Source organism: Neoarius graeffei, chromosome 5, assembly GCF_027579695.1.
Source record: "Neoarius graeffei isolate fNeoGra1 chromosome 5, fNeoGra1.pri, whole genome shotgun sequence".
Lineage (NCBI taxonomy): Eukaryota > Metazoa > Chordata > Actinopteri > Siluriformes > Ariidae > Neoarius > Neoarius graeffei.
Window position 1 is genome coordinate 81,813,309 of NC_083573.1, and position 144,179 is coordinate 81,957,487.

Genomic DNA, 144,179 nt, shown 5'->3' on the forward strand with positions numbered 1-144,179 from the left:
CTGGATAGACTGCGTGGGCAAAAACAAACCAGAGGCCTTTCTGTTGTTGCACGATTTTCTGTGCGAAAATCACATCAGTCTGACAGACGGCATCAAACACGACATAACAGCCCATCTCCATGAGCTGGCTGCTAAGCTGCGCAGGTACTTCCCCGACAGTGACGAGTCGGACAGCTGGATTCGACATCCCTTTTCTACTGTCCCTGCTGCCCTGCTGGTATCTGAACAAGAGAACCTCATTGATATAGCATCAACAGGATCCATGAAAATCGACTTCCACCACAAGCCTCTTCCAGATTTCTGGATAGGATTGCGCACCGAATACCCTCAACTGGCCACACGCACTGTCAAGAAATTAATGCCCTTCACCACAACCTATTTATGTGAGAGGGGGTTCTCAGCTCTGACGAGCCTGAAAACTAAATACCAGCACAGGCTGTATGTAGAGGACGATTTAAGACTGAAACTATCTCCGATTCGACCAGACATAAAGGGACTATGTGCTTCCTCTCAGGCACATCCTTCACATTAACCTGGATTTCGGTCATGTTTCACCCTCGTCTTGTCTTCTTTTTTCTATTACCATCCCCAGTGTTAATGTTTTAAATCAGTTCTCAAGTCTTTTGATGATTTATCACCATTTTTTCTCATATCTTGACTACCCTTTTAGGTTTACTTTTTGATGGAAATATTGGTTTTAATGTTTTTGTCAAAGGCTTAAAGTTCTTGTTTTGTTCGCATACCCATGATTTCAAAAGGGGGAAAAATGAAAAACTAACCCCTGAAGTGTAATATAAATAATTAAAGAGATTTATTGTTATCTGGCGGTTACTGTTGGGTATTAGAACACATCTTGTGTTTTTTATTTTTTATTTTATTAACAATAGTTGATTTTTATTAACAATAGTTACATCTATGGTCTTCGGGTCGTTTTCAAACCGTACATAATTAACATTGAGAAATGTGAGGCAAAATAGCATAAAATGAAACCCAGAACAAGTCATATCAAAGCATCACATTCATTTGTGTGCCTAAGAACATCTCTCTCTCTCTCTCTCTCTCTCTCTCTGTTAACAGGCTAATAAGTTTTTAGTCTTAAGTTAGTTCTTGTTTCTTATTTCTCATGCCCATTCATCTGTAGTTGTATTATATCTGCAAGCTAATTAATAAAAATACTCCCTGACATTTTGACATTTTCATTTTTTATTTCTTGCATATGCTATGTGGGTTTTGTGTAGGGGGGCAGCAGGGGGGGGGGTACACGGATGGAGATGAAATGCTTCAAGGGGTACAGGATCCAAAAAAGTTTGGGAACCACTGCTCTAAGGCATACACCCCTGTTGTACAGCTGGGACTGACATTCTTGCGCCTGCTGCAAATTCTCCTGGGTTAGGTGACTGAGTGTGTGGAGCTTTGCGTGCAGGTCAAGAACATACTGAATTTCACTTTTACTATTCGAAGGCCCTTCCTTCCAATTTTCCTGGATGACATCACTTTTACTATTCGAAGGCCCTTCCTCCCAATTTTCCTGGATGACGTCTATCACAAGGCTTGCACCCATATAGCAGTTCAAGTGCTGAAAACCCTGTGAAAACTTGAGGGGCCTCTTGTATTGCAAATAACAGGGGCTCGAGCCATGTATCCCAGTTACAAGTGTCTTAATGCACAAACTTACAAATTGAGTTCTTAAGGGTTTGGTTAAATCACTTGACCAAGCCATCTGTCTGTGGGTGATAGATGCTGGTGCAGATTGATTTAACAGTGATGAATTTGTAGAGTTTGCAAAATGTGCATGACATAAATATAGTGCCCTGATCAGTCAGGATTTCTTTCAGAATCCTGACTTGGGAGATAATTTTAAACAGTGCCTCTGCAACTCTGTGTGCAGAAATGTTATGCAGCAGCACCACTTCTGGATATTGTGTTGCATAGTCCACCAGGACTAAAATAAAGCGATACCCTCATACAGTTCGATCTAATGGCCTGACAAGATCCATGCCAATTCTTTTGAAAGGGGTCTCTATTAGGGGAAGAGGGCACAGTGGCACTTTTGGGGAAGCTACTGGGTTTACCAGTTGGTACTCGTGACATGCTGCATACCACTTACAGACATCTCCACAAATCCCTGGCCAATAGAAATGGGCCATGAGTCGGGTTAGTGTTTTTGTCTTGCCTGACATGTCCAGCCACTGGGTTATAATGAGCTGCGTGGAATATTATTTCCCCTGCAGCTTTTTAGTCTTAACCACTGCATGATGTGTTCTTTGGTCCAAGTGTTCTGCATCACTTGATACAGCCTATCCTTCATTACAGAAAAGTACATGTGGGTGATTATCACATTCAGCTGGAGATTCTGAACATTGACTACTCTTACTTGCTCAAAAGCATGCCGCAGGGTCTCATCCTGTGCCTGCTCCAGAGGGAAATCTGCCACATCACTATGATGCAGAACCAATGTAAATGAGAGCCATCTACATTGGTTCTGCATCATAGTGATGTGGCAGATTTCCCTCTGGAGCAGGCACAGGATGAGACCAATGTCACACTGGAATCCCCCCACAATGCTCTACTGCAGGACCCACCCACCACTCACTCTATTAAGCTCCTAAATCCCAACCAATCCATCCCCAGAATTAATGGGTGGTTAAGACATAGGCTAACCACTATGTCAACACTATAATTTATCCCCCAAAATTGGATTTTTACTGGTACCTGTGGGTATTCATGAATATCCTTGTACAGACCCTGAACCTTCACCAAACATGTACCCAATGCCTCCCCTTGAATCAAGCTTTGGTGGATCAATGTTTGATTACAGCTTGAATGATGTGTACCCCCTTGGATATTTACTGGTATATGGTACATGTACAGCTCGATTCGGGGTGGCATCTGGCATGTCGGGGATCCAGACTACTGCCCCCACCTCCATTGCATGGCACTGGTCCTGGAAATGCCCAGGCTCCCTGCAACATCAGCACACCAGCCCAGACCTTACATCTGCACTGCTGATGTGTGAATTGCTCACCTGGGGGGAAGACACAGAAACATAAGAGGAGAAGGCAGGAGGGAGTAGGAAAACCATGGGCTTGGGGAGCTGTCGGGGTGGGGGGGTTGTCAGCTCCTGCTTCCATGAAACAAAGAGGGGACAGGAGGGAGGGGCAGGAAGAGAGAAAAAGAAAAGAGTACGCAGGAAGTGCTGCCAGATGGTCCTCAGTTAGCTTGATCACATGATCCAGCGATGCTGGTCAGTAACACTGGACCCACTCCACTTTCCCTCTCAGCAGCCAAGTGATGAACTGTTCCAGTGCGACTGCATCAATGACACCTTAGATGACCAGTGCCAGTGGAGTACACAAACCTCAAGTGTGCTCTTCTGCAGCAAGTTAGCCATACCCCTGAGCAACACCATCAGCACTTCTGCACACTGACCCTGGAGGAAGTTGGCCAGTTGCCAGTCGCAATCATCTGCCCCAGCCACTGCTGACAGGCATCACTTACCTGCTGGCTGTATGCGAATGGCTGACCAACTTCCTCCAGGGTCAGTGTGCAGAAGTGCTGATGGTGTTGCTCAGGGCTATGGCTAACTTGTTGCAGGAGAGCGTGCTTGAGATTTGTATACTCCAGCCTGCTGTCAGCAAGCAATTGCTGGGCTATGAACTGCACTTCCCTGGTGAGTAGCAGCAGTAAGCAAGCCACTAGCTGCTCATCAGGCTACCCCCAAGCCTCCGTGGTTTGCTCAACAAGTGCCACGGAGGCCTTGGGGTCATCATGCAGCCCCATTTTTGTCAGGGTGATGTGGGGGAAGCCTACTGACTGTGTAGCTGGGGCACCTGTATGTGTGTTGAGGCACAGGAGTGGCTGGCAGTCCAACTACTGGGCCTGCAGTATGGCCCTGAAGTGCCACTCCTGCTTGCTGTGCATAGCAACCAGTGCCTAGTACTTGTTCTGTTGTGTGGTGGCGAGGGCATGGATGAGTTCTTTAAATGGCAAAGACTTCATTGACAGTGGTTTGCTTCAGTGTCCCGGGTTTCAGCACCGGTGTTGCAATTCCCTGATTGGGGTGGACACTGAAGCACAGAGACAGGCAGGTAGTGGTAAAAATTCCCCATGTTTATTTGTACATGTAGCTTTTCAGCTTTCAACAGTGACATATGCATCTGCATACACACACACATACACACACACACACACACACACACACACACACACACACACACACACGACACTCTGATCAGGAGACCCTCTCCTCTCAGTTCTCCCTCTCCTTACCAGCCCATGCCAATCACTGCAAAAAACATACACTCACAATATTAATTAGACATAGGTGCATCTGCTTTGGCACTCACCGTCCCTGGCCTCACCCTCTATTCACAAACCAGTGCTCGACCATACCTCCACTGCCACAGCTACTATCTGTTATATACAGAGAAGGCAGACAAGGATGCCTGTCCAGATTCCAAACTTTACTTTGCATGGGTGGCATGGTCAAAATTCCAGAAAACTCAGCCACATAAATAAAAGCAAACTAAGCACTGACTGGAAAAAAACAAGGTCATAAAAGCAAAACAAAGGAAAGTAAACTAAAACTGGCCAAGTGGATATACAGTGTCTTGCAAAAGTATTCATTCCACTTGGTGTTTGTGTGGCATTACAAGCTGTAATTAAAGTGGGATTGGGGGGGGTAACACCATTTGATTTACACAACATGCCTGCAACTTTAAAGGTGCATATTTTTTTGTGATACAAACAAGAGTTAAGATGAAAAAAAAAACAGAAATCTGGAGTGTGCATAGGTATTCATTCATCCCCCAAAGTCAATACATTGTAGAGCCACCTTTTGCTGCAATTACAGCTGTAAGTCTCTTGGGGTATGTCTCTATTAGGTTAGCACATCTAGCCACTGGGATTTTTGCCCATTCCTCAAGGCAAAACTGCTCCAACTCCTTTAAGTTAGATGGGTTGCATTGGTGCACAGCAATCTTCAAGTCATGCCACAGATTCTCAGTTGGATTGAGGTCTGGGCTTTGACTAGGTCATTCCAAGACATTTAAATGTTTTCCTTTAAACCACTCCAATGTAGCATTAGCAGTATATTTATGCCGCTGTTCCACTACCAACGCGGCTGAGTTGGGCTGAGCCGTGCCGTGCTGAGTTGGGCTGAGTCGAGCTGAGTGGGGCTGTTGGGGTTGCATTTCGACTACAACCGCGCTGAACCGTGCTGGCTGGAAGTGGGTGGACACATTAGGTGGAGTTAGCAAAAGTGGGTGGACATCACATGATGTTGTTAGGCGGCGCAAACAGTGACATCAGTGGCCTTTTAAGCGGTAGTCTCACGACCCGGATAGTAAACAATAAACATGGAGGACATGGAGTCGTTAGTGTTGCTGGTCTTGGTGCTGTGGCTTGTTGTCACCGACAACGCCAACAGATACTGGCAAGAGCGTATAGATGAGGCAAGGCGCATAAGGCTTCAGAAATTCTCGTAATTCGTAATTCTTCTTCTTCCGGGTTTACGGTGTTTACAGATCCTAGCGTGCTCACAGGGCATGTGTGGGCGTGTGAGGACACTCCTCCTCACCAATCAGTGCACAGGGGAGTGTCTCCTCATGCCCCTAGCCCCACTCGGCTCGGTTTGGCTCGCTTCAGCCCTACTCCAAAACCGTGTGAGTTTTGGGTGCTAAGCAGGGCTGAAGCGAGCTGAGTCGTGCTGCTCTGAGGTAGTCGAAACGCGAGCCGTGTCGGGCTGAAGTGAGCTGAAGCAAGCTGAAGTGAGCTGAAAAAGGGTAGTGGAAAAGGGCCATTAGAGTCATTGTCCTGCTAGAATGTGAACCTTTGTCCCAGTCTCAAACCTCTGGCTGACTCAAACAGGTTTTCCTCCAGAACTGCTCTATATTTAGTGCAATCCATCTTTCCTTCAATCCTGACCAGTTTTCCTGTAGATGAAAAATATCCCCACATCATGATGCTGCCACCACCTTGCTTCACTGTAGGAATAGTGTTCTCTGGGTGATAGGAAGTGTTGGGTTTGCTTCCCCTGATGGCCAAAAAGTTAACCCTCCATGTTACACATTATGATCACAAAGGATATATATATATATATATATATATATATATATATATATATATATACAACCCCAATTCCAAAAAAGTTGGGACAAAGAACAAATTGTAAATAAAAGTGGAATGCAATAATGTACTGTAGCAGCGGGGGCGTGGTCAAGCGCCGGTCTGTGACAGGAGGGCGAAGCCAGGGAAGGTGAGTGGCAGAATCACTACACCTGACGGTAATTAACCTGTGTTTGTGTGTCTTCCCAGTAACTGCACCCTATTTAAGGAGGCAGAGGGAGAGCAGAGGAGAGCTCTTCCCGGGACAAGAACACAGCGTGTGTGTGTTTACCAGAATAAAGCTGTGCTGTTATACTGAAAAGTCTGGCAATAAAAGCCTATTCGTACCTGAAGCTTTGTCCTGCCATCCTCTGTGCTCCACCCACACCTCAGAGAGCTCTACAGTGGTGCCGAAACCCGGGAAAAAGGTGGAGCACCAACCCCGCAGCCCCATGGAATCCTCCCCATTCGCGGACCTGGTCCACGCCCTCGCCATGGCTCAGCAAAGCCAGCACCAGGCACTCGTCACGCTCTGAAAGGAGCAAGAGCGGCTCTTTGAAGCCCTGGTGCTGGCCCAGCAGGAAGATCGCGAGGCGTTCCGGCATCTCCTCGCGTCGGTGGGGTCCACCAGTGCCCTGGCCGCGGGCCCGTCTCCCCTCACCGTGACCAAGATGGGCCCGCAGGATGACCCCGAGGTGTTCCTCACATTGTTCGAACAGGTCGCCGAAGCCTCGGGGTGGCCGATGGAGCAGCGCGCGGCGCGCCTCCTCCCCCTCCTGATGGGAGAGGCGCAGCTGGCCGCGCTACAGCTCCCTGCCGACTGCCGGCTGGCCTACGCGGACCTTCGCCGGGCCGTCCTCCAGCACGTGGGGCGCACACCAGAACAACAGCACCAGCGCTTCCGCGCGCTGCGGTTGGGGGAAGTCGGCCGGCCGTTCGCGTTCGGCCAGCAGCTCCAGGACGCCTGCTGGCGGTGGCTGAGGGCCGACGATCATGACGCCGAAGGAATCATCGATCAGGTGGTGCTGGAGCAGTTCATCGTGCGCTTACCAGCCGGAACCGCGGAGTGGGTCCAGTGCCACCACCCGGCGTCACTGGATCAGGCAGTAGGACTGGCGGAGGATCATCTGGCGGCTGTTCCGGCGGCAGGACAACTGACAGCGTTTTCTCTTCTCTCCTCTTCTCTCTCTCTTTCTCCCCTCCCTTCTGTGTCCCGTCCTCGCCCCATTCCCCCACCACGGAGGCGGGGGCCGGCTCCACCCCAGCCGACCCGCCGCACCCGTGGTGCCCTCCCATTTCTCCCTTCTGTATCTGTCTCTCCCCCCCTCCCCTCAGGTGAGTGAGCCCCAGAGCACAGGTGCAGAGGGAAAGCCCGGGCCGGTTTGCTGGCGCTGCGGGGAGCCGGGCCACCTGCAACAACAGTGCGCAGCAATGGAGGTGGGCACGGTGGTACGGATCCCTAACGTGCCAGAAGCTGCCCTCGATTGGGCCAGAGCGTATCGCATACCGGTGAGTGTCCAAGGGGCTACATATCAGGCGTTGGTGGATTCTGGTTGCAATCAGACCTCGATCCGCCAAAGCCTGGTGCAAGATGAGGCATTGGGGGGAGCACAGGGGGTGAAGGTGTTGTGTATGCACGGGGATGTTCACAGCTACCCTTTGGTGTCGGTCCACATATATTTCAGAGGGGAAAAATCTATAGTGAAGGCGGCGGTTAATCCTCGCCTTACCCACTCTTTAATTTTGGGGACTGATTGGCCGGGATTTCGGGGTTTAATGACACGCCTAGTAAAGAGTGGGTCCTGCCATTTGACAGGGGGAGGTCCTGGTGTCACTTTGGCTGGAGCTGCTGTCGCTGAGCCGTCTACGTCATCTCCGCGACAGAGTGAGGAGCCGCCAGCTCCTCCTCTTTCTGTTGGGGAATCCCTCGCGGATTTCCCATTAGAACAATCATGAGACGAGACTCTGCGACATGCGTTTGACCAAGTGAGAGTAATCGATGGTCAAACGCTCCAGCCGAACGCCACCTCGTCCTTCCCCTATTTTTCTATTATGAAGGATAGATTATACTGAGTGATGCAGGACACTCAGACGAAAGAGCGAGTCACACAGCTGTTAATTCCAAAGAGCCGCCGGGAATTGGTATTTCAGACGGCTCACTTTAATCCCATGGCTGGACACCTAGGGCAGGATAAGACACTAGCCCGGATAATGGCCTGATTCTATTGGCCGGGGATTCGCGGCGATGTCCGTAAGTGGTGTACGGTGTGCTGTGAATGCCAGTTAGTAAATCCAGCGGCCATTCCAAAAGCGCCTTTGTGCCCCCTACCATTAATCAAGACCCCGTTCGAAAGAATTGGGATGGATCTCGTCGGGCCATTAGATCGGTCAACACGAGGGTACCGCTTTATATTGGTTCTGGTGGACTATGCAATGCGATACCCGGAAGCGGTGCCTCTTCGCAATATCTCAGCACGCAGTATTGTGGAGGCCCTCTTCCACGTCATCTCCCGGGTTGGAATCCCGAAAGAGATTCTGACTGACCAAGGCACCTCGTTTATGTCACGAACACTGAGCGAACTGTATGGGCTATTAGGTATTAAGCCGATCCGCACCAGCATTTATCACCCACAAATGGACGGTTTAGTTGAACGGTTCAATCGCACCCTCAAGAATATAATTAAAAAATTCGTAAGTGAGGACGCACGTAACTGGGATAAATGGCTCGAACCCTTGTTATTTGCAGTGTGAGAGGTCCCCCAAGCCTCCACGGGGTTCTCCCCGTTTGAATTGTTATACGGGCGTAAGCCGTGCGGCATTTTAGATGTGCTGCGAGAAAATTGGGAGGAGGGACCTTCACAGAGTAAAAACGAAATTCAGTACATTATGGACCTGCGCGCAAAACTCCACATGCTCACACGCCTAACTCAGGAGAATTTGCGGCAGACCCAGGAACAGCAAGCCCGCCTGTACAACAAGGGCACGCGCCTTAGAGAGTTCACTCCGGGAGATAAGGTACTCGTACTGTTGCCCACGTCGAGCTCCAAATTAATCGCCAAATGGCAAGGACCCTTTGAGGTCACACGGCGAGTCGGGGACTTCGACTATGAGGTAAGGCGAACGAACAGGGAGGGGGCGCTACAGATCTACCACCTCAATCTGCTTAAACTCTGGAATGAGGAGGTCCCCGTGGCATTGGTGTCGGTAGTTCCGGAGAAGGCGGAGCTGGGGCCGGAGGTTCAAAAAGGGACATTGGCATTACGTACCTCTCCGGTCCCCTGTGGAGACCACCTCTCCCCGACCCAACTCACGGAGGTCGCCCAGTTGCAGGCCGAGTTTTCGGATGTGTTCTTGCCCCTGCCCGGTTGCACTAACCTCATAGAACACCACATAGAGACGCCCCCGGGGCTGGTAGTGCGTAGCCGCCCTTACAGGCTACCCGAACACAAAAAAAAGGTGGTTTGGGAAGAACTTCAGGCCATGCTCAAAATGGGCATCGTCGAGGAGTCCCACAGTGACTGGAGCAGCCCGGTGGTCTTGGTACCCAAGGCCGACGGGTCGGTCCGGTTCTGTGTGGACTATAGAAAAGTCAACGCGGTGTCTAAATTCGACGTGTACCCAATGCCTCGTATTGACGAGCTGCTCGATCGACTAGGCACGGCTCGCTTTTACTCGACACTGGATTTGACCAAGGGATATTGGCAGATCCCTTTGACTCCATTATCCCGGGAAAAAATGGCCTTTTCCACACCGTTTGGCTTACACCAATTTGTCACACTTCCTTTTGGGCTGTTTGGGGTGCCCGCTACGTTTCAGTTGCTGATGGACAGGGTCCTCCGGCCCCACGCCACCTATGTGGCCGCATATCTCGATGACATTATCATTTATAGTAACGACTGGCAGCGGCACCTGCAACACCTGAGGGCCGTCCTTAGGTCGCTGAGGTGGGCGGGTCTCACTGCCAACCTGAAGAAGTGTGCGATTGGGCGGGTGGAAGTACGGTATCTGGGCTTCCACTTGGGCAACGGGCAGGTGCGTCCCCAAATTAATAAGACAGCAGGATTGCGGCCTGCCCGAGGCCCAAGACCAAAAAGGGGGTGAGACAGTTCCTGGGGCTGGCTGGCTACTATCGTAGGTTTATACCTAATTATTCGGACGTCACCAGCCCGCTGACTGACCTCACTAAAAAGGGGGGGCCAGATCCGGTCCAGTGGACGGAGCAGTGCCAGCGGGCTTTCTCTGAGGTAAAGGCTGCACTGTGTGGAGGGCCACTATTACACTCCCCTGACTTTTCTCTCCCTTTTGTGTTGCAGACCGACGCGTCGGACAGAGGGCTGGGGGTGGTGTTGTCCCAGGAGGTGGAGGGGGAGGACCGCCCCATCCTGTACATTAGCAGGAAGCTGTCAGTGCGTGAGGGGTGCTACAGCACTATTGAGAAGGAATGCCTGGCGATCAAGTGGGCGGTCCTCGCCCTCCGTTACTACCTGCTGGGGCGCCCTTTCACTGTCTGTTCGGACCACGCGCCCCTCCAGTGGCTCCACCGCATGAAAGATGCCAACACGCGGATCACCCGTTGGTATCTGGCACTCCAACCCTTCAATTTCAAGGTGGTCCACAGGCCGGGGGCGCAGATGGTCATGGCGGACTTCCTCTCCCGTCAAGGGGGGGGGAGTCGGCTGCGGGCCGGACGGGCGCCCGGCCTGAGTCGGGCGGTGGGGGTATGTGGCAGCGGGGGCGTGGTCAAGCGCCGGTCTGTGACAGGAGGGCGGAGCCAGGGAAGGTGAGTGGCAGAATCACTACACCTGATGGTAATTAACCTGTGTTTGTGTGTCTTCCCGGTAACCGCGCCCTATTTAAGGAGGCAGAGGGAGAGCGGAGGAGAGCTCTTCCTGGGACAAGAACACGGCGTGTGTGTGTTTACCAGAATAAAGCTGTGTTGTTATACTGAAAAGTCTGGCAATAAAAGCCTATTCGTACCTGAAGCTTTGTCCTGCCGTCCTCTGTGCTCCACCCACACCTCAGAGAGCTCTACATGTACAAATCTCAAAAAACTGATATTGTATTCACAATAGAACATAGACAACATATCAAATGTCAAAAGTGAGATATTTTGAAATTTCATGCCAAATACTGGCACATTTGAAATTTCATGACAGCAACACATCTCAAAAAAGTTGGGACGGGGCAATAAGAGGCTGGAAAAGTTAAAGGTACAAAAAAGGAACAGCTGGAGGACCAAATTGCAACTCATTAGGTCAATTGGCAATAGATCATTAACATGACTGGGCATAAAAAGAGCATCTTGGAGTGGCAGCGGCTCTCAGAAGTAAAGATGGGAAGAGGATCACCAATCCCCCTAATTCTGTGCTGACAAATAGTGGAGCAATATCAGAAAGGAGTTTGACAGTGTAAAATTGCAAAGAGTTTGAGCATATCATCATCTACAGTGCGTAATATCATCAAAAAATTCAGAGAAACTGGAAGAATCTCTGTGCGTAAGGGTCAAGGCCGGAAAACCATACTGGGTGCCCGTGATCTTCGGGCACTTAGACGGCACTGCATCACATACAGGCATGTTTCTGTATTGGAAATCACAAAATGGGCTCAGGAATATTTCCAGAGAACATTATCTGGGAACACAATTCACCATGCCATCCGCCGTTGCCAGCTAAAACTCTATAGTTCAAAGAAGAAGCTGTATCTAAACATGATCTAGAAGTGCAGATGTCTTCTCTGGGCCAAGGCTCATTTAAAATGGACTGTGGCAAAGTGGAAAACTGTTCTGTGGTCAGACAAATCAAAATTTGAAGTTCTTTATGGAAATCAGGGACACCATGTCATTTGGACTAAAGAGGAGAAAGACGACCCAAGTTGTTATCAGCGCTCAGTTCAGAAGCCTGCATCTCTGATGGTATGGGGTTGCATTAGTGCATGTGGCATGGGCAGCTTACACATCTGGAAAGACACCATCAATGCTGAAAGGTATATCCAGGTTCTAGAGCAACATATGCTCCCATCCAGATGACGTCTCTTTCAGGGAAGACCTTGCATTTTCCAACATGACAATGCCAAACCACATACTGCATCAATTACAGCATCATGGCTGCGTAGAAGAAGGGTCTGGGTACTGAACTGGCCAGCCTGCAGTCCAGATCTTTCACCCATAGAAAACATTTGGCGCATCACAAAATGGAAGATACGACAAAAAAGACCTAAGACAGTTGAGCAACTAGAATCCTACATTAGACAAGAATGGGTTAACATTCCTATCCCTAAACTTGAGCAACTTGTCTCCTCAGTCCCCAGACATTTACAGACTGTTATAAAGAGAAAAGGGGCTGTCTCACGGTGGTAAACATGGCCTTATCCCAACTTTTTTGAGATGTGCTGTTGTCATGAAATTTAAAATCACCTAATCTTTCTCTTTAAATGATACACTTTCTCAGTTTAAACATTTGATATGTCATCTATGTTCTATTCTGAATAAAATATGGAATTTTGAAACTTCCACATCATTGCATTCCGTTTTTATTTACAATTTGTACTTTGTCCCAACTTTTTTGGAATCGGGGTTGTATATATATATATACCGTATATTCCTCATCCTCACAAAATTTGCCATACATGTGCAAATTTTTAATGCAGGACATGAATCCACAAACTTTGTACGGCAAGCTGAATAGATGTGGCACTGTCAGTTGATGAAAGTGAGGATAAGGAGTAACTTCATCTTCCTCATCACTATATGACAGCTCCTCATCCTCACTTTCATCAACTGGCAGTGCCATGTCTATTCAGTGCCACCGCTATTCAGCTTGCCATACAAAGTTTATGAATTCATATCCTGCATTAAAAATTTGCACATATATATGTGACCCCTCACCGAATCCAGGGAGACATGTCAGCCGAAACGAATCCAAGATAATCGCAAAAGAAGCATTTTTTTTTCGAAATTTGTGATTTTTGTTTTTTCCATCATGTGCAAGTTGAGATCTTGAAGAATGCAATCAGTATTTCAGATAATAGATTGCTTTGTTGGAAAAGCATACATTTTTTGTTGCAAATTGTCTCGTTTTTGTCAGGACTGTAGCCTGCTGGGGGGTGTGGGTAAATTACCATATGGGCCATTCACATGATGATTTAAGTCTTTTGGGTTTTTTTTTCCGCGAATCAGCTGTATGATGTGAGTTGAGCGCATGGCTACTTAACTGCATACAGGCATGTGATTTCACTATGGAATGAGTTACTAAACAGAGCGCAGAGGAGCTGAAACACCGCGAAGCAAACAGACGCATGGTATTTACATCGGAGATAACCATTTATAGCAAAAAAAAAACGCAACCTCGTTTTCCAGATTGAATGGAATACTTGAATGATCGGATGATACACGGACCATTCTAGGATTACATTCCATCGGAGGCATTGGTGTGTGCAAGGCGCCGTTTCTCTTTCTGATGGGGTAAGTTTATTAATCTAAGGCTGTGTGGTTATTTTTGCATGTAACGGAGAGTGTTGTGGTTTGGTTAAGCCTAGGTCACAACCGGACGTACGATTTTTTGGCCGTGTGGTTTTTGGCATTTCCCAAATCGCTGCGTTTTTTTTTTTGTTCACGGAGAAAGACGCGCGTTGGCCGTAAGTTTGTCTTGCAACCTGAAAAAAATGTAAGCGCCCGTAGAGTTTGTTTGACATGACAAAGAACTTCTGCGGCCGGTCTGCGGCCGGTCTGCGGCTCGAAAATCAGCACATCACACGCACGCTCTCGTGCTTTTCACACGCGTGCTCTCGTGCATTTCATGCGTGCTCTCCGTGTGTTTCTCGCGTTTTTTGCGTGTAGACCGGCCGTAGGAGCACGTACTGTACGGCCGGTTGTGACCGAGGCTTTACATGAAACTAGTGTTGTGTTAGTTGTGTCATCATCGTGCTATCTTTCTTTCTTACGGTGTGAGTAATTTTTCAACCACAAAACGTTAAAGTATACTTTAGGACTTATTTTTGTACTTCATAATTGTTTTGGGCATACTTTGCATGGAAGGAAAATTGACGTGGTGATCTTTGTTTACATGAAAGTAGCATCGTGCTAGCTCGTACGGGGTAGAGCTTTCCTTAATATCATGCAAATGAGCACCATTATGTGCCCGCCCTACACCCAGAGTAGCTGAGATGGAAAACTTTGAGGGCGATTTTCTCCCTTTTCTGTTTTAAGAAGTATACACTTTCAAAAGGCCACACATTCTTCAAATATTGTCAGATCTCCACATGGAAGGCATCATTGGAAAGCTTAGAAACTGTACTTTCTGAATCTGTCAATAACTCAAAATGCCCCCGGGCAGACATGTGTCCCTGGATTCTGTGATCTGCCACATATGTGATTTGGACATTCTTATTCATGGCAAATACATGTACATAATTCAAAATCTTCATATCTCTTCATAATTCAAACTGTATCCTAACTCATTTTGCCTGGTATGGCCTTATGCAATTCTATAATGGTACACTGTTGCCTCAGGGCAACATACAGGGTTTCTTTTGTGATTTTCTGAGAGAGCATCTCAAAAAATTAGAATACGATGAAAAAGTTCCTTTTTTTCATAATTTAATTCAAAAAGGTAAACTTTCATATATTCTATATTCATTACATGTAAAGTGAAATATTTAAAGCCTTTTTTATTTTAATTTTGATGATTATGGCTTATAGCTCATGAAAATCAGAAATCCAGTATCTCAAATTATTAGAATATTCCCTAAGATCAATCAAAAAAAGGATTTACAATACAGAAATGTCCAACTTCTGAAAAGTATATTCATTTACACACTCAATACTTGGTTGGGGCTCCTTTACCATGAATTACTGTATCAATGTGGTGTGGCATGGAGGTGATCAGTCTGTGACACTGCTGAGGTGTTATTGAAGCCCAGGTTGCTTTGATAGTGGCCTTCAGCGTATCTGTATTTTTGGGTCGGGTGTTTCTTATCTTCCTCTTGACAATACCCCATAGATTCTCTATGGGGTTCAGGTCAGGCAAGTTGGCTGGCCAATCAAACACAGTAATATCATGGTCAGCAAACCATTTGGTAGTAGTTTTGGCACTGTGGGTAGGTGCTAAGTCCTGCTGGAAAAGGAAATCAGCATCTCCAAAAAGCTCGTCAGCAGATGGAAGCATGAAGTGCTCTAAAATCTCCTGGTAGATGGCTCTGTTGACTTTGGACTTGATAAAATACAGTGGACCAACACCAACAGATGACATGGCACCCCAAATCATCACAGACTGTGGAAACTTCACACTGGGCTTCAAACACCTTGGATTCTGTGCCTCTCCACTCTTCCTCCAGACTCTAGAACTGTGATTTCCAAATTAAATGCAAAATGTACTTTCATCTGAAAAGAGGACTTTGGACCACTGAGCAACAGTCCATTTCTTTCTCTCCTTAGCCCAGATAAGACAATTCTGACATTGTCTCTGGCTCAGGAGTAGCTTGATATTAGGAATGCGAAAGTTGTATCCCCTTTCTTGAAGATGTCTGTTCATGATGGGTCATGATACACTGACACCAGCCTCAGTCCACTCCTTGTGAAGCTCTCCCAAGTTCTTGAATCAACTTTTCTTGACAATCCTCTCAAGACTGCGGCCATCCCTGTTGCTTGTGCACCTTTTCCAGCCACCCTATTCACCCATGACCTTTTGTGGCTTACCCTCCTTGTGGAGGGCATCAGTGATCATCTTCTGGACAACAGTCAAGTCAGCAGGCTTCCCCATGATTGTGGTTGTGTGTACTGAACTAGACTGAGAGATACACTGTGTTCATACTGTTTTACTCAAACTCGAAATGAAATATTCTAATATTTTGAGATGTTTTTTTTTATGTTTTTGTACTTTATGCCATACTGATTAAAATTAAAATAGAAAATGCTTGAAACATTTTAGTTTATGTGTAATGAGTCTATAATATATAACATTTTCACTTTCTTAAATAACTGATGGAAAATATTGAACTTTTTCACAATATTTTAATTTTTTGAGATGCACTAGTATATGATTATATATAATGTAAAATTCTTGAAAATACATCTTTACTTATCAATGAAGGATGGTGATTTTTTTTGTAGAAAAGAACTAGAGGAAAATTAGTGAAAAAGACGCTTTTAGTCAGAGAAAATATGGCACAGTGCAATGCACACACGTGCTGAAAAAGGAAGCAAAATGGCTGCCTGCGGATCATGTGACCACTGTTTTGCATTTTCATTGGTTAGTATTGGGGTGTCCAGCTTTTAAAGTGGTATTGACCAATATAAGGGATGTCTCATTTTCTTTAAACAAGTTAAAATAATCTATGTTACCTGAAGGCAACATGGTACCATAGTCTCATCTGACCAGAGTATCTTCTTCCATGTGTTTGGAGAGTCTGCCATATGTTGTTGGGCAAACTCCAAACATGTTTTCTTATTTTTTTTCTTTAAGCAATGGCTTTTTTCCTGGCCACTTTTCCATAAAGCCCCACTCTGTGGAGTGTACAGCTTAAAGTGGTCCAATGGACATATACTCCCATCTCCAATGTGGATCTTTGCAGCTTCTTCAGTGTTATCTCTGTTTAATCCCCTCCTTTCCCCCTCTGTGAGTTTTGGTGGGTGGCCTTCTCTTGTCAGTTTTGTCGTGGTGCCATATTCTTTCCATTTTGCTATAATGGGTTAAATGGTGCTCCATGGGATATTCAAAGTTTGGGATATTTTCTTATAACCCAATCTGGATCTTTACTTCTCCACAGCTTTGTCTCTGACCTGTTACGAGTGCTCCTTGGTTTTCATGTTGCTTGCTTAGTAGTGTTGCAGAATCAGGGTCCTTCCAGAACAGGTTGATTTATATAGACATCATGTGACAGATCATGTGGCCCTTTAGAAAATTGAGGAGCTGTTGAACCTGGAAGTGTTGTGCCATCACACTATGCTCACAAGATGCACTGCAGCCCACAGTGTGCAGTGCCCAGAGAAAGTGAGAGTTCATGACCAAACCCCTGCCAAAGGCGCTACTCCCAGAATGGTATTCAAGGCATCAGACCTGGGTCCATGGGCATGGACTTGACACTGGATACTACTCTGTTTTTGGTATGGATAAAGGTGTGGGTGTAGGCTCTGGCTTGGGTACAGGCTCAGGTATGGATACAGGCATGGGCTTGGACTCAGACATAGGCTTTGACATGGGTTCAGGCACAGGTGTGGGCACAGGTTTAAGTAAAAGCACAGACTTGGACACAAACATAGACTTGGACTCAGACATAGACTTGGACACAGGTTCAAGCATGGACTCAGGCAGGGCTTTGGACATAAACAGGGATGTGAACTCAGGCATGCGCAAAGATTCAGGCATGAACTCGGACATGGACAGGGTCAAGGATTCAGGGATGTGTATGGATTCAGGCATGGTCAGGGATTCAGGAAACAGAGTGGCTACATCATCTTTAAAGCCTGGAGGCAGTGCAAAGACCTCTTCCCCACTGCCCGAAGGCAGAGTGACAACTTCATCCTTGACACCCAGAAGTGCTGCAAGGACCTCATCCCCAATGAAAGGCATGACAGGAAAGGCATTATGTTACACACAGAGGAGGCAGACAAGGATGCATGTGCAGATTCCAAACATTACTTATCATGGATGGCATGATCAAAACTCCAGAAAACACAAACACATAAATCAAAGCAAGCACTCACTGGAACAAACCAAGGGTATAGATGCAAAACAAAGGAAACAAAACTAAAACTGGCCAACTAGACATAATCAAACAGAAACTAGCAAACATTTAGTTCTGAACACTGGCTTCAGGGAGTAACATCATACAGCAACAAAAATGCCTCACACCAAGTAGTTATGACCCTGGGTCATAATGTGTACTATTACTGATTTCATTTTGTTGTTGCTGTTCTCCCCCCCCCCCCTGCCTAAGGGGGATGCCTTTCATCTGTTTCTGTGACTCTTCTTTCAGAATTTTCAGTTGTAGGTCGCAGCAGCTGATTGGACCATGGTTAATTGTACCTGCTTTAAAATGCTTTCTGGAGAAGATGCATGTGCTTCACTTTCTCCTGATTCACAACAGGACTGTGCCTTGTGTTGTAAACTAATTAAGAAGAAGAAGAAGCAGCCTGGTGGCACGGTGGTGTAGTGGTTAGCGCTGTCGCCTCACAGCAAGAAGGTCCTGGGTTCGAGCCCTGGGGCCGGCGAGGGCCTTTCTGTGCGGAGTTTGCATGTTCTCCCCGTGTCCGCGTGGGTTTCCTCCGGGTGCTCCGGTTTCCCCCACAGTCCAAAGGCATGCAGGTTAGGTTAACTGGTGACTCTAAATTGACCATAGGTGTGAATGTGAGTGTGAATGGTTGTCTGTGTCTATGTGTCAGCCCTGTGATGACCTGGCGACTTGTCCAGGGTGTACCCCGCCTTTCGCCCGTAGTCAGCTGGGATAGGCTCCAGCTTGCCTGCGACCCTGTAGAAGGATAAAGCGGCTACAGATAATGAGATGAGATGAGAAGAAGCAGCCTTTATTTGTCACATGTACACTCAAGCACAGTGAAATTTGTCCTCTACATTTAACCCATCTGAAGCAGTGAACACACGCATGCACACACACAAGTGAGCAATGAGCACACACATACCTGGAGCAGTGGGCAGCTATGCTACAGCACCTGGGGAGCAGTTGGGGGTTAGGTGCCTTGCTCAAGGGCACTTCAGCCCAAAGCCGCCCCATGTTAACCTAAATGCATGTCTTTGAACTGTGGGGGAAGCTGGAGCACTCAGAGGAAACCCATGCAGACACAGGGAGAACATGTAAACTCCACACAGAAAGCCCCCCTTTTGAGTTGTAAACAGTGTAAATACTTCCCTAAAAGCTGTCCAGGTAACTATAAGGGTGAGAAGTCCTTTTTGTTGTACTCTATTTTCTCCTGTTTATGTTAGGGAGTTAGGTAAGATCCCTGTATTTTACTTTGTTTTCTTTTATTTTCCAGGCAAGTTAGTGGAGATTTAAATAGATTGTTTGTTTTGTTTGTTATTTTGGGCAGTGCTCACCCCGTGCCAATCTTACCAGTGTTAAAATAAATCTTGGGAATGGGGAAAGGGGAAGTCACTTTTACGCTACACTCTGGTTTCCCCTAGGCCAGGGCGTAACAAAGTGCTTATCGAGAGTGTGTTCTCTTAGCACAGGTGCAGGCAGTGTTCCTTGTAATCCATTCAGTTGTGTTGTGGGAACTGGTATTGGCCATACTGAACCCCTGAACATGGAAGTGTTGTACTGCCATGCAATGTTCACTAGGCACTCTGGGAAACTGAGGTGCTGGTGAACCAGGAAGTGTTGTGCCATCAATCTGTGCTCGCAAGGCACACTGCAGCCCCAATAATTCATGACAACAACATAGTCAACAACATACAACCATACAAAATGATCTATTTATAAACAGTGAAATATATGAAACACAAAAACTATGATACATGGATAAGAAATAGAAAGGCTAGACAATGAACATGATACAAATCAAAGTGACAGTGACTAAAGACTGACAAAAGCAAAAGACTGATAAACATACAGTGCATAACCTAAATACCAGTGATAATCATACAACAATGTGATTCAGGTGCTTGTAGTCATGTGGCAGTGTGTTCAGTGAACATGCGACATGCAATGGCTAATGGATAATTAAAAATATATATTTTTATTTTATTTTTTTGTAATCTTTATCTATTTTTACAAGTAAGGTGAGAGAGAAATGGCATTTCAATTCTCCTATATGTCCTGGATATATAGTGAATTGACAATAAAAAAATCTTTGAATAATGTAGTGCAACTCTGTATAGGCACTACTATGACTTAACCCCCCTCCAAACACACGGCTCCTGAAGCACAGAAAGCAGTCACCGGGGGTTATGGACAACCAGGTGACCAGTTTCCTTTTCTGGAGGCTCTTAGGGTGACATGGTTCATATGGAGCACTATCCTTAGCTGACCAGGCAGAATATGTGGTATTCTCATTGAGTGGCAAGGTGAATTGACCTTCCATGACAGAGAATGTGATTGGAGTAATGACCACCTTGAAGCCAGTGGGAGTAGTGAAGCCCAAGGTGGAGACAGAGAGGGGAGTGATGTCAACAGTGGAGCCAGAAGGGGGAATGAGGTCTCTGAGATACAGAGGGTGAAGCAGCATCCTGCACAAAGCAAGGGTGGGAGTGATGTCCTCTGTGAAGCAAGGAGTCAGAGTGATGTCCAAAATAGAGTCCAGTGGTACTGAAAAGTCCTTGACTGAGTTGGGAAACACAGTGATGTCAATAGCAACATTGTGAGCCATAAGGCATCCTCTGTGGGGCAGCAGGACGGAGGGACATCCTCAGCAGAGCAACAAGGCAGGAGCAGGTCAGGAGCCATCTGCTGGAAAAAAAAAATCAAGGGGTACATTGCTTCAAGCTATGCCAACATGGTGTTGATTCAATTGTTCTTTTGCTGTTGCTCCTACATCTGATGGCTGTCCATGCTGAAATTCCAAAAATCCTGTAGCATTCACTGTTGGTCTTTCTGTCAGGAAGAGGTTGTAGAGATGCCTGCAGGACAACATTTATTAACAGTGAAATGAAATACAATGGAATGCAAAGCCTGTGATGCATGAATGAAAAATAGCAATGCTAGACAACATGAACTCAATACAAATCAATGTGACAATGACTAAAGACCAAAAAAAAAAAAATCTATAAAGTACATGGCTTAAATACCAGTGATGAGCAGAAAACAGTATAATTCAGGTCCTTGTGGTCATGTGACATGGAACGTGCAATGAATATCTGATGTTCAGTGGCTGATGGGTGATGTAGTCCAGCACCATATAAGTGCTACCATGGCAGGTGCACACAGAAAAGGTGACATCATTAACCAGGGTTACCAAGTTAAAGCAAAAAAAAAAAAAACCTTTCACAAACACATTGAAAAAAAAGGTAGATTCCATCATGGCGCCCCCCGTGGCGAACGTGTTTGCGATGCGCTCCCGACACTGATTGTATTTATTGTTTATTTTAGTAATTTTGATTGTGACAAATGCTCAGTGTTTGTACACTAGGATCACCTATAGCAAAGACACACTTCTGGACATTGGTAAAATTCACCACGGGCCCAGTCTAGTCCTTCTGGACTGTAGCTTTCTTCTCATCACTGACAGCGACTGAAGCTACACCGACACCATCCGGCAGGCCGCATCATCACCAGACTCAAGTAGGCGAAACGGCCGACGATCCACGCACCCAAAACGGAGGCACGGTAAGAGAGGCGGGCTACATGCTAGGCTAAAGGCTAGAGCTACAAGACCACCGCTACCTAGCCTTCTGCTAGCTAATGTTCGCTCGCTTGAGAATAAGATGTATGAGCTGAGAACCAGGATAACATCTCAACGTGAGATCAGAGAGTGTTGTGCCCTGATTTTTACGGAAACCTGGACTACTGCAAGCCTGCCAGACTTGGCCATTGAACTACAGACCCACTCCATGCACCGCGGAGACCGCACATCTGCTTCCGGTAAAAACAAAGGTGGCGGTGTGTGTGTTTATGTTAACAACAGATGGTGTACAGACGTACAGGTGGTTGAAAAACACTGTTGTGCGGACATTGAAGTGCTGATGGTGAAGTGCAGACCCTTTTCTCTACCGAGGGAGTTCAGTGCTGTGTTTATGCTGGCTGTTTACATCCCGCCGCGGGCCGACCAGACTACAGCGCTAGGACTACTACACGACATCATCGGCAAATATGAGACCACACACCCAGATGATGTGTTCATCGTGGCTGGGGATTTTAATCATTGCAGCCTCAGGATTGTGCTACCGAAGTACCATCAACACGTGAGCTTTCCGACAAGGGACAATAACATCCTGGACCATGTCTACAGCAACGTGAGGAATGGCTACAAGGCTGTGCCCCACCCCCACTTTGGACAGTCTGACCACATCTCTGTGTTCCTCTACCCAGCTTACAAGGCCCTTCTCAAACAAGCCCCCCCAGTGAGTAAAACTGTTAAAGTCTGGAATGAAGAGACTGATCTAGTGCTCCAGGACTGCTTCAGTTCTACAAACTGGGATGTGTTTAAGACTGCTGCTTTGAGAGAAGACTGTTCTGTGGATTTAGAGGAATATGCATCTGTGGTCACCAGCTACATCAGTACATGTATTAATGACATTGTCCCCACCAAGCGCTGCAAAATATATCCTAACCAAAAACCTTGGATTAACAGTGAAATATGCTCCATGCTGGAGCGCAGGTGGCCAAGTGGTTAGAGCGCTTGACCGCTAAGCGAACGGTCCCTGGTTCGAGCCTCGGCTCGACGGGGATCTGGGGCTCGCTCCCTGTCCACCCAGCAGTGAATGGGGACCTGGTGGAAACACTGGGGAAGTTAAAGGCGGCGAGGAAAGGAACTGGCCACCCTACCTCACTATGCCGATGGCCCAGGAAAAGTGCGCTCTCTAACAGGCACTCCCCCAATGTACGAATCGTATATGGGACTCCCCTTTTTTTTTGCATGCTCCATGCTACATGCATGCTCCACCGCTTTTGCCTCTGGCGACGCAGATGGATATAAAAAGGCCAGATATGACCTACGCAGATCCATCAGGGAAGCCAAGAGGCAGTACAGACTGAAGCTGGAAGGTTATTACAACACCTCAGACTCCAGATGCATGTGGCAGGGCCTGCAACACATCACCAATTTCCAGCAGAAGAACAGCAGGGTCACAGCCAACCACAACACATCACCAGATGAGCTGAATGAGTTCTATGCTCGCTTCGACACCCTCAACACTAACCAACACAGAGGGATTCTACCAACAGAGGCAGCACAGTGCTCTTCACCTACTGTGACCATAACCGAGGTGAGCAAGGTCTTCAGGAGGACTAACCCCCAAAAGGCAGCCAGCCCTGACAACATCCCCGGCCGTGCTTTGAGGGCCTGCTCCACACAGTTAGCAGAGGTCTTCACAGACATTTTCAACCTGTCCCTCTCCATGTCTTCTGTGCCCACATGCTTCAAGACCACCACCATAGTGCCCCTCCCAAAGAAAAACAATATAACATGCCTGAATGACTATCGACCAATTGCACTCACTTCAGTTGTAATGAAGTGTTTTGAGAGGATAGTCATGTCATACATCAAAAAGGAAATCCCAGACACAATAGACCCCCTTCAATTCGCATATCGTCAGAACCATTCAACTGATGATGTCGTCAATGCAGCCATCCACACAGCCTTGTCACACCTGGAACACAGGGACACCTATGTTCGAATGCTGTTTGTGGACTACAGTTCAGCCTTCAACACCGTCATCCCCAGCAGACTGACTGAGAAGCTCTCCACCCTTGGACTGACATCCTCCCTCTGCTGCTGGGTTCTGGACTTTCTCACAAACAGACCCCAGGCTGTCAGAGTCGGTGCAAGAACATCCAGCACCAAGACAGTGAGCACAGGGACCCCCCAAGGCTGTGTGCTCAGTCCACTCCTGTACACCCTCTTCACCTACGACTGCACCCCCACCCAGAGCAACACTTCCATCATCAAATTCGCTGACGACACCACTGTCATTGGGCTGATCACCGGCGGAGATGAGAGCGCCTACAGGGAGGAGGTGGCTCAGCTGGTCTCCTGGTGCCAGGAAAATAACCTCTCCTTGAATGCTGAGAAGACCAAGGAGATGATTATTGACCCGAGGAAGAGGAGGAGAGACCATCATGCTTCGCTGCACATCAACGGGACACAGGTGGAGAGGGTGAAAACATTTAAATTCCTCGGAACTCACATCAGTGAGGATCTCACCTGGTCACACAACACACAGCAGACCATCAAGAAGGCTCAACAGAGACTCTTCTTCCTGAGGAAGCTGAGGAAATTTGGACTGTCCACCAAACTCCTCAGCAACTTCTACAGGTGCACAGTGGAGAGTGTCCTGACAAATTCCATCACTGTGTGGTATGGGAACTGCACAACTCAGGACAGAAAGGCTCTCCAGCGTGTCATTAAAATGGCACAGTTCATCTGTGGAGCTGTCCTCCCCCCACTACAGGACATTTACAACACCCGGGTCACAAAAAGGGCACAGAGCATCATCAGGGACAAACACACCCACAACACAGACTATTCACGCTCCTACCATCTGGCAGACGCTACAGGAGTGTGAAAGCAAGGACTACTAGACTGACAAACATTTTTTACCCCCAGGCCATCAGGCTTTGGAACCAAGGATTATAATCACCATCTACCTCTATATTTCCATCAGGCTTTTGAATCAGGGATTATAATCACCATCTACCTCTATATTTCCATCAGGCTTTGAGCCACGGATTATATTAGCAATTTTGCACAAGACATTGCACAGTATATCTACCTCTATGTTTGCACATTGTTTGCCTCTCCCTTCCCCCCCCCCTTTTTTTTAAAGACATTGCACAGTATATCTACCTCTATGTTTGCGCATTGTTTGTTTGCCTCTCCTTTTTTTTAATGTTATCTTCATTTTCACTCTACCTTTATATTTTGCATTCCATATGCACTTTATATTTTATATTTCATATTTATATATATATATATATATATATATATATATATATATATATATATATATATATATATATATATATTTCTTTTTATTTTGGTAAGCGTAGTTTGGTCGGGCAGTTCCAAAATAAGAATTTCATTACTCAATAATAAACCACTGTGTCTGTTATTGTGTATATGACAAATAAAAATCTTGAATCTTGAAAAAAAAACTAATTCAGGCATTGTAGATTTGTCTTCTTCTTCTAAGCCTTTATATGGGAAACAAGCTCACTATTGTGCACATGCATTTCATATGTACAACATTAAACATTATCTACTCCATAATCCCTCTTTCCTTCTCCCAGTTTTTAGCAATATACTATCTTACAGTAAAAGTCTTCTTGGGCCTTTATTAGTACTTGCTGCAGTTTCTATTTCTAACCAATAGTTTTAATAATAACTATGTGGAAAAAAATTAGCACACTTTCCCACAATTACACATCTCGAACATTGGTCTATACCAAATCAATGGAACATCCACATATGTCTGTCAAATAGAGACTTTTTTTAATTGTTGGACACTGAAAAGAGATATTTACTATTTCAATTGAATGAAAAAAATATTCAGTTTGGAATTAGGACTTTATGAAGATTAACATTTGTAGAAAGACTAATATGCTATATCCCCAACTGTCCCTGTGGATCAGCCCATGTATGTACATCTCATCTCATCTCATTATCTCTAGCCGCTTTATCCTGTTCCACAGGGTCGCAGGCAAGCTGGAGCCTATCTCAGCTGACTACGGGCGAAAGGCGGGGTACACCCTGGACAAGTCGCCAGGTCATCACAGGGCTGACACATAGACACAGACAACCATTCACACCTACAGTCAATTTAGAGTCACCAGTTAACCTAACCTGCATGTCTTTGGACTGTGGGGGAAACCGGAGGTGTAGTGGTTAGCGCTGTTGCCTCACAGCAAGAAGGTCCTGGTTCGAGCCCCGTGGCCGGCGAGGGCCTTTCTGTGCGGAGTTTGCATGTTCTCCTATGTATGTACAGTTAGTGGAAAATAAATACATGCAGAGGTTTTTTTTTTTTTAATTCAGCTTGGAATTAGGACTTTATGAAGATTAACAATTGTAGAAAGACTAATATGCTATATCCCCAACCACCCGTGTGGATCAGCCCATATATGTACAGTTAGTGGAAAATAAATACATGCAGTGTTTTTTTTTTTTTTAATGCCTGTCTTAACCAGGAATATTTATTCACCACTAAAGTGACCCATGTCAGTCTCCTACTGGGACATATCTGCACTCAGCAACACCCAAATACATCCATGTACCCATTCAGTCTCTGACGCCCAAATACGCCCATGTGCCCATGCAGTCTCTAATTCCCATAAGCGTCCATGTGCCCAGTCAGTATTTCAGTATAAACAGAAACCTAGGATGTGCATTTTCGTGCTCACATTCATCTTGGAGAGTCATTTAGCATGCAGTGAGAGGTCAGCTGTGACGTAACTACCTGATTTTAAAACCCCCAGAAGCAAATGGCACCTCACAGCAACAGGAACTCCACTTCATTGCTTTGAGGGCTTCTTGGCCAAATCCGACGAAAAAAAAAAAAGGTTAGGCTTGAGTGCTGCAGTTTTCAAGTATGACACCCCATCCCTACCTCCAAACTGGCTTGTACTTTAAAACTAATATTTTTACCAAATGCATTTTGTTTTAAACCTGTTTGCGGTCGGACGAGCAGTCAGTAGCTTTGCGCCCTTGGCGGGAGCTACGCGCACTGACGTTTCAGCAGCAGCAGCGGCCACGCGCGCCGAGAAGGAAGGCATCGCGCCTCTTCTCACATCCGTCTGAGCGGCTCGCGCACACAGAGCCCAGCAGCACCAGCACGCAACTTCAACGGGAGTCGCATCTGAGCCTGAAGTTAGAGCGATGCAGTACAGTCGCCATTTAAAGTCCACCCACATTTCATCGACTTCTTTTTAACACCAAGAAAACGACATTTTCTTTCTTTCCATTTTTATTTATTTATCCTACGGAACATTTTTTCCCGGTTGATGCGAGACCTTCTCCGTCATATGGAAACGATGTGGACCTTACACGACTCTGTTGGATTGGTTTTCTTTTCCTGTTTGTCGATCCAGATCGGATTTTCTCTTCAAGGTAAGCGATTATTTAAAAAAAATGTGATAGGCTAGATCATATTTCTGATCACACTTTGATCGAAAATGAATTGTTATCTCAAAATGATGAGAAATAAAAATGAAACTCAAAATGATCTGTTTTCTTTGGTCTTCCTGGATGACGATTTTATATCGATCACAGTATTAATGTCGATTGATGTGAGTCGTAGGTTAACTGACAGAATGATGAATTTTAGGGCATGTAACAACTGTTGATTTCGAAAAACTGAATAATGCGCCTTTTGGCTCCGCTAGTGACCGTGCATGGTGCTCACTCTGTCAGAGCTCGTGATGCTCTTTCTTGCCGTTAAGCGCGAGGGAATAAACTTTGAAGGGGCGTCACGCGCGAGCTGCATTTCAAGTTGTCGGATGTGTAGGAGCTCGACTCGATTTTGGGCTTCAGCTTTTCATATGCACCCCCAAAACGCACGCACGCGCACGCGCACACACACACACACACACACACACAAAATAATAATAATAATAATAATAATAATAATAATAATAAATATATAAATAAAAATCCTGGATGCAAAAGGCAATGTTTATCATATTAGCTATTAATCTGTATAGACCTCTAACTGCTTCGACCGTGTTTTACCACGTTGATTATTAATCCATATAGACTGAACTGCTTTTTTGCTGGTGGAAAATTATCAAAATACTCCATACTCGTCTCCAACTAGAATCAGGACTGATCTTGAACGTTGCCAAGCGGTTTTTATTGTGTGTTGGACACTACAATTCGGGTGCATTTTAACTAATCGTAAAAGGGTAACAGCGCAGCAGAATCTCCTTATTCTGTTGCGCATCTTTGATGGCTCATACACGTATGGGCGCATTTCTTTCGCAGGCAGATTCACCGATCTGCCATCAAACATCACTGCCAGGGAGGGCCAGAACATTGAGATGGCGTGCGCTTTCCAGAGCGGCACCTCCTCCGTTTACTTGGAGATCCAGTGGTGGTTCATCCGCGCTCCTGAGGAGCCGAGAATGAGCGAGGAGGAGGAGGAAGCAGAGGAGGAGGAGGAGGAGGAGACCGAGGTAATCACGCGTTATGGCTACAAGATGGGGGAAAACAATATGTGAATGGTGGACTATAATATTAGTACCAGTCAAACGTTAGACACAATTTAAATTCACTGTTTTTTTCTTTATTTTTATTAATTAAAGACACTTAATAATGATGGATAATATTAATAATGATGGATGTCGTTTCTCTTTACTTAGTTGAGCGGTTCTTGACATAATATGGATGACTACAGTTGTGGAATAGGGTCATTTACTTTATTTTTTTATTATTTACTACTGACTGATGATCTCAAATTCAGTAAGAAGGCAAGAAAATGCACTAATTAACTTTTGACGAGGCACACCTGTTAATTGAAAAACATTCCAGGTGACTACCTCATGAATCTGGTTAAGATAATGCCAATAATGTGCAAAGCTATCATCACGATAAATGATGGCTATTTTGAAGCATCTAAAATATCTCATCTCATTATCTCTAGCCGCTAAATCACACTTTTGTGTTCACCACATACATCCATTTATATTCCATGTGTTATTTCATCATTTTGACATCTTCATTATTGTTCTCCTATGTTGAAAATAGTCAAAATACAGAAAAAAAATGATGAATGAACTTTTGACTGGTACTCTCTCTGTGTGTGTGTGTGTGTGTGTGTGTGTGTGTGTGTGTGTGTGTGTGTGTGTGTGTGTGAGAGAGAGAGATACCCAATTTGTCTCATTTTCAAAGCATGTTGAATGATGTTATATTTGGATATAACATCTTAACAATTTAGCAGACTCATCAACTGTACATTTTTTCTCCTTTCCTATAACTGAAAGACAATAGAAATTATGAACAGTATAAGCTCACTGATAGGGCCAAATAAGAAAAATGGGTAAACATAAATCATATATTTATAACATGCAAACAGATAGATAGATAGATAGATAGATAGATAGATAGATAGATAGATAGATAGATAGATAGATAGATAGATAGATAGATAGAGTGTCCATGTATAAATCAGAATTTTCCTTGTTTTAGTATAGTCATAGAATATATAATTCAGATAACATTCTGTAAAAAGCAACATCTATGAATATTATATAAATAATTAAATACATCATTTGTCTATACTCTTAACAGAAACAACAATTTAAATGGTATGTCAACACTGGTGGCTTTAGTGAGTGTGCATTTATGTCATCCAAACAAACTCTTCATCATACTTTCTGCTTTGAGAATGCATTTCACTTTATAAAGCAATTTGCTCGTATCAACAAGCCAGTACTAAAATTAACTGATCTTTTGTCATTTCCTGAATATTAGCCTGCTGAAAAATATGGATAAATTGATCATCAAGCATTGACTGACTTGAATGACTAGAAAAGCCTCACTTTGGAAAGTTACCACATTTCTATCTATTTTGCAGAGATGCTCTGAAATACAAAAATATCCATTGTTGCTTTACTGCAGAACCAGTTCTTATGTCTTTCGTTTCCTCATGGTTGACGGAGCTCAGAACCCTGCTTCATTCTAGTGTTTTATCTCAAATATATGTAAATATATAAGGATACAGTGGCATGCAAAAGTTTGGGCACCCTTACTGAAAATGTCTGTTGCTGTGAATAGTTAAGTGAGCAGAAGATGAACTGATGACCAAAAAGCATAAAGGTAAAGATGACACATTTCTTTTCAGCATTTTCTGGAAGATTTGTGTATTATTTTTGTTTTGTACAATTGGAGAGTGAAAAAAGAAAAGGAACACAATGCGAAAGTTTGGGCACCCCAATACATTTGAGTTCTCAGGTAACTTTTACCAAGGTTCCAGACCTTAATTAGCTTATTGAGCTGTGGCTTGTTCAAATTCTTCATTAGGAAAGGTCAGATGATGCAGATTTCAAAGCTGTATAAATTCTCTGACTCCTCAAACTTGTCCCTAAAATCAACAGCCATGGGCTCCTCTAAGCAACTCCCTCGCATTCTGAATAATAAAATACCGGTAATTGATGCTCACAAAGCAGGAGAAGGCTACAAGAATGTAGCAAAGTGTTTTCAGGTAGCTGTTTCCTCAGACTGTAATGTTATTAAGAAATGGCAGTTAACAGAAACAGTGGAGATCAAGGTGAGGTCTTGAAGATGAAGAAAACTTTCTGAAAGAACTGCACATTGGATTGCTAGAAAGGCAAATAAAAATCCCTGTTTGACTGCAAAAGACCTTCAGAAAGATTTAGCAGACCCTGGAGTGGTGGTGCACTGTTCTACTATGCAGCGACACCTGAACAAATATGACTTTCATGGAAGAGTCATCAGAAGAAAACCTTTCCTGCGTCCTAGCCACAAAATTCAGCATCTGAAGTTTGCAAATGAACATCTAAGTAAGCCTGATGCATTTTGGAAACAAGTCCTGTGGACTGATGAAATCAAAATAGAACTTTTTGGCCACAATGTGCAAAGGTATGTTTGGAGAAAAAAGGGTGCCATATTCCAGGAAAAGAATACTTCTCCAACTCTGAAGCATGGGTGTGGATTGATCATGCTTTGGGGTTGTGTTGCAGCCAGTGGCACAGGGCACATTTCATTGGTCGAGGGAAGCATGGATTTGAATAAATACCAGCAAATTCTGGAAGCAAACATCACACCATCTGTAAAAAAGTTGAAGTTAAAAAGAGGATGGGCCCTACAATAAGACGATGGTCCAAAACACACTTCAAAATCTACAATTTCAATTACAAAATCAAGAGGCACAAGCTGAAGGTTTTGCCATGGCCCTCACAGTCCCCTGACCTAAACATAATTGAAAATCTGTGGATAGATCTCAAAAGAGCAGTGCATGCAAGACAGCCCAAGAAACTTGTAGAACTGGAAGCCTTTTGCAAGGACGAATGTGTGAAAATCCCCAGGTAAGAACTGAAAGATTATTAGCTGGCTACAAAAAGTGTTTACAAGCTGTGATACCTGCCAAAGGGGGTGTTACTAGGTACTAACCATGCAGGGTGCCCAAACTTTTGCTTTGGGCCCGTTTCCTTTTTTGTCATTTTGAAAATGTAAAAGATGAAAATAAAAAAAAAATGTTTTTGCTTAAAATATAAAGGGAATGAGTCATCTTTAACTTTATGCCTTTTGGAGATCATTTCATCTTCAACTTGCTTAACTGTTCACAGTAACAGCAATTTTGACCGGGGTGCCCAAACTTTTGCATACCACCGTATATAAGTATCTCATCTCATCTCATCTCATTATCTCTAGCCGCTTTATCCTTCTACAGGGTCGCAGGCAAGCTGGAGCCTATCCCAGCTGACTACGGGCGAAAGGCGGGGTACACCCTGGACAAGTCGCCAGGTCATCACAGGGCTGACACATAGACACAGACAACCATTCACACTCACATTCACACCTACGGTCAATTTAGAGTCACCAGTTAACCTAACCTGCATGTCTTTGGACTGTGGGGGAAACCGGAGCACCCGGAGGAAACCCACGCGGACACGGGGAGAACATGCAAACTCCGCACAGAAAGGCCCTCGCCGGCCCCGGGGCTCGAACCCAGGACCTTCTTGCTGTGAGGCGACAGCGCTAACCACTACACCACCGTGCCGCCCCGTATATAAGTATATATAAGTTAATGCTGGCTAAAACAGAAAGGTGTCAGCATTAACATTTTCAGCAGTTTGTGCTACAGTGGTTCTTCTGTGGGACTGGACTATATGGGCTAGCCTTCATGCCCTGTCTGAATCAGTGAGGCTTCGACATTCATGACCCTGTCACCGGGTGTCCTTCTTTGGACCACTTTTCTAAAGTCTAAAGTCCTTCCCGCACCATATGGCACATTAGGTGGCGCCAATCTCCATTTCTGTAGCCCTCGGCCTCTCACCTATTACATAGCTAGGGTTACAGTGGGGGGCTGGTTCTCTGGTAACCACGAGAGTTTGACTCCCAACTCACATCTGTATTGCAGCATGCCTTGCCAGTCGGCAGTAGGTACCATTTTTATGATGTTTTTTGGTATGATCCGACCGCAGGTAGAACTCACGATCTCCTGTTAGAGAGGCGGACACGCTAACCACTAGCCCAACTCGTGGTTTGGACCACTTTTGGTAGCTACTAATGACTGCATACTGGGAACACAAGATGTGCCATTTTGATGACACGCATTATCTAGCCATCACAATTTGGCCCTTGTCAAAGTTGCTCAGATCCTTATGCTTGCCCATTTTTCCTGCTTCCAACACATCAACTTCAAGAACAGACAGTTCTCTTGCTGCCAAATATATCCCACCCCTTGACAGGTGCCATTGTAATGAGATAATCAATGTTATTCACTTCACCTGTCAGTGGTCATAATGTTATGGCTGATTGGCTGCACCCCTCAGAAAATAGTACTATGACAGTCACTGAAGAGAATCCACAGTTTTAACTGGAGCCTCTCAGTGCATGGTATATTTGATTTATATTCCTCATCAAAAAATTCCAAACTAAAAGAGTTAAGATTGAATCTCAGCATAAATTCACTGGAAGAAGCCATATTGTTTACATCAGAGCGACCTTTGATCTGTGTATGTACAATGTACCATGCTATCACTTACCTCACAAGGCATGATCATGATACATAGATCTACACACACAGAAATGCTCGCAGAGCCACAGCTGTGACTTGAATCAGCTGTATAGCTTGAAATTGTGATGTCAGTTCATGGTATATCCAGGATATACCATGACTCACATCATATCCGTATCAATTTTTTTTTTATATATCACAAGATACATTGCTTAGTCAGTGGTGGAACTATTTTATGGCACATGCACAATCCTTGGCAAATATTTTTTTTATTTTATATACACAACCCCGATTCCAAAAAAGTTGAGACAAAGTACAAATTGTAAATAAAAATGGAATGCAATGATGTGGAAGTTTCAAAATTCCATATTTTATTCAGAATAGAACATAGATGACATATCAAATGTTTAAACTGAGAAAATGTATCATTTAAAGAGAAAAATTAGGTGATTTTAAATTTCATGACAACAACACATCTCAAAAAAGTTGGGACAAGGCCATGTTTACCACTGTGAGACATCCCCTTTTCTCTTTACAACAGTCTGTAAACGTCTGGAGACTGAGGAGACAAGTTGCTCAAGTTTAGGGATAGGAATGTTAACCCATTCTTGTCTAATGTAGGATTCTAGTTGCTCAACTGTCTTAGTTTTTTTTTGTCGTATCTTCTGTTTTATGATGCGCCAAATGTTTTCTATGGGTGAAAGATCTGGACTGCAGGCTGGCCAGTTCAGTACCCGGACCCTTCTTCTACGCAGCCATGATGCTGTAATTGATGCAGTATGTGGTTGGGCTTTGTCATGTTGGAAAATGGAAGGTCTTCCCTGAAAGAGACGTCATCTGGATGGGAGCATATGTTGCTCTAGAACCTGGATATACCTTTCAGCATTGATGGTATCTTTCCAGATGTGTAAGCTGCCCATGCCACACGCAGTAATGCAACCCCATACCATCAGAGATGCAGGCTTCTGAATTGAGCGCTGATAACAACTTGGGTCGTCCTTCTCCTCTTTGGTCTGAATGACACGGCGTCCCTGATTTCCATAAAGTACTTCAAATTTTTTATTCGTCTGACCACAGAACAGTTTTCCACTTTGCCACAGTCCATTTTAAATGAGCCTTGGCCCAGAGAAGACGTCTGCGCTTCTGGATCATGTTTAGATACGGCTTCTTCTTTGTACTACAGAGTTTTAGCTGGCAACGGCGGATGGTACGGTGAATTGTGTTCACAGATAATGTTCTCTGGAAATATTCCTGAGCCCATTTTGTGATTTCCAATACAGAAGCATGCCTGTATGTGATGCAGTGCCGTCTAAGGGCCCAAAGATCACGGGCACCCAGTATGGTTTTCCGGCCTTGACCCTTACGCACAGAGATTCTTCCAGATTCTCTGAATCTTTTGATGATATTATGCACTGTCGATGATGATATGTTCAAACTCTTTGCAATTTTACACTGTCGAACTCCTTTCTGATATTGCTCCACTATTTGTCAGCGCAGAATTAGGGGGATTGGTGATCCTCTTCCCATCTTTACTTCTGAGAGCTGCTGCCACTCCAAGATGCTCTTTTTATACCCAGTCATGTTAATGACCTATTGCCAAGTGACCTAATGAGTTGCAATTTGGTCCTCCAGCTGTTCCTTTTTTGTACCTTTAACTTTTCCAGCCTCTTATTGCCCCTGTCCCAACTTTTTTGAGATGTGTTGCTGTTATGAAATTTCAAATGAGCCAATATTTGGCATGAAATTTCAAAATGTCTCACTTTCGACATTTGATATGTTGTCTATGTTCTATTGTGAATACAATATCAGTTTTTGAGATTTGTAAATTATTGCATTCCATTTTTATTTACAATTTGTACTTTGTCCCAACTTTTTTGGAATCAGGGTTGTGTGTGTCTATATATATATATATATATATATATATATATATATATATATATATATATATATATATATATATATATATATATATATATATATATATATATATATATATATATATATATATATATTGTGTGGGTGGCATGATGGTGTAGTGGTTAGCACTGTCGCCTCACAGCAAGAAGGTCCTGGGTTTGAACCCAGTGGCCAGCGAGGGCCTTTCTGTGTGGAGTTTGCATGTTCTCCCCGTGTCTGCGTGGGTTTCCTCCTGGTGCTCTAGTTTCCCCCACAGTCCAAAGACATGCAGGTTAGGTTAATTGGTGGCTCTAAATTGACTGTAGGTGTGAGTGTGAAAGGTTGTTTGTCTCTGTGTCAGCCCTGCAATACCCCGCCTCTCTCCCATAGTCAGCTGGGATAGGCTCCAGCTTACCTGTGACCCTGCAGAACAGGATAAGCAGCTACAGATAATGGATGAATGGATGGATGGATTGATGGATATATTGTGTGTGTGTGTGTGTGTTTATATAAAATATTCAAAGCTGTCAGTGTGATATCAGAGTCAGTGAGCAGTGAGATTCCATCCCATGAAATTTAAGTCTTACCTTTCTTAAAATCCTCATAGATTTGTGTTACACAATCGCTGTGAAGCAACTGGACTCATTTTGAAGGACAGGATGTAGGACTGGGGCATATCTTGAAATGGCATCTTAGGCTTTCAGCAGGCTTATTAGTAATGGTATTGCTTGAATGACAAGACGTCTGTGTGTGACAGTCTGCGTCTGTGATGTTTCTAAAAGAAGCTGATTCTGAAACATTTACGACAGCATTACAAAAACACTGTGACACCCATCTGTCGTATGTGACCTGTTCTGTGTTTATTTATAAAGCAAATTAATCTGTGTTACACCTTATCATGTCTAAGATTGCCTTGTGGCTCACATTGCAGAGAGGCACAGATATACTTAACCTTGTCACAATGCTTCATAATCACTTTGAGCAAATGCCATAGCTTGTTGTGACATTCCATTAAGTCATCAGAGCTGTTTTTTATTACAGTGGAATTGCAGTCAGTAGCACTGCAGTAATACCACTGCTTGCTCTTGTTAAGCCTTCACTCAGTCACTGTGTATTTGGGGGCATTTTACAATTTGTCATCACTGACACCAAGAGCAGTTTTGCTTCCTTTCATAAATTCCTTTTTCTTCACCTGTTCTGCGTAATGAGGCAAAGGTGGTTCTTTTTTCTCTTCCCAGAAAAATCTGCTTGGGCTTAATACCACTATTACTGCACTATTGTTGTCAATCATTATACACATATTGCTGAGGCTTTGATCCACAATTTCTATCAATTTTAGATCTAGAATGACAATAGCTGCTGTACCATATGTGGCGTTGTTCATAGAAACTCATTCTTTCCAGAACAGCATGTTTCAGATGACAGGTAGCTGGCTCTCTGGTGAGCTGGGGCTTTGACAAAAACAGGGATTGAAGAGGTGTTCTATAAAAAGCTGTTATTGACAAGTCAGAGTAATAAGATGGGTGACTACTGCAAATGGGCTCTGGAGATGTTACACTAAAAGCGCTCACCTATGAAGGATATCCATTAAGAACATGAATATGAATTTGCGTTGTGCATACTGGTGATGTGCACTGTAGCAGTGATGTTGTTGTGTTAAGCATAATATAAATCTGATGCCATGCATGGGTCTGAAAATTACAGGTGGAGAGCCCTTTGAATTTGAATTTATTTATTTATTTCGAACATGTATAAAAAAAATGTAACTATTTGTACATACAAAAGAAAGAACACGAGAAAGTGACAAAAAATTAATAAATAAAATACATAAAAAGCTAAGACATTACAATACACCGAGATTGTTCGAAAAAGGAGTGGGAAGAAGTACAATACTTTTTTTTAATTTCCCACCCCTTTTTAACTACCATGCTTTTAACTACTATGTTGAGATATTACATTCTTAATAATAATGAATGACGAATGACAAATTATTATTATTATTATTATTATTATTATTATTATTATTATTATTTTTACTCTGATCCTTGCTATCAAAATCCTAATTGGTGAATCTGATTTTCTCAAGTAGGATCAGTGACAACTGGTGATGTTATTGGATGCCATAGCATGGGGTGTCATTATAGGCATAAAAAAGAAAAGCTGTACTTTCTCTGAGACAGTTCTTTCATTCAGTACCTGGAACACAAAATATACTGTATTTTTTCTGCCATTTGTTCGTTTGGATGAATTGCACTTTGATTGCACAATGTATGGTCAGTTTATTTACATCTAGTATCTCCTCCCAAGATAATTTAAAAAAACTAATTATTGAGAAAGTAATCAATTTCTTTTATGTTTATGACACCTGCAACTGTATTTCATGTGCTCCTTCTCAGTTACTGTTGATATGTTTTGGATGTTTGAGTGAAGCAGGTTTAAATGAATCTCAGTGGACACCAAATCAAGGGAGTGTTTTGCCTTGATACTCTGCATGAATCCATGGTCAGGGTTAGAAGGAAATCAGCTCAGATCTCTACTTTATACAATACTTTACAATTTTACATAGGATCAGTGGTATTTTTGACTTGGTATCATTATTGTATTTGCTCCACAACAGATAGATAGATAGATAGATAGATAGATAGATAGATAGATAGATAGATAGATAGATAGATAGATAGATAGATAGATAGATAGATAAAAAATATCCACTTCAGCAAATGCGAGAGTCACCAGCAAATATCTGGGTGGGTGTCAAAAATTAAAGCTTATTTATTTATTTATTTATTTATTTATTTATTTAATGAAAAAGAGAAAGGCCCTGCTCATCCTTTTGACCACCCACCCTTGAGAAGAACATTCCTTGCTGTTATTATCCTGCATTTGCTGTCATCAGTGTGTAACTCGTATAGCTCCTTCCTTGAGCCGCTTGAAAATCACTAGTCAGCTTCCAGACAAAAAAAAAAAGAAAATGCATGGCTCTGCATTTTCATTTATTTGTTGAAAATATCGACCATATATTGCTTGAATCAACAATTTAATCACTATTTTGCTAGTGAGTTGAACACTAGCTTATTCAGCATCTCTTTCATTATTCATTTAAATCAAGGCTCTTAGTATTTATAATTGTTAACCATCTTGCCTGCTAATGTTCCTAGAAGGGCAGAAGTAGAATGTGCACACTAATCAAATCAGATGGCAATGATTGGTGGAAAGGAACGTTAGTCTATGGACAAGTCCTACTGCAAGAAATCATGTCCGCTAGTACTGAAAATATCCTGGTACTAATTCTGAGAGCAGTTCATAGCTGGTACTATCACAGCAGGGACACATCATCTGTTCCATTATGCTTACACAATATGATACATCAATGTCAAAAACATTTTAATATTAAGATCATCTCAAGTGTGACATGCATGTTGAAAATAAATCTTTTTCTCCCATCTTCTTATGATCTTTTACAACTATGCTATTGGAAAACCGTATTCACAAGAGGTTGAACTGAAATTTTACCTTTCTTGATAAATGTCACGCATAATACACTGCATATTCATTTTAAATCATTAAACCAGATTAAGTATGCTTTCTTTTCATTTTCCACTCTTTAGAAAGTCCCCCATAGTACTTGCATAAAAATGTTTATTAGTGTAGTCATATCATGCATTAATATACATTAGTATAAATACAGAGGTGATTTGAGGAAATCACGCGTACTGATTGGTCGAGAGATTCAGATTATTTTTTGATAATCACCTTCAGTGACTAGACAAAATGGTGGCCAATCGCTTTATCACTAAGTGAGGAAGAATTAGAAATTATGAAAGAAAATGCTGTTCCTAAAAGCACTAAAGATGCTACAAAGTGTAGTCTAAAACTAGTCAAAGGTAAGGTGGAATTGTGATTTATTTTATCTATTTCAAAACAAAGTATTTTATGTGACTCAGCATAGATAACTGGCACAAACCTGCGCACATGCTGCAAGTCTGTGCACATTACATTTGCATGCTGCTTTTGAAGATTGAAATAAAATTTTTAAATATGATTTTTTAAATAATCACCTGTGTATTTATACGAAAACAATTATCTGCCTCAGGCTCAGTGAATATCGGTGAATAATAACTGAGACGGAGTCGAGGTTATTATTCACCGATATTCACCTCACCTTCAGCAAATAACTGTTAATTAAAACCAAAGATTATACCATGAAACAGAAGTGAGCTCAGTGAACCAGGGTGAATCACCAGCAAATTACTCAAGTTAACTGGCTCATCTGCAATATTGGCATGTTCAGATCTTGATAGCAGAATCATTTGATTACTTTGACCCTTACCAGTACTACTTCAGTGGTTTAATTTGACATGATGGTGCTTTTGACTGGTAATGTGAATGTGCCTAGTAGTCAAGGCCACAAGCCTGACAGTTGGGATTCACAAGGCATCTGTGGTACCAGATCACCAAAAATTCATCTGGAATTCCTGAAAAGTAACAAGGGCAGGGGTCAAGTGACACACCATCAAGTTGTGTGTCTCTAGTATGTGGCTTTGTGGTGGTTATGCAGGATTGCCTACTGAGCAAGTTCAAACACTTGAAAAACTATGGGGGTAAGCATTTAAAATGATGTACTGGCAGGTTTCATAAGCATCAATACCTATATTCTTCAGTGAGAGTTGAAGCCTGCATCACTGGGTTTGTGACTAAAACACATGAAACATACTTTAGCTGTACATTTGTATACATTTGTTACAATGTCATCAGCATCTATGAATCTACAATGTACAAATGATGCTCTGTGTGATGCGGCAAAACATGGATTACAAAGGTACTATTTGTTTTATTGCTAATTGTCAGTAATATGATACATTTTCTGTAACCTTTTGCAAGTACTCAAATTGGAACACTGTGTAGGCCTCAAGTTACCAAGCATGTGTATAATTGTGAAAATTGAATTGAATATTATGCCTTGGTTATTACATTTTAGCTGATGATGAATTTTAATACAAACAATTGGGATTTAGTTGCCTGCTATATTGATATTTTTTCACCAATAATATAGTTATAATGGTAATGGTAGTGTAAGAATACACATAGATCTGAAATAGAGCCATTTATCAATGCTGAAAATGTAAGCAAGGTTGATTTCAATCTAGCATTTAGACTGTCAAAAAATTGCAGAGAACCATAAAACAAATAATAAACTAAAATAATAAGTCAAACCCTGCAGCTACTGAATATATAGTTACATAAACAATGTGCCATAGAAAAAGTTCTGTAAATAAATAAAATAATATTGCAAAACAAGCTCCATACTTTTAGCAAAACTTACAAATACACTAAATATTACTGTTGGGAAACAGAAAACACTTATAAATGGTGCATAGGTCAAATCATTTGAGAATAATGATTAAACTATGAGGGTGCAGTGATTTAAAACTCATGAACTCAACAAGAATACATTTCATATTTGCAGAAATACTCTGTTTGACAGACTACATGTATTTCTATGGAAACATGATTTGATTTAGAGAGCAGACCCTTCACAAAAGATCTGGGTGATAAAACAATAGTGATATGTACAGTTGATATACACTTCATCGATAGCAATAAGAAAATGGTTCGATAGAATCTTCGATAGTTTCACTTAAATGTATTAAATGCATACTGCCAGAAAAGCGCACGCTGAATATGCAATGTTTGGTTGCATGAACAAATCCCAAGCATGCTCCCTCCCTTGCTCATACACAGCCTATCATATCCCTTGATTAATGAAGCGTGCTGTGAGTGACACGCAAACTGCCATGCATTTAACATGTGTATTGTTTGGTTGCATCACTGACATATGACAACCACAGAAAGAGCATGGTGTGAGAAAATGAGCAGTGTTTCTCACAGGTCTTAAATATACTTGAGGTGGTAACTGGTAGACAGGCCAGAATTACCTGCCAGCATAAAAATGCTCCACCTAACATGATTTCAGATCACATTGGAGTCAGCTCTGTTCGTGCGGATTGGAATTTGCTAGATGCGCACTGCTCAGTAAATCAGCCATGCTATCTATCAGAGACAATCGCAGGTTTCTTCTAAATTTTGTCTCTGCGATTTCTGAGAATAATAATAATAATAATAATAATAATGTCTTCATTTTTGTTACTGACATGAAAATAGAATGATCAAATGTTCATGGACTGTTAAAGTCCTTTTAATAATCAGATAAAATTGACTAGAAAAACAAAGCACTATTACAAAGCTGAATGCGCTGACTGAACTCAAGCACACTATGTTGTCATGTTGTCAACACTGAAAATAACATGTAATGTAAGATTGTCTGCAGTGTGAAAGCTCTCCATTCATCTCGCCAGCTATTTGGTCAATCATTCAGGCACAACACATTTCCTTTTAGCGATACAGTACATTGTGTTCATTATTATTTATCTATCACTCATGGAGTATTCTCTTTCATCATACTTGTTTGCTAAAATGTGTCACCAAATATGCATTGTGGTGGCCGTTAAAATTCCTGGGTGGCTGACCCAAGTAAAGTCTATATGTGGGAAACACTGTGCAAACAATGAGGATATTTTTGAGAAAGTAAGGTGTTTAAGGTCAAAATAAAGTGATTAAATTCAACATTTTTTCTCCTGGTAATTATTAAGATAGGTCATTAAAAATTATCAATATTTATCAGTATTACCTGAAATGAAGCATTTTATTGTGATACATTTTTCAGCCATATAGCACAGCCCTACTTCTCGGCCGCAAGTAAATACAAAATTAATCTCTGAGTCTTTCTCCTTCAGCCTTGTCTCAGGTCAATTTTCTAGCAAGTTCCCTAACCCCGATGGTTGATGACAATAAGGATGGCAGCTCAATGAAAACGCTTGGCTCTGATAACTGCTCCCATCGACCAGCTCCTCATTAAGAAGACACATTGAAAATCAGTGTTGTCGCTGTCTTGATCATTCTGTTACCTGCAGATGGGTTTTCTGTCTCAAAAAAAAAAGAAGAAGAAAAAAAAAGACTTTTATGCTGGTCTATGACCAGGTCATCCTTCTAAAGCAAGTCATTTAAAGCATCATTTTAGAAACCACAAAACCAATCTGGGTTTGTAATAAAATTATGCTACTGCTTTACTTGCATTATCAAGAAATGAATCTGTGCAAATTGTGCAGAATTACACTGAAACAGACAAGCAAAGTAAAGACATGCTTCCCTCAAAATTTACACAATGAAAAGTTTAACCTGTGATAATTGTAATTCATCATGGACAGACTATGGTGGCTTTGTGAAAGAACATTTTATATTGAGTCAACAACACAATTAGGAATTACTACTTTACACAGTTAAATGCATTAATATAGCATGTCAAATATATCAAATGCATCATTATTGGGTCATTGTGGTTCAGTAACTGCACTCAGTGAATGAGGCAAAGAATTTGTCAACAAAAAATAAGTTTTGAAAGTCTATTTTTAAAACTAAAATCTACTGGTTTAAAAATCATTTATTTTTCCATGCCCATTGTTTAAACCAAGGCTTGTCATACCGTTTGCAGTCAAGTACTTTAAATGCAAAATAAATTCCACAGACCCCCAAAAAACAGATTTTGTTTATAGACATAATCAATCTGTTCAAATATTAGGTTCATTATTTAAATGTGAGCAAAAATATTCTGGCTCTTTATTAGAGTCATTGAGCTTTCAATCAAGCTTTCATAACAATGGGCCAAGACTGTAAGAAAACACACACACACACACACACACACACACACACACACACACACATATCTCATCTCATTATCTCTAGCCACTTTTTCCTGTTCTACAGGGTCACAGGCAAGCTGGAGCCTATCCCAGCTGACTACGGGCGAAAGGTGGGGTACACCCTGGACAAGTCGCCAGGTCATCACAGGGCTGACACATAGACACAGACAACCATTCACACTCACATTCACACCTATGGTCAATTTAGAGTCACCAGTTAACCTAACCTGCATGTCTTTGGACTGTGGGGGAAACCGGAGCACCCGGAAGAAACCCACGTGGACACGGGGAGAACATGCAAACTCCACACAGAAAGGCCCTCGCCGGCCACGGGGCTCGAACCCGGACCTTCTTGCTGTGAGGCGACAGCGCTAACCACTACACCACCGTGCCGCCCCATATATATATATATATATATATATATATATACACACACACACAAAACCACAATTCTGTAAATTTGGGATACTGTGTAAAATGTAAATTAAAAAAAAATACAATAAAATGATGATTTGCAAATCTTGGAAACCCTATGTTTCATTGAAAATAGTACAAAAATGTCAAATCTTGAAACTGAGAAATTATATTGTTTTTTTTTTAAATATATGCTCATTTTGAATTTGTAGTCAGCAACACATTTCAGAAAACTTGTTACAGGAGCAACAGAAGACTGAAAAAGTTGTGTAATTCGAAAATAAATAAATAAATAAATGAATGAATGAATGAATGAATGATAATTTGGTTAATTGGCAACAGGTCAGTGACGTGATTTGGTATAAACAGACCATCCCAGAGAGCCTGAGTCTCTCAGAAGTAAAGCTGGGGAGGGGTTCACTGCTCTGTGAAAAACTGCGTGGGCAAATATATATTATCCCTAATTATTCTTCATGGGGCGCTACAGGCCCCATTATGAGTGGCATTGCTTTAAAGTATATATAATAAACATTATACGTATAAACATTGCAGCAATACATCACTTAAGCTGATATTCATACATCTACTGACTGACTGGAGAATACATGACTGGAAATGGGAACTGTAAATATTGTGTCTATCTCTGTTCCCACTACTTATAAACATTTCCCAGTGGACATTTATAATGGACTGGATGTCATGGTCTTTGCAAATGTCAGTTAATAGAATCTGAACTACGAACTGATTCAAGAGGGAGCTGTATTTGCACACGTAGACATAGTTTACAATACTGCTGTGCACTACAAAAGAAAGTGTGGGAGCAGCAAAAAAGAAAAAACAGAAGTCATTTTTTGTTTGTTTTTTTGTTAATGAACATCATTTCATTATAACTTCTTTGAAAAGTTTAGGAGAGCATGTCTTTGAGATATATAGCTGGCCTAATTAAAGAACACAGTGCATTTGACCTTTAAGACCTAGGAAGACAAATATTGTGGAGTTTAAAATTCAATATATGACTTAATTAATTAAACAATACATCCTGCTTTTCTTGTTTTGTACTGGGTATATGCACCAAATAAATTAAAATTGGGAGATGTTCATAATGTTCTCAGTAACTCTGTCACAGAGAATGATTCAACATTATTAGTACAGTACATTTTCCTCATTTAGATGACAGAAATAGATTAACATAGTGGTTAAAATCTAAATATTTTTCCTCAAATCTTGTTCTGTGTTGGTGCAATATTTAGCATGGCTGATTATGTTTGATTGCTTCTAAATGCCATAACATTTGACCTTAATAATCTGTGAGTGTGGCAGCATGGCAGAGCAAATGTTTGTCCTCCATACGGAATACATATACTAAACACGGAATATAGTATACTGTTGCAGGTTGAACTTCAACAAGAGAACTGACATTAAAAGCCATTATACATTGAAAAAAATGACAGTGGGAGAAAACTGCTTGTGACGTATTCATATGTCCTGCAGATATAATACAATATCATGACCTTCATTTGGTATTTTGTTGCTTAACTAATCTGTGTGTACTACAAACTGTTGAGTCGTAATATAAAGAAAATAAAATGCAAAATAATATGATATAATAGCCTACACGATGCAGCAATAAATAGGCAATATACTAGACTCTGTTATTAAGTGTTTAATGCTTGTCATCTTGTCATACAGTATACATTTTATTTATTTATTTATTTGTAATGGAAGTCTGCCAGAAGATTGGGATACTACTGCTATACTACTAAGAGAGGCAGCAAGGAAGGTGCTAGGGTCGTCATCGGGAAGGAGGAAGGAAGACAAGGAGACATGGTGATGGAACAAAGAAATGCAGGAAATTATAAAAGAGAAGAGGCTAGCAAAGAAGAATTGGGATGATCAGAGAGATGAGGAAAGCAGGCGGTTATACAGAGAGACGAGACAGAAGGCAAAAAGAGCGGTAGCGAAGGCGAAAGCAGATGCAGATTGAGAAGAGAGGTAGCAATCTGTGAACAGCAGTATGGGTTTATGCCAAGGAAGAGCACATCTGATGCAATTTTTTCTTTAAGAATGTTAATGGAGAAGTACAGAGAAGGCCAGAGAAAGCTACATTGTGTGTTTGTAGACCTGGAGAAGGCATACGATAGAGTGCAGAGAGATGAGTTATGATATTGTATGAGAAAGTGTGGAGTGAATGAGAAGTATATCAGAGTGGCGCAAGACATGTATGAGAACAGTGAAACAGCAGTGAGGTGTGCAGTTGGAATGACTGAATGGTTCAAGGTGAAGGTGGGACTTCATCAAGGATCTGCTTTGAGTCTTTTCTTGTTTGCCATAGTGATGGATAGCTTGACGGACAAAGTGAGGCAAAAGTCACCATGGAACATGATGTTTGCGGATGATATTGTGATATGTGGTGAAAGTAGAAAGGAGGTTGAGTTGGGTTTGGAGAAATGGAGGTATGCATTGGAACAAAGAGGAATGAAGGTGAGCAGTAGCAAAACAGAATACATGTGCATCAATGAGAATGGGGATGAGAGTGTAGTGAAGATGCAAAGAGTAGATGTAAAGAAAGTTGGTGAATTCAAGTACCTGGGGTCAACTGTGCAGGAAAATGGGGGCTGCGATAGTGAGGTGAGAAAGCGAGTGCAGGTAGGGTGGTGCAGTTGGAGAAGGATTTCGGGAGTCATTTGTGAGAGGAAGGTCCCAGCAAAAGTGAAAGGTAAGATGTATAAGACAGTAGTGAGACCAGCTGTGATGTATGGATTGGAGACAGTACCCTTAACGAAGAGACAGGAGGCAAAGTTGGAGGTGGCGGAGTTGAGGATGTTAAGGTTTGCGATGGGAGTGACAAGGTTGGACAGGATGAGGAACGAGCACATCAGAGGGAAAGCAGATGTGGAGAGCTTGGGAATTAAGCTAAGAGAGATGAGACGGAGATGGTATGGGCACATCCTGAGAAGAGATGCAGAGCATGTTAGAAGGAGAATGTTGAGGATGGAGCTGCCAGGCACACGAAAATGAGGAAGGCCAAAGAGGAGATACATGGATGTGGTGAGAGAGGACATGAAAGTGGCAGGTGTGGTAGAGAAGGATACGGAAGACAGGGAGCAATGGAGACAAAAGATCCGCTGTGGCGACCCCTAATCGGGAGCAGCCAGAAGAAGAAGAAGAATAATATTTATTTATTTATTTATTTATTTTTGATGTTCAGTTGTCTCTTGTTTTTATGTTGTATTTTATTACATTTGGCAGCAAAGAACCAGTTACATGTGTGTTAAATGAGTACATCTGCAGTGTATGGGTGGTATATGTGTTTTAAATTTTCATGACTCCACAAAAGTGATTTTCCCAACATAAACATGGACAAAAGATACTACAACAAGCTAGAGAGTGAGTATGTGGTGCAGGGAGGAAGACATGGGGAAAGAAAGACAATGAGTGGACAGAAGGATGGAGGGAAGTAGGATAGGGATTCAGTGAACATGCACTATGCAGTGAAGATACCAGCAGTGTGGTCCAATTCAATTTATTAGATCAAAACAAACGTTGTTCTCTTTGAAGACACTGGGCATGAGGGCATCCAATTAGTGAATGGCTTGCATTTGATCTGTCTCAGCCCCTTGCAAGAACATGGCTAGGAATGTGCATGCTTGCATTATGCTTTTCAGAACTGCTTACAGTGCCAACCTATTGTATTCAACATTGGGATAGTTTGTTTGAAAATAAGTAAAATAAATATGAAAGAATCGTTTTTGTGGTACTCTGGACCCTCTTGTGTTGACTGTATTGTGCTAGCAAATTTGTGTTCAGTCAGCCTGATCTGTCTCCCACTGTTCATGTGTCACTTGTGGAAAGGAAATGGAAGATACTGCTGTTTTATTTTATTTTATTTTTTCAAGTGGGAAATTAGCACCAGGTAGAATCCAAAGCTTAGCTGGAAAATACTCATGGGCTTATATTGATTAGAATCTCAAGATAATCAGTGTTCGATTGTATAGGATTAGAGGAAGTCTGTGTGATAAGCATGCAAATGTCATCAGCACTAAAGTCTCATCTCATCTCATTATCTCTAGCCGCTTTATCCTGTTCTACAGGGTCGCAGGCAAGCTGGAGCCTATCCCAGCTGACTACGGGCGAGAGGCGGGGTACACCCTGGACAAGTTGCCAGGTCATCACAGGGCTGACACATAGACACAGACAACCATTCACACTCACATTCACACCTACGGTCAATTTAGAGAGCACTAAAGTGAAAAAGGATTTTTTTGTCTTTTGTAAAATTCTGAACTGAAAAGGCTATAAAATTATCTTTTATTCACATTCATATTTTAGAAAGTTGATGGGGAATGTTCCAGTAACTACTGCAGAGGTAAAATTGCTCAGGGAAAGCTTTTTGGGTCTGCTTTTCAAAACCTAAAATCAACAAAGAAACAAACAGAAAATCCAACCTTATTTGAACTTTATTTCTATCTAATTTTATTATATAACTTTATAACTTTTGATATAACTTTATTATATCAAATGCATGCCTGAATGAATGAAAGACATGAAAGAAAGAAAGTACAAGAGTGAGCCATGTTCTCTTCTTTCCATGCACACCTGGAACACCACAGACGTGATCTCATATCACATAGCAGTTCATCATTGATGCACAAACATTAAAAAATAAAGCACCCACAAGCTCCTGCTTAGTGAGTGAAATATACTAAACAATTGATGTCATAGCATCATATTATATTTCATGGAAGGAGCTTCATATTTTTCAATGGAGTAGTAAAATTTCAAAGTATAATGAGACCAGGTAAGCTTAGCTTGTGGTTTTTTTTTTGGCTTGGGAAGATTAATGATGATGATGCAGTTTAGATAAAGGGGTAGAGAGAAATATCCATTTAAATCCACAAATTTCATGTTTCTTATGCTTATTTCTTTAAAAAAAAACAAAGAAACAAACTAAACTATTCCATGTCAAAATATTATTCGTAATTTATAAATTGGTTATTACTGTTGTAACAGGGAATAATCATTAGATTAACCCTATAGGAGAAAATCAGTAGAATAAAAAGATGTTGAATGTTAAATTGTCCCTCACTGTCTCTCAATGTTAAATTGTCCTTCATTTTGTTGTTTAGGTTTTTTGCCATAGTTTTTAGGCTTATTATGGACATGTGCCCCATATTCCATACAAATACCGTTGAGCATATGTGTTTCCTCGGCCTCCTATGCTAAACTATAACACAGTCCCTATCTAAATATCCCTCAGCCCTTTGCTATAATGGGATGAATTAAGAGCCAATTGTGACTCTTTGGAACAGAAGCCTGTGGACGTCTGCCTGCAGCCGTAAAGGAGATGAGTGCCCACACATAAAAGTGGCAGATTAGATTAAACACAGACGGCTCAGTTTGATGTGTGGGATGACTTTGACCCCCTTCTGGGTTTAGCCTCTTGCCCTCTGCTCTGCCAATGGGCCTCTTGCCTCTCATTCCTGCCACCAAATAAAATGCATTCACTCAGGAGGGCTTCGGCTCATGCAGCCTGCTCAAATGGAACTGCCACACTGTTTTGATTAAGGATGTCGATTTGAAGCTGTAATTGCCACTGCGCCTCATTGTGTGAAAGTCATTTGCGGAGGGTAGGAAAAGCATATTGTATTGTGTGGCAACTGATGAGCACTGATTAAATGGTATTGTGTGTATTTGTGGGGTTTTTTTTACAGCTGTGCTTTATAAATACCATGTAAATAATAGTTTTAAAGGCTACAAAAAAATCAACACAATGCATGTTTTACTGCATGGACAAAAACCTGCTGTATTATATTGCTCTGAAATCAGGACATTTAGTATTAATAAATTGCATTAATATTCACAATGTGGAGAACACAGTCTGAATCATGGATTCAGATGGACTTGGGGAAAAAAATGACCTGACATTAAGATAGTGTATGTTTACATTGAAATAATTATAGGGCTATGCCAGAATATATTTAAAGTCAAGCCAGAAAGTCTGCACACCCCTTTCATCTTCTCCATGTTTTATTATGTTACAGTCTTATTCTACAATAGATTGAGTTCATTTTTTGTCAAAATTCTACACAAAATAGCCCATAATGACAAAGTGAAAGCAGGTTTTTAGACATTTGTGCTAATTTATTAAAAATCAAAATGTAAAATATCCTATGTACACAAGTGTGCACACCCTTTGATATGACACCCAAAAGTGAGCTAAGGTGCATTTTGTTTCCACTGATACTGCTTGAGATGTTTTTATAACTTTACTGGAGTCCTCCTGTGGTAAATTCAATTGATTGAACATGATTGGGGATTGCCAACACCCGCCTATATAAGGTCCCACAGTTGACAGCACACGTCAGAGCAAACTCCAAGCCATGGGGTCAAAGGAATTATCTGCAGACCTCAGAAACAGGATTGTATCAAGGCATAGATCTGGAGAAGGGTACACAAAATTGCTGCAGCTTTACAGGTCCCAAAGAGCACAGTGACCACCATCATTCATAAATGGAGGAAGTTTGGAACCACCAAAAATCTTCTTAGACCTGGCCGCCTGGCCAAACTGAGCGATCGGGGAAGACTGGCCTTGGCCAGGGAGGTGAGCAGGAACCCAAGGGTCACTCTGACAGAGCTCCAGCGTATCCTTGTGGAGATAGGAAAACCTTTCAGAAGATCAGCCATCCAGGCAACACTCCACAAATCAGGCCTTTATTGTAGAGTGGCCAGACGGAAGCCACTCCTTAGTAAAAAGTACATGACAGCTCACTTGGAGTTTGCCAAAAGGCATCTAGAGGACTCTCAAACCATGAGAAACAAGATTCTCTGGTCTGATGAAACCAAACTTGAACTTTTTGGCCTCAATACCAAGCATCACGTCTGGAGGAAACCCGGCACCGCTCATCACCTGGCTAATGCCATCCCTACAGTGAAGCATGGTGGTGGCAGCATCGTGATGTGGGGATGTTTTTCAGCAGCGGAAACGGGGCAACTAGTCCTGATAGAGGGAAAGATGAATGCAAGTAAGTACACCGAGATCCTTGGAGAAAACCTGCTCCAGAGCACTCTGGACCTCAGACTGGGGCGAAGGTTTATCTTCCAACATGACAATGACCCAAAGCACACAGGCAAGAGAACAAAGGAGTGGCTTCAGAGAAAGTCTGTGAATGTCCTTGAGTGGCCCAGCCAGAGCCCAGACCTGAATCCAATTGAACATGTGTGGAAGGAGCTGAAAATGGTTGTGTACTGATGCTCCCCATCCAACCTGATGGCGCTTGCAAGGATATGCCAAGAGGAATGGGCAAAAATGTCCAGAAACAAGTGTGCCAAGCTCGTAGCTTCTTTCCCAAGATGCTTTGAAGCTGTAATTGCTGCCAAAGGTGCATCAACCAAGTATTAGGCTAAGGGTGTGTACAGATATGTAACCCCTAAATAACCTATTTTTGTCAGTAAAATAAAATTGCCTATTTTCTAAAAACTTGCTTTCACATTGTCATTATGGGCTATTCTGTGTAGAATTTTGTGACAAAAAAATGAACTCAATCTATTGTAGAATAAGTCTGTAACATAATAAAACATGGAGAAGCTGAAAGGGGTGTGCAGACTTTGCGGCTTGACTGTGTGTGTGTGTGTGTGTATATATATATATATATATATATATATATATATATATATATATATATATATATATATTTATTTAACCTTATAAATATATTATTTTTATGCCAAGTCAGTAAGTATAGAATTTTTACTGAAGTATAAGTTTAGAACTTTTTTCCTGAAAAGTATCAAAAATAAAAATTAAATTGAAAGTTTATACAAGTATTTTATAAGACTTTATTGATGGCTATAACTTTATGGCTTAATATATTAATATAAACAAAATTGTAAGAGAGACACTGTTAGGGTTTTGCTGGGATTCGAACCTGGTTCGTTGGTGTGATAATCCAGCAAACCCCCACTAGGCCACCAGGGGGATGACTCAAATGCAGAGGCGTGAGGCGGAAGTAGAAAAAGAATCAAAAGGTTTATTTAAACTATATACACTATATACAGGGCAAAACAAAAGACAAAAAAAAACCAAAGAGTATAATCCAAAAGAAAAGCAAAGTGCAAAATTTCAAAAGCTAAGAAGATCAAAAAACACAGTACAAAGGAAACTGGAGATAAACATAACAGCACAAAGACTCCGTGACAAGAGGACTGAACTCAGGGGTATAAATAGACAAACTAATTAAGGACACAGGTGAAGATAATTAGGCAATTAACACAAACACAAAACACAGGAACAGTGGCGGCCTCTAGAGGCCAAAATAAACACGACATGAAAAGGAAATAACAGCGGCCTCTAGAGGCCAAAACAGTCCTAGTCCTAACAGGACCCCCCCCCTCTAGGAGCGTCTCCTGACGTTCCCAGGGCGATCCGGATGGGCCGAATGGAAGTCCCGACATAGTTCTTTATCAAGGACATCCCGAGCAGGAACCCAGCAGCGCTCCTCAGGACCATAGCCCTCCCAGTCCACCAGATATTGCAACCCGCCGCGGACCCGGCGGGAGTCAAGCAGGCGATTCACAGTGAACACAGTCTGCCCCTGGAAGATGCGGGGGGGTGGGGGGTTCCTAGGGGCAGGGGCATACGTAGACGTCAGTACGGGCCGTAACAGGGAAACATGGAAAGTGGGGTTGATCCTCAGAGTCCGGGGCAACTGGAGCCGGTAGGAGACAGGGTTCACCCTGCGCACCACCTTGAAGGGGCCAATGTAGCGAGGAGCAAGCTTGCGGTTCTCCACCCGCAGTGGAAGGTCCTTAGTGGACAGCCAAACACGCTGCCCAGGGCGGAAAGCGTGTGCAGGTCTTCTATGGCAGTTGGCCTGAGTCTGGTTGGTTCTGGAGGTCTGTATGAGGGTCTTCCTGACCTTGCTCCAGGTCTTGCGACACCGTCTCACATATTGGTTGACCGAGGGCACCCCCGCGTCCTCCTCCTGGTCCGGGAACAGAGGTGGCTGGAACCCGAATTGGCACTGGAATGGCGACAGCTTGGTGGCCGATGACTGCAGGGTGTTGTGGGCGTACTCCGCCCATGGCAGCCAGGTGCTCCACGATGTCGGGTTATCCATAGCCAGGCCTCGCAGGGTGGTTTCCAGGTCCTGGTTGAGCCTCTCCGTCTGACCATTGGACTGTGGGTGAAACCCAGAGGAGAGGCTGGCAGTGGCTCCGATGACCTTGCAGAACCCGTGCCACACTCGGGAGGAGAACTGGGGCCCTCGGTCTGAGACGATGTCCTGTGGAAGACCAAAGACTCGGAAGACATGATTAAACAAAAGTTTCGCAGTTTCAAGAGCAGAGGGGAGTTTGCACAGTGGTATGAAGCGGCAGGCCTTGGAGAATCTGTCAACTAAGACCAAAATGACCGTGTTACCTTGTGACTCAGGGAGACCCGTGATAAAGTCGACTGCCACGTGGGACCAGGGACGCCGGGGAATGGTCAGAGGATGCAGGAGACCCTGGGGACGCTGTCGTGGGTTCTTGGTTCTGGTGCAAACCTCACAGGACAGGACAAATGACCTTACTTCCTTCTCCATGTTAGGCCACCAGAAGCGTCTTTTCAGGAAGTCCAGGGTCCTCCGAGCTCCCGGGTGGGCGGTGAGAGGGGAAGAGTGACCCCACTGGAGAACCTTGGCCCGGGCTTGATGTGGGACGTACAAGAGGCCTGGTGGCCCCGTCCCAGGACCGGGGTCCTGGCGTTGGGCTCGTCGGATAGCCTCCTCAATACCCCAGCGGACAGGGGCCACAATCCGGGACACAGGGATAATAGGCCCGACTTCATTCTCCCTGTTAGTGGCAGAGAACAGTCTGGACAGTGCGTCAGGTTTGGTGTTCTTGGAGCCGGGGCGGTATGAGAGGGTGAAGTCAAACCGACTGAAAAACAGGGCCCACCTAGCCTGTCGAGGGTTCAGTCTCTTGGCTTGCTGGAGGTACTCCAGGTTCTTGTGGTCAGTCCAAACCAGGAATGGATGTTGTGCTCCCTCCAGCCAGTGCCTCCACTCCTCAAGGGCCAGTTTGACCGCTAGCAGTTCTCGATCCCCCACATCGTACCGGGACTCAGCAGGACTCAGGCGGTGGGAGAAGTAAGCGCAGGGGTGCAGCTTTCCTTCCGAACATTGAGAGAGCACCGCGCCGACACCACTGTCCGAGGCGTCCACCTCCACGATGAATGGTTGGGAGGTGTCCGGGAGAACCAGAATGGGTGCCGTGCAGAAGCGGTCCTTGAGGTCTTTGAACGCCTTTTCTGCCTGAGGAGACCAGCCATAAGATCCACCTGTCCCTTTGGTGAGGTCTGACATGGGTGCTGCCACAGAACTGAAGTTCCTGATGAACTTGCGGTAGAAGTTAGCGAATCCTAAGAACCGCTGAACCTCCTTAACGGACTTGGGAGTAGGCCAATCCCGGACGGCCAGGGTCTTGGCAGGGTCCATTTGGAGTTGGCCTGTCCGTACAATAAATCCCAGAAAGGAGACCTCGGGAACATGAAATTCGCATTTCTGGGCCTTGGCGAACAGATTGTTCTGTAGCAGCCTCTAGAGAACCTGGCGGACATGGTGGCGGTGCTCCTGCACGGTCTTGGAAAAGATAAGGATGTCGTCGAGGTAGACAAAAACGTATAGGTTAATCATGTCCCTTAAGACGTCGTTGATTAGGGCCTGAAAAACAGCTGGTGCGTTGGTGAGTCCGAAGGGCATCACCTGGTATTCGTAGTGCCCAGACGGGGTGTTAAAGGCAGTCTTCCACTCGTCTCCCTGTCGGATACGGATGAGGTGGTATGCGTTCCGTAGGTCCAACTTGGTGAAGACGGTGGCGCCTTGGAGCAGGTCGAAAGCAGTGGACATCAGCGGAAGGGGATATCGGTTGCGCACAGTGATCTTGTTCAGGCCCCTGTAGTCAATACATGGTCGAAGCCCCCCATCCTTCTTGCCGACAAAGAAGAAGCCGGCACCAGCAGGTGAGGTGGAGGGTCGAATGAACCCAGAGACCAGGGCGTCTTTGAGGTATTCCTCCATAGCCTTGCGTTCTGGCTGAGAGAGGGAAAACAGTCTGCCACGAGGAGGGGTAGTCCCAGGGAGCAAGTCGATGGCACAGTCGTAGGCCCGGTGCGGAGGAAGAACGGCGGCCCTGCTCTTGCTGAATACCTCCTTGAGATCCCAGTACTCTGTGGGAACTTGAGATAACTCGGTGAGATCAGGGGGCTTGGCAGGAGACACAGGAGAGCTAGAGAGAAGACAAGAGGCATGGCATGCAGGGCCCCATTCCACAACCTGGCTTGTTACCCAGTCTATGCGAGGGTTGTGGCGAGTAAGCCAAGGAAGGCCTAGAATAACTGGGAACTCAGGTGAAGGAATCAGGTGCAGGGATATTTCTTCCTTGTGACCTTGAGACTGGAGGAAGACTGGAGAAGTAACTTGGGTGACTCTTCCATCACCTAACGCTTGGCCATCGAGGGCAGACACAGACAGTGGGACTTCAAGAGGTGCAGTCGGAATATTGATGCTTTGGGCGAAGTGAATATCCATAAAGTTCCCAGCCGCCCCTGAGTCTATCAAAGCTTGACAAGAGTGGACAGACTCACCCCAGGAGATGGAGACCGGGATGTAGATTCCTTGGCCAGGGAGTCCGGGAGAGAGGGTAGGCCCCGTCACAACCCTCCCTCGGCTGGACGGGGCGGTCCTTTTCCCAAGAGTTCGGGACATGATGCTCGGAAGTGACCAGGCTTGCCACAGTAGATGCAGCACTTGTCCCTCCTTCTGCGCTCCCTCTCAGATGCGGAGAGGCGAGTACGACCCACTTGCATGGGTTCTGGACAGTCACTGAAGGAGGTAGACGGTCTCCAGGTAGAGGTAGGGAGGCTGGGGGGGCTCAAGGCTTGGTGGCGTTCTCTCATCCTGTTGTCCAGACGAATAGCATGTGAGATGAGGGTTTCGAGGTCACTTGGGCATCCAATAGAGGCCAGACCGTCCTTGATGGGGTCAGACAGACCATGGTGGAAGGCTGACACCAGGGCAGTCTCGTTCCATCCACTTACTGCTGCGAGTGTTCGGAACGAGATGGTGTAATCTGCGACGCTTCCTCCTTGCCGGATGGACATGAGCTTTCGGGCTGCGTCGGTACTGATGTCTGCCTGATCGAAGACCCGAAGCATCTCTTCAGAAAACAGCTGGAAATCAAAGCACTCAGGTCCCTGTCTTTGCCAGATAGCAGTAGCCCAGGCTCGCGCCTTACCAGCTAATAAGGTGATCACAAAGGCAATCTTGCGGCGATCCGTAGTGTAGGTGGTAGGCTGAAGCTCAAAGGTGAGTTGACACTGGGTAAGGAACTCTCGGCACTCACTGTGCTTGCCGTCATACCTCTGTGGTGCAGGAAGGCTGGGTTCGCGAGGTGAAGAAGGCAGCATTGCAGGAGGCACTGGAGCAGGAGTGGGAGCTGGATCAGGAGCAGGAACTGGATCAGGAGCAGGAGATGCAGGCAGAGATGTCAGCTGTGCCAGGGTTTTCCCAATTTGCTGAAGCAGTTCCTCGTGGCGAGCGAGGGCCTCACGTTGGCTGGTGAGCGTACGTCCATGAGCGTCCATGGTCGCTCCGAAGCGTGTCAAAGCTGCCATAATTCCCTGAAGGTTGGCCGGGTAGACAGTTGAAGCAGCCTCTGCTGAGTCGGTCATGACGGAGTCTTTCTGTTCCTGTTAGGACTAGGACTGTTTTGGCCTCTAGAGGCCGCTGTTATTTCCTTTTCATGTCGTGTTTATTTTGGCCTCTAGAGGCCGCCACTGTTCCTGTGTTTTGTGTTTGTGTTAATTGCCTAATTATCTTCACCTGTGTCCTTAATTAGTTTGTCTATTTATACCCCTGAGTTCAGTCCTCTTGTCACGGAGTCTTTCTGTTAGGGTTTTGCTGGGATTCGAACCTGGTTCGTTGGTGTGATAATCCAGCAAACCCCCACTAGGCCACCAGGGGGATGACTCAAATGCAGAGGCGTGAGGCGGAAGTAGAAAAAGAATCAAAAGGTTTATTTAAACTATATACACTATATACAGGGCAAAACAAAAGACAAAAAAAAACCAAAGAGTATAATCCAAAAGAAAAGCAAAGTGCAAAATTTCAAAAGCTAAGAAGATCAAAAAACACAGTACAAAGGAAACTGGAGATAAACATAACAGCACAAAGACTCCGTGACAAGAGGACTGAACTCAGGGGTATAAATAGACAAACTAATTAAGGACACAGGTGAAGATAATTAGGCAATTAACACAAACACAAAACACAGGAACAGTGGCGGCCTCTAGAGGCCAAAATAAACACGACATGAAAAGGAAATAACAGCGGCCTCTAGAGGCCAAAACAGTCCTAGTCCTAACAGACACTTATAATTACAGACTTCAATTTGTTTTTCTTTTTGTGAGGAAGGAAAGAATGAGAAATGCTGTTTGAAGATATTCAGTGACTAGTTTATCTGATGCAGTCCAGTGCAAAGCATGTCCCAAAGTATTTTATTCCTCATAAACTACAGGAATTTGCCAAAAGATAACATAGTAGAACAAGCACAAAAACCCTTATCCTACCAACATATTTAACATACATAGACTACCCACTGGGGTCTCTGGGGACCCCCAGAATAATTTACTGTAAGAAGCAAGCATAATAGCATAATAATAATAATAATAATAATAATAATAATAGAAAAACATTTCTTCTAAAAGCATTATTAGTCATGTAATTAATCAGGGTTCTAACTAGGCCTTTTCAGCATATTGGGCCGGTATGCCATGTTTCCTTACTGCTACACCCACAATATTGCTGACACACCTATAAAAGTAGCCACTACACAAATAAAAATAGGCATATCAGATGCTCACTGGCCATGCTGTGAAAATTGTGCGTGTAGATGATCATCTAAGTTTCCAAATCTGTCATTGCTTAACTCTTGAATATTTTCTATTGTGAATAATATCATTTAAACAGCTTATAATTTCTGCTATCCAAAGAAATTTATCTCGTTAAGATCTGTTCAGTACTTTGGGAGTAATGGCAGGCTGAAGTTGGTACAACAGAGTACACTCTGTTTGCATGATGTCGGGAAACTGTTGGTGATTTTTGAGTCACGGGAAAGTGGTCAGGTTCTCTTCTGATGGTTTTCCAACTGGATTACTCGTGAATATCAATCAGATAACCCCTATAAGTACCATATGTTCTCTAGCTCTCACTGTTTCTGATGAACTATTCAGCAAATTTTTTTGTGTACTAGTTATGATTCACGGGAGACTTTATGGTGAGTTTTCATAGCTTTACCTACTTATTTTTTTCAAATCAAACTGATTTGTGTAAAAAAATAAATATTTTAGAATATAACTGTAATTGTTTTGATGAAAAATATTGAGATCTTAGTGGTCTGAATGATATTTTAAAAAAATGGAAGTCAAAAACGCGAGTGTCAGTTTCAATTCAATTAAATGGAATTGTGATTGGATGTGGATCACACAGTGCTTTCAAGGTTAGCCTTGAAAGCTCTGAATATTAATTGAAATAATCATTTATTTAATTTAATTTAAACACTCGTAGACCCTACTTTAGAGAAATACAAAGCCCTATAGAGCACAAAGAAGGTATTAAAAATAATCTTTTATTACTTTTTATTGAGTGTACCAATTTAATGTTTGCCTAATTAGCATAATACATGCTAATTAAATTGTAATTTTCATAATTGTATTGTTCAAATTTTGTATTCATTATACAAAACTGAATCGATGTGCCTGCCAATTTCCATGTGTCAGTACAGCATGCTGTGGCACGTGCACCAAAAGGTGCGCCTCGGGCTGCGCGAGCGCCGAGTGAGCTCCAGCATGCGCACCGTGAACAAGGCGCACCTGTTCTCTATTAGTGAACGAAGTGTTGGGCTATTTAAGGACTGCGCTGATGCAAAGACATTGCAAAGTATTACGCCATGTTCAGTGCACATTACCGAGCCTTGTTTCCCGTGTTTGTGATTTTCCTGGTTTCTCGACTCCTGTTCCTGGTTCTAGTTCTCGTTCTCGTTTTGCCTCCGGCATCCTGTTTGCGCCTCGACTGACCCTTTGCCTGTTTTCCCGTTTATGACCTTGCCTGCCAATTTGGACTGTTTGCTTTGTGTGTGTTTCATGCACTCTATATATAGATTGCACTGTATTATAATAAAACATTTCTGCAAATACATCCGCCTCTCTCACACACCTGACACCATGTAAATATATTGAAAAATAATAATAATATAAAAAAGGTAATTAAAAAAAGAACTTTTGATCTCATTCATTAATTAGGCCCATTTTGGACCAATGTTATCCTCTTACATAATAGTACACCAGCTTTCTAAAAATTAAGCCATTTCTTCAATCTTTGATTTGTAATATCTCAAGAACAGATAAACATATTTTAATTCTGTAAAAAAAAGTATGTTGTTTAGCATTCACTTCTGAATTCAATGGGATCAGTCTCAAACAATTTGGATTGAATTTAAATTTTCACCTAATATGCCTCATAAAAAGATTGTTAATCTTGAAAATGTGGTATTTTGTTTAATTTTCTCTTGTTATCCCATGCGCCAGTGATAGTGCGCCACCATACAAATGTTCCACATTCAGACATACTCCGCTCCCCATCCACGTATGTTAGGACTTGGACTGTTTTGGCCTCTAGAGGCCGCTGTTATTTCCTTTTCGTGTCATATTTATTTTGGCCTCTAGAGGCCGCCACTGTTCCTGTGTTTTGTGTTTTTTTTTGTTAATTGCCTGTTAGTCCTAATTATCTTCACCTGTGTCCTTAATTAGTTTGTGTATTTATACCCCTGAGTTCAGTCCTCTTGTCACGGAGTCTTTGTGCTGTTATGTTTATCTCCAGTTTCCTTTGTACTGTGTTTTGTGGATCTTCTGAGCTTTTACATTTTTGCCTTTTTCTTTTTGAATTATACTCTTTGTTTTTTTTTTTTTTTTGCCTTGGATTGTATATAGTGTACATAGTATAAATAAACCTTTTGTTACTTTTTCTACTTCCGCCTCACGCCTCTGCATTTGAGTCATTCCCCTGGTGGCCTAGTGGGGGTTTGCTGGATCATCACACCAACGAACCAGGTTCGAATCCCAGCAAAACCCTAACAGAAAGACTCCGTCATGACCGACTCAGCAGAGGCTGCTTCAACTGTCTACCCGGCCAACCTTCAGGGAATTATGGCAGCTTTGACACGCTTCGGAGCGACCATGGACGCTCATGGACGTACGCTCACCAGCCAACGTGAGGCCCTTGCTCGCCACGAGGAACTGCTTCAGCAAATTGGGAAAACCCTGGCACAGCTGACATCTCTGCCTGCATCTCCTGCTCCTGATCCAGTTCCTGCTCCTGATCCAGCTCCCACTCCTGCTCCAGTGCCTCCTGCCATGCTGCCTTCTTCACCTCGCGAACCCAGCCTTCCTGCACCACAGAGGTATGACGGCAAGCACAGTGAGTGCCGAGAGTTCCTTACCCAGTGTCAACTCACCTTTGAGCTTCAGCCTACCACCTACACTACGGATCGCCGCAAGATTGCCTTTGTGATCACCTTATTAGCTGGTAAGGCGCGAGCCTGGGCTACTGCTATCTGGCAAAGACAGGGACCTGAGTGCTTTGATTTCCAGCTGTTTTCTGAAGAGATGCTTCGGGTCTTCGATCAGGCAGACATCAGTACCGACGCAGCCCGAAAGCTCATGTCCATCCGGCAAGGAGGAAGCGTCGCAGATTACGCCATCTCGTTCCGAACACTCGCAGCAGTAAGTGGATGGAACGAGACTGCCCTGGTGTCAGCCTTCCACCATGGTCTGTCTGACCCCATCAAGGACGGTCTGGCCTCTATTGGATGCCCAAGTGACCTCGAAACCCTCATCTCACATGCTATTCGTCTGGACAACAGGATGAGAGAACGCCACCAAGCCTTGAGCCCCCCCAGCCTCCCTACCTCTACCTGGAGACCGTCTACCTCCTTCAGTGACTGTCCAGAACCCATGCAAGTGGGTCGTACTCGCCTCTCCGCATCTGAGAGGGAGCGCAGAAGGAGGGACAAGTGCTGCATCTACTGTGGCAAGCCTGGTCACTTCCGAGCATCATGTCCCGAACTCTTGGGAAAAGGACCGCCCCGTCCAGCCGAGGGAGGGTTGTGACGGGGCCTACCCTCTCTCCCGGACTCCCTGGCCAAGGAATCTACATCCCGGTCTCCATCTCCTGGGGTGAGTCTGTCCACTCTTGTCAAGCTTTGATAGACTCAGGGGCGGCTGGGAACTTTATGGATATTCACTTCGCCCAAAGCATCAATATACCTACTGCACCTCTTGAAGTCCCTCTGTCTGTGTCTGCCCTCGATGGCCAAGCGTTAGGTGATGGAAGAGTCACTCAAGTTACTTCTCCAGTCTTCCTCCAGTCTCAAGGTCACAAGGAAGAAATATCCCTGCACCTGATTCCTTCACCTGAGTTCCCAGTTATTCTAGGCCTTCCTTGGCTTACTCGCCATAACCCTCGCATAGACTGGGTAACAAGCCAGGTTGTGGAATGGGGCCCTGCATGCCATGCCTCTTGTCTGCTCTCTAGCTCTCCTGTGTCTCCTGCCGAGCCCCCTGATCTCACCGAGTTATCTCAAGTTCCCACAGAGTACTGGGATCTCAAGGAGGTATTCAGCAAGAGCAGGGCCGCCGTTCTTCCTCCGCACCGGGCCTACGACTGTGCCATCGACTTGCTCCCTGGGACTACCCCTCCTCGTGGCAGACTGTTTTCCCTCTCTCAGCCAGAACGCAAGGCCATGGAGGAATACCTCAAAGACGCCCTGGTCTCTGGGTTCATTCGACCCTCCACCTCCCCTGCTGGTGCCGGCTTCTTCTTTGTCGGCAAGAAGGATGGGGGGCTCCGACCATGTATTGACTACAGGGGCCTGAACAAGATCACTGTGCGCAACCGATATCCCCTCCCGCTGATGTCCACTGCTTTCGACCTGCTCCAAGGCGCCACCGTCTTCACCAAGTTGGACCTACGGAACGCATACCACCTCATCCGTATCCGACAGGGAGACGAGTGGAAGACTGCCTTTAACACCCCGTCTGGGCACTACGAATACCAGGTGATGCCCTTCGGACTCACCAACGCACCAGCTGTTTTTCAGGCCCTAATCAACGACGTCTTAAGGGACATGATTAACCTGTACGTTTTTGTCTACCTCGACGACATCCTTATCTTCTCCAAGACCATGCAGGAGCACCGCCACCATGTCTGCCAGGTTCTCCAGAGGCTGCTACAGAACAATCTGTTCGCCAAGGCCCAGAAATGCGAATTTCATGTTCCCGAGGTCTCCTTTCTGGGATTTATTGTACGGACAGGCCAACTCCAAATGGACCCTGCCAAGACCCTGGCCGTCCGGGATTGGCCTACTCCCAAGTCCGTTAAGGAGGTTCAGCGGTTCTTAGGATTCGCTAACTTCTACCGCAAGTTCATCAGGAACTTCAGTTCTGTGGCAGCACCCATGTCAGACCTCACCAAAGGGACAGGTGGATCTTATGTCTGGTCTCCTCAGGCGGAAAAGGCGTTCAGAGACCTCAAGGACCGCTTCTGCACGGCACCCATTCTGGTCCTCCCGGACACCTCCCAACCATTCATCGTGGGGGTGGACGCCTCGGACAGTGGTGTCGGCGCGGTGCTCTCTCAACGTTCGGAAGGAAAGCTGCACCCCTGCGCTTACTTCTCCCACCGCCTGAGTCCTGCGGAGTCCCGGTACGATGTGGGGGATCGAGAACTGCTAGCGGTCAAACTGGCCCTTGAGGAGTGGAGGCACTGGCTGGAGGGAGCGCAACATCCATTCCTGGTTTGGACTGACCACAAGAACCTGGAGTACCTCCAGCAAGCCAAGAGACTGAACCCTCGACAGGCTAGGTGGGCCCTGTTTTTCAGTTGGTTTGACTTCACCCTCTCGTACCGCCCCGGCTCCAAGAACACCAAACCTGACGCACTGTCCAGGCTGTTCTCTGCCACTAACAGGGAGAATGAAGTCGGGCCTATTATCCCTGTGTCCCGGATTGTGGCCCCTGTCCGCTGGGGTATTGAGGAGGCTGTTCGACGAGCCCAACGCCAGGACCCCGGTCCTGGGACGGGGCCACCGGGCCTCTTGTACGTCCCACATCAAGCCCGGGCCAAGGTTCTCCAGTGGGGTCACTCTTCCCCTCTCACCGCCCACCCGGGAGCTCGGAGGACCCTGGACTTCCTGAAAAGACGCTTCTGGTGGCCTAACATGGAGCAGGAAGTAAGGTCATTTGTCCTGTCCTGTGAGGTTTGCACCAGAACCAAGAACCCACGACAGCGTCCCCAGGGTCTCCTGCATCCTCTGACCATTCCCCGGCGTCCCTGGTCCCACGTGGCAGTCGACTTCATCACGGGTCTCCCTGAGTCACAAGGTAACATGGTCATTTTGGTCATTGTTGACAGATTCTCCAAGGCCTGCCGCTTCATACCTCTGTGCAAACTCCCCTCTGCTCCTGAAACAGCGAAACTTATATTTAATCATGTCTTCCGAGTCTTTGGTCTTCCACAGGACATCGTCTCAGACCGAGGGCCCCAGTTCTCCTCCCGAGTGTGGCACGGGTTCTGCAAGGTCATCGGAGCCACTGCCAGCCTCTCCTCTGGGTTTCACCCACAGTCCAATGGTCAGACGGAGAGGCTCAACCAGGACCTGGAAACCACCCTGCGAGGCCTGGCTATGGATAACCCGACATTGTGGAGCACCTGGCTGCCATGGGCAGAGTACGCCCACAACACCCTGCAGTCATCGGCCACCAAGCTGTCGCCATTCCAGTGCCAATTCGGGTTCCAGCCACCTCTGTTCCCGGACCAGGAGGAGGACGCGGGGGTGCCCTCGGTCAACCAATATGTGAGACGGTGTCGCAAGACCTGGAGCAAGGTCAGGAAGACCCTCATACAGACCTCCAGAACCAACCAGACTCAGGCCAACCGCCATAGAAGACCTGCACACACTTTCCGCCCTGGGCAGCGGGTTTGGCTGTCCACTAAGGACCTTCCGCTGCGGGTGGAGAACCGCAAGCTTGCTCCTCGCTACATTGGCCCCTTCAAGGTGGTGCGCAGGGTGAACCCTGTCTCCTACCGGCTCCAGTTGCCCCGGACTCTGAGGATCAACCCCACTTTCCATGTTTCCCTGTTGCGGCCTGTACTGACATCTACGTATGCCCCTGCCCCTAGGAACCCCCCACCCCCCCGCATCTTCCAGGGGCAGACTGTGTTCACTGTGCATCGCCTGCTTGACTCCCGCCGGGTCCGCGGCGGGTTGCAATATCTGGTGGACTGGGAGGGCTATGGTCCTGAGGAGCGCTGCTGGGTTCCTGCTCGGGATGTCCTGGATAAAGAACTGTGTCGGGACTTCCATTCGGCCCATCCGGATCGCCCTGGGAACGTCAGGAGACGCTCCTAGAGGGGGGGGTCCTGTTAGGACTTGGACTGTTTTGGCCTCTAGAGGCCGCTGTTATTTCCTTTTCGTGTCATATTTATTTTGGCCTCTAGAGGCCGCCACTGTTCCTGTGTTTTGTGTTTTTTTTTGTTAATTGCCTGTTAGTCCTAATTATCTTCACCTGTGTCCTTAATTAGTTTGTGTATTTATACCCCTGAGTTCAGTCCTCTTGTCACGGAGTCTTTGTGCTGTTATGTTTATCTCCAGTTTCCTTTGTACTGTGTTTTGTGGATCTTCTGAGCTTTTACATTTTTGCCTTTTTCTTTTTGAATTATACTCTTTGTTTTTGTTTTTTGTTTTTGTTTTGCCTTGGATTGTATATAGTGTACATAGTATAAATAAACCTTTTGTTACTTTTTCTACTTCCGCCTCACGCCTCTGCATTTGAGTCATTCCCCTGGTGGCCTAGTGGGGGTTTGCTGGATCATCACACCAACGAACCAGGTTCGAATCCCAGCAAAACCCTAACAACGTAAGCGCCCAGTGCATAGCTGCCTGAGTAGTTTTGTGTTGAGGTTGTCACTAATCATGCTAGTCCGGTTTACCTCCTTCCTTAGTGTTTGCGGTAAAGTGCCATCTGCGTTAAGAGGCGCTTATGTGCTATACATGTAATATATGCCGGTCCCCAAGTTAGATCTGGATAGTCATGTATTGTAGTTGAATGACTGAAGCTGAAAATAAAGCTGACACTTGGTGAACATCAACTGGTTGTTTTATTCTTATTCCATAAATATGTCACCAATACAGCAGTCAAGCTGTACAATGCCACTGTATTGAGGTATTTCACCCACGTGACCAAGTCACGTGACGCAGCCATTTTGGACGGCACGCTTAAGTCCTTCAGTGCAAGGTGGTATGAGATGGTGGAGACCTTTGCACATTTTAACAAGAAAGTAAGCTGTGATTCGTGTTAAATTGGATATGTCTTTTATCACAAACACTGTACCCAGCCTTGGTATGGAGCCCTGTTTATTTATTTCTGTGTCCCGTTTCTTTCTAGCCTTTGTTATTGCATTTTATGTCTGATGTCTGCTACATGCAACCCTAGACAAATTAACACTGTCTTGTTTCACTGCTCAGATGGGTTAACAAACACTGACCCATTTACTTTTTGCTATATATTTTATCAAAATTGCGTTAACTGATAAACTAACCTGAAATGAAATGATCACTGCAAAGTCTGGAGTACTCTGTTGGCTCCCAATCCTGTCTCTTCACAGCTGCAATCCATTTGGCCGTCTTGTCTGGGTCAGTAGGAAACCGGTAGTGATGTGTCGGTCGCGAACGATCCGGTTCAAAGAGCCGGCTCTTTGAAGTGAACGACGGGAGCCGGCTCTTCGGTGGGAGCCAAGTTGGGGAGCCGAATTAGTTTTTTGTCCTTAGGTGCCTCAGAGAGAGAGACTTTCACAAAAAAAGTTGCTGTCCGATTGCGTCTTTGTGTTGTCTATTACCATTCAAAGGAAAAAAAGTAGCATGGTGTACGCCTACTTTTTTTGGTTGGGGGGTTGATGTCATTCACAGCTGCGAAAATACGAAAATTGGTGTAATGCTTAAAGCTGTGGAGCGCAGGGGAGAGGAGTCTGTGAGGCACCTGAGGAGGGGAAAATCAGCTGTGTATTTTATATTGGTAATATAACAGTTTTGCATTATGTTTGTGAGAAAATTATTTATTAATTGGTAAGTTTTATTTCTATAGCTAGAATATTGTTACACTGCTATACTTTACAAAGCTTTACAATGGCTACAAAAACTAAAAAATAAAATGGAAAACATCCTATTGATAAAATATAAATAATAACGTAATTAATTAACTAGTTAATTGCAGCAATTAAATAAAAAATAAAATCTCAGGAGCCGTTTGGGAGCCGAAAGAGCCAGCTCCTTATAGTAAGAAGAGCCAAAAGAGCCGGCTCCCGAAAAAGAGCCGAAATTCCCATCACTAGAAACCGGTAAAAGGAGCGTCCTGCACGCTGTTCCTGTCTGTTGTGGCAGCCCACAGCACAACAAGCAAACACCATGGTTATTTATAGAGTGCTTACTGACAAATTAATCTATTCTAGGTGTCTGTAACACGTTTTTTTTCAAGCTGGTTCTCCCTCTCTGTCTGCAGCGTTAGTATGTAGCTTGACGTTCAAAATGGCAGACACCGGGGTGTCACGTGACCCTGTGACGTCAGGTGAAATACCTCAATAACTGTGGTACACTGTCTTACCATGTATACTGTATCCTTAACTCAGGTGCAATATATGTATATAGGAATTATTGAATATAAAATCACTTAATTTTGCTTTTACTTAAGTTATTGAACTTATTTAAATTTATTTTATTTCTATTTATTCTTTTTTCAGATGATTTTATCTTCTAATTTTAGACATGTTTACTTCTTCTTTGATTCAGGAGCTTGGTAGCAAATTTGAATTTCCCTCGGGGGATTAATAAAGTAATTCTGATTCTGATATAACTGAATATTAATTATAATAAGTCTTCAATCAAAAACAATCACAGCAACTTTTTGAAAAAAAAAAAAGAGCACTCATTTTACCAAAAAGGAGTGACTTTCAGGGAGGCGTGCAAGTGCCAGGAAATGCACTAGAATGCATCTCCAAGCATCTAGAACCCATGAGCTTTTGGGGGCCTAAGGTGGCCCCTGAACCCCTGGCCATTATGACTGGTGCCACTACACTGATATTTTGTTCTAGTTAGAACCCTGATTGATGTCATCTAAAGAAAACAATTTTATTATTATTATTATTATTATTATTATTATTATTATTATTATTCACAAAGTTACAATTAATTTGCATATTTTGTAAAATGAAAATCTATACTTTTATTTAATACAACTTGCAGCTTAACACACAATAATAAACACACAATCCTTCAAACTTCAACAGTTTTTTTATTTTATTTTGTCTTTCAATACAAAAGCAACTCAACCCCCAGTCATTCAAACTTCAACAATTTTTATTTCATTTTTGTTTCTTTTATCTTTCAACAGAAAACTAAAATCAAAGTCATTCAAACTTATACAATTTGAAATTTGATTTTGCCTTATTTTGTCTTTCAATACAGGAGCAACTAAACCTAAAGTCATTAAAGCTTCAACGCTTTTTTTTATTTTGTCTTTCAAAACAAAACAACTAAAAACACCTAAAACTAAAAACACACCCTATAACTATAGCACATGACTTAGCTCATAATATGCTCAGGGCATGCTGGCATGTGACAGGATGAACAAACAGTTGCTACCTTCCTGTCTGTGTTTTGGGAGCAAAGGTAACACCTTTTTCGAATAGATTTTCCAGCCGAGCGTTGGACAGTCACGTCAGCAAGTGGAGTTTTCCTCACTCCCAAGAGGGTCATTGCTACTCAAATTGGGGCTTGCAATGTAGCAGTACCAGCTCTCCTTTTCATGTGTGGCATAACCAGGGCAGTCTGGGAAGTTCCCCATCCAGATGATGAAGACAACGACGGCTGCAGCATCCACCATGTTGATAAACAGCACCATCAGCCATCTGTTTATTTTTCTTCTGGTTTTGAACATTTTGACTAGATGATCCAGATTATCCACACCACTTTTGGTTGCATTATAGTGTAGTATGATCTCTGGTTTCTGCTTCTCACCTGCAACCTTGGTGTAAACGTGCATGGAGGACAGCACCAGTACTACTTTTCCTTTTGCCGGAACATATGACACTATGGTAGTCTGCCCATGAAAGCTAAAATGTACATTGTTGAGCTCTCTGTCATTGTTAGCCTTCGTCTTCTCTGGGATATGTGGCTTGTTTGACTTGATAGTGGCCACATATGTCAGTCCATCTTTTAGTAAGTCTTCAGCAAAGGGAATAGATGTGAAGAAATTGTCGGCTGTGACATTTCTGCCACTTTTGCAACAAGGCCCCACGAGCTTAAGCACAAGTATTGTATTTCTGACTTTGAGCATCATCTTACCTGAGGAACAGCAGTATTCCAAGTTGTCGACAGAGCACATGTGGAAATCTGTGGTTGCTTCCTCGAAATGGCTTACAGAGTTCCCCCCCGGCCGATACTCTGTGATACTTTAAATTAGGACCCATGGCAAGCATTAACTGAATAAATAGTTCCATTTGTTAAACCTGCATAGACAGAATTGGGTGCTTTTGACTGGAGTCCACCGGGACCTCAAAACATTTGTATTTTTAAAAAGCACAAATCAAAGCAGAAATAGAAAACAATGATGTGACATCATTAGGAACAAATTGATTGACAAAGTCATAAAAAATGGAGTGATTAAAAAAAATCACCTGTGAGGTATGACAAAAAAATATACCTCCGGCATCTGCACAGATCCCAGTTGGTAGGATGAGGGTTAATATTAACCTGTGATTTGAATTACAGCTGAATCTCCTGTCAGAGTTGTGCTGTTATAGAAAGTTAATCAACACCTTCTTACCAATCAGAAACAAGAATTTAGCAGTGATATTGGACAAGCAGACATTTGCTTCCATACAGTATACCTATACCAAAGTCATCTGGTATTCACAAATACTGAAGAGAAATTATGGTTTTCTTCATGTATCCAAGTTATAGTTATCTCCATGCCAGAGCAGCTTCACGTCTTTTTATTGACAGTTGATTCTACATACTACATTATACAGGGAATTACATGTTTGAGCAAGCATTACATTATTGAACAGGAATGTTGGTGTGAGAGTGAAATATTCCTTGGTGTTATTTCCAATCTTATACAACATGCAGCTATAGTGATGATAAGGCATGACACAAGGTTAAAAGTTTGCATATTTGAATCCTTACACAAAATAAATCTGATCAAGGGCTAGAATTCTTCAGCTTAAAATATGACAGTCTAATAGTAAGAGTAGGGTACTGTACTTATGAATAAGTACTCTTGAAATCCATCCATCTGAAAATGTTTAACATGGAAATAATTTACTGCAGTAGAGATTTCAACCTCTAGTGCCACATCACTTCACAGACGTGCCTGCTTTAACACACCTACATCAGTGTTTTGGTGAATTATCAGAGAACACCAGAGTACTAAAGCTCTATAGCAGGGGTCACCAAACTTTTTTCTCTGGGGGCCACATTGTCGTTCCTGACTGTGATGGGGGCCGGGGTCGGGTCAGCTATATCACATAGAATTGTATGACCCAGATAAATATGACCACCAGCAGGCCTCATTGTGTAGTAGAGATTACTAGCCTGGCACGGCCATCCCTACTACTATATCCATACTACTATATCAACACTTGATTCCTGGCACATATTTGTTTATCTTTACTAGTGGTTTGCAAAAGTAGTAATCAAGTCTTCACACTTTGTTTTAATTTGAAATACCACTGATATTCCATTTATTTATTTTCTAATAAAAATAATATCAAAGCTGTCAAGGTAAGAAACATCTGCCTATTTGAGGTGATTGACACTGGCAAAGGTGAGTGGAAAATTATAAATTGTAGGTAGGCCTGTTGATATTATTAATAATATAAATAATAATTGTATGCAGCACTTAATAAAGGTCAAATAAATAGGCCTATAAAATAAATACATTTTAAAAAACAGTGAAATTATAATAATATGAGCAATAGATCAATAGATCACAGCAGTTGTGCTGTGTCCTGCACGTCATTGCTCTCATCCATGGCCAAAGCAAAAAACTCGAATTCTGACGCGCTCTCATTCAGCTGGTCATACACGTTGTCCCCCAAATCTTCGGTTTGCCTGGTCATAGTAGGTGAGGAGAGACTCACCGCGTTGAGCGCATCCTTCTTGTCGGGACACACCTCCTCGGCCACAGCAAGCATGCATACTTTAACAAAGTCCCCATCAGTAAACGGCTTTCCATGGGTAGCTAGTAGGTGAGCTACCTTATAGCTAGCTCGGACAGCAGCCTGGTTGATCTGGGTTTGGTGAAGGAATACATTCTGTTGTGCAGCCAGTCCGCATTTCATCCTCCGAATCCTGTCTTCTCTTGTTTTCCCTCGCAAACTAGCATACTCTTTGTGGCGGGTTTCATAGTGACGACGCAGATTATATTCTTTGAAAACCGGCACACTTTCTTACATACAAGACAAACTGCACGGTCCTTACACTGAACGAAAAAATAATCGGTGGTCCACTGTTCTTTAAAAACTCTGCACTCTCTGTCAGCTTTTCGCTGACCGCTAGCCATTTTGCTGTCCTGAACACTGACAGTTCTCTGCGCATGCGCTGCCTGTCACTGCTTGATCGCGAGCATATGACGAAAATTCGGAAAATATGAATAGTTCATTTTATAACTAAATATCAATTTTAATTGATAAAATCAACAAAATACAAGATGCAGACATGTTATTATTTGCCAAAAAGCAATTTAAAAAAATAGGCCATGACCACTTTTGGGGATTGCCTCATAGGGCCGGTTCAAGTGAAGGGGGGCAGAGGGGCTGGGGGGCCGGTCAAAGGGGGGTGGCGGGCCGGATCTGGCCTGCGGGCCGTAGTTTGGTGACCCCTGCTCTATAGTTTGCAAATGCACTTTGTAGGTACTAGCTACAGACCTGGAAAACACTGGGAGCTTTTTACTTTTATAGAGTTCTTATTTACTTATTGTAAGTCATTTAGGGGAAAAAACAAACAAAAAAGTGCCTTTTTTAATCATACAACACAATCCTATATGCTTACTGTAAATTAACCTTTCAGTAGTTTTCTTTTTTAAATTTCTTAAATAGTACACAATTTTTATTGCATCATGTCAATTATGGTCTGCCTTATGTGCACAAATTCAATGTCAGTAATCATATTAGTGTCTATGACATGAGGTTTTGTAAACATGTTTACAGGGATCTTATAAAAAGAAAAATAATACTTACAGTTTGCACTAGAGTGCAAAAACTCTAATTCATGATGGATTGTTTTGTGTTTGGTGGACCAGACAGTAAGGTCAAAGGACAGCATAGACATAAGACACATATGGAGCCCAGACATAAATAAATAAATGTGCTTTAGGGAAGGATGTGGAGCGAAACCAACTCCAAATCCAAGGGAAATAATTCTGTTAATCATGGGCAGATCGAACATCTAGTTCAAGGCTAAACTCATCATATCGGGTGTCTCTCCCATCATATTGAGTCACATCTGCAGAACCTAAATGACCTCATATGGGGCAATGTTAATTGCACCTGCTGAGGCATCCGCTGTAGCCAACATAAAATGTGTTAGTAAGGTGTTGGGCGACCATAAGCTGTGAGAGCAGCTTTGATGCTCCTTGTCATAGATTCTACAAGTCTCTGAAACTGTACTGGAGAAATGAACACCATTCTCCCAGAAGATATTGACTTCATTTACATTCTGGGCCTTGATGTGCATTCAATATTTTGTCATACCTGTTTGCATATATGTAAGACTTGACCTATATCAAATTTCCATTTAGGCAGTTAACTCATTTTAGACCAAAATACCAGATTGAACCATGTCATGGTACACTATATGGACAATTGTATATGGATATCTGACCATCGCACTCACATGTGAACCTTCCCCAAACTGTTGCCACAAAGTTTAAAGCAAAGATTGTCTAGAATGTCTTTGGATGCTGTATCATTACAATTTCCCTTCATTGGAATTAAGAAGCTCAAACCTGTACCAGCATTACAGTGTCCCATGTACAAAGTGAGCTCCATAAAGACATGGCTTGTCAAGGTTGGTGTGGAACACAAGTAGCCTGCACAGAGCCCTGAACTCAACCCCACTGAACACTTTTAGGATGAATTGAAATGCTAACTGCAGCTCAGGCTTCCTCACCCAACATCAGTGGGTAAAAATTCATTGGATGAAACCTTCCTCTGCAATGTATTGTGGTCTCTCTAAAATTCTGAGATAGGGCAATAACGTCTTTCCTTACTGTATGTAAACTCTTCATAACCGATGGAAAAAAATCAATTATATTTAGACTCAAACCATGAAGTGAAGCCCAGTTTTTGAATAATGCAACACATGCAATTTCTTAGAATATCAAGTTAAAAGAACAAAGAAAAAAGCACTACCATTTGATTTAGCACAATGCTGAGAGACAGTGAAAAAGAAGTGCCGCTGTATTTGATTTATTTCTGTAATCATAAAGCACACTGACATTCTCCTGTTTATGTGTCTTGGAATGAGCTTTCTGTGAACTCCCAGTGGAAAAAAAAAATCATGTTAAACATAAGTGCTAAATTCAGTTAAGAGTGTATAGCTAAGCAGTTAAGAGTTAAAAAAATAAATTAATAATAATAATAATAATAATAATAATAATCCACCCTGGACATCTTGGATATTAATTTTATAATTAACGTGATATTCTGTGGCAGCCAATATTTATTTTGTAATGAAATTCTGTGTTTATTTATTTATTTTTTTGTTGTTGTTGTTAAAATTTATTTTAAACAACATTTAAAATATTCACTGACATGTTTGTCTATTTTTCACTTCAACTAATGGCTTCCTACTTCACCCACAATGCCATTCGACTGCCTGCTGATAGCAGCATCAGTGGGAATTAACCTTTTGCATTCTCTTAACCTAAAAAGAGTGATACAGCAATGTGTTTGTCCTTTACTTTGCCTAGCTCTTTCACCTCCTCATCTGTATACTCTTCTCAAGCAATTCAGCTTCAAAAATTTAAATATTCATGCTAATACCATGTTCAACAAATTCTTGTTATCTAGTAGCTCACTAATTAGCCAAGTGGGTCTCTACTATAGCTCAGAACAACTGTTTTCCATCTGCATTGCATTCTGGAATTTCTCAGTGTTTGCACTTTCTCCACTAATTCTATGTTAGAGTTCACATGAATATGACACTGATCATTGTTGGAAAATGGTGAGTCAGAAAAGAACCTTTTGCTCGTTTGGTTTTAATTACTAACAGCGAAACCTGACCATTATTACTTATGTTTGAGATTGCTGATTTTTTTCCCTTTTCGTCATTGTATCAGTACTAGCAATTTCCCTTTATAACATGAGCACATCAGACAACCTCTCACAGGAACAATGAAAATACAGCATCAACCAACAAATTATCATCAGAACCATTAAAACATATCACAAATATTTAATGATAAGCATATTTACTGTGTGTTAGGGTGGAGTTTTTGGAGTGGAAGATTCCTTAAAGACCCTAACTGTAGCTTTCTTGCTGTGAGTACACAGGCACTACGGATGTATGTGCCACAGAAGACAGCTTTAGAACAGCGAACCAAACCAAATTGAGAGACAGGAATCAAGGTCAGTGAACACGCTAGGATCGGGCGATCAGCAAACAGAACATCGGAGGTAAACAGAGATCGAGGAAACGAGAAACACTAGCAAAGGTCAGAATGGTAGAAAGGCAGTCAGAGAGAAAACAAGGCTTAGCATGATTGGTGAACCGGAACGATACTTCACGTCGAGTGCTTGTGTGATTGGTGTTTATACACAGGGGCAGGTGATAAGGAAATGGATGTCAGCTGTGTGTTAGAAGGTGGGAGACAGAGGGTGCTGTGTGTTCTGGGAGTTGTAGTTTGAGCTGTCCATGTTTGTAGTCAGCTCTTCACCAGCAGGTTTACTGACAGAGCCCCTCTGAGGAGCTACCTCCGGGAGCTAAAGTCTTTCGGGGACGTCCTCGACCTCTAGGTGCTGGTTTGCTGGGATGCTGAGCATGGAAATCCTTCTTGAACAGCAGGTTAAGGATGTCTTTGTACTTTCCCCTACTCTGTTCCTCCTGCCTGTATCCTTCCCAATCTACCAGGTACTCGATCTGTCCGCCTCTTCGCCTGGAGTCAAGGATCTTGTTGACCTGGTAGATGGGTTCTCTGTCGAGGTTCAGAGAGGGATGGTCTAGAGTGGGTGTGTTCTCGGAGAGTGGACCTGGAATGACTGGTTTAAGATTGGATACATGGAAAGTGGGAGAGATTCTGCTGTGTGGTGGAAGTTCTAGTCGGTAAGAGACATTATTGATGTGCCATAGTACCTTGAAGGGTCAGATATAACGTGGCTGGAGCTTCTTACAGGTTTGTGTCTCTCGTAGGTTCTTTGTTGCCACCCATACTCGATCTCCCAGAAGGTACATGGGGGTCTCTCCTCTATGACGATCGGCATAGGCTTTATATTTCATGCAGACAACTTCTAGTCGCTGGTGAACCTCCTCCCAAACAGTTTGGCTGCATTTGAACCATTCATCGACTGCCTGGACTTGACTGGGTGCATCATCCCAGGGGAACAAGGGTGGTTGGTAGCCAAGTATGCACTGGAACGGTGTTAGCTGAGTCACAGAATGCTTCAGTGAGTTCTGCCCGTACTTGGCCCATGGCAGGAAACATGCCCAGTCCCCCTGGTTGCGCATGCAGTAGATGCATAGGAAGCAGCCGATCTCCTGGTTGGCACACTCTACCTGCCCACTGGACTGGGGGTGGTAACCTGATGTGAGGCTAACGTACATTCCAATGTCTCTCCATGAAGCATGACCAGAACTTTGATATGAACTGAGGACCTCAGTCACTTACGATGTCCTCAGGGATGCCATGGTAGAGGAAGACTTGCTGATACAGGAGGTCTGCTGTTTGGGCAGCAGTGGGAATGCCCAGAAGAGGGATGAGCCTCATTGGCCTTTGAGAACTGGTCTATGGTGGCCATGATTGTACTGTTGTTTTGGGACGCAGGAAGGTCTGTGATGAAGTTGATCGCCAAGTGTGACCATGGTCGCTGTGGGACAGGTAGAGGCATAAGTTTGCTGGCCAGAGGAGCTCGGGGAACATTGGCTTGTGTGCAGTCGGAACAGGAAGCGATGAAACAGTTGATCTCCATCAACATGTTGTCCCATGAGTACCTATTCTTCAGCATTTGGTAGGTGCGATAGCTGTTGGGGCAACCAGTGGCAGGAGAGGAGTGCGCCCAGGTGATGAGTTTGCTGCATAGACGTGTGGGCACAAAGAGAAGACCAAGTGGGATGTTGTTGGGAATAGTTTGAGGTTGAGACTTACAAATTTCGCTGTCCAAATCCCATGTGATGGATTGGATGAAATGTTGGGGTCGGATGATAGGTTGGGGTTCTGCGTCTCTGGGTGATGGATCTACAGCCCAGGACAGAGCATCTGCTTTAGTGTTCTTGGACCCTGGTCAGAAGGAGATAGAGAAGTTAAACGGGGGGGATAGTGCCCACCTGGCCTGATGTGGATTCAGCCTCTTGGCCTTCTTGAGATACTGTAGTTTCTTGTGGTCGGTTAAGATGGTGAACGGGTGAGTTGCTCCCTCCAGCCAGTGTTGCCACTCTTCTAGGGCTAGCTTGATGGCCAGCAGCTCATGATTGCCCATGCCATAGTTCCTCTCAGCAGGGGTAAGCTTTTTGGAGAAAAAGGCCACTGGATGTAGTTTTGGCCTTTCTCCAAATCATTGGGAAAGGATGGCTCTAACTCCTGTGTCAGAGGTGTCCACCTCTACGACAAATGGCTTCATGGGGTCTGGATGTTGGAGAATGGGAGCCGATGTGAATGTGGCCTTGAGCTGGCTGAAGGCTTCTTCTGCCTGAGGATTCCACCTAAGGCTCTTGGGACCCTTTTTCAAGGGTGTGGTCAAAGGTGAGGCCAAGGTGCTGAAGTTCCTGATGAATTGGCGGTAGAAGTTGGCGAAACCTAGAAACCTATTGGAGGTCCTTGACTGACTTGGGTTGCGGCCATGAGGTGACGGCCGAGACTTTGACTGAATCCAAACTGACTCCTTCTGAGCTGATGCTGTAGCCCAAGAAGGAGATCTTGTCTAGGTGGAATTCGCACTTCTCGGCCTTGACATAGAGGTGGTTTTCAAGCAGTTGTTTTAGTACGGCTCAGATGTGGCTTTGATCACTGTGGAAATCTGAGGAGTAAATCAAGATGTCATCTATGTATGCGATGATGTACTTTCCCATCATGTCCCGCAGTACGTCATTGATGAAACTTTAGAACACGCTGGGAGCTGAAGATAGCCCATATGGCATGACCCGGTATTCGAAGTGACCAATGGTTGTACTGAACGCTGTCTTCTACTCATCACCTTGTTTAATCCGGATCAAATTGTAGGCACTTCTGAGATCCAGCTTGGAAAAGACCTTGGCCGATCTGAGTTGCTCCAGAGCTGCTGGTACCAGTGGGAGAGGATATGGTTACTTGATGGTGACCTCATTTAGCCCTTGATAGTCAATGCAGGGTCGTAGTCCATCTCCTTGTTTCTCTACAAAGGAGAAGCCAGCCGTGCAGGAGATTTTGATGGCTGGATGTAACCTTGTTTGAGAGCTTCTTGGATGTATTCCTCCATGGCGGCCTGTTCTTTCTGGGAAAGGGGATAGATATGCCCTCGTGGTGGTGCCGTGCCCAGTACCAGTTTGATGCCACAGTTGAAGGGTCTATGCTGTGGTAGTCCGCAGGCCTTCCCCTTACTGAAGGCCTCAGAAAGATCCTGGTAGCATTCAGGAACATTGTTCATGGAGGCTGGAAGTGGGCTCTCTACTGAGGTAGAGGAGACGGTGAGTTGAGGACAAGAGAGGCAGCTCTGGAAACATGTAGGTGACCACTGGAGTATCTCCTTGTTCTGCCAGGAGATGAGGAGGTCATGCAGTTGTAACCAGGGGTAGCTAAGGATGATATCATGGTGATCAGTGATTTTGACATACAAGGATATCAATTCGTGATGGAGGGCTCCTATTTGTATTTGAAGTGGCTGTGTCCGGGAAGTAACCAGGCCGTCACCTATGGGTCTGCCGTCGATGGTCTGGATGCTAAGCGTGCTCTGCAGAGAGGTGACTGGCAGGTGGAGCTCCTGTATGAGAGCTTTGCTGATGAAGTTCCCCTCTGCTTCTGAACCTATGAAGGCTGACAGCACATGAGTGGAGGATGCCAACTTCAGTAATACAGGGATTTTGAAGGACTTAGAGTGGAGCTTTTTCACCGGACTTGGAGAGGAAGTGGATCTCTCAGTGGAGGTTCCCTGGACAGGTCAAACTGGACAGTGCTGGAGGTTGTGATCGGCGCTCCCACAATAGTAACACAAACCCTCTTTTATGCCATCTGGCATGCTCAGTGCGGGACAACCATGAGCGAGAGAGTTCCATGGGTTCGTGGTCCTCTGGAGGTGGGTTTGGTTTCTTATCTGTGAGGACCGAAGGCCAGTGTTTCAACAGCTGGTCCAGACGAATAGCCAGTTCAATCAAGGCATCCAGTGAGAGGTTCTCATCCCTGCATGGCAGCTCACTGAGGATCTCAAGGCACAACCCCTGGTGAAAGACTGCTTTGAGTGCTGGGTCGTTCCATCCACTGGAGGTTGCGAGGGTCCTAAAATCTAGGGCGTATTCAACGCTTCTAGTGCCGTGTGAGCTGGTGAGAAGGCTTTCCCCGACTTCAATTCCCTCAGGTTCATGGCAGAAAACCTTCTTGAAGAGGGAGAGAAAAACAGTTCATATGACCCCATTGGCTTTCCACCTTTGTTGCAGACAGCTGTAGCCCAGCGGAGTGCTTTGCTGGAGAGGAGAGACAGAAACTTAGTGATTTTATGTTCTTCTGGGATATCTGGCATGGTGGCAGAATACAAAGAGCATTGGTGCAAGAAGCCCTTAAATGTAGGGGGGTCGGCAGCAAACTTTTCCAGTGCAGGGAGTTGCAACGCCGGGTTAGGGGGAGATTCGGTGCGTGCTAGGAGGGCCTGTGACATAACCGTCATTAGCTGTGCCATCCTGGTGTTGAGATCAGCAAGCATTTGTTGGTGTTCTCCTAGCAGTCACCCCTGGGCATTGAGAGCCGTCTGCTTTTGATCCTCCACTACATCCATGATGGCGAAGTATTCTGTGAGTACGCAGGCACTATGGATGTATGTGCGGCAGAAGACAGCTTTAGAACAGAGAACCAAGCCAAATCGAGAGACAGGAATCAAGGTCAGTGAACACGCTAGGGTCGGGCGGTCGGCAAACAGAATATCAGAGATAAACAGAGATTGAGGAAATGAGAAACACAAGCAAAGGTCAGAATGGTAGAAAGGCAGTCAGAGAGAAAACAAGGCTTGGTATGATCGGTGAACCGGAACAATACTTCACATCGAATGCTTGTGTGACTGGTGTTTATATAAAGGGGCAGGTGATGAGGAAATGGATGTCAGCTGTGTGTTAGAAGACGGGAGACAGAGGGCGCTATGTGTTCAGGGAGTTGTAGTTTGAGCTGTCCATGCTTGTAGTCAGCTCTTCACCAGCAGGTTTACTGACACTTGCAGTCTTTCTTGCAACCATTTTCAGCAAAAAACCTTAAAGTACAACACACTTAAATGTACACTAAATGTAAACTAAATAATGTGACTGTAGTGTAAGAAAACATGTCAGTGCTGGTATTAATATTGACAAAATTATGATTTTTGTAAAAATTGGCATTTAATGGGTTGCAAATGGCTCAAAATGCCATCTATTAGTTTTAAAATCATACTAAACTTGCAAGGCTGATGCAGACACAGAGTCAACCATTTGGTACTTCTCTTGGTCATGAAATTTTTGTTTAAAAAAAAAGAACTTTAATGCTCTCTAATCAGTGGTGGGCAGCACACCTTCCCCAGCCCCCACCCATCAATGGGATTCTGTAAAACCATGCTCATTTTCAAATTTATGCTGATCTATGGTGTGCAGTTCATGAAAGAATTGTTCTTTTTGAATGACACTTTTTGGTGCGTCATTAGTATTGGTTCAACACAACTGAAACATACTTTTTGCTAATTCAGCTGATCCTACTCAACTACATGGAATCAGACTTAGAAAGCTTCGGTATCAGTACACAGGATGCACTGGGCTAATAATAATCAACAAAGAGCAAGAAAGTGTTGAATAATGCCCCCCCCCCCAAAAAAAGGTTGTGGTCACATTCACCTCTGAAGAAAATAGACTTATTGTATTGTGAAATTGACAAGAGTTTACATTTACCCCAGTAAAGTTATTTTTTTCCCCAAAAGGATCTGAATTTAGTTAATCACTATATTGTCTTAACTATCAGCCTTCTGCAGCTCCATAACCAGGAAGCTTGAATTCAAAAGCTGAATTTCAAGAGCACAAGTCTGAAAGCTCAAGTTTGACAGATCATGCAGGAGACGAGTCTATCTGAGCTCATGGCTCAGCTCATATTCAATGGTTCAAGCAAGATTTTTGTGTGACAAAATAGAAACTTTTGTGTAGCTAATAAATGCAGCATATTGGTTGATGATACCTGATTAAAATTTTGATATTAAAAACCTTTTTCAACAATTAAGTGATAGCACTGTTTGTTCCAAAGAAATAAATAAAAAGAGTTTTAAGGACATGCGCATAATTGTATGATATTAAACTGACATGTTTTGGGCTATGCCTGTTTATTGATACGTTGATTTATTTCACCATTTTGAAGTGTTTGAAATCTCTGCTGGTAGTGTTGAATCTTGCACAACCACCAAATTAAATGAGGACAGATTTGTTGTCATTGTTGTTGTTGTTGTTTTAAAGGCACTTTTATTTTTGTAATGAATAAAATTTAACAGTAAGCAAAATGAAATTGAGAAAACAAAAAACAAACACAATATTTTAATTACATGTTTATAACTTGAATAAATAAGTGTGACTATATAAATTTATAAGAATTTAAATATAAAGGGAACATTATCAAAGAAGAAAGAAATAGCATTATTGAAATTCTGCAAAGTTGGAGTATTTATTTTATTAACATTTGAATTGTATACAGCCTTTTGCATTCAATGTAAAGCTTCAGCAAGTGCCGCAAGCTGAAGAAAGAAGTGAGGAAATGTACTGAAAGTGCAATAGAATCAAAACTCAAAAACCTGAAAAACCCAATTCATTTTCTCAAACTGTTCAAAAGAATTAGTTCACTGAAATGAATCAAACTGCCCATCATTAATACTGATTAGAATTCAGTCGTCGTTTTATTAAAGCTATGATTTCTCCCTTTACTCACAAAGCAAGTTCCCAAAGCCTCAGTAAATTGAACCAAGCATGCAAGATTTGTAAGCCATCTTATACCCTGAAGTCATGAACAAATGTGACAAGTATTCCCTTGTTCTATACCTGAGATAAAATCAATCACCAACATCTGTCTCTTTTTAGACTCACTGGAGTTAACAAGTCATTTCCTTCAAGATGTCTACATGTGTATAACAATTCTCTGCAGCTTAGAGATTTATTACTTGACTCAATAAAACATCAAAACCCTAAAGTACAAGTGAAATATGTAAACACACACACACACACACACACACACACACACACACACACACGTACGCATGTCTGTAAGCTAGCAAAATTCATTAAGTTCATAGTTGTCAGGAGCCTCCAAGGAATAAGTTATACGTATGTCTGAGATTTCTCTGGATGCATTGCCAGTGTTATGAAGGACTGTCAGTGGGAAAAATATCATACATTTGATGGTTTGAAGACACACCAAAAACTGGAAGTAGGCTACTGAGGAGATTTCCAGTGGTTAAAAGAGACAGACATTATTGACAAGGGTAGAAAAGTTCAGGACTGTACCTGTTCTTTGAGCTAAGCTTCTGACTCATGGATCATTTGGGATGACTCTCGACATTTTCTCGTGAATATATTGTGCAGTAATATGCAGTGAAAAAGAACAAAGGAATAACATGGCTATTTTAAAGCATACTGTGGGTTGTAGTTCCTCATTGCAAAGACAATAATGTATTTCACATATAATTGAGTAAACCATTTGCATTGATATTCTCCATTAGGACAACAAAATCTAAAACATAACAAATCTAGATGTATTAAAGTCAGACTAGCAGGCCACTCCTGATGACCAGAGATAATTATATTGGAATCAGCACAGTTAAACATCATTAAATGTACATCCTGATGTGTGATTATTAAGAAAACTGCTTTATTGCATGCAAGAGCATAATTAGCTCTTATCTCCCTGCTCTTAAAAGTGCAAATCCAGAGCTTGTTCGCCTCAAATTAGTCGAGGCCATGATGTGAAATCTGCAGATGCACACACATTTGTTTTATTCTACGGAGCCCTGAGGTCATTATGTGTGAATGAGAGTATGTTTAGCATATGTCTACTCAGCTGTGGTTCATCTGGTCCAGGGGTTGCTAAAGCCCTGGTGCTGCCATTATAATGTAACTGTGCTCCATTCTGCATACACAGGGCAAACCACAGTAATAAAAGCTATGTAACATTTATTTGGTATTCATCATTCCATCTATGCCACTTAAGATTGTGTTATATCTTTGCTAAAAGAGGGGCAAGGATTCATAAATATAGCAGAGAATGAGGAGTCTGGAAGGCCAAATTTCATTGTAATGAAGTACAAATGCTACACAACCACAGCCATTCATAGACACCCCCCTTTCCTTTTTTTTTTCTTTGCCAGAACTGATGCCATTCTCCTTTTCTGACATTAATTTAGCACTCAGATTGCACAGCCTCATGCATTATGCAAAATGATCGTGGGGCACCTTTTAAAAGAAGCCAATCTCACTGAATACAAGGCAAGATCAGGTCTTCTGAACGAAGCAGCCTATTGTAAAGGGACAACAATCAGAAGAAATTTCATCAAGAACATTCTGAAACTGGTGGCTCCATACATAGATGGTGACACATTTACATTTGAATGGTAAAAATATTTTTGTTGTTGTGTACAGGGGTATGGATAAAAGGATAGCCTGCATTTCCCAAAACTACACTACTGTATTGCATTTGAGTGGTTAAGGATTTATTTATTTATTTTTTTAATCAGGTTGAAAATCATTTTGTACATATCTAAAGAAAATTGCATCTGGTAGATTGGAGGTCACCCATTTCAGTCCTACAGGGACAAAATTTAGTGATTCAACTTTGAGGTAAATTAACAGGCTTAAAGCAAGTTATTGTACTCCCAAATGAATGTTAGGAATCAGTGTTGCAATTAGAAATCCATTAGATCACAATTAGCTTGTGTTTGTTGCATTTGTACAAATGGATATCTATTGGAGGTACAATTTATGTTACATGGTAAATTGTTTAAAGTTAATGGTGATAAAATACAATATTTGAGAAGAAGTGGGAGAGATTATGAGTTGGATATCATGTCCTTCCATGTGGCTTAATAAGTTTTACCATATTTTCAATTCTCTTTCATTGCCTAGCCTTCCCAAAATCTAACCATGGCATCAAACCTGATGCTCGTCATTTTACAAGGACCTTTTTTTCCCCATTGATCATTTATTCTTCATCTTCAGTAACCTCTTTATCCTGGTTAGGGTCACAGAATCAGGAGTCTATCCTTGGGAAATACTGGGTAAGGGGTAAAGGCAATATGGGCATCTTGCTACAGAATCTCTCGAGCAGCACAGGGTTATGGGATTTCCTCAAGAGCCTGATAGCAGTAGTCAAAGGAAGAACGCTTAAAACTAAAACCTTCCAGCACAAGCTCTGCGTCCATAGTGTTCATGCAGTGATAAACCCAGGAACCCTTCAGCTCCACTGTCCTTTGTACCTCTTCTGTGTGATAGACTTTTTTTCTCCTTTTGTTGTTTCCTTGATGTCATACTTTTTGAATATTTTAAGCTTCCTAAACACCAGGAAAAAGGTTTTTGAGGTGCCATCTGTTGCTCTGGCTGTTCTAATGAATCAGCATTCCCTTCAGCTGTCAAGAAAGAAATGCCTTGTAGAAACTGCTTGATGTCTTTTCCCGTCCCTTGAACAGTAAAAGCTACAAAAAAAGAGTCTTTGAAACATTTACAGGCTGTATTGTTATATGACCTGCAAACATCAGAACATGATTATTTAGAGATGAAGTGGGCTGAACTTGTGAAGGTGAAAGGTGTTGATGTAATTTGTTTATGAATGATTGTTAAGGTGGATTAAAATGATGAAAAGCTGAAAGCAGCTATTCAAATTGTTGATGCTTCCATTAAATTCTAGATTGAGCTGATACCAGAGCCTGACCCAGATGATGAAGGAACTAAAATAAGTGTAAGTAGATGTTTTTCATGGGTATTGCTTTTAAAAATGCAAATCAAATTATAAATCAATATGAATGATTGACAAATTGGATGCTATTTAAACCTTGCTGCCTGTTCCACAAACAGACAGTCAAGGTCCAAGGCAATGACATTTCCCACAAGCTTCAAATTGCACGGGTTAGCAAGAGTGATGAGGGCCTATATGAGTGCAGAGTCACTGATGCCAACTATGGAGAACTGAAGGAGTACAAGGTCCAGGCTTACCTAAAGGTCAATGCAACAGTCCGTAGAGGACTCATCAAGAAGACTTCACCTCTGCACCTGACGAATAAGAAGCCTCGTAAGAGCAGCTCAGCTTTAGGCCAAGACAGCAACGGTATGAACTCAGATCAACACTCCCAGTCTTCCTCTACCTCGCAGGCATCACAGTCGAAAACAGTCAAACACAGTGCTGGATCAGGTAAAAGTGGCTCCTGGCAGAGCTTTTGCATTCATTATATTATTTTTTTGTTGTTGTTCATATATATATATATATATATATATATATATATATATATATATATATATATATATATATATATATATAATTTATTTTGGCTTCCTAAAACCTCAAGAAATCATTACTTTAGCCTTAAAACAGCAGCTAAAATAAGATGAAACAGTCATTTCACTATTGTCAAACTCTGAATATTCAGGTATCTAAAGTATTTTTTTTTTAGCTGTGATTAAAGTTACATTTTATTATAGTAATTTTATCACATTTGGCAGACATCCTTATCCACACTTACAGAAGTGATTTATTATCTCTCTCAAAAAGCACATCATGCAAGTACAAATAGATCAGACTTCTGACAGCTAAATAATACTGTCAGCTAAAACTGTATTGGAAAGAAGTTAGTACATTCGTTCATCCATTATCCATAACCACTTATCCTGTGCAGGGTCGCAGGCAAGCTGGAGCCTATCCCAGCTGACTATGGGCGAGAGGCAGGGTACACCCTAAACAAGGCACCAGGTCATCACAGGGCTGACACATAGGGACAAATTCACACTCACACCTACGGTCAATTTAGAGCCACCAAATAACCTAACCTGCATGTATTTGGACTGTGGGGGAAGCCAGAGCACCCAGAGGAAACCTACACAGACACATGGAGAACATGCAAACTCCGCACAGAAAGGCCCCTGTTGGTAACTGGGCTTGAACCCAGAACCTTCTTGCTGTGAGGAGACAGTGCTAACCACTACACCACCATGCCGCCGAAGTTAGTACAACGAGTTAATAATTTTAATTTAGTGCTTGTTTAATCGCATACTGAAGAGGTCTTCAGTGTTTGTTTGAAGGTAGACAGTGATTCAGCTATTCAGACTGCAAGAAGAAGTTCATTCCACCACCTGGGTGCCAGGCCAGAGAAAAGTCATGATGCATGTCTTCCGTTTACCTTGAGGGATGATCAAGCAGTGCCGAGACTTTACCTTGTTTCATGATATATGGCAAATCTCTCAACTGCTAATTAAGTTTGATACATATTTTCCTGAATGCATCAGGCATGAAACTCTCATCTGAAGTAACAAGAAAAAATTAAATACTAGATTCATTAATAAATTCACATTCTAAATGTACAGTGGTGCTTGAAAGTTTGTGAACCCTTTATAATTTTCTATATTTCTGCATAAATATGACCTAAAACATCATCAGATTTTCACAGAAGTCCTAAAAGTAGATAAAGAGAACCCAGTTAAACAAATGAGACAAAAATATTATACTTGGTGACTTATTTACTGAGGAAAATGAGCCAATATTACATATCTGTGAGTGGCAAAAGTATGTGAACTTCTAGGATTAGCAGTTAATTTGAAGGTGAAATTAGAGTCAGGTGTTTTCAATCAATGGGATGACAATCAGGTGTGAGTGGGCACCCTGTTTTATTTAAAGAACAGGGATCTATCAAAGTCTAATCTGCACAACACATGTTTGTGGAAGTGTATCATGGCATGAACAAAGGAGATTTCTGAGGACCTCAGAAAAAGCGTTGTTGATGCTCATCAGGCTGGAAAAGGTTACAAAACCATCCCTAAAGAGTTTGGACTCCACCAATCCACAGTCAGACAGATTGTGTACAAATGGAGGAAATTCAAGACCATTGTTACCCTCCCCAGGAGTGGTCGACCAACAAAGATCACTCCAAGAGCAAGGTGTGTAGTAGTCAGCGAGGTCACAAAGGACCCCAGGGTAACTTCTAAGCAACTGAAGGCCTCTCTCACATTGGCTAATGTTAATGTTCATGAGTCCACCATCAGGAGAACACTGAACAACAATGGTGTTCATGGCAGGGTTGCAAGGAGAAAGCCACTGCTCTCCAAAAGAACATTGCTGCTCGTCTGCAGTTTGCTAAAGATCACGTGGACAAGCCAGAAGGCTACGGGAAAAATGTTTTGTGGACGGTTGAGACCAGAATAGAACTTTTTGATTTAAATGAGAAGTGTTATGTTTGGAGAAAGGAAACCACTGCATTCCAGCATAAGAACCTTATCCCATCTGTGAAACATGGTGGTGGTAGTATCATGGTTTGGGCCTGTTTTGCTGCATCTGAGCCAGGACGGCTTGCCATCATTGATGGAACAATGAATTCTGAATTATACCAGCGAATTCTAAAGGAAAATGTCAGGACATCTGTCCATGAACTGAATCTCAAGAGAAGGTGGGTCATGCAGCAAGACAATGACCCTAAGCACACAAGTCGTTCTACCAAAGAATGGTTAAAGAAGAATAAAGTTAATGTTTTGGAATGACCAAGTCAAAGTCCTGACCTTAATCCAATCGAAATGCTGTGGAAGGACCTGAAGTGAACAGTTCATGTGAGGAAACCCACCAACATCCCAGAGTTGAAGCTGTTCTGTATGGAGGAATGGGCTAAAATTCCTCCAAGCCGGTGTGCAGGACTGATCAACAGTTACCGGAAACGTTTAGTTGCAGTTACTGCTGCACAAGGGGGTCACACCAGATACTGAAAGCAAAGGTTCACATACTTTTGCCACTCACAAATATGTAATATTGGATCATTTTCCTCAATAAATAAGTGACCAAGTATAATATTTTTGTCTCATTTGTTTAACTGGGTTCTCTTTATCTACTTTTAGGACTTGTGTGAAAATCTGATGATGTTTTAGGTCATATTTATGCAGAAATATAGAAAATTCTGAAGGGTTCACAAACTTTCAAGCACCACTGTAACTTTTAAAACTTAATAGCTTTTGTAATTTGCTTCATATGAACTGCAGCAACTTATAATGGAATTTACTGGAGTTCTTGTAAAGAACTTTATAGGCCATTTCACCTGCCAGTAAAAGCCATACCTCTCTTCATCAGTTTGATAAAGTAGATATTGCATATGCGGAATAGTGCTTATCCTAATAGAAAATACATTTGAATCCTTTGAAACGCAAGACTATAAAAGTAAAAGTAGTAAAAGTTGTTATAGCCCTGTTTTATGAGACAACTGTTTTCTTTTTATAAATATCAACATTTATGTGCCTTCTATATTGATCCACAATTAGACTGACAATATTTTAGATTAAAACATTACAGCAAGTGTTTCAGCACTATGGTATGAAGGATCCTACAAGCTGACAAGCCAGGGTGAAAGGCCACTTGTGCATGCTGTCAGAGATGGCTGAAAGGTTGGAAGGGTATTTCAACATGGTGAGCAGCTCTACTCTAACAGAATATCTGATATTCACCTCAATCTTGCATGAAGCTGGGAGACAAGCTTCCCACTCTGTCTCACTCTCTCTCTCTCTCTCACACACACACACACACACACACACACGCAGAGTCTTATCTACAGAGTAAAAGAGAAGAAAATGATGATAAACATACCACTGTGCACTGAAAAGAAAAGAAAAAACAAAACAAACAAACAAAAAAAGCAAATGGAAATACCTCAAATGTTGTGTTGTCAAATTTAGCGTATTTGTTTTTATGAGGTAACAATAAACTACATATAAAATTATGAAGCTCATTGCTATACATGCTTACTAATTTCTTGAAATGTTCTTGGAGCATTCTGTAGGAAGATGATTTTCCTCATTTCTAACATCTAGGTTCTAGAAAGAGAACAAAATAATCTGCTAATAGAATAAGAAAAATTTAATCTAGAAATAATTTTTATAATTTTATATTTGGTTTGTTGCAATCTTATAATGTGAAATACTAGGTAACTTTGAGATATTTTTACTTGCTAAAATAAAAAAAAAATTGAGAATTTGAAATACCTTTATACTGGCTGTAGGATAAGCTTGGTGATATTAATCATAATCAATATCAAAAGTATAGACTAAAAGTTTAGCTCATTCAAAATTATCGCAAACTCCAATGCAGAGCTAGAATGCCTCAGGCACATTTATCTAACTACACCTCCACAGTAAGCCATCTATTAGATCAGCAAGCTCTAATTATAGGTCGTGATATTCTGACATGACTCTTGACTCTAGTTATAGCTAATTGATAGAACTGGTTATAAAAGTGCAGATGCAATGGGTGTTTGACAGCCTCAGAGAGCAAAAACAGCCAACAGGAATGATGTAACATTAGGTTACATTATTCTTGTCACAGAGTATCCTAGGGTGGAGATTTAGAGACAAAAGATTAATTATTCTCTATAAAGAGGAGACAGAAACCATGGGATGCTTCAGCCAACTGTGATTGCTTCTCAGCAAAGCTCCTGCTCAGTTGATCACCATGGGCCAAATGAAATCTGGCAAGGAGGAGCATGAGGTCACAAGCTTGTATCTCTTGCTTCTCTTCTTTCTATTCTCTGCTCCTTCCTGAGAGACTCCCTAGACACTCCTCCTCTCAAACAAGTACTTGGTTTAAAGGAAGAATCCAGTAAATGTCACAGTGATTTACCGAAAATTTCATTTTCCATTTCCTCAATGTTGCCTTTTTATTAGGGGTTTTATGACCACATATACATCTCTCTCTCTCTCTCTCTCTCTCTCACACACACACACACACACACACACACACACACACACACGTTCACCTTCTCTTCTGTACTTGGATTTGGTGCACCTCTTTTGATATTTTTACAATAATCTTGAGGATGCAATAAATCAACATATTGATACATCTATAAATCACTGACTCGTTCCTTATTCTCAATTAATGAGGTTCTCTTTTAATAAATGCATGCATTTTAATTGCCTGTACTTCATGTTGTGATTCTTCTGATGGAAATTCATGAATGGATGCTCCAGTTTATGAGTCCCATTACAATATCAATTAATTATCTCCCTCTTATATAAACTGATGGTTCATAAATTATCTCTTTACAAAACACGTTAATACAGTGGTGCTTGAAAGTTTGTGAACCCTTTAGAATTTTTTTATATTTCTGCATAAATATGACCTAAAACATCATCAGATTTTCACACAAGTACTAAAAGTAGATAAAGAAAACCCAGTTAAACAAATGAGACAAAAATATTATACTTGGTAATTTATTTATTGAGGAAAATGATCCAATATTACATATCTGTGAGTGGCAAAAGTATTTGAACGTCTAGAATTAGCAGTTAATTTGAAGGTGAGGTGTTTTCAATCAATGGGATGACAATCAGGTGTGAGTGGGCACCCTGTTTTATTTAAAGAACATGGATCTATCAAAGTCTGATCTTCACAACACATGTTTGTGGAAGTGTATCATGGCACGAACAAAGGAGATTTCTGAGGACCTCAGAAAAAGCATTGTTGATGCTCATCAGGCTGGAAAAGGTTACAAAACCATCTCTAAAGAGTTTGAACCCCACCAATCCACAGTCAGACAGATCATGTACAAATGGAGGAAATTCAAGACCATTGTTACCCTCCCCAGGAGTGGTCGACCAACAAAGATCACTCAAAGAGCAAGGTGTGTAATAGTCAGCAAGGTCACAAAGGACCCCAGAGTAACTTCTAAGCAACTGAAGGCTTCTCTCACATTGGCTAATGTTAAAGTTCATGAGTCCACCATCAGCAGAACACTGAACAACAATGCATGGCAGGGCTGCAAGGAGAAAGCCACTGCTCTCCAAAAAGAACATTGCTGCTTGTCTGTAGTTTGCTAAAGATCATGTGAACAAGCCAGAAGGCTATTGGCAAAATGTTTTGTGGATAGATGAGACCAAAATAGAACTTTTTGGTTTAAATGAGAAGCGTTATGTTTGGAGAAAGGAAAACACTGCATTCCAGCATAAGAACCTTATCCCATCTGTGAAACATGGTGGTGGTAGTATCATGGTTTGGGCCTGTTTTGCTGCATCTGGGCCAGGACGGCTTGCCATCATTTATGGAACAATAAATTCTAAATTATACCAGAGAATTCTAAAGGAAAATGTCAGGACATCTGTCCATGAACTGAATCTCAAGTGAAGGTGGGTCATGCAGCAAGACAACAATCCTAAGCACACAAGTTGTTCTACCAAAGAATGGTTAAAGAAGAATAAAGTTAATGTTTTGGAATGGTCAAGTCAACGTCCTGACCTTAATCCAATAGAAATGTAGTGGAAAGACCTGAAGCAAGCAGTTCATGTGAGGAAACCCACCAACATCCCAGAGTTAAAGCTGTTCTGTATGGAGGAATGGGCTAAAATTCCTCCAAGCTGCTGTGTGGGACTGATCAACAGTTACTGGAAACGTTTAGTTGCAGATATTGCTGCACAAGGGGGTCACACCAGATACTGAAAGCAAAGGTTCACATACTTTTGCCACTCACAGATATGTAATATTGGATCATTTTCCTCAATAAATAAATGACCAAGTATAATATTTTTGTCTCATTTGTTTAACTGGGTTCTCTTTATCTACTTTTAGGACTTGTGTGAAAATCTGATGATGTTTTAGGTCATATTTATGCAGAAATATCGAAAATTTTAAAGGGTTCACACACTTTCAAGCACCACTGTAGAACTGTGCAAACATACTTCAGTAGAACAGTTATATGTATTTGATGAATCCAGAAACAGTAAATTCTCCTAAATGTGTCTTTCACATTCACTTACTGCCCTTGAAAAGTTCAAAGATACCGAGGCTCAAAACTAACAATGAGAAACTGAGTCACTTAGGGTTTGCTGAAGAACTATAATTTTCAGCCTTCAACCTTGCTAACTTGAAGTAAAATATGGATGGGCACATTTCCTAACCTGCTGACACAATTTTCAATTCTCAGAGGGGAAAATAAAATAATATATAGTTTTTTTATATAGTGTATGTATATATACACTGAATATATATATATATATATATATATATATATATATATATATATATATATATATATATATATAATGTTTTAGGTCATATTTATGCAGAAACATAGAAAAGTCTAAACACAAGTCTAATCTGCGTTTAGAATTAACACAGATTTAACACATTTAGAATTAGACACACAAGTCTAATCTGACATGTGTTAGATTAGACTGCCTCTGCACTAGAGCACTACCAGAATTGCAGGATTGCTAGATGTTCAGATAGAGTTCCCAGCTCATAACAACATCTTATTTTGTGTAATTACAGTGGGGCAAAAAAGTATTTAGTCAGTCACCAATTGTGCAAGTTCTCCCACTTAAAAAGATGAGAGAGGCCTGTAATTTTCATCATAGGTATACCTCAACTATGAGAGACAAAATGAAAAAAAAAAAATCCAGAAAATCACATTGTCTGATTTTTAAAGAATTTATTTGCAAATTATGGTGGAAAATAAGTATTTGGTCAATAACAAAAGTTCATCTCAATACTTTGTTATATACCCTTTGTTGGCAATGACAGAGGTCAGACGTTTTCTGTAAGTCTTCACAAGGTTTTCACACACTGTTGCTGGTATTTTGACCCATTCCTCCATGCAGATCTCCTCTAGAGCAGTGATGTTTTGGGGCTGTTGCTGGGCAACACGGACTTTCAACTCCCTCCAAAGATTTTCTATGGGGTTGAGACCTGGAGACTGGCTAGGCCACTCCAGGACCTTGAAATGCTTCTTACGAAGCCACTCCTTCGTTGCCCGGGTGGTATGTTTGGGATCATTGTCATGCTGAAAGACCCAGCCACATTTCATCTTCAATGCCCTTGCTAATGGAAGGAGGTTTTCACTCAAAATCTCACGACACATAGCCCCATTCATTCTTTCCTTTACACGGATCAGTCGTCCTGGTCCCTTTGCAGAAAAACAGCCCCAAAGCATGATGTTTCCACCCCCATGCTTCACAGTAGGTATGGTGTTCTTTGGATGCAACTCAGCATTCTTTCTTCTCCAAACACGACAAGTTGAGTTTTTACCAAAAAGTTCTATTTTGGTTTCATCTGACCATATGACATTCTCCCAATCCTCTTCTGGATCATCCAAATGCTCTCTAGCAAACTTCAGACAGGCCTGGACATGTACTGGCTTAAGCAGGGGGACACGTCTGGCACTGCAGGATTTGAGTCCCTGGTCGCGTAGTGTGTTACTGATGGTAGCCTTTGTTACTTTGGTCCCAGCTCTCTGCAGGTCATTCACTAGGTCCCCCCGTGTGGTTCTGGGATTTTTGCTCACCGTTCTTGTGATCATTTTGACCCCACGGGGTGGAGCCCCAGATCGAGGGAGATTATCAGTGGTCTTGTATGTCTTCCATTTTCTAATAATTGCTCCCACAGTTGATTTCTTCACACCAAGCTGCTTACCTATTGCAGATTCAGTCTTCCCAGCCTGGTGCAGGTCTACAATTTTGTTTCTGGTGTCCTTTGACAGCTTTTTGGTCTTGGCCATAGTGGAGTTTGGAGTGTGACTGTTTGAGGTTGTGGACAGGTGTCTTTTATACTGATAACAAGTTCAAACAGGTGCCATTAATACAGGTAACGAGTGGAGGACAGAGGAGCCTCTTAAAGAAGAAGTTACAGGTCTGTGAGAGCCAGAAATCTTGCTTCTTTGTAGGTGACCAAATACTTATTTTACTGAGGAATTTACCAGTTAATTCATTAAAAATCCTACAATGTGATTTCCTGGATTCTTTCCCCCCATTCTGTCTCTCATAGTTGAAGTGTACCTATGATGAAAATTACAGGCCTCTCTCATCTTTTTAAGTGGAAGAACTTGCACAATTGGTGGCTGACTAAATACTTTTTTGCCCCACTGTAGCTGTAGAAATAGGCATCAGAACTCAGGCCTTTCTGTGATTCCACAATATGTTTATTTAAATTTATTGGTTTCTAGTTATAACAAGATCTATGACTGGCAAAATGCATGTGCTTCATGATAAGTTGTGAATGCTGACTTGGATGATACCCATGATTCACTGTTTACTGTTTGCTCTGTCAGCTTTAGGATAACAAATGTGCCTGTAATTTCTTCTCCAGGTACCAGGATAGATACAAGCTATGGACTCACTCTCCTGCTTTTTGCTAGTGTTTGTGTGAGGGGAGCCTTGCTATAGTCTATGCCTTGTTCCCCCCCTTCACTGTTCTTTTAAAGCCAAGACAAAAATCATCTCCTATTTCCACAGCACGGACACCACCGTTGCCCCATTTTTTGCACCCAATGTTATAATGATCTATACCAGAATCACTTTTGGTCAAAAACACAAGGCCTAGAGCATAAGACTGTATCCTTGGACATGTATTTGGTGACCCTGATATAAAAATTGAATGGACATGAACTAATTATGGACTTATCTCTCATCCAGATATTATTAATAATTTGGTTGTATTTTCTTTCTGTTCATATCCAGTTGTGAATTTCATATAAGATGCTCTAAAGCCTGGAAAGAATTTATATTTGTGTATTATATAAATATAAATACAGATACATATATAATGATATGATTTTGAACCTTCTTGGACTTTGTACAGCTTGCATCCATCCTGGATTATTAGGTGTTCAAGGACACTGAAGTAAATGTGAATATAACAGCATTCTCATTTAAGTAAATATTGTGGCTGGATAGGAGTTCTACTTAACTATGTGATGTTCTGCAATGTTTAATCTGCTTTGAAGTTTCCTGATTTTGTTTTATGCAGATTGTTCGTACTCAAATGTCCATGCTATTCCTTTGTTGTTGTTGTAGGGTTTTCATTTTGATTTACTTTTCATTTTTTCTTTTTTTATTTTGCATAATAAATGTGAGCTTATTTATGTTATCAACCTGTTAGTCTTGGTTTGTCTTCAAGGACAACAAAACTTTTTTTTTTTTTTTTTTTATATACATCATGTGCATGTCTAAAAAAATCATGCCAGGACATGTACTAATTCGCTGATAAATAACTCAGAAAATACCAACCTCTTTTTATATTGCATGAAAGGTTTCTCTTCTTTTAAGGAAGGAGAAAATATGACAGGAAATACTCCAGTCAATGTCTGTAGACCTATGGATATCTTATTGTCTTATTGACTAAAGATGCTTAAGTGCATGTGTGTTTTGGTATTTCATCCTATTTCCACCAACTGGAGTGTGATGTGATGATATTCTTTTTGATATTCTAAGCATACCCTCATTTCCACAAAGTCTTGACCATCTGCCTTTCTGCTTCAAACTCCATTACATTTGACCATTGAACTTCCATCATGGCTAGCCAGTTGATATTTGATTATTCCCCCTCTCCTAGAGGATTTGACTTCATAACATTTACAATGGATCTACCATTATAGCATAACATACCATAAAATGTCTAAATTATACTGCACAATTGGAGGGGACCAGAAAAGTCATAGTGTATCAAGAATGTCTCTTTTAGATATTTAGCTCATCCATTACTCATCCATTAGCTCATCTACTTTTCCCCATCAATGTACCAAAATACATGGGTCCTTTTTTTTCAGCATGCTACTTTACATAACATGCTAATAATTTGTAAGATCATTAAACATTATATATGTTTTACAGTCAAACACTAACTTAAACCAATACACCATCTACTAAGTTCCTGGCATTTTAAAATTTTTAAGATTGACCTCATGAGGAAGTTAAGATTTGTAAACAAATAATTCAGACAAGATGACACCTCTGAATAAACTTCATAAATGCATCTGGACATGACCTTTCCCATTGTCATCATTTTGCAGTGTACCCCCGTGTACATTCTGTGCTCAGTTCATACAATGAATTCCACATCATTGTCTTTGGGAACATTTAGGTTCAGTTTGAGTTCAGTTTATGAAGCAAAGGCTCTTGTGTACCTTCTAAAAACAAACCAATTATTTTGTAAATGCCTATGAGAAGGTATTTTGAATGAGATTCAGACTTGTACAACTGGCATCTACATCTGTTTAGTGTCTTTGTAAAAGCCACAGTAAATTACATAAACAGAATGATTGTCTTCAATTATTTCAGCAACATTAAAGTGTGTTCTCTGCAATGCTGTCCGTGATTTATAAAGATGGTTCCTGCAAAGGCTTTACAGCTCCATAACCTCTGGGTTTTCAGATTTTGCCTACATCTATCTCAGTGGCGGCTGGTAGTCTTTCAAACAGGGGAGGCTGGTCGGTTACGATATTTCCAGATTTTAAAAGAAAAAAGAAAAAACACATCAATTTTGCCCATACTCTTGCCTCTGATCTGGCTGATTGTTGGCAGGGTCACAAACTGTGAAATAACAGATTCTTTTGGCCCATTAGCCTACTGTCCAATATACATGATGGTGGTGTATATTGGATACATGATGGTGGTCCCTTTTAATCCAGGTCTGTAGTGTGAAATGTTCTCAGCTGTGTTTTTGTTTAAAAATGTTTTCCAAATTGTAGCTGTGTTTAATTCATATCCAGAAAAATATATATTCCAATATAATATACTCAGCATAAACATTTTAAATAGATTCTATATTTTTGGTCCATCCATGACATATTACTAAAGTAGCCTATTTATTGTTGTTGATGTGGGTCACTTGCTGTTAGCCAATTCACTTTCTCGTACCAGAAGAGCTGAAAGGAACAAGTATTATTCCCTACCTTTTTCACCAAGTCAATTTGAGGTGTTGGTCTACCCTGCTCTTTAATTTTTTTCCTTGAAAGGAAGACTGGCAAATGGCTTCGCCAAAATTAAATCAGCAATGCTTGGCATCCGTGTGCAGCTTTCTTGCTAGCTGACTAGCCCCCTCAAGTTCAAGTTCAGTCACTCAAATAAATGAAATTTCTGGAACTAAGATGGCAAACTTGACAACACTATATTTACACTTTATTTACAATGAAAATATATACAAACTAAAAAAGCTGGTAGAAACTGTATGTAATGAATGAAATCGAAATGTAAGCTGATCTCTTACAATACACCACAGCATTTGCAAATCCGCATGGGACTGAACTGAGATTCACCGCTGCCTGTCTATATTTGAAACAAGCTGTCAATCAAAGAAAATATCCGGCCGCTTTCACCAATCACCAGTCTCCTCGCGGAAACTGCCATGTCCCTCCCACTGTGAGGCTGGGAGTCCGTGGGGCGGGCGTTTTCGCAGTATTTTGTCCAATAACCGTCTTGCATTTTGAGATTGAAAAGCACATAGCTCCCAAATGCCATTGAAGTCCACTGAGGCTGGGAGTCCATGGGCGGGCGTTTTCGCAGTATTTGTCCAATAATCGTCTTGCATTTTGAGATTGAAAAATGCATAGCTCCCAAATGCCATTGAAGTCCACTGAGGGTGGGAGTCCGTGGGCGGGTGTTTTCGCAGTATTTGTCCAATAATCGTCTTGCATTTTGAGATTGAAAAGCACATAGCTCCCAAATGCCATTGAAGTCCACTGAGGGTGGGAGTCCGTGGGCGGGCGTTTTCGCAGTATTTGTCCAATAACCGTCTTGCATTTTGAGACTGAAAAGCGCATAGCTCCCAAATGCCATTGAAGTCCACTGAGGCTGGGCTGCATCGCGCTGTCACGAGGGGGAAAAACTCACGCACACATTAGGCGAACTGGGGAAAGTTATAAGGGAATGATTTCGCACTGTAGTTGGGTTGAGCACATATATTTCTATGATTCTGGATCTGAAATAGCAATGTTATAAGGTCAGCTATAACATAAGCCTAGCGCAATTCATCCTACATGATGTTCATCATTTTTAGAGGAGGCTGAGCCTCCCTCGTTGTCTTAGAGCAATCGCCCGTGATCTATCTAATACTACTGTCTTTATGCCCAAAAGGAGTGGTGCATGTACTGGAAAATGTGTGGGTTGTATTGAGACACCCCATACTGTCCATTAGGGCTCCACTTGACATCGGGGTCATCATGTTACAGAATGCAATTATTCACATGAATGGATGAAGCACACTCCACACACACACACACACACACACACACACAATACAATTACCAGAATATTTTGACTGCTAAAACTATTAGCTTTTGTATAAAATGTAAGTGATCCACTGTATATTCAGTTGTTATATTGACTACTTGGATATTAAAAGCTGCCTCCAGATCTTTCTTAGCCATTTTAAGTGAAACCTGCTATGACAGTTTCCTGTCAAGTTTTCCATTTTACCAGTTTCACTTACATTGCATACTGACCTAGACTATTACACACTCATACAGCAAACCCTTATTAATGAATGTACATATAACCCTTGAGTAAAAAAAAAAAACGACAAAAAAAAAACAACCTGTATTAAATAGAAACTCAACTGATCCCACACATTGTTAATTGAGCTTGTGTCTGCCAAAGGAATCAGACATTTTGTGACAAAAACTAACAATATTTTTTTTAAACAATGGGAGAGGGAGCCTTCTCTTTTCCAACATCTCAACCAATTATAGAGACTTTTGATTTTGACAGAGATCTTGTAATTCAGTGGCAGTCCTGAAGAAATGAGCATGTCACTTTTCATCTGATCTTTATTTTGTTGAGGGGAGAGAGATAAAAAGCCACTTGAAATTCACATTTGATATTTGTGAGTGCCGGCGTCATTGGGTTTGTGTAATCAGTGGGACTGGAAAAACCAGGGCAAAGGGAGATTGGCAAAGTGTGAAACAGGACTGGGGGGTGTCCTAGGGTCTCTGTTTGTTAATTTGGTCAACATTGCATGGTTATTTGTGTGGAAATGAGCAGCCCCTTTCCCCTGGCACTTTCACTGGGGTTCTGGCTCCCCTTCAGCTCTGTGCAGATATGAGCTAGTGGGATATTGCAGCATGAATAAATCAACACAGTATGCATGACACCCCCCCCCCCCCAAAAAAAAAAAAAAAGCTTTTTTAATCTGTTGTAGGGTTTTATGGTATTTCTGCCATTTTAACCCCAGATATTAGCTTTTCTATATATTTGAAATGATATTGTGGACTGCCAGAAGTCATGGCTATGCAACCATAATGCAGCCTTTATCATCTACAGCTGAAATTAGATATCCTGTCTAGATCCCTCAGTTCAAGTTGATTTGGTACTCTTTGAAGTTTAACCCCCCCCCCCCCACACACACACACACACACACATTCAGAGTCATTCTTTTTATTTGTATTTGATATCCTAAAGTACAAGTTACGAAGAAAAAATGTTCCTATGTTCATGATAATGCCACAGTTACAAAAATAGCCATAATAGCATCATGCTGGTGAGAATGGGTGGGGCACTGCTTATTTATTTATTTATTTATTTAGTGACCACTGTAACATGGTCCTTTTGGGCTACTCTGTGAAGCACAGTGACATTTTAATAATGACATGCAATTAGATTTTGCTTACATTAGTCATTGATATTTTACTGGTCAATACTGTATAACCCACTGTCTGACAGAGTTTCCTTTTTTTTTTTTTTGTCTTATTTTGTGCCAAGATCTATCAGAGAGGCTCAGGATGTTCATACTGCCGAATTACTCATTTTTATTAGGACAACATAATTGTTGAGTCTGGTATTATTTTTTAAAGATATTTTGTTCATTGCATTAAATCTCTGTAGTGTTTGTTTGTTTTTTGTTTGTTTGTTTTGTTTTTTCCTGATAAAATAATTAGGTCAGTTGTATTTATTTAGTAACTGGGTGAAGTACAATATTTGCTGAAGTGGGGTGACATAAAATAAATAAATAAATAAATAAATAAATCCTCAAAAATGCACAGCTGATGTCAGGAACATACCATTTTGACTTTTTTTTTTTCTGTGCAGTGGTCCCAGGTGGCCAGAAATGTGAGCACAATTTTGGACCAAAGTAGGTTTGAAAATACCATTGGGCTCCCAAGTGGCACAACAGAAAAGTGAGTTAAAAATCAAGTGATGCCAGATCTGTGGATGGGAGCTCTCTGGCAGGTGGGATGGCACATACAATCTCCCTTGTAATTCAAAGTGACATTAGTCAATCATGGGTGCCTGTGCATGTATGCAGGAAAGGGTTATAGTGCTTTCCTCTTTGTTATGCTGTCTTGTGACACAACATAAGCAGTAGTTTTTAAAAGATGTGGTTGGCTAGCCTCACATGTCTTGGAGTAAGTATGTGTTAGCCTTCACCCTTTCTTGTTGGTAGTTGTCATATGATGAGGAGAGCTTCCTGGTAGGTAGGAATTGGAAGGTGACCGAATTTGAGAGACAGTCATTGTTGATATTTACATGCACAAAAAAGGTCCAGGTTTTGCCCTTAATCCAAAAAAGAAAATATTCATAATACGCTGTTTATATGGCTAATGAAAATGAACACTGATGCTTGCCTTCAAAGCCAAAAATTGAGACCAGCACCCACTTACTGTAAACCCCCCCCCCCCACACACACACACACACACTGCACTATGCTCCCTCTGATCTGCTAAACTGGTACCACCATCTCTCAAACTACAAGGAAGGCATGCATACCACCAATATTCCCATTTACATTCAATTGTGCATACTCTGATTGTCTGTGTAAAATGTATAAAACTGACTGTAAACAGGCAAAAGGCCATCTGTTGCAAACTGTCACAAAATTGAGATGCATATGCCCTAATTGAGACACATATTCCAAATGCGCTGCACACATGTCCAAAGCATGTTCTTAAATCGTAAATAATATCATCCATCCATTATCTGTAGCCACTTATCCTGTACAGGGTCACAGGCAAGCTGGAGCCCATCCCAGCTGACTATGGGCGAGAGACAGAGTACACCCTGGACAAGTCACCAGGTCATCACAGGGCCAACACATAGAGACAAACAACCGTTCACACTCATATTCACACCTACGGTTAATTTAGAGCCACCAATTAGCCTAAGCTGCATGTCTTTGGACTGTGGGGGAAACTGGAGCACCCAGAGGAAACCCACGCAGACACGGGGAGAACATGCAAACTCCACACAGAAAGGCTCTCAAACCCAAGACCTTCTTGCTGTGAGATGACAGTGCTAACCGCTACACCACCGTGCCACCCCAAATAATGTCAGCATATCCCATATATCTTAGACAGAAAATGCAAAATTCAGAATAAGGTCAAATTCAGAATATTTATACAGAATATGCTGTTTACATAACCCATATCAAATTCTGAATATTGTCATATTTGGATTAATAATGGAATATTAGTTTGCATGTAAACATGCTCAATGTGTAAAAAAAAAATAAAAATAAAAAATCGCAAAATGGCAGTATTTTAACAGTAAACTAGATTTCTACACAAAAATTGAGCTATATTTCAAAATTTTGGGGGAGAAAGGACTCTCTCCACAAGGGTTCTTAAGGGGTTCCTTAGATAGTTACAGCATCTTAGCTTCATTGCAGGGTTCTACTTGAAACCTGTTATGTTGTAGTGTTCAACATAAAACCTTTAATAACCCTATAAAGGATAGACAGTGCGTTGGCATGATGTTGTCAACACAGCATGCTGATGTTATGTTAAATAGCATTCAGTGATAATATTTTATAATATCAAGGCATTCCAAAGGTCTTGCCAGATTAAAAATAATCTTAGCCAATTCACTCACATTAATGACTGTTTAGAGATGTTAACTGCACTCATAATGAAGTGCAATGCAAAATGCACTATCTCTCAACAATCAAGATCCTCCACTACCTGCTACTACATTCTCACACACATACAAAAAAAAAAAAATCTTGAATTATTTATTTGTTATCTGCAATTGCAATCAATTGCAGCTGACATTGATATAAAATCCCTTAATGGCACCTTGGGTCCTTTAATGAATTGTGGCTCTATCTGTCACCACTCATGTAATGGTTCTCTTTGCTGTAAAACAAAGTCAGAAGGATGGAAATAAGGTGAGGGTGATGAAAACTGACAAAAAGCAACAATTTTCATTTCTCCCTTGGCATCTTAATAAAGAGTGATACAGTGTTTCAAATTGTTTGAGCAATATAGAAATTTCATTGCTGTGTTAAACAAGAACAACACATGAGCAAGTAGGCCAGTTTTTGTCCCTGTGTCTGATGCAGTGGCAGGGAGAATAAGGAATTGGAACAGCTGCAAGTCATGAGTGGGTGTTAGTTATGTGAGAGAGAGAGAGAGAGAGAGAGAGAGAGAGGAATGAAGAGATATATTGAGGCTTTGAGAAATGGGAGAAGCACTCAACAATGCAGGGATAATGCATCCAAACATATTTGCGCCTTTAGAGGGAAAATAGAAGAGAGGCAGCGAGTGTAGAGAGGATTAACATGACACATGATTGATAGTGAATTAAAGGCCTGGTCCTCTACTCATTAAAGCTAGCACTGACACTACAATGGAAATGACAGTGCAGTGAAAACTACCATTTGAAAATGCATACAGAGTGCTGAACTATAATGTCAGTGAGTCATCATGACATATAATAACATTGGATTTATTTGTGAAATGAATAAGCTCTACTGATATCAATCATTTTAAACATGTACTGTGTTAAAGAGCAAGGCATCTCATCACCACTTGCTACAAATATGGCTTTAATTCCAAGACAATAATTCATCACTTTGGAATGTTTTTTGGACCGTTCCTCATGAGAGACCAACCAAATGTAAAGGTAAACTTGTCAGATAACTTTATCCCTGTGAGGACATTTAGTTCCTTACTGAGATGTCTCATCTCATCTCATTATCTCTAGCCGCTTTATCCTTCTACAGGGTCGCAGGCAAGCTGGAGCCTATCCCAGCTGACTACAGGCGAAAGGCGGGGTACACCCTGGACAAGTCGCCAGGTCATCACAGGGCTGACACATAGACACAGACAACCATTCACACTCACATTCACACCTACGGTCAATTTAGAGTCACCAGTTAACCTAACCTGCATGTCTTTGGACTGTGGGGGAAACCGGAGCACCCGGAGGAAACCCACGCGGACACGGGGAGAACATGCAAACTCCACACAGAAAGGCCCTTGCCGGCCCCGGGGCTCGAACCCAGGACCTTCTTGCTGTGAGGCGACAGCGCTAACCACTACACCACCGTGCTGCCCTACTGAGATGTTAACATAAAATAAAATAAAGTGAATGAACACCTAATACAAAAAAGAGTGTCATTTTTGCTGCATTTTTTTTAGTCATCCCAGCTTCATAGAGGTTTGGGGAATCCACTGTTTGTGGATAGCACATTATATAACTTGGATTCAAACTTAGCTCTCTAAATGTGCTGTCTGCACTTGTCAGGGATATCTTGTACAGTGGTATTTGAAAGTTTGTGAACCCTTTAGAATTTTCTATATTTCTGCATAAATATGACCTAAAACATCATCAGATTTTCACACAAGTCCTAAAAGTAGATAAAGAGAACCCAGTTAAACAAATGAGACAAAAATATTATACTTGGTCATTTATTTATTGAGGAAAATGATCCAATATTACATATCTGTGAGTGCCAAAAGTATGTGAACCTTTGCTTTCAGTATCTGGTGTGACCCCCTTGTGCAGCAGTAACTGCAACTAAATGTTTTCGGTAATTGCTGATCAGTCCTGCACATGGCTTGGAGAAATTTTAGCTCATTCCTCTGTACAGAACAGCTTAAACTCTGGGTTTCCTCACATGAACTGCTCGCTTCAGGTCGCTTCCACAACATTTCAATTGGATTAAGGTCAAGACGTTGACTTGGCCATTCCAAAACATTAATTTTATTCTTCTTTAACCATTCTTTGGTACAACAACTTGTGTGCTTAGGGTCGTTGTCTTGCTGTATGACCCACCTTCTCTTGAGATTCAGTTCATGGACAGATGTCCTGACATTTTCCTTTAGAATTTACTGGTATAATTCAGAGTTCATTGTTCCATAAATGATGGCAAGCTGTCCTGGCCCAGATGCAGCAAAACAGGCCCAAACCATGATACTACCACCACCATGTTTCACAGATGGGATAAGGTTCTTATGCTGGAATGCAGTGTTTTCCTTTCTTCAATCATAACGGTTCTCATTTAAACCAAAAAGTTCTATTTTGGTTTCATCCGTCCACAAAACATTTTGCCAATAGCCTTCTGGCTTGTCCACATGATCTTTAGCAAACTGCAGACAAGCAGCAATGTTCTTTTTGGAGAGCAGTGTCTTTCTCCTTGCAACCCTGCCATGCACACTATTGTTGTTCAGTGTTCTCCTGATGGTGGACTCATGAACATTAACATTAGCCAATGTGAGAGAGGCCTTCAGTTGCTTAGACATTACCCTGGGGTCCTTTGTGACCTCGCTGACTATTATATGCCTTGCTCTTTGAGTGATCTTTGTTGGTTGACCACTCCTGGAGAGGGTAACAATGGTCTTGAATTTCCTCCATTTGTACACAATCTGTCTGACTGTGGATTGGTGGAGTCCAAACTCTTTAGAGATGGTTTTGTAACCTTTTCCAGCCTGATGAGCATCAACAATGCATTTTCTGAGGTCCTCAGAAATCTCCTTTGTTCGTGCCATGATACACTTCCACAAACATGTGTTGTGAAGATCAGACTTTGATAGATCCCTGTTCTTTAAATAAAACAGCGTGCCCATTCACACCTGATTGTCATCCCACTGATTGAAAACACCTGACTCTAATTTCACCTTCAAATTAACTGCTAATCCTAGAGGTTCACATACTTTTGCCACTCACAGATACGTAATATTGGATCATTTTCCTCAATAAATAAATGACGAAGTATAATATTTTTGTCTCATTTGTTTAAATTCATTCTCTTTATCTACTTTTAGGACTTGTCTGAAAATCTGATGATGTTTTAGGTCATATTTATGCAGAAATATAAAAAATTCAAAAGGGTTCTCAAACTTTCAAGCACCACTGTATATAAAATGCATTCCCTGAACTGCTGCCCATCTCTCTTGACATTTCCTTTAGTCATTCAAAAGCAATCACTGTGGATGTTAAGAACTTTCCCTTTTATTCTTCCAACTCCAGCCAACAGCTTTATTATAGATGTCATGAGTCAGCAATGGAGCCAAGTGGAGGTGGTCCAGGTCATTGAAGATGAAAGGACGAGGATGGAACATAATATATTGTCATCTCTTCATTCATGTCTCTCTCCAAAGTGTGTCTTATCTGAGGCATTATGAAGCAATTTAGAGCAAGCCCTTCCTCTTAGTTAACTTTTAGGATGAGTTAAGCATTAAAGTGCTGCTCATAAAGAGCTATACTGTGGATATTAATAAAATGAAATGACTGGCCATTATTGATTGATATTCATTGATGCAAGTGCTGTCAGTGATTGTCAGTTAATGGTGATAATTCTGTAAGTGGAAGATTATTAATGGCAATATCACTAGAGTAAAATGACAAATGAACAGGTGCTGTTAAACACAATGCGTGAAGAAGTAAGGAACTGAATCTGTGAATCACAATTTTCCTAAATACTTTCTGGTATTATGCTATTTAGCAGCATTTTAGGGTGCTATAATAAATTAAATTGGGGAACTACATATTTCTTTGTTTGTGTTGACAGATTAAATAATACCACTGCATGGAATGCAACAAAAGCATGCACATTTTACAAATGGCACAGAACTGGTAGTTTTTAACCATTAATTAACCTTTACAATTTGTTTCCACTGATAACTGTAAATGTCTAAGTCTTCCTTAGGAAAAAGAAATTAGCATGCCATGACTTTCAAAGTTTTGATTCTGGTGGTTTATTAGTGTTGGCAGTGTCCAAGGAAGACAAGCTCATTTTGACCTTAAAAAAAAAAAAAAGGTCTCTGACTCAGACTCTGGCTTCAGGGATCCTGTCTGATTAACATTTTAATTAACACAAAATATTGCTAACTCTCAGCCATTCTCTGAGCCGCTACTCAAACAGATTAATTAATGCGGTGTTCACCCTACAAAGTGATTAAGAAGAAGAGGAAGAAGAAGAAGAGAGAGAAGAAGAAAAAACATACAGAGAGATAAATGTCATCACCCACCCTGTTACTGTAGCAATTCTTTTCCAAACAGAGAAACAGACATGCAGCTGAAGATGAGTGTTTGCAAAGCACAAAATATCTCCATTTTGAACATTTTTTCCCCCTATTAATTTACAGAATGGCTCACTTACCATAGCAATGAGAAAAATTACTCAGCGTGGGCTACTTTTTAACAAAATGTGCATAATTTAGGCCAATGCAAGTTGCGGATTAATTAAAATCTACAGCGTATTCTTGGGTCATTTTAAGGAAGACTAAGACAATTATATGTTAAAAAGTAGCTGAAGATATGCACATATAGTTAATATATGCAAATAGTTGAAATAACTTTATAAAGATATCATATATAATAATTAAAGAACAACAACATATGCTGCTACAGGAAAATAATCAATGACAGGATGGGATGAAGCCATTATATTTCCCAAATTGTTTATTTCTCTTATACTAATGAAATTTGTCAATGATTAGACTACAATTTTCTATTTATTAAAGAATGCTACACTATACTTCTTATCCATATATCATTACAGTTGATGTTATAGAGCATCTGCTCAACAAGTTATTAACCCCATTTCCCGAAAAGTAGAGATATTTAGTATCCTCAAATCCCATATGAAAAAAAAACCTGTTATTAAAAGGAAAGGTGATGTAATACAATGGTAATAATGCCCCTGTCCCAACTTTTTTTTGAGTGTGTTGCAGGCATCAAATTTTAACTTTGTTTATATTTACAAAATATAATTAAGTTGGTCAGTAAAACTATTGAAAATATTTTCTTTGTACTTTTGTCAGTTAAATAAAAATTATCATGAATTAACAAATCACAGATTTTTGTTTTTAATGCATTTTGGAAAATATCCCAACTTTTCTGGAAATGGAGTTAGTAGTTCCTGTTATAGCAGCTACAAACTGTTGTCCCCTTCTTCTTGCTCTACATATTTTTTTCCCTACCCCTACATGGGATTGATGTGACTACGTTGAGCCAGTAGGGTTACTGGCCTTGCCCAAGGGCACAACAGTGGCAGCTTGGTGGTGCTGGGGCCTGGACCCCTGATCAGTAACCCAGAGACTTAATCCAGTGAACCACTACTGCCTCCAAATTGTTGTCCCCCTAAAAATTAATTAATTAATTAATTAATTAATTAATTAATTAATTAATTAAAATAATTAAAATCTCGTTACAGAAAAACAAAGTGCAAAGTCTTCTGTCTACAGACTTTCCTGTGGCAGAAAATATTTTTGGTGTTATATATTGTATTAATTTATAAAAAAAAACATAAAAGGTCACATCGAAAAATGTTATATGCAACACAGAACAAAGTAATTACTGCTAACATCAATAGGCAATATAATAGTACAGGGTAATGTGAGGTAAGGAAACATGGAGACGGCAAAATTTAATGGAGGGTTGCACAAGTTACTGTATCCTATAGTGTCTTAGAGGCTTATCGAAACAGGTGATTAAATTTATTTCTGTGGCAGAAAACTGTATTTCTGTTACAAAGCATTGATGTTGGTGACTCCATTCATTAATGTTAAATAAGCATCACAATGCAAACAAATTTTCTTTGTTAAAGAACAAAACATTTTAAATCTTTTTATTTATTAGCCTTAGTTTTATGGAGCATCTGTCATACCCAGTGCATCTATGAAAACTTCACTGCATCAAAGATTGTAAATTTTTCTCCATTAAATAGCAAAATATTTTTTGCAAATTTACAAAGCTTTATTATTAGGATTAGATTATGTGGCGCATCTGCCATACAAGTAGTGCTCAGTGTAAATGAGTACACCCCCTTTGAAAAGTAACATTTTAAACAATATCTCAATGAACACAAACAATTTTCAAAATGTTGAAAAGACAAAGTTTAATATAACATCTGTTTAACTCATAACGTGAAAGTAAGGTTAATAATATAAACTTAGATTACACATGTGGCAGCGGGGGTGTGGTCAAGCACCGGTCTGTGACAGGAGGGCGGAGTCAGGGAAGGTAAGTGGCAGAATCACGACACCTGAGAACAATTAACCTGTGTTTGTGTGTGTCTTCCCAGTGACCGCGCCCTATTTAAGGAGGGAGAGTGAGAGCAGAGGAGCTGATCTCCGGACTAGGCGCTGGCTGTGTGTGTGTCTAGCCAATATAACATTGTTCACTGAAAAGTGTGGCAATAAAGCCATTTTGCAAACCTGATCTCTGTCTTGCCGTCCTCAGTGCTCCACCCACACGTAGGGAGTCTTACAGTGGTGCCGAAACCCAGGACGTGGAGCACCAAATCAGCAGCCCCATGGAATCCTCCCCGTTCGCCGATCTGGTCCACGCCCTCACCACGGCTCAGCAAAGCCAGCACCAGGCACTCGTCACGCTCCGAAAGGAGCAGGAGCAGCGCTTCGAAGCCCTGGTGCTGGCCCAGCAGGAAGACCGCGAGGCGTTCCGGCATCTCCTCGCGTCGGCGGGGTCCACCAGCGCTCCGGCCGCGGGCCCGTCTCCCCTCATCGTCACCAAGATGGGCCCGCAGGACGACCCCGAGGCGTTCATCACGTTGTTCGAACAGGTCGCCGAAGCCTCGGGGTGGCCGATGGAGCAGCGCGCGGCGCGCTTCCTCCCCCTGCTCACGGGAGAGGCACAGCTGGCCACGCTACAGCTCCCCGCCGACCGCCGGCTGGTCTACGCGGACCTCCGCCGGGCCGTCCTCCAGCGCGTGGGGCGCACCCCAGAGCAACAGCGCCAGCGCTTCCGCGCGCTGCGAATGGAGGAAGTTGGCCGGCCGTTCGCGTTCGGCCAGCAGCTCCGGGACGCCTGCTGGCGGTGGCTGAGGGCCAACAATCGCGACGCCGAGGGAATCGTCGACCAGGTGGTACTGGAACAGTTCGTCGCCCGCTTACCAGACGGAACCGCGGAGTGGGTCCAGTGCCACCGCCCGGCGTCGCTGGATCAGGCAGTCGAGCTGGCGGAGGATCATCTGGCGGCTGTCCCGGCGGCAGGACAGCAGATGGCATCGTCTCTTCTCTCCTCTTCTCTCTCTCTCTCTCCCTCTCCTCCTGTGTCCCGTCCTCGCCCCATTCCCCCACCGCGGAGGCGGGGGCCGGCTCCACCCCAGCCGGCCCGCCGCACCCGCGGTGCCCTCCCATTTCTCCCTTCTGTGTCTGTCTCTCCCCCACCTCAGGTGAGTGAGCCCCAGATCACCGGTGCAGAGGGAAAGCCCGGGCCGGTTTGCTGGCGCTGCGGGGAGCCGGGCCACCTTCATCAGCAGTGCACAGCAATGGAAGTGGGCGCGGTGGTTCGGATCCCCGATGCGCCAGAGGCCGCCCTCGATCGGGCCGGAGCGTATCGCATACCGGTGAGTATCCAAGGGGCTACATATCAGGCGTTGGTGGATTCTGGTTGTAATCAGACCTCAATTCGCCAAAGCCTGGTTCAAAACGAGGCATTGGGGGGAGCACAAGGGGTGAAGGTGTTATGTGTGCACGGGGATGTTCACAGCTACCCTTTGGTGTCGGTCCACATTATTTTCAGAGGGGAAAAATTTATAGTGAAGGTGGCGGTTAATCCTCGCCTTACCCACTCTTTAATTTTGGGGACTGATTGGCCGGGATTTCGGGGTTTAATGACACGCCTAGTAGAGAGTGGCTCCTGCCATTTGACAGGGGGAGGTCCCGGTGTCGCTTTGGCGGGAGCAGCTGTCACAGAGCCGTCTACGTCATCTCCGCGTCAGAGTGAGGAGCCGCCGGCCCCTCCTCTCTCTGTTGGGGAATCCCTCGCGGATTTCCCATTAGAGCAGTCGCGAGACGAGACTCTGCGGCATGCGTTTGACCAAGTGAGAGTAATCGATGGTCAAACGCTCCAGCCGAACGCCACCCCGTCCTTCCCCTACTTCGCGATTATGAAGGATAGATTATACCGAGTGACGCAGGACACTCAAACTAAAGAGCGAGTCACGCAGCTTTTAATTCCGAAAAGCCGCCGGGAATTGGTATTCCAGGCGGCTCACTTTAATCCCATGGCTGGACACTTGGGGCAGGATAAAACACTAGCCCGAATAATGGCCCGATTCTATTGGCCAGGGATTCACGGCGATGTCCGTAGGTGGTGTACGGCATGCCGCGAATGCCAGTTAGTAAACCCAGCGGCCATTCCAAAAGCGCCTTTGCGCCCTCTACCGTTAATCGAGACCCCGTTTGAGAGAATTGGGATGGATCTCGTCGGGCCATTAGATCGGTCAGCACGAGGGTACCGCTTTATATTAGTTCTGGTGGACTATGCAACGCGATACCCGGAAGCCGTGCCTCTGCGCAATATCTCAGCACGCAGTATTGCAGAGGCACTCTTCCGCGTCATCTCCCGAGTTGGAATCCCGAAAGAGATTCTGACTGATCAAGGCACTATGTTTATGTCACGAACACTGCGCGAACTGTATGGGTTATTGGGGATTAAGCCGATCCGCACCAGCGTGTATCACCCACAAATGGACGGTTTGGTAGAACGATTCAACCGCACCCTCAAAAATATTATTAAAAAATTCGTAAGTGAGGACGCACGTAATTGGGATAAGTGGCTCGAACCCTTGCTGTTCTCAGTGCGAGAGGTCCCCCAAGCCTCCACGGGGTTCTCCCCGTTCGAATTATTATATGGGCGTAAGCCGCGCGGCATCCTGGACGTGCTGCGGGAAAATTGGGAGGAGGGACCTTCACAAAGTAAGAATGAAATTCAGTACGTTATGGACCTGCGCGCAAGACTCCACACGCTCACCCACCTAACTCAGGAGAATTTGCGGCAGGCCCAGGAACAGCAAGCCCGCCTGTACAACAAGGGTACGCCTTAGAGAGTTCACTCCGGGAGATAAGGTACTCGTACTGTTGCCCACGTCGAGCTCCAAATTGATCGCCAAGTGGCAAGGACCCTTTGAGGTCACACGGCGAGTCGGGGATGTCGACTATGAGGTGAGGCGAACGGACAGGGGTGGGGCGCTACAGATTTACCACCTCAATCTGCTTAAACTCTGGAACGAGGAGGTCCCCGTGGCATTGGTGTCGGTAGTTCCGGAGAAGGCGGAGCTGGGGCCGGAGGTTCAAAAAGGAACATTGGCATCACGTACCTCTCCGGTCCCCTGTGGAGACCACCTCTCCCCGACCCAACTCACGGAGGTCGCCCAGTTGCAGACCGAGTTTTCGGATGTGTTCTCGCCCCTGCCCAGTCGCACTAACCTCATAGAGCACCACATAGAGACACCCCTGGGGGTGGTAGTGCGTAGCCGCCCTTACAGGCTACCCGAACACAAAAAAAAGGTGGTTCGGGAAGAACTTCAGACCATGCTCGAAATGGGCATCGTCGAGGAGTCCCACAGTGACTGGAGCAGCCCGGTGGTCTTGGTACCCAAGGCCGACGGGTCGGTCCGGTTCTGTGTGGACTATAGAAAAGTCAACGCGGTGTCTAAATTCGACGCGTACCCAATGCCTCGTATTGATGAGCTGCTCGATCAACTCGGCACTGCTCGATTTTATTCGACACTGGATTTGACGAAGGGATATTGGCAGATCCCCTTGACTCCACTATCCCGAGAAAAAACGGCCTTTTCCACACCGTTTGGTTTACACCAATTCGTCACCCTTCCGTTTGGGCTGTTTGGGGCGCCTGCGACGTTTCAGCGGCTGATGGACAGAGTCCTCCGCCCGCACGCCACGTATGCGGCAGCATATTTAGATGACATCATCATCTATAGCAATGACTGGCAGCGGCACCTTGAACATCTGAGGGCCGTCCTTAGGTCGCTGAGGCGAGCGGGGCTCACAGCCAACCCAAAGAAGTGTGCGATTGGGCGGGTGGAAGTACGGTACCTGGGCTTCCACTTGGGCAACGGGCAGGTGCGTCCCCAAATTAATAAGACGGCAGCAATTGCGGCCTGCCCGAGGCCCAAGACCAAAAAGGGGGTGAGACAGTTCCTGGGGCTGGCTGGCTACTATCGTAGGTTTATACCTAATTATTCGGACGTCACCAGCCCGCTGACTGATCTCACTAAAAAGGGGGCACCAGATCCGGTCCCGTGGACGGAGCAGTGCCAGCGGGCTTTCTCAGAGGTAAAGGCTGCACTGTGTGGGGGGCCACTTCTACACTCCCCTGACTTTTCTCTCCCCTTTGTGTTGCAGACCGATGCGTCGGACAGGGGGCTGGGGGCGGTTTTGTCCCAGGAGGTGGAGGGGGAGGACCGCCCTGTCCTGTATATCAGCAGGAAGCTGTCGGTGCGTGAGGGGCGCTACAGCACCATAGAGAAGGAGTGTCTGGCCATCAAGTGGGCGGTTCTCGCCCTCCGGTACTACCTACTGGGGCGCCCTTTCACCCTCTGTTCGGACCACGCGCCCCTCCAGTGGCTCCACCGCATGAAAGATGCCAACGCGCGGATCACCCGTTGGTATCTGGTGCTCCAACCCTTTAATTTCAAGGTGGTCCACAGGCCGGGGGCGCAGATGGTCGTGGCGGACTTCCTCTCCCATCAAGGGGGGGGGGGGGAGTCGGCTGCAGGCCGGACGGCCGCCCGGCCTGAGTCGGGCGGTGGGGGTATGTGGCAGCGGGGGCATGGTCAAGCACCGGTCTGTGACAGGAGGGCGGAGTCAGGGAAGGTAAGTGGCAGAATCACGACACCTGAGAACAATTAACCTGTGTTTGTGTGTGTCTTCCCAGTGACCGCGCCCTATTTAAGGAGGGAGAGTGAGAGCAGAGGAGCTGATCTCCGGACTAGGCGCTGGCTGTGTGTGTGTCTAGCCAATATAACATTGTTCACTGAAAAGTGTGGCAATAAAGCCATTTTGCAAACCTGATCTCTGTTCTGCCGTCCTCAGTGCTCCACCCACATGTAGGGAGTCTTACAACACATTTTTCAGTTTTACTCAAATTAAGGTGGTGCAAAAATGAGTACACCCCACAACAAAAACTACTACATCTAGTACTTTGTATGGCCTCCATGATTTTTAATGACAGCACCAAGTCTTCTAGGCATGGAATGAACAAGTTGGCGACATTTTGCAACATCAATCTTTTTCCATTATTAAACAATGACCTCTTTTAGTGACTGGATGCTGGATGGAGAGTGATGCTCAACTTGTCTCTTCAGAATTCCCCAAAGAAAATAATTTCTTTACACCACAAAGGTGAAGGCTACAAGAAGATCAGCAAAGCTTTACTTATCAGTCAGAATACTGTAGCAAAAGTGGAACAAAAATTTAAGAAAGATGGAACTGCAACCATCTCACAGAGACATCCAGATCGTCCACGGAAGTTAACACCTTGGCAGGAGCGTCTTCTGATGAGAAGGGTTGAAGAAAATCGGCATGCAAGTTCACTGCAGTTATCTAAAGAAATAGAAAGCCAAACTGGGGTGACTATTTCCCGTGACAAAATACGGCGTACACTGCAGAGGAATGGCATGCATGGATGCCGTCCACGAAAGAAGCCTCTTCTAAAGCCCAGACACAAAAAAGCCTGCCTAGAGTTTGCCAGGGCCCATGCTGACAAAGATGAAGACTACTGGGACTCTATACTCTGGAGTGATGAGAACAAGATAAATGTTTTTGGAACTGATGGCTTCAAAACTGTATGTCGTCACAAAGGTGAGGAATACAAAGAAAAATGCATGGTGCCTACAGTGAAACATGGTGGTGGCAGTGTCCTTATGTGGGGCTGCATGAGTGCTGCTGGTGTCAGGGAGCTGCATTTCACTGATGGCATCATGAATTCACAGATGTATTGCTCTATACTGAAAGAGAAGATGCTACTATCACTCCGTGCCCTTGGTCGTCATGCACTTTTCCAACATGACAATGATCCTAAACACACATCTAAGGCCACTGTTGGATTTCTGAAGAAGAGCAGGGTGAAAGTGATTCAGTGGCCAAGTATGTCTCCTGATCTGAACCCAATCGAACACCTATGGGGAATTCTGAAGAGACAAGTTGAGCATCACTCTCCATCCAGCATCCAGTCACTAAAAGAGGTCATTGTTGAAGAATGGAAAAAGATTGATGTTGCAAAATGTCGCCAACTTGTTCATTCCATGCCTTGAAGACTTGGTGCTGTCATTAAAAATCATGGAGGCCATACAAAGTACTAGATATAGTAGTTTTTGTTGTGGGGTGTACTCATTTTTGCACCACCCTAATTTGAAGTAAAACTGAAAAATGTGTAATCTAAGTTTATATTATTAACCTTACTTTCACATTATAAGTTAAACAGATGTTATATTAAACTTTGTCTTTTCAACATTTTGGAAATTGTTTGTGTTCATTGATATATTGTTTAAAATGTTACTTTTCAAAGGGGGTGTACTCATTTACGCTGAGCACTGTACATTGTATGGCCAAATGTTTTGGGACATCTGACCATCACACCAATATGTGGTTCCCAAAACTATTGTGACAAAGTTGAAAGCACACAATTGTCCACAAAGCAATGTCCAAGAAGACATGGTTTGCCAAAGTTGGAGTGGAAAAACTTGATTGTCCTGCACAGAGCTCTGACCTCAACCCCACTGGGATGAACTGGAATGCTGACTCCACCCCAGGCCTCCTCACCCAACATCAGTATCTGACCTCTCTAATGCTCTTGTGGCTGAATGAACACAAATCCCCACAGCCACACTCCAAAATCTAGTAGAGAGCATTTCCCAGAAGCATGGAGGTTAATTAAGCAACATTTCTTAACCAATCAGATTTGGGAATTGCACACCACTGTGCATATAATTGTAATTACTTTGTTGATGTACATTTTTGATTTAAGCAACTTAAGCAAGGTAGAGACCACTCAGTGTAATTGCTGAAAATAATTGTTGCTGGTGCAATTATTAGTTTTCCAAACATTCTAGAGGAATCTATAAATACTACTCACTGGAAGTCCCCTCTATTGATCAGGGATGCAAAGTAAAGTATCTCTGAGTGCTAACATCTCATAAGGTGTCATAGCTGCTCATTATGAGGTGTGGATGCATAGAATTAGGCACTTGAGTAGGTTTGTGCACACTTCACCAACACCATTAACAACAACCTTCAACAACAAATTTACCAGTGTAAAATTAATACTGAAAGCATCCCTTTTAAAATAATCTCACTTCACTGTGCATTGGAAGTATTAATTTAACACCTGGTTTTTTTTTTTTGGGGGGGGGCTCCAGCTGAGGGGGTGACTTGAAGCACTGTTTTTAAGACCAGAGCATCTTGTTACTGAACTTGTTAAAAGAAAGACCTGCAGCAGCACACATGGTATTTTAGGATGCCCAGATATGTCAACATAAAAAGACAGTTTTGAAAAGAGCACAATGCCTGCAAATGCAGCATGCTCTTTTTTTATTGCCAGATTTCAAATGTGGCACAGAACACAGTGAACAGAGAGAATTACGGGGGGGGGGGGGGGGGGGGGGGGGATAAGAAGCAGAGGAAATGAATTATTCAGCATTCACAAAGAACTGCAGCAACACTGCTAATTAGAGTTACATATATTCTGTATACTTTCTATGACTGTCAGTATAATTTTATCCAAATTAAGCTTATACTTGACTGTGCAATATGAGTGTGTGTGTGTATGGGATGAATCACTGACAGTCCCATACTGTATATGTTTTCTAATAATTTGTTTATAATATAATATGTTTCTATTATGTCAAAAAGAAGAAGAAGAAGAAGATAGTAAACAACTTTGGCGCAAACAATCAAATCACTTCCTCCTATTAGATGAATCTGTATAGATAGTTACAAAACTTTAATGTAGAAACCAACAAAATAATGGTTAATATAATTACCATTTTATCAGACTGCAATGAAACAACAATGATTAGAATCAAAATATGAGTATTAATGCTTGATAATGGTCCATTACCACATTTCCCCCAATATCCTTCATTTGTTTAGGCCCCATTTGTTCACATTTTCTTTGAATCTTTTAAATATAATGCAGTATAAAGTGATATTGTATACATTTTCAGTTTTAACCATATGCCCTGGTGGTGATGTTTTAACAACATGCCCTGGTGGTGGCATGTATATTATAATTAATTATTATTTTTACTGTAAACAAACAAACAAAATATATATATATATTATATATATATATATATATATATATATATAAAAACCAAAATCACATGAAGACATTTAAATGTGAAAAGCACTTTACAGCTAAAGCATTCATGTGAGCTATAAATCCTCTTGTCATTCCTTAGATTGATTGTCAGATTGTTATATGTAACTGCTGATTCAAAAAGACATGCAATTTTCTATTTCTTGCTATAGTAAGCGCAGACATCTGGACTTTTGAATCTCAAAGGCATCTCTTCACTGATCTGATGGGGCCTCATCAGTTATATTCAAGTCAAGATTTTCTGTCATTCCTTCTCATCGCAGACAGTCAGGAATGCAATTCAGTTTACCTGAAGCTGCATTTTACACAGGGCAGCAGCAGAGAAGAGGAGACAGCAGCAAAATATAATAAATACAATAAACACATGCATTCATTTGACATTCATTAATTTCAAGTGTCAGGAATGAATAAAAGTATTTGTTACACTATACAGTAAACTCTACCAACATCAGGAAGAACAGCAGCACAATACAAATTAGGGTGTAACAAATAGACAATATAAATCAGAGTACAGTATAATGTAGCAATGGCAGTAACATTTTCTGTTAAACTCATATTCCTAAGTTATTATTATTATTAGTAGTAGTAGTAGTAGTAGTAGTAGTATTGTGCTTCCTTCATTGTACATGTATACTGGTTATTGCTTGTAATAATTTTTATTAACTTTCAAAATGCATCATAATGTTCTAATAATACTCTATAAATTATTCCTTAATAAATGATTACTTAAAAAAATGTTATCATTGTTTGCTTCCAAAAATGACAAACACATAAGTAGTGACTAATATAGTTTTTAGTTAGGTAGGTGCTGCCTGTGTGTGTGTGAGAGAGAGAGAAAGAGTTGAGTTTATGATTTTATCATGGATAATTTATAGAACATTATTAGGGTTTTATGAAGCATTATTACATATTTTAAACAGTGTCTCTTTGCACCTGGGTGAGAATAGTCAGCTAAAAAATACTTACAAAAAATTTACAATTTAAAAAGACTTACAAGGTATCATTGCCAACTTACAAAGAATTATAAGCATAGTTCTAGTTATTTATGGACAGCATATGGGTTTTATACAAAGCATTACTGCAATCACCATCTTATTGTGGTAAAGTTAACTTTGTAAACCCTTTATCAGAAGCAGATAATATTAAAGTGCACTGTATGTGCACAGTAAACAGTGAAAGAAACACAAAGGCTCATTTGTGGAACAGCTGAGTGCAGCAGGTACAGTGAGGCAGGGGGAGATGGAGAACACTGGCTTTGGTATTAGTCCAGTCTGAGGACCATCAGGCAGGTAGTACCAGTAGTTCACATCACCTTCATATTTTCCTTGAAGCTTGACAACATATGGAACTTTGCAGTGCTTTAAAGCCAATAATTTTGACTAGGATATTATCTAATAAATTTGGGATTACAGTTTTGATTTAAATTTTGCATTGACATTTAAAGCATTTGGGAGAGACCCTTGTCCAGCATGACTTACAGAAAGGCTCTATAGTATCCATTAAAATATATCATCATACTCATTGTACAATGAGCTAGTACTGTAATGAAAAAAGTACACATCAAGGGTTTGGTCTATTTTATGTACACGTATTCATTCATTCATTCATTCATTCATTCATTCATTTACGTACTTACTTATATTTGTGTTCATTTAGCGAGTGCTTAGGGAAGAAACATTTACTTAAATGGTTTTACCATATTTTAATCAGGGGTTAAGAGGAAATTTAAGAGGTGATGGTGATCTTAGTTGTTTCATGGTTGCCATTACTGTGCCCACAATATTCTTCAATTTTTTCATTATTTCATGGCATTTTTTAACACTGATACTGTGAAAATGTGACTAACAAATGTAAACTACAAAAACGGCTTGCTAGGTAGGTCTTAGTGTTCTTTTGAACACGATAACCATCATAATTAGTTAACAACAACAAATATCATAATTAATGAAGCTGACTATCAAGTTTAATAAAAATGCATTCAGTGAAAAGGGACTTCAGTTAAATGTTTTTGCCAGTGAGAGAATGCATTGGAATTACTTCATCTGTAATGCTATAGGATGAAAATCATAACCATAATAATATGGGCCAATTAACAGCTGATGTAAATGAAACAAACCAAGCACCATGAAACAACCAGATGCATAAAAAATGTATTTGCATGACTGAGAAAACCAGCAAAAAGAGAGGAGGATATGCCACTTCATAGAACCATATCAGAATGCAACACAAGGGAAAAAGCTCATAGATGGAACATTTGAACATTTAAAATAAATTATATGCATCAGTTTACTTAGGGATTGTCTGTCAACATGGTTTATCACAGTGAATAATTAAATAGAGATCACCATCAAATTATATGACCAATGTTCAGCACTTTTTGCTGTTCATATAGGCCAACAACAGAGGAGCTTTACATATCTTATTCAACTTACATTTATACACTTCCTGTTTTATATATAACTATAAATATTTAAATACTTACAAACAAACACATTATCCTATTTGTTATAAGACATGGTGCATAGCACATATCCTTATAAATGCATTGGGCATAGAAGATTCTAGAAAATGTTACCAATTTATATAGCCTTAAATTTTTCTATTACAAAAGATTTGAACAACACTTCAGTAAATGTCTTATATAACGTTCACATAACTTGTGCATATGCCAACAGTATATCTCCAGTGTAAGTGACATCAGTTGAATATTGTCTCCACACAAACATTGTCTGTACTGTCATGTGTTTGATAAAGAAGATTTGCTTTAACACACTTATTATTTCTGCCTACTGCTGAGTCTCCTGTATCATGTGGAGTATCTAAGCCATGGTTACACTGCCAAAAATTACTGGAGCCATGAGAGAATTTGCTCAATAAAATTGCCATTCAACCAGCTCACTGAAGATCATCTATGCACAATATCTACAAGAAAGTCTATCTTCAATAAATATATGACATGACTCAGTGAACCAACAAAGCCCTGTATTGAGCCAAAGCTTAAAACTTAAATTTCTATTATATTGAGGGATGAAGTTGGAAAATTTGTTCTATTATTGCATTCCTTTAATCCGGTTTCAGCAATGGCAACAATCTCAACATTAATAGCACCTTAATGAATCATTTAAATAAGTAATAAAACATGACAGGGTATTATTATAGGAAAATAATCAAGAATGTGGTGTGATACAGCCTCACACAAAGCAGAGGTACTGTTACCCCCCCAAAAGTTAATTATTTTCCACAGTAATTATATAATAAAATGTTTAAAAAAAAGACATCACACATTTTATCCATTAATACCTACATTTTCCACAGGAAGTTTCTTTTTCTCACTTGAAATTAATAAGCAAAGAATATAAACAAACAAATAAATAAATAAAGTGCGGAATCACCATGCAACATGATTCCAATACACTTTACAAATAAAAGAAAACGGAATAAAACATAAGGCCAGCAAGTAATAATAAAAATTAAATAAAGCAACCATATCAACGTAGCATTAATAGCAGTAAAAATGACATTAAAACATCATATCAGGGGAACTATTGAAGGCAAGTTGTAAAAGGTAAATAAAATCAAGTAAAATAAATGGATAATAATTAAAACAGCCATATAAAAATAAAGGATAGATAAAAACAAATATAATAAATAAATGGATGAAAATTAAAATAAAACAGCCACATTAAGAGCTTTTAAGGGGATTAGACCTCCTTGAGTTCTTGGATGCCCTACAGTGAAGGAAATAAAGGTGGGCTTTAAGTCTTTATTTAAAAATATCCACTCAGTGTGTGGATATTAAAAATATAATATCCACTCTTACATATAATGTATTAAAAATATTCATACTTTCATATAATGGAAGGCCATTCCTGAAGTAGTGTGCATGGTAGATTGAAAGTTTGTTGTCAGATAGGTAGGCAATAGGTTGATCAGCAACAGCCCTTTCAAATAGTTTTGACGTAAATAGAAGGTTGGAAATTGGTCTCAAGTTGTTCAGTGCTTGCGGGTCCAAGTTAAGCTTTTTAAGCAGTGGTTTAATAATGGCAGTTTTAAAAGCTGGTGGCACAGAGCCAATGGAAAGTGATTTGTTAATAATATTAAGAGTAGGACAAATTAAAACAGAAAACGGCTCCTTAAAAATACTTGACGTTATAGGGTCTAATATGGGGCGGCACGGAGTGTAGTGGTTAGCACTGTCGCCTCACAGCAAGAAGGTCCGGGTTCAAGCCCCGTGGCCGGCGAGGGCCTTTCTGTGTGGAGTTTGCATGTTCTCCCCTTGTCTGCATGGGTCTCCTCCGGGTGCTCCGGTTTCCCTCACAGTCCAAAGACATGCAGGTTAGGTTAACTGGTGACTCTAAATTGACCGTAGGTGTGAATGTGAATGGTTGTCTGTGTCTATGTGTCAGGCCTGTGATGACCTGGCGACTTGTCCAGGGTGTACCCCGCCTTTCGCCCATAGTCAGCTGGGATAGTCTCCAGCTTGCCTGCGACCCTGTAGAACAGGATAAAGAGGCTAGAGATAATGAGATGAGATGAGATGAGGGTCTAATATGCAGATTGTAGGTTTGGACGCAGTTACCAGACTAGTGAATACCTCAGGGGAAACTATTTCAAACTGACGGAAGGTATGAAAGATGTTACTGAGAAACTGAAAAGCAGTTGTCTCTGTCCTGAAAAATAAAAGCTGACACTGGAGACTCCTTCCATCTTAAAGTAGTGTCTCATTTTTAATTCATTTTTTATTACCTGACATAAAATTCCCCATGAATTTGCTGTTACTATACAAATGATACCATATAAGACGAAGCACTTTTGTATAAACCAGTGATTTGGCTTGCAACTGGTATTACTGTTGTAACTTCTGTTAAAGAAAATGAATCAAAGTCTTATCAGTCAGATCTGAGAAATCAAGAGTGTTGTGGTATAATGAATAAGAATGAATTTCCCAGATAGAAATCTTAAGATCTGAAAGATTCTGCATAATAAAGTCAAATATAAATGCAAACTTCCAGTTTGCTTAATTGTTTCAATTGATTCTTAAGGTAATTTAAGACAGTCACATTATCAATCTTTTCAAGGGCAAACACAAAGAACTGGGTAGCTGCAATAATATAAAGAGCTAAATATATTAATTATCACACAAAAAGAAGTTGTCAAGCTCTGTGTCTGAGGGGAGAGCATGCATGAGAAATTATTAAGTGGAGTATTCTCAACAGAAGGCCTTTTGGAAGTCATCCTGGGAATCTTTTAAGATGACCTTGTCACATAAATGCCTGTTGTCATACTGTTACAGAAGGAGCATTATAGTGTTTTGAATCCTTTAAAATTTCAGTACCTGACACTGGGTCCACAATTACAAACAATAAATTTAAACAATTAAGCAAAAATAGCATTAAATGATTAATTTGATTCCAGTACTATTGATGTTAATTTCAGTACTCATAAATACAACGACTATGACAATTTAGTTAAATGTGAATTAATTAACATTTTAATCCTAAAACATGTGAATTAAGTTAAACAGCCACTCTAAATTGCACATTGGTGTGAATATGAGTGAAAATGGTTGTTTGTTTCTGTGTTAGCCCTGAGATAGTTTGGCAATCTGCCCACCCTTACAGAAAAAACACATGAATTTCCCATGTACAGTGGTGCTTGAAAGTTTGTGAACCCTTTAGAATTTTCTATATTTCTGCATAAATTTGACCTAAAACATCATCAGATTTTCACACAAGTCCTAAAAGTAGATAAAGAGAACCCAGTTAAACAAATGAGACAAAAATATTATACTTGGTCATTTATTTACTGAGGAAAATGATCCAATATTACATATCTGTGAGTGGCAAAAGTATGTGAACCTCTAGAATTAGCAGTTAATTTGAAGGTGAAATTAGAGTCTGGTGTTTTCAATCAATGGGATGACAATCAGGTGTGAGTGGGCACCCTGTTTTATTTAAAGAACAGGGATCTATCAAAGTCTGATCTTCACAACACATGTTTGTGGAAGTGTATCATGGTACGAACAAAGGAGATTTCTGAGGGCCTCAGAAAAAGCGTTGTTGATGCTCATCAGGCTGGAAAAAGGTTACAAAACCATCTCTAAAGAGTTTGGACTCCACCAATCCACAGTCAGACAGATTGTGTACAAATGGAGGAAATTCAAGACCATTGCTACCCTCCTCAGGAGTGGTCGACCAACAAAGATCACTCCAAGAGCAAGGTGTGCAATAGTCGGCGAGGTCACAAAGGACCCCAGGGTAACTTCTAAGCAACTGAAGGCCTCTCTCAAATTGGCTAATGTTAATGTTCATGAGTCCACCGTCAGGAGAACACTGAACAACAATGGTGTGCATGGCAGGGTTGCAAGGAGAAAGCCACTGCTCTCCAAAAAGAGCATTGCTGCTTGTCTGCAGTTTGCTAAAAATCACATGGACAAGCCAGAAGGCTATTGGAAAAATGTTTTGTGGATGGATGAGAACAAAATAGAACTTTTTGGTTTAAATGAGAAGCGTTATGTTTGGAGAAAGGAAAACAGTGCATTCCAGCATAAGAACCTTATCCCATCTGTGAAACATGGTGGTGGTAGTATCATGGTTTGGGCCTGTTTTGCTGCATCTGGGCCAGGATGGCTTGCCATCATTGATGGAACAATGAATTCTGAATTAGATCAGCGAATTCTAAAGGAAAATGTCAGGACATCTGTCCATGAACTGAATCTCAAGAGAAGGTGGGTCGTGCAGCAAGACAACGACCCTAAGCACACAAGTCGTTCTACCAAAGAATGGTTAAAGAAGAATAAAGTGAATGTTTTGGAATGGCCAAGTCAAAGTCCTGACCTTAATCCAATGGAAATGTTGTGGAAGGACCTGAAGCGAGCAGTTCATGTGAGGAAACCCACCAACATCCCAGAGTTGAAGCTGTTCTGTACGGAGGAACGGGCTAAAATTCCTCCAAGCCGGTGTGCAGGACTGATCAACAGTTACCGGAAACATTTAGTTGCAGTTATTGCTGCGTAAGGGGGTCATACCAGATACTGAAAGCAAAGGTTCACATACTTTTGCCACTCACAGATATGTAATATTGGATCATTTTCCTCAATAAATAAATGACCAAATATAATATTTTTGTCTCATTTGTTTAACTGGGTTCTCTTTATCTGCTTTTAGGACTTGTGTGAAAATCTGATGATGTTTTAGGTCATATTTATGCAGAAATAGAGAAAAAAATTCTAAAGGGCTCACAAACTTTCAAGCACCACTGTATTTCACATGTGGTAACATGTGGAATACATGGTATCAGATTTTGTAACGTGTTACCATGTAGAGCACATGTGGAAAACATGTTACCACATGTGTAAAGCATTCCCACATGTGATTCACATAAAATTGGGCCAAAACCACAGGTTTCCCATGTGCAAATAACATGTTTCCCATGTGCAAAACACATTTTCCACTTATTTCACATGTGAGAAATCACATGTGAAGTTCATGTGGTTTTTCTGTAAGGGCAGGGTGTACCTGCCTCTCACCCAAAGTCAGCTGCTATTGGCTCCAGCTTCCCCCACGACCATGACAAATAAGCAGATTATTCTTTATACATAACTTCGTTTATTTTTGTGATCAACCTCTCTAACTTTCGGGAATACGTGTAAATGACTGAAGCAGGTCTTCAGGACTGGATGCTGTTTAAAATAGAAGGAAGGATGGACAGACAGACTGATGGACAGTCATTTTCTTTTGTTTATTATTTTTCTTTCTCTTTCTTTGCTAGACATTCTTTGGAATAAAAAAATGTTGAAATAAGATGAAATCAGATAAAATGGATATGCAGCACCATACTATTGTTTGACTATTGTCTTTTGTTTTTTACTGCAATCTAGCATTTCTCAATCTGTTAATTTACAGGTAAGATTTCATTTTGCCAGATCAGATTGCAATACACATTTTTTTCTCATTCAAATCCAAGCTGCATAAAAAACAATGCAAATTTATTGCAGACTTGCCATGCTACAGGGCAAGTGTGTCTATTTGCTGTATGTGTAAAATAGACAGTGTTAGATGCAAGATTCTTCAAAAAACAAATTTGAAAAGAGATGCACAGAGAATATTATATTCAGGTGGTGAACAAACTGCACAACCACATCTGAGACACCTTTTAATGTATAAAGAGGATCCAGTGGCATTTATTCTCAACTCACATTTGATATTATTCCTAGGAGTGCACCAGCTTTTCAGCTACTTTTTTTTCAGTTGCTGTTGTTTACCTATTATTCTCTGGAGGTAATATACCTGACAGCTGGTTTACACTGGAGGATCTTCACTTTTAGCAAGATCGGTAAATTGCTTCTTGAGAATAGACATGGCAAATAGTGTCTTAGAACACTTAAGATCATTAGGCTGGGGTGATGCATCAGGCAGGTTGGTTGACATGAGCAGATTAACCTCACTGTTTTCAGAGCGCTGCTCCAAAGTGCAGTTTCCGATCACTGATTTGTCTACTTCGTAGTTCTGTTCTCTCTCTCTCTCTGTGTGTGTGAGAGAGAGTGTTTTATCTTGGATGTTAACAAAAAAAAGCTAGCAATCTAAAGGCTCACTCACAACCCGCCATATGCACTACTACAAGCGGTCTATGGTAAAAAAATATATAATAAAATTGGCAAAACTGTGCTTGAGACTTGCATGACACTTGCATGTGTTCAGTGCCGTAGGAGGTCGCAGACTGGCTGTGGACACTTTTGGTCCTGCACAAGCAAATTCTATGGGTCTTGTGAAAAATCAAGACCACATACACTACGTATGGGACACATACTCCTTTTGTACACCTGAACCAAGTCAGCAGCATGGCTAGTAGAGGCTTTTTGTGGGGACAGTAAGACACATGAGTGACGCACGGTCATTGTACAAGTGACGTGCCTCAGAAGTACTACACAAGTATTCCACACTTGCTATTTGTGCAGCCCCAAGACAGAAGTACATCTCACTTTCTACCCCCATGTATGGCGTGCATGCAGCACAAGCGACCCACACACGGCACGAGGAGCAAGACTCTGGGTATATATATTGGGGGAGGAACCAAGGAACTGATCATGTAGCATTGTTGAAGGGAAGACCATCTCATTTGTTGTTTTTATTTGAGTATATGTTAATTTACCATGCAAATGTCAAATAATAAAACATGAGTATAAGGGAATAACTCATTTTATTACATTGTAAAAAATCCCAACTAAATAGCCCAACAATTTGAGCACTGAAACACAATTTGACTCTGACTCCAAGCTACCGTCCTGCTCCTACTCCTGCTGAGTGGTGGGAGTGGGTGTCGGGATGTCCTTGTCCTCATCACTGAGCATGGCACAATGGCCTGACAGCAATGATGGGATTGCAACATCCTCAATTCTGGGCATCATTAGCTGAAACATGCATGAAAATCAGCATATATAATCAGGGATTCTTGAGACAAGGGATAAAATGGGTTTTTAATTTCTAAAAATAAAATGTTGATTTTTCCAAAATATATTTATATATTATAGTTGCCCCAGATGTTGGCCTTTTAATGCTGTCAAAATACAATCTCCCAGGTTTAACATTTTTAACATTTTTGTCATGATTGCTGGACAAGCATGGAATTTTGTCAACACCATAAGACACACAGAAACCTAGAAAATATGTATTTTGAATAAAATTATTGCAGTTCTTTTGAATATTGGAGATAATTTTAATCTGTGCTGATCTATCCACATTTTCAAACTACTACGATTACTTAAAATAAATAAATTATGGAGCTATCGCTTATTATTAGTGGGGAAATATACATTTTCACATTTAGTTTTTAATCTAAAAAACAGACAATGGTATTCAGCTACATAAAAATTACAAATTCATTTAGGAAATGCAGTGTTTTTATTGAGATAATCTGAGACAATATAATAAAATCTCCTTTTAAAAACAAAAATGAAAAGAAAACTCATCTTATGGAGTTGACAAGCTGTTGGCGGAGTTGACACACATCTTACGGTGTTGACGGATTAGAAGAGAACAGGGTATAACTTCATTTACCATGACCATTGAACTTCAAAAACTCTTTTTTTGCACTCACACCCACTTTAAAAACAGTAACTGGGCAGTAGACTTTTCTAATCTCTTGAACAGTCCATCTCATCAAATATGTGGATCATGGACAAAGAACATTCAGAACATTCAGTAATTCAGCCTTTGAATGTAAACATCTCTGAAAATCTTGAACTCATCCAATGTCATGGTATGAACACACACACACACATATATATGGAAAGTAAGTCAAGTACACACATGTATACATGTTTTGAGACTCTCTCTCTCTCCCTCCCTCCCTCTCTCTCTATACTAATTAATATATATATATATATATATATATATATATATATATATATATATATATATATATATAGAGAGAGAGAGAGAGAGACTCAAAACATGTACATGTATACATGTGTGTACTTGACTTACTTTCCTTATAATAGGCAGATTGAAATCAGCATAATAATAATTATACCATATTCAACAAATATGAATGTTCAAATAATACAAAAGCTCTTCGTTATTTAAGCACCTTAAATGGAAAACATAATGTGTATTGTATTGTAACTTACTTATTTCTCACATAATGAACACACACGCACGCGCACACACACAGTACATACAGACTGAATTCAGTATTACAAAAGAAATAATTATCTTCTGTGTATTTCATATTGAATGAATGTATATTATTAAAATATAAAATAATAAAACTACAATGTCAATGTATAAAATTTAATTAAATGGGTAAATAATACATTCAAGTCCCATTTGTCAACACCATAAGTTAAGTGGTCAACTCCATAAGACAAATTTTCTTATGGAGTTGACGTCTGCTGGAGTCTTACAGAGTTGACGAAATCTTCAACTTTTCATCATAACGTGTTTTCTTTGCAGGAGCCATCTTGTTTTTCACCAGCTGCTTATGGCCTCCAAAATAAAGTTAGATTAAACTTTTATTTCTGAATAAAATCACATAAACCTTGAATTTTATCGACCATGGTGTTGACACTCTATGGTTGTGACATAGGTGGTTTTGTAAAAGAAGATAATTTAAGACAAATATGTGAAATATTAACTTACCAGAGCAGAGCCCTCATGGCATGTCCACCACACAAGGAGCAGAAAAGGGGTCCTTAGAATGTGAGTTGGCCACTATAATGCCTGATTTTTTGCGTTTTTAGAAAAATCTTATGGTGTTGACAGAAAGTCCGGACACGATTTCAATCCCGTAAAAAGTACATAAATATATTTTTTAAATGGTTGGTTCCTACACAGGTTGAATATTCATTTAAAATACATGATCACAGTAGCAATTTTGTTTGTTTTAATGTCCTTTAAACAATTATTTAAGTATTGTGAAGTCATGAAACGTGCTTTCGGACATGGGTATTTTTAGGTTCAGGCAGCACACTAGGCTATTTAAAATACAATATATGTGTAAAAAAACATTAATTAACATTTTGTAGTATATATATGTTGTTGTTTTATTGTTTAATCAAGTTATTTGACATTTTCTAAACACATTTTAATCATTACAATGAGTTTTATCTCCCGGACAGGTTTTGTCCCTCATCTCAAGAATCCTTGTTATATTAATTACATAAGCATACCAAAATGACTGCTTAAAGCATGTGTATTATAGTGCAAGAGGTTTAATTAGTATTTACCTATGAAAATATCTCTGGCGGGGTGCTGTGCCTTCTGCCGGCTTGAAGGCATACTTCTCCCTGTCCGTGCAGGGCTTGCCGGTGCTGCTACCATCATCATCAAATTCTTCCTCCTCCTCTCCCTCCGCTGTTTCAGGCTGGGTTACTTCACTTTTGCTCGCTTCTTCTTGGGTCCCATTTTCTAAACTTTAAACTGAAAATTTTCCCACAAAATATCCAATGTTCTCCAGTCAAAAGACAGATGCAGAATGCTGCAGACAAACTGGTTTTATACCCACTCCTGGCTTGCATCACATGCAAGTTATGAATGATTGTCATGTACTAATCATGTACATCACACATGCTTCACAAGTGCAGCCCATATTCCTAGCACAGGAAACTGGTAAAATGTAAGTCACATGCACTACACACTCACTGAACATACACTGATCACATGCGTCAGACATACACTTTGCACAGACTTACAGCACAATTTTTCCCACGCCTCGAGGAAGTCATGCATGCAACCTGTACATACTTGACAATTACTTTGCCCGTACTCCTCCCCCAAACTTTCCCTTGGGTTCACCACAACCCTGCAGCACAGATGCGAGCTACCAAACCTTGTGACCCATGCGTGTCCAAAGCACTTACGGCAGGTTGTGAGTGTGGCTTTAATGTAGTGGCTTTCAGTATGCTGACATCAAAAGTCACTTTCAGAAATTTCTCAGACTCCCTATAGCTTGTTTTAGTATCCCACTTTCGTTTGATGTGGAGTAGGTAATGCAGAATGAAGACCAATAACAGCTTGCAACAGTTCCCTGTTTACCTAGAACTCCAATTTCCAGAATCCACAGTCCATAACCTCACCCAAATCAACAATATCCTCAAACTACAATCCCTCTAGTTAATCAGGATTCTAATGCCCTAATACAGTAACTGTTACTCATTTACCCCTTACACACATCTTAGTTCTCACCATTCATTACTAAATCTGGATTGCTGTCCATCAGCTCTCATTACTGAGCATCTATATTTTTGCTGTCAGGGTGCAGGCACTTACAGATGTACAGGTATGTGCAGGGGAGAGCAGGGTAGCAAACAGGAAATGTAGCCAAATCACAAAACTAGAATCATAGTCAAAAAGCAAGCAAGGGTTGGTTGATCAGCAAATAGGGCAATAAAGAAGAGACAAAAGGTGTAGAAGTAAAGAGATAGTGAGGGTCAGGAAAACTAGAGACAGCCAAAGCCTTGGTATGACTGGGTAAACTCAGAATGACACTTCACAATGGCAGTGAGAGAGGCTTAAGTAGTGTGGCTGATTGTGCGTGAAAGAGAGTCAGCTGTAATCAATAAGCCGGTGACAGGGTGCACTGTGGTTCTTGGGTGTTGTAGTTCTGAGAAGCCATGTTTGTAGTTCAGCTAGAGCGGTCACTCTCACCGCCCTTACTGACAGAGCACCACTCCCCGAGGAGCTCCCTCTGGGAGCTACATTCTTCCTGGGGTGCCCTCTACCCCTACCCTTGTCAGTTTGTTGTGTGTGGAAGTCTTGCTTTAGAAGAGGGTCCAGAATGTCCTTGGCTCTCACCCAGCTTTGTTCCTCTGGTCCATAGCCCTCTCAGTCTGCCAGATACTCAATCTGACCTCTTCTGCATCTGGGATCAAGTATTCTGTTTACCTGGTAGATGGGCTGTCCTTCTAGGCTTAGAGGTGGGTGACCTTGGACAGGAGCATTCTCTGCCAGAAGACCCTGAATAGCAGGTTTCAGGCAGGAAACATGAAAAGTGGGGGCTATCTGGCTGTGCGGTGGGAGCTATAGTCTGTAAGAAACTTTGTTGATATGCCGAAGTACCTTGTATGGACCGATGTAGCAAGCCTGTAGCTTTCTGCATTTGTTAGGTTCCTTGAGGTTTCTCATGGAGACCCATACTCTGTCGCCTGGAGAAAATTCTCAGTTGCTACTTCTGTATTTATCGGGGTACTCCTTATACTTGCCATTTACAGACTCAATGCACTGGTGAACCTCCTCCCATATTGCTTGGCTTCGTGAGAACCATTATTCAACTGCTTGTACCTGTGTGGGTGCATCGTCCCATGGGAACAGGGGTGGTTGGTAGCCAAGCATGCAGTGAAACAGTGTTAGTTGGGTAGCAGAGTGCTTGAATGAGTTATGTGCATACTCAGCCCATGGAATGAATTGGGACCAATCCCCCTGGTTCTTCATGCAGAAAATCCTTCGAAAATACCCAATCTCCTAGTTAGCTTGTTCCACCTGGCTGTTGGACTGGGGGTGGTATCCAGATGTAAGGCTCACTGAGACTCGTAATTGTTCCATGAAACAGGCCCATAATTGTGAGATGAACTGGGGACCACGGTTGCTGACTATGTCCTCTGGGATGCCAAAGTACCTGAATACATACTGAAATAGTAATTCAGATGTTTGAAATGCAGTGGGGATACCAGGTAGTGGAATGAGTCTCAGAGCCTTAGAAAATTTGTCTACAGTTACCATGATGGTGATGTTACCTTAAGATGGTGGTAGATCCGTAATGAAATCAGTGGCCAGGTGGGACCAGGGTCTTTGAGGTACAGGGAGGGGACAGAGCTTATCTGCAGGAGGGGTTTGTGGAACTTTAGCCTGGGCACACTCAGAACAGGAAGCGATGAACTGGTTGACCTCTGTTCGCATGTTCTCCCACCAGTACTTGTGCTTCAGCATTTGGTAAGTTCATTGGCTGCTTGGATGACCCGTGGCAGGGGACGCATGTGCCCATGTGATGAATATCCCTTGGAGGTGCTTCGGGACATAAAGAAAGTCCGGCGGAGAGTTTACTGGGCTCTCCTGAGGTGGAGATTCCTTTATTTCTTGATCTAAGTCCCAAGTAATGGTTGGGACAAAACAGTTGGGTAAGAGAATGGGGTGAGAGTCGGGACTATGACTTGACGAGTTGAAGGTTTGGGATAGGGCTTCAGCTTTAGTATTCTTGATACCAGGACAAAAGGTGATCATGAAATTGAAACATGTGAAGAAGAGTGCCCATCTGACTTGGCATGGGTTAAGTCTCTTGGCTTTCTTGAGATATTCTAGGTTCTTATGGTCGGTCAATATCACGAAGGGATATTGGCTCCCTCCAGCCAATGTCTTCACTCATCAAGGGCGAGCTTGATGGCTAATAATTCTTTGTTCCTGACGTCATAGTTTCTCTCTGCTGATGTGAGTTTTCTTGAGAAAAATGCCACTGGGTGGAGTTTGGGTCTCTCGCCAAAACGCTGAGACAAAAATCCCTCCTACTCCCATGTCGGAGGCATCTACCTCGGCCATGAATGGCTTGGTCGGGTCAGGGTGTTGCAGGATCAGGGCTGAAGTCAAGGCATTCTTGAGTTGATTGAAGGCTTCCTCTGCCGAAGGGTTCCAGTGGAGGCGCTTGGGTCCTTTTTTGAGCAAGGCCGTTAGGGGAGAAGCAATGGTACTGAAACCTCTAATAAAGCAACAATAGAAGTTGATGAAACCAAAAGAAACATTGGAGCTCCTTCACAGATATGGGCACTGGCCAGGAAGTGACTGCAGAGACCTTGGAGGAGTCCATACTAATTCCCTCTGCACCAATGATGTAACCCAAAAAGGAGATCTGACGCAAGTGAACTCGCATTTCTCAGCTTTCACATAGAGTTGATTTGTTAACAGGCATTGGAGAACTGATCTGACATGTCCCAGATGGCTCTTTTCATCAGGAGAGTAGATCAAGATATCATCAATATATGCTATCACAAACTTGCCCAGCATATCCCGTAGCATGTCACTGATAAAACATTGGAATACACTTGGTGCTGAAGAAAGGCCATAAGGCCCTGTACTCAGCGCTCGAAACTAACGGTATCCCGACGTCCCGGGGACCATAAAATATGTCATCGGGACACAAAATTATCATATCTGGGATAATCCCGGGACAATGGAAAAAATAGATCTAGAAAAAAAGTTCTACATTAATATTATTTACAAAGCCATAACACATACGTAGACATTCACCTAATTTGTCAATTTTAATTTTAAAACGTTAACAGCGAAAAATACATAGTAGCTACACTTTCGATGCACCTGCATCCGTAGGCTACAGAGCAGCGCATTCTGTTCTAGAATCTTCGGCCGGAGTCCGCATTATATGGACTTGGAATGGAATTGCTACCGCACACGCTGCGCCGACTCTTACCAGAACAAAAATGCTGAAGTGGTTGAAGCGGACCGACTGCGGGGAAGAAACTGAAAGCCCAGACATAACGTCTCCGGGACCTTCAGGATCCAAAGTGTCATCGCCTGGTCTGCAGGCAACGCTAGCAACTGAATGAACTTAATGAACACTGTTAGACACGTTATAAAATACAACAGGAATGATGTGGATGATACTGACGGAAGATACCGTTCAACAGAATAAGTGAGTTTTCTTGGTGTCTTTCTAGTTCAGAAAGTTTAGTCAGTCAGCAGCACAACTAGGCTAGGACCTGGCACTATGCTGATGTTGCTAACATTTGCACCCACGTTTCGGCAGCGAAAGTTCATAAAATGGATAATGGAAAGTTCATAAAAATGGATAACGGAAAGTTCATAAAAATGGATAACGGTAATGGTGAAAATTATAAGTTGGCCTTATAAGTGGCAACAGATATTCAAGGTATAAGTAGATGAAATGAACATAAAAGGGGTCTTATTTTCAACTAAAGTGTACTGCAGATGTAGGGAGTTGAAACATTTTCTGAATGAGCTAGTTGACCCCTTTAAATAAACGGGTATCTATTCATACAGTGAGATCGCCAAAGTTTAATAAACTGAAAATGCAATAACTGTAATTTTGAAGTAGATGATGTATAGGACATGTGTCGCTTGTGTCTTTGTGACTTATTGTAAAAAATGATATAAAGGGTTCAAAATCGCATAGTTACAAATATAATAGTAACTTCATATGATAATATTAACCACTGGTTATTTCAGAGAGGAAAAAAATGGGGACACTATTGCTTCCATTAGGGACAATACAACACAGAATTCGGGACCACTGGGGGACACAAAGAAAAAAAGTTAATTTCGAGCCCTGCCTGTACTCAAAATGGCCGGCGGTAGTGCTGAAGGTGGTCTTCCATTTGTCGCCCTCCTTGATTCTGACCAGGTTGTAGGCACTGCGCAGGTCAAGTTTAGAGAAGAGCTAGGCAGTATGAAGTTGTTCTAAAGCTGAGGGGATCAGTCAAAGAAGATAGGGGTATTTGACAGAGATCTGACTGAGTCCCCTAAAGTCTATGCAGGGTCGGAGACCTCCACCTTTTTTCTCCACAAAGAAGAACCCCACTGATGCTTGTGACTTTGACAGACATATGTACCCCTGCTTGAGGGCTTCTTGAATGTACTCCTCCATGGCAGTCTGTTCCTTCTGAGAAATGGGATAAATCAGACTGCTTGGAGGTGACATACCTTGCAGAAGATCAATGGCCCAGTCGTATGGACGATGTGGTGGTAAGCCACTAGCTTTACCCATGCTAAAGACCTCCCTCAGGTCAGAATAATACTCGGGAACATTCTCCATAGAATCGGGCTGTGGACTCTCTACCGAAGTAGAGGAGAGACAGTTGGGAATGTAGAAGACAGTTCTGAAAACATGTGGACGACCACTGGAGGATCTCTTTATTCTGCCATGAGATTAGTGAGTCATGAAGCTGTAACGAAGGATATCCCAGGATGATATAGTGATTAATAGTAGTGGTCACATAGAGAGAAATGAGTTCAGAATGGAGTGCACCCACTTAAATACAAACAGGAGCGGTGCGAGTAGTAACAAAACCATCCCCTATTGGTCCTCCATCGATGGTCCTGATGCTGAGTGGACTCTGCAGAGGGGTTGTGGGCAGACCGAACTTCTGGACGATCGAGGAGTTGATGAAATTCCCCTCCACCCGTGAGTCAACAAAGACAGATAGCACGTGTGTCAAAGATGCCAGTTTCAGCAATACAGGTATTTTAAAAGACTGAGTTGAATTTTTTTTACAGTACTCACTGAATCAAGAGTGGTCTCAGCTTGGCTGGTGTGAGGTGGGTGAACAGGACACTGAGTGATAAGATGCTCTGAACTCCCACAATAGAAACATAGCCCCTTTTTCCTCCTTCTCTCTCGTTCAGAGCGTTTCAAATGGGTATGTGAAACCTCCATAGGTGTGGAGGCATCAAAATGCTGAACAGGTCTGGTGTCCTCCTTGAGAGAGGGTCGGTTGGAGAGTACAGTACATGGTATTTACACTGTTTTACTCAAAGTCAAAATGAAATATTCTATTTTGAGATATGTGGGGGTTTTTTTTGCACTGTAGGCCATAATTATCAAAATTAAAATTGAAAAATGCTTGAAACATTTTAGTTTACATGTAAAGAGTCTAGAATATATAAAAAATTTCACTTTCTTCATAACTCATAGAAAATATTGAACTTTTTCACGATATTCTAATTGTCTGAGATGCACTAGTTTATGTTTAAATGCGCATATTTCCTGCTCTTGCACCAAATCTCTAATCTATTTCCATATTTAACAATTCATGTTCTCATCTCATCTCATTCTCTCTAGCCGCTTTATCCTGCTCTACAGGGTCGCAGGCAAGCTGGAGCCTATCCCAGCTGACTACGGGCGAAAGGCGGGGTACACCCTGGACAAGTCGCCAGGTCATCACAGGGCTGACACATAGACACAGACAACCATTCATACTCACATTCACACCTACGGTCAGTTTAGAGTCACCAGTTAACCTAACCTGCATGTCTTTGGACTGTGGGGGAAACCGGAGCACCTGGAGGAAACCCATGCGGACACGGGGAGAACATGCAAACTCTGCACAGAAAGGCCCTCACTGGCCACGGGGCTTGAACCCGGACCTTCTTGCTGTGAGGCGACAGCGCTAACCACTACACCACTGTGCTGCCATGATTCATGTTAATTTATGAAATAGAACTCCAAACTGATTGCCCGACAGAAGGATATTATCTCATCTCATCTCATTATCTCTAGCCGCTTTATCCTGCTCTACAGTGTCGCAGGCAAGCTGGAGCCTATCCCAGCTGACTACGGGCGAAAGGCGGGGTACACCCTGGACAAGGCACCAGGTCATCACAGGGCTGACACATAGACAAAGATTAGAAAAATCCAGAAAAAGGCCACTATTATTATTGTTGTTGTTGTTATTTTTCTTGATGATGATGATGATGATTATGTTGTTGTTGCTGCTGCTGTTGGGTGCTCTTATAATAGTATACTATTATGCTTAGTGTACCTAAGAAGTGATTTGTGAATATGTGCAGTTTTTTTTCTCCCTGTGTAATAATTATAAAGACAAACTTAATTTGATTACCTATGCTAAGTGCTTGTTATTTTCCTAGCTGTATCAGTATGAAACTTTTTTTTTTTGTCAATCAATAGTGAAATTGCCAATATGGGAAACAATAGTGCCATACACTCTCACATACACTTCTCAGACCATGAATAACATACTGGCACTGACACAGACATTTCATGTAATTTACCGCCTACGTGTATGCCGACTGCCGTTAATTTATTTTTTTTTAAGAAGGAAAGAAGGATTAAATGAAATATGCATTATGACACTTGAATTGTGTATGATACCGTACAGTATTACCCTTTTTTTCTTCAGTGGACCAGAATATACAAGAATAACTGGACTTCATGATGTGATTATTCATCAATGATATATTTATATCATATTAAATTAATTATAAAATTATTTTGTTTTATAATTGAATAATCACAAAACGATTGATTGATTAATTGATTTTAGTATTTTAATCAACAATTTGCATACATTATAGCAAGAAGACCTGTCTATAAAAACTCTGCATATGTTTTATGAGCCCTGAGCTATTTTTATTCAACCATTTTAAAAAATCGCATATGTGCATTTCAATCCCCCAGCACTTGCACTAATCCTTCCTATTCAAAAACCAGATGGAAGTTCTCTAGTATAATAAGATATTCATCAGCCATGTGTTTTTGTAATGTATCATTTAGAGATACAAATATGAATATCACTTATGCCAGGAGTTTGCACCCCTGAAGAGATTGCAGTCATTATGGTTTAATGTTGTGAGTTGTCTAGCTGTATTCAGTTTCCTTAAAGGGCCTTTTTGTTCCATTTCTGTGATAGTCTGCCCTAAAATACTTGGATCACAAAATGTCTAAATCACACTCAGAATGGAGATTCTGTCAAAAAAATGTCATGTTAGGCTTTACTGTATGTTCTTCTGGAAAACAGGCTAGAACATTTAATTTTATTCAAATGGAAACAAATCACTTATATACACTCTCGTTAAAAGGTTATCAAGTCATATTAAATCACATTTGCATAACACACATACACAATTTAGAAATGGCCAGCTCCCACCCACCTGTCATGCAACAGTTACCAACCAGGGAGGGTGAAAACTATCACATGCGAGGCATGTGACATCAGCCAACTGAATACGTTTGAACTCATACAATGCTAGGGGAGTGTAACACACTCAGGGGATGGGGGTGCTACATATTCATAACATTGCATATTCGTGGCCTCACAGATGCCCATGATTGGCTAGCATCACTGTAACTGACAGGGGTGAAAGAGTATGCCACCCACTGTCTTGGGCCCACAGCCATGGATGGCAGTGGCATCATCAGGATTTGAACTAGCATTCTTGAAATGGTAGGATGAAAGCTTCTCTGTTGCACCACTTAAATACAGCGCTTAAATATTGCATATGTACAGTGGTGCTTGAAAGTTTGTGAATCCTTTAGAATTTTCTATATTTCTACATAAATATGACCTAAAACATCATCAGATTTTCACACGAGTCCTAAAAGTAGATAAAGAGAGCCCAGTTAAACAAATGAGACAAAAATATTATACTTGGTCATTTATTTATTGAGGGCAGCACGGTGGTGTAGTGGTTAGCGCTGTCGCCTGACAGCAAGAAGGTCCAGGTTCGAGCCCCATGGCCGGCGAAGGCCTTTCTGTGCGGAGTTTGCATGTTCTCCCCGTGTCCACGTGGGTTTCCTCCGGTTTCCCCCACAGTCCAAAGACATGCAGGTTAGGTTAACTGGTGACTCTAAATTGACCATAGGTGTGAATGGTTGTCTGTGTCTATGTGTCAGCCCTGTGATGACCTGGTGACTTGTCCAGGGTGTACCCCGCCTTTCGCCCGTAGTCAGCTGGGATAGGCTCCAGCTTGCCTGCGACCCTGTAGAACAGGATAAAGCGGCTAGAGATAATGAGATGAGATTTATTTATTGAGGAAAATGATCCAATATTACATATCTGTGAGTGGCAAAAGTATGTGAACCTCTAGGATTAGCAGTTAATTTGAAGGTGAAATTGGAGTCAGGTGTTTTCAATCAATGGGATGACAATCAGGTGTGCTTGGGCACCCTGTTTTATTTAAATAAAAAGGATCTATCAAAGTCTGATCTTCACAACACATGTTTGTGGAAGTGTACCGTGGCATGAACAAAAGAGATTTCTGAGGATCTCAGAAAAAGTGTTGTTGATGCTCATCAGGCTGGAAAAGGTTACAAAAACCATCTCGAAAGAGTTTGGACCCCACCAATCCACAGACAGATTGTGTACAAATGGAGAAAATTCAAGACCATTGTTACCCTCCCCAGGAGTGGTCGACCAACAAAGATCACTCCAAGAGCGAGGCATGCAATACAACCCAGATTCCAAAAAAGTTGGGAGAAAGTACAAATTGTAAATAAAAACGGAATGCAATAATTTACAAATCTCAAAAACTGATATTGTATTCACAATAGAACATAGACAACATATCAAATGTCAAAAGTGAGACATTTTGAAATTTTATGCCAAATATTGGCTCATTTGAAATTTCATGACAGCAACGCGGGTGGCACGGTGGTGTAGTGGTTAGCGCTGTCGCCTCACAGCAAGAAGGTCCTGGGTTCGAGCCCCGGGGCCGGCGAGGGCCTTTCTGTGTGGAGTTTGCATGTTCTCCCCGTGTCCGCGTGGGTTTCCTCCGGGTGCTCCGGTTTCCCCCACAGTCCAAAGACATGCAGGTTAGGTTAACTGGTGACTCTAAATTGACCGTAGGTGTGAATGTGAGTATGAATGGTTGTCTGTGTCTATGTGTCAGCCCTGTGATGACCTGGCGACTTGTCCAGGGTGTACCCCGCCTTTCGCCCGTAGTCAGCTGGGATAGGCTCCAGCTTGCCTGCGACCATGTAGAAGGATAAAGCGGCTAGAGATAATGAGATGAGATGACAGCAACGCATCTCAAAAAAGTTGGGACAGGGGCAATAAGAGGATGGAAAAGTTAAAGGTACAAAAAAGCAACAGCCAGAGGACCAAATTGCAACTCATTAGGTCAATTGGCAATAGGTCATTCACGTGACTGGGTATAAAAAGAGCATCTTGGAGTGGCAGCGGCTCTCAGAAGTAAAGATGGGAAGAGGATCACCAATCCCCCTAATTCTGCACTGACAAATAGTGGCGCAATATCAGAAAGGAGTTCGACACTGTAAAATTGCAAAGAGTTTGAACATATCATCATCTACAGTGCATAATATCATCAAAAGATTCAGAGAATCTGGAAGAATCTCTGTGCATAAGGGTCAAGGCCAGAAAACCATACTAGGTGCCCATAATCTTCAGGCCCTTAGACGGCACTGCATCACATACAGGCATGCTTCTGCATTGGAAATCACAAAATGGGCTCAGGAATATTTCCAGAGAACATTATCTGTGAACACAATTCACCGTGCCATCTGCCGTTGCCAGCTAAAACTCTATAGTTCAAAGAAGAAGCCGTATCTAAACATGATCCAGAAGCACAGATGTCTTCTCTGGGCCAAGGCTCATTTAAAATGGACTGTGGCAAAGTAGAAAACTGTTCTGTGGTCAGGCGCATCAAAATTTGAAGTTCTTTATGGAAATCAGGGACGCCGTGTCATTCGGACTAAAGAGGAGAAGGACGACCCAAGTTGTTATCAGCATTCAGTTCAGAAGCCTGCATCTCTGATGGTATGGGGTTGCATTACTGCTTGTGGCATGGGCAGCTTACACATCTGGAAAGATACCATCAATGCTGAAAGGTATATCCAGGTTCTAGAGCAACATATGCTCCCATCCAGACGATGTCTTTTTCAGGGAAGACCTTGCATTTTCCAACATGACAATGCCAAACCACATACTGCATCAATTACAGCATCATGGCTGCGTAGAAGAAGGGTCCGGGTACTGAACTGGCCAGCCTGCAGTCCAGATCTTTCACCCATAGAAAACATTTGGCGCATCATAAAACGGAAGATATGACAAAAAAGACCTAAGACAGTTGAGCAACTAGAATCCTACATTCGACAAGAATGGGTTAACATTCCTATCCCTAAACTTGAGCAACTTGTCTCCTCAGTCCCCAGATGTTTACAGACTGTTGTAAAGAGAAAAGGGGATGTCTCACAGTGGTAAACATGGCCTTGTCCCAACTTTTTTGAGATGTGTTGTTGTCATGAAATTTAAAATCACCTAACTTTTCTCTTTAAATGATAAATTTTCTCAGTTTAAACATTTGATATGTCATCTATGTTCTGTTCTGAATAAAATATGGAACTTTGAAACTTCCACATCATTGCATTCCGTTTTTATTTACAATTTGTACTTTGTCCCAACTTTTTTGGAATCGGAGTTGTAGTTGGCGAGGTCACAAAGGACCCCAGGATAACTTCTAAGCAACTGAAGGCCTCTCTCACACTGGCTAATGTTAACATTCATGAGTCCACCATCAGGAGAACACTGAACAACAATGATGTGCATGGCAGGGTTGCAAGGAGAAAGCCACTGCTCTCCAAAAAGAACATTGTTGCTCGTCTGCAGTTTGCTAAAGATCATGTGGACAAGCCACAAGGCTATTGGAAAAATGTTTTGTGGATGGATGAGACCAAAATAGAACTTTTTGGTTTAAATGAGAAGCGTTATGTTTGGAGAAAGGAAAACACTGCATTCCAGCATAAGAACCTTATTCCATCTGTGAAACATGGTGGTGGCAGTATCATGGCTTGGGCCTGTTTTGCTGCATCTGGGCCAGGACGGCTTGCCATCATTGATGGAACAATGAATTCTGAATTATACCAGTGAATTCTAAAGGAAAATGTCAGGACATCTGTCCATGAACTGAATCTCAAGAGAAGGTGTGTCATGCAGCAAGACAAAGACCCTAAGCACACAAGTCGTTCTACCAAAGAATGGTTAAAGAAGAATAAAGTTAATGTTTTGGAATGCCCAAGTCAAAGTCCTGACCTTAATCCAATTGAAATGTTGTGGAAGGACCTGAAGCGAGCAATTCATGTGAGGAAATCCACCAACATCCCAGAGTTTAAGCTGTTCTGTATGGAGGAATGGGCTAAAATTCCTCCAAGCCAGTGTGCAGGACTGATCAACAGTTACCGGAAATGTTTAGTTGCAGTTATTGCTGCACAAGGGGGTCACACCAGATACTGAAAGCAAAGGTTCACATACTTTTGCCACTTACAGCTATGTAATATTGGATCATTTTCCTCAATAAATAAATGACCAAGTATAATATTTTTGTCTCATTTGTTTAACTGGGGGACGGGCGGCACGGTGGTGTAGTGGTTAGCGCTGTCGCCTCACAGCAAGAAGGTCCTGGGTTCGAGCCCCGGGGCCGGCGAGGGCCTTTCTGTGTGGAGTTTGCATGTTCTCCCCGTGTCCGCGTGGGTTTCCTCCGGGTGCTCCGGTTTCCCCCACAGTCCAAAGACATGCAGGTTAGGTTAACTGGTGACTCTAAATTGACCGTAGGTGTGAGTGTGAATGGTTGTCTGTGTCTATGTGTCAGCCCTGTGATGACCTGGCGACTTGTCCAGGGTGTACCCCGCCTTTCGCCCGTAGTCAGCTGGGATAGGCTCCAGCTTGCCTGCGACCCTGTAGAAGGATAAAGCGGCTAGAGATAATGAATGAATGAATGAATGAATGTTTAACTGGGTTCTCTTTATCTACTTTTATGACTTGTGTGAAAATCTGATGATGTTTTAGGTCATATTTATGCAGAAATATAGAAAATTCTAAAGGGTTCACAAACTTTCAAGGACCACTGTATTTGTACAATGCATATATACTGTAGTGATATTCTTGTAAGTATATTTTGTGCCAACACAAAAATAGATGTACAAAATATTGTGACAGGAAACTATTGAACAGCATCTTATATTACAGATCACAGCATTATTATTCCCACCTCTTAAGCCCATGCGAGCGTGTGTATGGTCCCATGCATTTGTGTACTTGTGCCTTATGCCTAGTGCACCTGGATAGGTTTCAGATCCACAGTGGCCCTGACCAGGATAAAGCACTTACTAAGCTACAGCTTCGTTAAAGGTCCTTAATCTTGAAGCTTACGTCAGATTGTACACATTTATGCATACCCTGGCTGAGGCTGAGTTAGAGATAAAAATCAGTGCCATTTATCCAAGCTCTGGCACCATCGTATTGTGCTAGATTTACAGCAATCATTACATGGTACATTATAAAGGAGAGCCCCAAGGCCATTTTCGAAATAATAATATAACAACATAATGTGGCCAGCATTGAGGGGGAAAAATAACTACAGCAGTTTCCTCAATCATGGAGGAAGAAATAGAAGAATGAAGAAGAAACGAATAGTACCATGGAATGGTGAAGCTGCTGACGCCATATTTTAGTACTTTCTACATTACACAGAGTTTTGTGTTTTAATATATAGACACGAATGTTTTACTGGGAAATATGACACTCGTATATTTCATATGAAGTACATATAGCAGAGATGCCTACCCCAAATTTTGAATTTCAGTATTCTTGAAAACATTTTTCAGTATTTTGGAATGACTTTCAGTAACATTAATTTATGCGCATTTCCATTATAAAGAGGTGTATATACCAATATGTTTAACATTTAAATTATTAAAAAGAACTGTTTTGTGTGAATTGAATAAACAAAACGCGAGCAGCCATCTCAACTGAATTTCCACTCAACAAATTTCTAGAGCATACAATATATCACATTTTTATAAATACAATAGTGTTCCCTGTTTGCAGACATTACCACCGGCGCGGGAACCGGGGGTGCGGGGGGTGCGGCAGCACCCCCTGGTGGTGGACCCTCAAAACTGACATGAACATAAAACAAAACTTGCGTGAAAATATATTTGTTTATTTATTTGTTTTCATTTGGCTCTGCTGATTTTATATGTCATGTTTTAGATGTAGGATGATGAGGGCTACATTTTAGTTATTTAAAAAAGGATTTAATTAAAACTTATAACTTAATATGTAGCCTAGTGGACCATCAGAATTTTTTTTGTCGTGACGTTGACGTTCAGCTTTTCAGCGCGCGAAATTACAACAGGAAGCGAGTACGAGTCGACCGTCTGTAGAGAAATACAATGTTAGCACATTTCCAGTTTGGTATCTGCGTTGGGTGTGTTAAACCGTGTGGATTTAAGTGGAATAATTGCGAGAAGTCATATGATCAAGACAGCATTTTAAGGTAAGGCCATTTGGTTATTAATTTTGCCCGCTGTGTCGTGTTCACTTGAGCCTATTTGGTATGCCTTGAACAAGTGCAGGTGTTGCTAGCATCGTGCTTTGAAGTTGACTCAGATGTAACTACAGTCTTAAAAAATGTTCGTTTAAAACGGTGTGTCCATGCTCATCATGTTTTACTTTTACTTTTCTTAATGGAGAGTGTGAAATACCGCTGCATCACTTTTATGAGTGATTTTTGCAATAGAACACTAAGTTAGTGTCACTAACCCATAGTAGTAGGATGAGTGGGTTCATGGATTTCGGTCTGTTGATTGAGAGAACCATGGTGTTTGTGTTGTTCCAGCGAGAGTGTTGTTCTGTTTCATGTGTGTGTGTGTGTGTGTGTGTGTGTGTGTGCGCGTGCATGCGACTAACTACTGTATTTGAAATGCACACTCGCTTGACTGGATCTGGGTATGTAAGGCTGTAATCGGGTGGAATCCGTGTCTCCTTCAGTTTATCTAGAGCAGATGTAAAACCTGCGACTGTTAAACCACAGCTGTGCGCTTCTGCTTCTAAAATAACCTGTCCTTCGTAATCGTGTTAACTGAGAATTGTCATTGACAGACAGGCTTCAGATTCTTCCGTCATCACTCAAAAAAAAAAAAAAAAGTCGTTTTTACAGATTAGGCCTATAAATAGTAGGCAGTTTAACTGCAGTAGGCAGTTTTATTGCAGTTGCAAGCTTAAAAGGATTTCGGACGCCTGATTGGTTAAAATGCAGGAAATTGCATCTAAGAAATACAAAATTTTCTGGGGGAGGACCCCCAGACCCCCCTTCAAAAAAATGTCCCAGGTCACGTCACAGCACCCCCTGCCGACAATGTCTTCCCGCGCCGCTGGACATTACGGTTGACTACCAATCATTGGTATTGAATGTAACTCCTCAAAAGTATTATATTATATTGCCTGGCAAAATGTTCTACCTGCTAACGGATTCTAATAAAATTAAAAAAAAAATTCTTATTTCATGCCAAAGAGAGTCCGACATTGTTATCTTAATGTCCCAATATATAAATACTTCAGCATAATGCTTCAGAAGAGACATTGAATAAAATGGCATTTATAATTGTATTTAAAACAGTGGAATGATCAATTTTTTGCCACAATCCCAACAGCACTAATCATAAAATTCTGTTTTTGATCATACTACATGTACATTTGCACTTGCAACACTGAAAAGACTTTGAATTAAAGAAGTACAGCCAGTGTTTGATATTTCAGTGAATAAAAATCATACATGTAAAAAGAAACTGAATAAGTTTAACTCACATTTCATGGCACTAATCGGCAAGTTCAACTCCAAGCACAGGTCAACCATCACCGCTTCAGCACGGGTCACGTTCCGTGTCTTTTCATCCACAGATTTCGTAAAAACTGCTGGATACCCCCAGATTTACTTTCCGCCTGACTCGCCATTTCAGCATACTCCATATGTTTTTTGTAGTTGACATGCCGCCTGCAGTCATCGCGACCACCATGAGTGATGTTAATGTCAGTTCTACACAGTTTGCAGTGCGCGTATCCATTGCCCTTTTGACTGGGTGTAATGCACGGCCATTCTACCGTATCGAAAATAGCGCGAACAAATGTGCGGGATCTGCGCATGTCACACACAGCATGTGCGGAATCTGCGCATGTCACACACAGCATGTGCGGTTGTCGTAAAAATAAATAGCCTAGCCATGAATCGCGCATGGATTGATAAAGTCGCTTGGACATTTAAAAACAACTCACTGGAATTTTTTAAGACTTTATAATAATTCCGTACAGAATAACACTGCCGTAACATCGTATTTACGTAACTTTTCCGTACAAAATACGGCCAATCCGTACTAGTAGGCATCTCTGATATAGCATATTGAGTAACATATTTTCCAGTATCTTCACTCGTGAGTATGTTGATGAATTGTTTTGATTAACTTGCATAGTTTTGTTTGTGACTGTGTTGATATAATAAAAAAGAAAATTACACTTTGGTTTGAAAATATGAAGTTTATCTTCTCGTATTGAAAAAAATTAAACCTCATAATTTTTATCCAGGGCGGCACGGTGGTGTAGTGGTTAGCGCTGTCGCCTCACAGCAAGAAGGTCCTGGGTTCGAGCCCCGGGGCCGGCGAGGGCCTTTCTGTGCGGAGTTTGCATGTTCTCCCCGTGTCCGCGTGGGTTTCCTCCGGGTGCTCTGGTTTCCCCCACAGTCCAAAGACATGCAGGTTAGGTTAACTGGTGACTCTAAATTGACCGTAGGTGTGAATGTGAGTGTGAATGGTTGTCTGTGTCTATGTGTCAGCCCTGTGATGACCTGGCGACTTGTCCAGGGTGTACCCCGCCTTTCGCTCGTAGTCAGCTGGGATAGGCTCCAGCTTGCCTGCGACCCTGTAGAAGGATAAAGCGGCTAGAGATAATGTGATGTGATGTGAATTTTTATCCAAAATACATTCTGGACCTGAGTAACATATTTTCCAAGCTCTTCACTTGTGAGGATATCGATGATGTTATCTCCAGTGTTTTCCACTGACTTGACATGTATTGTCAAAATGATGAACCTGTTCAAAATGAAAATTATTTTGATTAACTTGCATATATATATGTTTTGGTTTTTTTTGGTGTGTGGACATATCTATATCGTAAAGAATATTACACAGTAACATGAAGATATGAAGTTTATCTTCTCGTGTTGAAATATATTTCACTCACTCACTGTGCTCACTTGTGAAATATGTTCACCACTCAAAGATAAACTTCATAGAAGAGGAATGACAAAAAAGGCAAAAAGCACAGTTTGTCTTTCCTGTAGCCTCTGGGGCAAGGGGGGAGGGAAAGGGAGAGAGGAAGGGAAAGGAAAAAGGGGGGGCAGATATATGGAGGCTACTTTGAATAATCTAAAATATATATATCATCTCATTATCTGTAGCCGCTTTATCCTGTTCTACAGGGTCGCAGGCAAGCTGGAGCCTATCCCAGCTGACTACAGACGAAAGGCGGGGTACACCCTGGACAAGTCGCCAGGTCATCACAGGGCTGATACAGACACAGACAACCATTCACACTCACACCTACGGTCAGTTTAGGCTACATCCACACAACAACGGCAACGAGATTTTATTTTAAAAAATATCGCGTCCACATGGGCAACGAATCAGTAAAACATCAGGTACATATGGCAACGCAACGCTTGCTGAAAACGATGCAATACACATGCCACACCTCTACGTGTGCTGTAAGATGGTCCCATCGGAGACACCAGAACAATAGAAGAAGTAGGACGCATGCGCATAAACCCCTTCTTCTACCCGGCGTGAAGCACTCTCAGGAACAAACACACAACAACAAGAAGAAGATGGCTGCGACTACGCGAGGAAATTGTGCCTTCTGTGTGTACAAATTAGTTTTATTAGTGTGCATAGTTTAATATAACTTAATTTTCTTATTGTGTGTGTGAACATTTTGAAAAGCATTTTTATATAATTTATATAACTTTTTATATTGTGTGTGAACATTTTGAAAGCAGTCTTATCCAATAAAAAAAAAAGAAATTCAAGAAATGGTTCAGTTACTTGTTTATTTAAAAGAAAAGCTGTATACAAAAGTGAATGCAATGCAGTGGTTCATACAAAACAGCGAGAGTGCTGCTTGTTCTAGTCATGTGGTTGTGACGTCATCGTAAACAAATCCATTCTACTCATCCAGACGACTTCGCAACAGCGCCGTTGCCAGATTTTTCCACTCGTTCTCAAAAAATATCATTTTGGGGCACCCAAAACGCCGGTGCCGTGTGGACGCCAGGCCGAAACGATAAACAATTTTATCAGATTCACCTGAATCCGTTGCCGTGTGGACAGCCTCTTGGAGTCACCAGTTAACCTAACCTGCATGTCTTTGGACTGTGGGAGAAACCCACACGGACACGGGGAGAACATGCAAACTCCGCACAGAAAGGCCCTCGCCGGCCACGGGGCTCGAACCCGGACCTTCTTACTGTGAGGCGGCAGCGCTAACCACTACATCACCGTGCCGCCCCCAGGAAGAAATCATGCACAGAAATTTTATATAGACAATAACTTGAGCTCAGGGCCAAAGCAGAGATTCTACAGCACTGAGGTAGCATTTTATTTTATTATTATTTTTTTAACCTTGTTACCCTGAGGGCAAAATTACCTACAGTAAGCATGATCCCTATCCTGTTACATAAGAGCAAAACTGATTCAACCATACCGAGTTTAATACATTAATATTAATGTAATACTCTGTGTCCACTTTTAGAAAAACTTCTAAATTGTACATTTTTACCTGAAACAGAAATGAAAATTAGTAACCTTCTCAGATTTTTTTTCTGATATGTAAACTTGTTGCAATGTCAAACATTTTGCACAAAAATGGTGACAATGTTTGAGACAGACTGATGCAACCAGGGACAGCACAATGTTAGCACTGTTGCCTCAAAGCAAGAAGGTTCTGAGTTCAAGCCCAGTGGCTGATGGGGGCCTTTCTCTCTGGAGTTTGCATGTTCTCCCCATGTCTGTGTGGGTTTCCTCCAGGTGCTCCGGTTTCCTCCACATTCCAAAGACA

The 144,179-nt window shown here is 42.1% G+C and overlaps 2 protein-coding genes across 2 annotated transcripts in view; both read left to right on the plus strand.

Annotated features, from left to right (window-relative positions):
- Nucleotides 1–532, plus strand: part of LOC132886142 (protein FAM200B-like) — a 2,003-nt gene extending 1,471 nt beyond the window's left edge. Inside the window, exon 2 of the mRNA XM_060920712.1 lies at nucleotides 399–532. Within this exon, the coding sequence (XP_060776695.1) occupies nucleotides 399–532 (134 nt within the window). The remainder of the gene's footprint in view (nucleotides 1–398) is intronic.
- A 26,171-nt stretch (nucleotides 533–26,703) lies between these two features.
- vstm2a (V-set and transmembrane domain containing 2A) lies at nucleotides 26,704–91,384 on the plus strand. The gene is made up of 5 exons (XM_060920713.1): nucleotides 26,704–26,809; nucleotides 27,683–27,873; nucleotides 81,900–81,950; nucleotides 82,067–82,400; nucleotides 91,308–91,384. Exons 1-5 carry the CDS (start codon nucleotides 26,704–26,706, stop codon nucleotides 91,382–91,384), a joined length of 759 nt encoding a protein of 252 aa, XP_060776696.1.
- The last annotated feature ends 52,795 nt before the right edge of the window (nucleotides 91,385–144,179 follow it).

Bases quoted from the DNA above. Each gene is read 5' to 3' on its own strand.
- vstm2a (XM_060920713.1), top strand. From the start codon at position 26,704: ATGCGAGACCTTCTCCGTCATATGGAAACGATGTGGACCTTACACGAC. The intron at 27,874-81,899 runs GTAATCACGCGT...ATTAAATTCTAG, and splicing joins AGGAGGAGGAGGAGACCGAG to ATTGAGCTGATACCAGAGCC. The intron at 81,951-82,066 runs GTAAGTAGATGT...TTCCACAAACAG, and splicing joins ATGAAGGAACTAAAATAAGT to ACAGTCAAGGTCCAAGGCAA.